The 121,896-nt window shown below is 55.7% G+C and overlaps 1 protein-coding gene across 1 annotated transcript; it reads left to right on the plus strand.

The window, feature by feature from the left end:
* Window positions 1-23,415: 23,415 nt before the first annotated feature.
* GALNT9 (polypeptide N-acetylgalactosaminyltransferase 9) lies at window positions 23,416-117,888 on the plus strand (the record flags this gene model as incomplete). Its single annotated transcript, XM_081252263.1, has 11 exons — window positions 23,416-23,656; window positions 48,840-49,020; window positions 66,582-66,748; window positions 68,738-68,912; window positions 73,249-73,446; window positions 80,985-81,102; window positions 107,654-107,839; window positions 109,857-109,994; window positions 112,069-112,164; window positions 115,945-116,112; window positions 117,008-117,888. 11 exons carry the CDS (start codon window positions 23,416-23,418, stop codon window positions 117,152-117,154), a joined length of 1,815 nt encoding a protein of 604 aa, XP_081108389.1. The 3' UTR covers window positions 117,155-117,888.
* Window positions 117,889-121,896: the final 4,008 nt, after the last annotated feature.

The following is a 121,896-nucleotide window of genomic DNA, read 5'->3' on the forward strand; positions in this document are numbered from 1 at the left end:
GGGATTCTCCCGGACCAGGGCTCGAGCCCGTGTCCCCTGCACTGGCAGGCGTATTCTTAACCACTGCGCCACCAGGGAAGTCCCAAGATGGGTATTCTTAACACAGGGGTCCAACCCCACCTCCACCTACCACCACTCTCACCCCCACCAGCTCTGACCCAGTTGCGCTGACGTGTACTTGCATGAGCCTCCAGCACTTGGATACGTTGAGAGCAAGAGGTCAGAGGTTAGGAAACGAATCTGGTGAGAGAGACACAGAGACACAGAGAGCCTCTGCGTGAGCGCACAGGGGTGTGCGTGTGGACGGAGGTGGAGGAGGTGGACATGATGATGGAGATGATGGAGATGGTGAGGACGACAGTGGTAAGAGTCACGGTAGTGGTGATGATGATGATGGTGGTGGTGATGGTGATGGTGGTGGTGATGATGATGATGATGATGATGATGATGATGGTGATGGTGATGGTGACGCTAATGGGGATAATGGGATAATGATGATGATGATGGTGATGGTGATGGTGATGGTGACGCTAATGGGGATCATGGGATAATGATGATGATGATGATGGTGATGGTGATGGTGATGCTAAGGGGGATAATGGGATAATGATGATGATGATGGTGATGGTGGTGGTGGTGGTGATGGTGATCATGATGATGATGATGATGATGATGGTGATGGTGATGGTGATAGTGATGCTAATGGGGATAATGGGATAATGATGATGATGGTGGTGATGGTGATGGTGATAGTGATGCTAATGGGGATAATGGGATAATGATGATGATGATGGTGATGGTGATGCTGGTGGTGATGGTGGTAGCACTTTTGCTCCTGGCACAGGAGATTTGAAGAGGGGTCAGCGTTCTGTAAATTGATCCCAAACTTAAAAGTCCACAGACCGGAAAGGTAAAGTAAATGGCCGAAGTGGGCCAGACAGGAGTGTGGCAAACTGGATTTGCATGTCCTTCTAAATGGAGTGGTACTTGCTCAGCTCCATCTACTTTTTCCATGAGGAAATAGAAGCCCTAGGTGGCCACATCTCTCAGTTCTTCTAGAGACATCAGAAATCCTGTTAAATGTGAAATATTCTGGTTTTCAAATATTGGCAAATAACTCGAATTTTTCAAGAAGTGTTGGTGGACAAAAGAAAACAGATCTACTGGGAACATGTGAAGGCCCTCTTTGAAATAACTTTGCAGTGGAGGAGATACAGAGTGGAGCCAGAGGGGCTTGGAGCAAGACCCTGAACCTCCGCAGCCCCGGTCCAGGTGTACGGGGCAAGGTCTCTCCCGGAGCTCCAGATCCACCCCCCTCATTTCCAAGGCCTGGGGGTCTGGATCCCAGGGTTTCCAGGGCACCCTGTTCTCCCTGGCTGGGTGGGAATCTCAGCAGTCTGCCGTGTGAGGAGTCTGGTGTTCAGATTGAAACGGGGCTTGTCTGGGAAAACTTAGCTCCACAGGAGCCTGTGACTGGAGCCTGGGGGAGCACTTACTCTTCTGGAGACATAATGGAAAGCTCTCTTGCCGGTTTCAGGAGAAATTCTGGGAATTTCAGCACAAGGCTCTCTGAGAGACCTGCACCCCAGCTGCTCAAGTGGAGACAGACCCCGAAACAGGGGATCTTCTCCTGCTGGGCCGGGCCCGGAGGAATGCCCCTTCCCTGGGCCGAGGCCACAGAAAGGGAAGGAAGTCTGGATCAGGGAGGTAGGGCCAGAGGAGCTGGTGTCTCTCCGGCAGTGGCGGGTGCAGCAGGCTGGGACTTGGGCGCCGCACTCTCTTCCTGATGAATAACAGGATGGCTGATGTTTACCGGGTGCCTCCAAAGCGCCAGGCCCTACTGTTCACATTTTACATGCGTTTGTTCTTTAAATCCTCACAGCCTTAGGTGGAAAGCACCCCCTTTCTCAGACCAGAAAGGCAGTCAAGAGAGCTGAGGTGCTCCGCTCAAGGCCACGAGCCCCTCATTGGCTATCGTGGGTCAGACTGTGTCCCCCCGACAAATGCACACGTTGACGTCCCAAACCCCCAGTAGCTCAGAACGTGACCCCACTGGGAAACAGGGTCCTTGCAGATGTAATTAGTCAAGTTAAGATGAGGTTGTACTGGAGCGGGTGGACCCTCATCCACCATGGGACTGGTGTCCTTATAAAAAGGGGAGATTTGGACACAGACACGCACCCAGGGAGAAGGCCACACAAAGACAGACATGGAGGGGGTGAGGCACCAAGCCAAGGACACCAGGGACTGCCAGCAGCCACTGGGAGAGCCTCGGAAGGACCAGCCCTGAGAATCAGGATCTGGGCCTTCCAGCCTCCAGAGCAATGAGGGAAGAAATGTCTGCTGCGGGGGCCACTGTGCGCGGTGCTCGGTAGGGTGGCCCAGCAGACGAACACGGCGGCAGGTCTAGAACGGAACCAGGCAGGGCGGTTCCAGCCGGCTCTTCCTCTAGCCCTGTCCCCCCAGAATGGGGGCTGTCACGCTCTCACAGGCAGGCTGGGGGCTGGGCAGGACCCGTGCTGATTGGTCAGCCCCGAGCACACGCACCCCAAGTGACCCTCCGGTGGCCGCTCATCCCTGTGTTCCACAGGTGAAACAGGTTAAGGCTGAGACACGGGCAGGTGAGGGGACTTGCCCAAGGTCACAGAAGCAAGGCTTAAACTCAGCTGTGTCCCTCAGTGGCTCTTGATGTGGGGTCTCCAAGACACAGAAGTCTCTAAATGTCCCCCATCTCAAAGGACACACCAGAGGCCTGCCCAGCACCACCAGGCCACCCAAGAGCCCTCAGACCCCAAATGCTGGAAGGAAGGCAGAGGAACAGCCCCCAACACATACACCATCACAAGGAAACACACACATACACAAAGGGGCACACATAACACAACACATACCTGTGTGCACACACGTACACTGGCACACACGCCACACATAATACACAAATACATATACATCCCAGTACACACCAGCACACAGCACACATTCATGCGAACACCACATGTGTGCACATGAAAACACGTGCACACAAAAACACCAGGCACACATGTGCACACATGTATACAATACATAACACACATGCTTGCACACACATTCACATATACACACGCGCACACACGCATATACATAACCACACAATACACACATGCACACACATGTGGCACATGACAATCCACACGTGTACGCACACACCACACAAACGTCCACACATAATGCACATCACAATACACACACGCATGACTACACAATGCACATTCTTGAACACCACACATGTGCACACACACAAAGGTGTGCACATATACAGTGCGTGCACACACATGTCGACACACACACGCGTGCGCACACTCGCACACGCATACACATGCACACACCCACAGAGCGCATGCACGTACACGCCTGCACGTCGGCCTGGGAGTTGTCAGCACGGGCTCGGCTGGCACGGGGATGCCCAGTGGCGGCGAGAGCGGCCCCAAGGGCGAAGCTGCACTTTGGGGGCACCGTGGGGGCACGCGTGGGGGCATTCTTGGGAAAGTTTGCGCCAGGGAGCTTCGCACGAGGCACGCGCGTCGTTTCGGCAGCCCACACCCGCTCCTTCCACCTCCGGAGGCTGCAGCCCTCTTCTGTTTGCGGTCACTGCTGCCCCGCTGTGTGAAGTCTCGGAGGGACCGGCCAGACGCCATTCCCTGCCCTCCAAAGAGAAGCCAGCTGGCCTCTGTCTCCTTAGCATCTGGCTCCTGAGCAGAGAAGGGCTAACGCTGGTCCAACCAGAGGCCCACGGAGCTCCGCCCCCAGTCTCTGCCCCCACCCACTCCCGTCCAGGGAGGGCTGGCCTTTCTCCCAGCTTGGCTGTTCCCTTCGCCTCCTACGTTGCTCACATCTTCCCAGTAGATCCTATTCCTGCACTTGTTTTTCGGGATCAGGGTCTGTGACCAGAGACCAAAGAGCCCTGGGTAGATGGGTGGCATCTGTGACCCCCGGAGCAGCCCCGCCCTTCAGCCCTTGGCCGCGCACGTTGCGGGCCCCCCACCATGACGCACGCCTTCCTTTGGCCACGGGCAGAGCAGCCTAGATGCAGACGGAGGCTTGAGACAGCCCTCGTGCATTTTCAGGCCCTCTCTTGCCTCTCCGGGAGCACTTCCAGAAGGTGCCCGGGCCAGCCCGCGGGGGGAGCCGGGTCATCTCAGCCGAGGGTCCACACGTGTGGAGGGGAGAGCTGTCCTCTCGCGCCGGCCGAGCCAGCCCAGGAGAACCGGCTGACCTCGCCGCGGACAAACGTGACTGTTCAGTGCGGGCCTCTGCTGTTCGGAGCGCCTGACTGTGACTCACCATAACGGAACACAATTCAACAGATGAGACAGAGAGCCACAGTAGCTCCACGAGGTCTGATGACCAGCCCACCTGAACACTTCGCCCGGACGTGACACAGCAGGGCCACCAGTCAGGTAGACGGGAAGCTGCCTCCTCTGGGGGGACGCGACCCCACCCCGTCAGCGAGCTCTGCGCGGGGGCTACTGCCCGCAGCTGCGTGGCTCTCAGAGTCGTGGAGATGCCAGCTCCCACGCACAGAGCAAGTCCCAGGGAGCAATTTCCTTTGATAAAGTCGTTAAGAAAATTATATGTAGAACTGAAATTATATAACTGTTATTACAGCTTGTTGAAAAATTATTTGGATTTAATTGATCAATTAGATTAAATTATATAGTAGTGAGAGCTGGCAAAGGCCCAGGCCTGCGCTCACAGAACTGAGAAGCCCACGCGCCCCGCTCTGGCTCCGGAAGCCTTGAAGCAGCACAGATTGTTTTTCTAATGAGGTTGTTACAGGTTATTCTAGATGGTTTGTTTAGAAAAAGGGACAGGTGACATTCCTGTGCCTGAATGGCCTCAGGACGTCCTGGGGACACCTGGCAAGTCTCCCGGCAGCAGCATTGGCAGTTGCTCTGCGACGACGCACCCCCGGCACAAAGCAGCTGGGCGTCGCTCCCACCGTTCCTTGCTGGCTTCCCATTTTCCCACCTTCTCCGGACACCCTTGCGATGGCCGAGCCCCCAGAGGTCCAGAGATGACCGTGGGGAACACTGAGCAGCCAGCTTTCTCACGACGGTAACTTTGTATGCAGGTGGCCCCAGGGGACCAGCTCTGGCAGAGGCCGTGATCTCCTTCAGCCTCAGACCTGGACCCGTCTTGGCGGGTTCCAGTGACCGCTGCCTGGAGTGTCATGGGTGCGCCCGCAGGGGACACATGCGTGTGGGCAGAGGGCAGGTGATGTCTGGGGGGGCCCGCGAGTCCATCTGCCACCCTCCCAGGCGCCTCTTTGGCCAAATCCGATCCCATCGGGTCAGAGATGGGAAGAGCTGCAGAAATGTTTCCTCGGCCAGCACAGAAGAGCGTTGATTTCCCCTAAAAATTAACTCACCGAGTTACGACAGGGTGGAAAGCCGGGTGTCCTCCAAAGCTTGGAACCATTCAGCCACCCACACGCCTTCTCTGCCGTCTGCTCCGGCGCCCCCTTCCCTGTTAACTTGGTGAGGAATTGAGGTTTTGATTAGAGCTCACTGCCAGCTCGCCTTCACCAGTACCCCCGGCCAGCGCCTTCCCCTCCTTTCTGGATCTGTGTTTGCAGACACCCCGAACCTCCAGCTGGGAACAGGGCGTGGAGCTGGGCAACTTCCCAGAGGTAAGTCCCCAGCCTCGGGACCAGGTTCCTACTGTTACAGGAGCTGGTTAGGGTCCCCTCGAGACCCTTGGCTCCTTGACAAGAGGGCTAGTCTGGGGTCCCTGGCACCTCCACTGCCCACCCGACCTGTCTGTGTCCACTGGCTTCTCCGAGGCAGACCGTGCAGTTCACCTATCCTCCATCCCGGGAAATGGGAAGCAAGTGTTTATCAGGCTTCCCCCAAGGGCCAGGCACTGTCCCTGAGGCCCGGAGTCTGAACTGGAGACAAAGCCCAGGCATACACAGCCAGGACCCCTGGATGCCTGCTCCGTGGTGACGAGGACCGTGAAGGACAGCGAGACAGACGGACTGCGGGGGCTCAGTGGGGGGTCGGGGCACGCTCGGGGGCGATGACACCAGAGCTCGGGCCTGAGAGGCGAGGAGGTGCGAGTCGGGTGAACGCCGCGTACGGCGGTCAGCAGGTCAAGGGTGCCTGGAGCTGGGACTCTGAGACAAGCGGGAAGAATAGCTTCCTACTCGTGGACGCCCACCCACGCATTCTTCCTCCATGGATGCATCACAGAGGGTGCACTGACACCCACCCCTGCACTCTGGAAGGGGTCTCCCCACCCACCGGTTCTCGGGACCGTTCCGTTGGCCAGAAGAAAGCTGGGAGCAGGGCAGTGACGCCCCACCCAGAGCTGGCCGTTCCAGCAGGCGCTCAGAGATGTCTGATTTATGAGGACTGAGGACATGCAGTTTGGGACCCGCTTGCTCCTTCACACTAAATGAAAGGAAAGGCAGCGGCTGGGGCGCTGCATCCCGAGCACACACGCGTGTACAAAAGTCTGTTGTAAATCTTCCTGCATGCTGGCTCTGCTTTGTTGCCTATCTTGGGGGGTTCAGCTGGAAAACCAGAGTTGGGGAGACCGCCCAGAGTGGAGAGGAATGTCAGATGGCCCACAGCGGGGCCCGTGTCCTACCCTGACTCTCACTGCTTCCACATGTCACCGGAAGGGCTGAGCTTTCCTGCTGTCAGCTTGGACAAAGGGCTTGGCAAGGAAAGATCTTTCTGGGATTCCCAGGGAGACCCCCTCCTTAGAACTAAGAAATTACATCCTGGGTAATGTGTTAGTAAGAAAGCTTTTGTTGGGAAGATTGCACATGCTGCGGAGCAACTAAGCCCGTGTGCCACAGCTACTGAGTCCGCAAGCCACAGCTACTGAAGCCTGTGCGCCTAGAGCCCGTGCTCCACAACAAGAGAAGCCACCACAGTGAGAAGCCCACTCACGGCAACAAAGAGTAGCCCCCACTCGGCGCAACTAGAGAAAAGCCTGCACGCAGCAACAAAGACCCAACGCAGCCAAAACTAAATAAATAAGTAAATAAATAAATAAAAAGAAATTAATTTTTTTAAAAAAGAAAGCTTTTGTTAGCAAGCAGTAGAGTCCCAGCCCACACAAGTTTAACCAAAATAGGAAATGTACTGATTTATATAACCAGGGGTTGTGTGATGGCTCTAGGGCTTCAGACATAGCTGGATCCAGGGGCTTAAATGATATCATTACAATTTACACCCATATATATATACACACACACACATATACACACATGTTTGTGTATTTGGTCTATTATCATTATTCTCAGTAGTTACGTTCTATAAAGTCACTGCAAATACTGAATCAGCGGATACTAAACTGCTGTTCTTAGGGGTAAAACAGAGTTGCGTTCCTGTGAGCTTCTGGTCACAACATTTTCATCAAATAATCAATACATAACCTTGTTTTATGTGCGTTTCTGTTTAAAGAAATCTCAATTAATCTATGTTGTTGATTCAGGAATGTGGACTTCACGTCCACAGCGCTGTGACCACACCATAAAAAAAAACCCTCTGACACGCATTTTCTCAGTGGCACATCACAGCCTTCTTGTCCTTAGGACACTGGATGGCGCTTCAGCTCTGTGCTGAGGGCTGTTTTAAACAGTGAAATCACCCACAGAAAGCACAAAAATGCAAAAAGCATGGCCCTAAACAGACACGAAGTGCACTGGCTTACAGCCCCAGAGCTGACACAAGACGGCGGCATCGCCTGGCTCCGCCCCTGCCAGGAAAACGCGAGTCGGGCCAGTCACGTCTCTCCCGCTCTGCCACGTCCCCGAGTGACCAGTAAGAACCACGAGTACCAATCGTGAGGTTACAGAGAGATTCCAGTGGGCAGGCACAGGCGGAAGGACGGAATCCTCCAACAGTGGGGAGGACTGCACACGTGTGTATGCACGTGCTAGGCATGGATTCCCTATACTATGGGTGTTCTGTGTGTGCGTGCGTCTCCCTCTTCCTCCCTCCCTCCCTCCCTCCCTCCCTCAGTCCTGCTGCCCTGGGCGTTGACTGTATTCTCAGGCAGACTCCCTCCCAGAATTGCAGCCAGGACCTCCAGGTGTGTATCTCATCCCCTTAGTGACCCCAGCAGAGAGAGAAAGTGCAGGCAGCCATCCCGGCCACAGCCAAGCAGGCGGCCCACCGCACCCAAGGCGGAGAGAGTGGGGTCAGCCCAGGCGGGCTATGTGGGTTCTGGGCCCATGGATTAGAGGTGGGGAGAGCCTGACATTAGCCCACCTCCCTGTGGTCATTGCATGGAAAAGGGCCCTGCTTGTGGGGAAGAGAGGGCCAAGCTGGCCCTGGTGGGGAGGGCATGCTGGGGAGCAAGGGGTTAGCAAGGGGCCCAGACTGTGGGGTGGAGGTGGAGGGGCGGCGGGAGCTGCAGCCTCTGTCAGGGTCTGTGGTGTGAACCTCCCGCCACGGCCAGTTTCAAGCCCCAGCGGGATGTCAACCAGCCCCCGGCAGCCCTCGCTGCTTACCGGAGGGTCGCTCCCGGGTGAAGAGCGGGTGTGAGCCCCGTGTGTTCTCCAGAGGAGCTGCCCCAGGTGTCTCAGACGCGGTGTTGACCCACAGCATTTTAGCACGTGCTGCTTCTTGCCAACATTTAAATACTGAGAAATTTCACGTGGAATTTGAAATTTCTAGTTTTCTTGAAAATTTTGGAACCTCTGACAACATTGGGGCCACGGTTGGCCGGAGATGAGATTTGTGAAGCCCTGGCAACAGTGAGGACCATATAAACATCCAATGAAATAAAGTCACCTCCCTCCCCCACTGGCAGACACTCCCTGTCTAATCTCATGCCTGCAGGGTCCGCCACAGACTGTGCAGGAAAAGAGGACTTCCCTCATGTATTCTGATGTCCATTGTGATCACTGTTTATATTTGAAGCCTGTTTTAAAGTCTTGTTATGAATTCCCTGAACAAACTTCCACAGGAGTTTGTTCTCTCAGTTCTGGAGGCCAGAAATCTGAGACCTGGGTGTCGCAGGGCCGGTTCCTCCTGGGGGATCTGAGGGCAGATCTGCTGCTGCTTCTCCCGCTCCTGGAGCGGCGGCCCCGGCCCTGTGGACCACGCACTCCAGTCTCTGCTCTGGCCTCGCCTGGCCTCCCTTCCATGGGCCCCCATCCCCCCTTTCTCTCCTCCCTTAGGGAGCCAGCCACTGGCTGTAGGGCCTGCCCTAACCCAGGATGATTCATCTCAAGATCCTCACTTTAATTCCACCTGCAAAGACCCCGTCTCCAAACGAGGTCGCATTCACAGGGCCCAGGGTTGGCACATGGACGTGCGTGTGGGGGGCTGCCATTCGGCCCACGACAGTCAGAGGCTGCTGCGACCCACCTGCCCCACCTGCCCCACCTGTTCTCCCGCAGGTGACTGCTCACAGCTTCAGCCAGGGCCCTGGAAGGCAGCGCAGAGACTTCAGAGGAGAAGTCAGGTGGGCCCTGTCCGCGCCCGGTCCAGGCTCGGGGTCACCCATGTCCCCAGGAGCACGACAGGTCCCCCTCCTCCCCTTCCTCTTGGACACCAATGTGCACCTCTTCCAGGGAGAAACCCGAAGCCACGAAGCCTGAAGTTCCTGCCACCAGCCTTGCCTGCGCCTGCCTTTGCTCCTTTCTCCACGGGGGAAGCTCTCCCCTCCCCCCCACCCCGGGGAGCCTCTTCCTGGCTGCGGAAGGCCCTCCATCCCGTGGCATCTCCGCCCTCGCTTCGTTCTCCTGCACATCCAACCCGCCCGCTGGATGCTTCCCAGCCACGCTGCGTGAGCTCGCACTCTGTCCCCCGACCGCCCACCGCAGGGCAGAAAGCCTGACCTTCTCTGACGAAGCGTGAGATGCCCTCGTGATTGGAACTCGCCCCTCTCGTCCAGGACGCGGTCAAACTGTGCCTCGGGCTGCACGCTTCTGGCCTCCCTGCCTCGTCCTGACCGCCGCTTCCCTCTTTCTTGCCGAGGCTCAGCCACTCCAGCCTGCCCCCGGTTCCAGAAGGTTCCCCGACCCCGCGCGGAGCCCGTCCTCAGCAGGTTCTCGCGGGATGACCCTTCCCTTCTTCACCTGTCAGGGCCTCCTGCTCGGCGGCTTCCTCCAAGGAGCCGGGCACCTGCCGGCTGCTCAGACCCCCTCTGCTACGTGCAGCCGCGGGCCCTCCCCAGTGCACAGCGCCTGTGCTCCGTGTGAGTGAGGCTGGGGCCCGAGCTGCCGAGGGTGTGGGTCTGTGTCTGGCTCAGAGAAGGGGCCGCGCCGGGGCCTCCACGGCTCCCCGGGCAGGGCCAGGGCCTCTGCATTCGGACGGGCCCGTGTGGGGTCACAGCCACCACGGGGCGGACGTCAGACTGCAGGACGGCAGCCCCGGGGGTGCGCGGTGGGGGGATGCTTGTGCATGTGGGCCCTGAGAGGCGCGGCAGCCTGACTGCGTGAGGTCAGGGTTCCAGAGACAAGAGCGACACGCCTGCACCCCGGTCGCCGGGGAGATGCGAGCCCGCTTTCCGTCCCTGCCGCCCAGGCGTGGCGCCCATCCTCCGTGCCCAGAAGAACCAAAGTCTGCGCAGACGTCAGGCTGTCACGCCGAGACGACGCGCTGCGGCCTCCTGGCCTCTGACCCTGGCCTTGCTTTCTGCAAAGCAGCCTTGGTGACTTATGCAAACCAGCATTTCCCCTCTCCACCCGGCCGCATGCCACCCACTCCGGCCAAGTCAGTCAAGCCCTGTCGCCGCGGGGGGGCACACACGGGCACGCGCACGCACACAGTCACACACACCACACTTGTGTGCAAGCACACGCAGCACACACCCACTTGCAAGTCACCTCCACATACACACACTGCACACACTCACACACACGTGCACACCTGGCAAAAAAGCAATCCCCACCCCATCCTGAAACAGCACTCAAATCTTGCACGCCTGTCTTTGTTCACATCTCTGTTTTGGAAGCACACATGACTAGAAGTGGTTTTGCAGTCAAAGGCGGGCTGTGACTGTGGGCACTTGGGTTGGTAGGGCTAGGTCACCCCCAGAAAGCGCCCACTTACTCTCCCTGCAGCGGGAGAGGCAGTGCCCGCCCCCCTCCCTCCCCGTGACCTCATGCTGTTCTTTCAGCCCCAGCCGGTCTAGTGGTTACAGTGATAGTTATGGATGTTTTAATCTGGATTTCTTTGGTTTCCCCATAAGTGCACTGGCCATTTGTTTGTCTTTCCTCCTTTGTGAAGTCTCTTTCTGGGATGGGCGCAGGCCTTCCTGCGGGACGTGGGGCGGCGCTGGCTTGAGGACGCCATCAGCCTGGCTGAGACTTTCCAGCTGCACCTCCGACTGGGCTCCCCGGCCCTGGTGCTCCTTCCTCCTGCTGTCCCGCAGGGGCCAGACCTGCTCGGTCTGAAGACGTCCCTGCCCACTCTGGTTTCCTCCCTCTCACCCTCTGCAGGCATTTCTTCCAATAGATTTCCTGTACCTCTCATCTGGTCTTGGCACTGAACTGACACAGTCGTGTACTGGCTTCAGGCATAGATTGATCCAGAGGCTCAATCACTCCCTCAGGGTCTTAGCTCTTCCCATCCCAAGGTTGTAGTTTCCCCAGGGGTTGGCTGCATTGTCCTTTGGGTTATTTCCATGCAGCGGCACTGGCTGCACCAGGGTCACAGCTCACAGCCCCCAAATCCGTCTTTCCTGGTCACTCAAGCGGAAGTCTTGGGTCACCTCTGACCAGATCCAACAGCCTGGTCACTGCCCATTTGCGAGCCGATCATGGTCACCAGCACAATGCAGCGTCTGATCCGCCCACCTGATGCCTGCCTGCCACGGGGTGAGTGCGGGGTGGGAGGGGAGCCATGCAAGCCCCTGGACTGTGGCTGAATGAGGGGTGGTGCCCCCAAACAGACATTGTTTCCAGAAGAAGGGGTGACGGGTGGGTGGCAAGAAAACAGAAGTCCACCACAGGGCCGGTCACTGTCCAGGCCTCAGCACCCCCGTCCCCCTGCGAGGCTGTCGACTGAGCAGTCAGAGGGCCCCTCAGATAGCTTCTGTTCCTACATGGAGCTTAAAAAGAAGACCATGTTGGGACTTCCCTGGTGGTCCAGTGGCTAAGACTCCAAATAAATAAATAAATATTACAAAAAAGAAGGCCATGTTAAGAACACGTGTGGCATGGGTGTGTGTGCGCATGTGTGTACAAAGGAATATGGTCCAGCCTTAAAAAAAGGAAATCCTGTCATTTACAACAACATGGATGGACCTAAGTGAGATAATCCAGACACAGAAAGACAAACACTGCATGATCTCACTTACACGTGGAATCTGTATAAAAGCTGAAATCAGAGAAGCAAAAAGAGCAGGATGCTGGTTTCCAGGGGCTGGTGGGAGGGGGGGAATGGGGAGATGCTGGTCAAAGGGCACAAAGTTCCAGGTGCAGGTGGGATCTAACGTACACTGTACGTACATATAGTACTATATGTAACAACCCTGCACTGTGTACTTGAAATTTGCTGAGAGGAAATGTTAATTATTCTCACCGCACACACAGAATGGTACGAAGTGGGGTGATGGATGTTCTATTAGCTTAATTGTGGTGATCGGTTCACAGTGTATACGCGTATCAAATCATCACATTGTACACCTTAAGTATCTACAATTTTTATTTGTCATTTATACCCCAATAAAGCTGGGGAAAAACCCCGATCTTATCGTGCGATTGTTCTGTGTCTACAACCTCCTCCAACTCCGCCCCGACGCTGATATCTTTCCAGGTCAGGTGGAGCCACAGAGCGTGTCCCCGAGACAGGGGCCCCTTCCGGGGGCCTTCTGCTCGCTCCCGAGCCACTGCGTGTCCCCCGGCTTCCTCTGTGGTCAGACCCCGCCGTCAGCTCACGAAAGTCCAGGCTGGATGCTCCCAGCCTCTCAGGGGCGTGTGTGGCCGGGGCCACCTTCGCTCACTCGCCCGCGCCCCATGCCGCCCTGGGAGCCGCGGCCCACGAAGGTCTGACTCCGGCCGGCCTTGGTGACTGCGTGGGTAGCACACCGCAGTCATCGGTGACCCACAGCTCCGCGCTGGGGCTGCTCCCCAGAGGCCGCAGCCTCCCTCTGCTTGGACAGGACCCCGCGAAGGCTGGGCAGTGAATCCACTGGGAGCCGTGGGTCCCTGGAAACTGTGAATGCTGTATTTTTAAGTCAGCCTAGGTTATTAGACCCTTTCAAGGGACCCGATAAGGGCGGGCTGGCCAGCTTACAGGTCTACTCCAGGCCTGGGAGCCGATGGAAATGAAAACTGCTTAGGCGGAGATTTTCTCCTCTGGCAGAAGGAAGGGTGTCCAGTAATGGCCTTTTCCAGCTGAAGTGTCCTCTGTGAGCTCTGAGCTGATTCTACCTATAGCAGGAAGGGAAATCAAAGACCTCCCTCTGCAGATGATGGTAATTTCACGTTCCTGATGCAAAGCTGTCTGTTTGTCTTTGGTAGCACGCTGACCCGGGTCACGCCGCTTCCCAGCGTGACAGCAGCAGGAACCCTGGACAAAGGCCCTTCGTCGTGGTCTTCCTGGGCCTCAGGGGCTGGCTGAGCCCCCTTGTCCCGTCCTGGCAGCACACCGGGCGCCTCAAAACGTGTCCTCCAGGTAAGGGGGAGGTGGCAGCCCTGGGCCTGCATGACGGGGCCCCGCCCTCTGGATGTCTTGAGATCCAAGTTCGCTTCCAACGGGGCAGAGCCTCCTGGCGCGGGGTGGACCTGGCATACGACTGCCTGTGTGCCGATCCTGGCTGGGCAGCTTCCCCACCGTGTGGCCTGGCTGGTCACTTCACGTCTCTGAGCTTCAGTTTCCTTGTTTGCAAACTGGTAGTGATGACACCATTACCAGCCAGCCGTGTCTGGGGATTCCTGGGAAGGGACAGTTGAGCTCGAGCACAGGGGCACGGGGCAGGGTGTTGGGGAAACAGCGCAGGTTTCCATTTTATCGGCCAGTGGTGAGGGGTGATGGGGCGCAGCAAGAGATGATGCTGGGGACATAGCGGAGGGCGAGCGTGCAGAGGCCTGAGGCTTGCCGGGGCCGACTTTATCCTGGAGGCACTAGGGAGCCATGGAAGCCTGTGAGGAAGTGTGGCACCCCTGCTGGAGCTGTGCTTTGGAAGGAATCCTCATGCCACCATCGATGACGGACGGCAAGAGGGATGGGGGTCATGGGGAACAACTTTTTAAAAAAAATTAATTTATTTATTTTTGGCTGTGTTGGGTCTTTGTTGCTGCGTGTGGGCTTTCTCTAGTTGCGGTGAGCAGGGGCTACTCTTCGTTGCGGTGCGCGGGCTTCTCACTGCAGTGGCTTCTCTTGCTGCAGAGCATGGGCTCTAGGTGCGTGGGCTTCAGTAGTTGCAGCACGTGGGCTCAGTAATTGTGGCTCGCGGGCTCTAGAGCGCAGGCTCAGTAGTTGCGGCGCACGGGCTTAGTTGCTCCGCGGCATGTGGGATCTTCCCGGACCAGGGCTTGAACCCGTGTCCCCTGCATTAGCAGGTGGATTCTTAACCACTGCGCACCAGGGAAGCCCACGGGGACCAACTTGAAGAGGTGATGAAGACCTGCACTGTGTGGTCTGATTGGGAAGGAAAGAAAGGTGTGGTGTGGAATGAGGATTACGAAGTGCGGACCACCGAACCACAAGATGGGCAGAGACCGGGATGGGACCAGTCACCTGGACGGACCCGGGGAGTCGGCATCTCCATCTCGCTGAGGTCTCTGCCATTCTGGTCTTGTATCCGCAGGCTTTTCTCCTAAGCTCCACAATATGGGAAGAAGATGCTGACTTGGGACGTTCGGACAGAAATGGAAGCAGGTGTGGATGCAGTCGGGTGGAGTGCGTTGAAGAAAGGTCTAAGGACAGGGCCCTGAGGGGCGCCACACTTCAAGGCTGAGCAGGGAAGACCAGTCCCCACAGGAGACCCAGAAGGCGAGGCCAGAGGCACAGGAGGGAATCCAAGGAAGGGTGGTGCCACCCAAGCTGGAGAACAGTTTCTGAGAAAGGTGAGCGACCTGGTGTCAGGGCCACCGAGAGAGGGGCTGGCCGGGCGGTGAGGCTCCACCCAGTGCACAAAGCCCGACTGGGCCTGTCCCCAACTCTACGTTCAGTGGTGTCACATTGCCAGCTTGAAACCAGCCATGATGGGAGTATTTACACCATGGAAACTGGCAAACCCTACACAACTGCTCTCTTCCCCCTGCAGAGCTGATCGTTAAACACGTCCCAGCGCAGCAGGGGAGGGGCGTGAGGGAGGAACTGAGAGCGGGTCCCTGAGTCTGGCAAGTACCTTCACGAGAGCCCTTCTGGTGGAAAGGCAGGGGTGCCACTGAAGGAGGAACCAAGGATGGGAATCCAAGCAGGAAGTGAAGGCAGCCGCACCAGGAAGCTTAGCCACAGAGGGCAGGAGAGAGGGACAGGGATTCAGGAGGCCCTGGTGGTCCATCTCCTCCACGGGGGCCAGATTCCAGGTCAGCACGGACCACAGAAGGGGCCGCATCAGGGAGAAGCAGGTGTGGGCTGAGCCACGCCCAGGCAAGGTGGGCACAGGTAGGATGGGGGTGGTGCCATGTGGGGCTGGCAGAGCCTGCAGCAGCATTCCCACCTGGGTGCAGGTGCCCCTCCTCAGCCCACAGGGCACTCGGCTGATGACAGGGCTCTGAGGGCGAGGACAGCCAAGGTCATGGGAAGCTCCCTCCCTGCCTCTTTCACTGCAAGGGCACCAAGTTGCCTGCAGCCTCTGGCCTTGGAGTAGCCTGGGTGCCCTGGCCGGAGTGACAGCCCTGGATGCACACAGCCCCAAGCAGAGGCCATGGGTACTCAGGGCAGATCCAGGTTATAAGTATTGCTTTGGCAACAGTTTGCTAGTGGCAGTCACTAAAAGCTCCTTGCTCAGAACACAGGACAGGGAAGACACATCACCCTTGCTCTCCAGCTAGGGCGGTAGACATTTATGGGGGTTAGTGAGTCTGGGGACCATGGAAGTTGTGCTTGTGGTGGATGATTGAGTGGTCCAGCCGGCCGCAAACCGTGGAGCAGCTCATGAGGTCTATTAATTAGGAATGCAGGGCTGAAAGCCTGGCTAATAGCAGCTCAAGCGAAGTTCATTTGTTTCACATAACAAGGTTCCACAGGCCAGCAGCCCCGTCCTGGAGAGCTGCTCAGCGATGCTGTCGGGACCTTCCTCCTTCTTTCTTCCGTTTTGTCATCCTTAATGGGTGTTGACCTTCATCCATATGCTTGTAGCTTCATGGTTACCAAAGGGCTGCTGTCCCTCCAGGCATCACATTTGAGTTCCAGAGAGGACAAATGGAAGGGGGAAAGGGAAGATTGGCCAGATCAGTAGAATCAGTGCCTTTTAATCACGGAAGAAAACCTTTCCTACAGGCTCTACCCTGAAGACTTCTGCCTACACTCTAGGTCACAGCTGGCTAATATGACCACCTGTCTTAGTCCATTTGAGCTGCTATAACAAGATACCGCAGACTGAGTAGCTTATAAACAACAGATACTTATTTCTCACAGTTCTGGAGTCTGGAAGTCCAAGATCAAGGCACCAGCATGGTCAGGTGAAGGTCCTCTCCAGGGCTACAGACTGTCGACTTCTGGCTGTGTCCTTACATGGCGGAAGGGGTGAGGGAGCTCTCTGGGGCCTCTTTAATAAGGGCACTAACCCCACCCATGAGGGCTCCACCTCATGACCTAATCACCTCCCGAAGGCCCCACCTTCTATGAATACCATCACCTTTGGGGGTTAGGATTTCAACATATGAAATTTGGCGGGGGGAGACACGAACATTCAGACCATAGCACCTTCCATAGACCTATCATGGGTTGGTTTCAACTAATCAAGATTTACTTCTTAGTCTGAAATAGGCGTTTGTGGCCAAGAGGCATTTGTTGCTGCTCTTGCATCAGGGAAGGAAGGGAGGCTGGGTCAGCAACTGATGGCATCTGCCCCGCTGGGACTCCAGCCTGGGGTTTATGACATTAGACTCACCTGCTCAAGTGGGGTAGCTGTTAAAACCTAACTGCAATCAAGAATAACGCCCATACGAACGAGACCCCTGGCTCCACCGGGGACTGGTCCTCCGTGCAGCTAGACTTGAGCCATATCCTTCCAACAGCTGGGAGGTGCGAGCAAGAGACATTTCATCAGACTGGTTAGGGGAGAGGTCCCCAGGTAGAGTGATTCCAAAACATGTCCACAAAGAGATGTTGTCTGTGTCCCTCCCCTCAATCTGGGTGGCAGAAGCAACACTGTGTGACTTCTGAGGCTGGGTCACAAGAGGCAGTGTGGCTGGCCCTCTAGGCAGGCTTGGTCCCGGAACTGGCAGTCACGTTGTGAGGAAGGCCCGGCCACATGGAGGGGCCAGTGTGAGCGGAGGGGCCAGCATGGGTGTTCCGGTAGCCCAGCCCAGGTCCCAGCCAACCACTGGCCACAACGACAGCCACGAGTGAATGAACCTTCAGATGATCCCATTCCACTCCTTAATGCCAACTGGGGCCCCAGACGTCACGGAGCAGAGATGAGCCTGACCTGTGAGCCCTGTCTTGGTTGTAGATGCACCTGCTGAATGACTGAATGCTGTTGATTTAAGCTGCTGTTTGGTGGCGCTTTGAATATCTTGGTGGATTAATGATTCAGCAGCCCAGGCACCTGTGATGAAGGGACAAGTTAGCATTATGGGCGAGTAGGAAACAGGAGAGATTAATCTTCACTATGACAAAAGGAAGAATATATTTTAGATAGCTTACTGGCAGCAGAGGCATCTGAGCGTAGAGTTTAAAAGCTGGAGCCAGGTGGCCTGGGTTGCATCCCAGCTCCATCTCCGATACCTGTGTGACTTTAGGCAGTTACTAAACCTCTCTGTGCCTCTATTTCCTCATCTACAAAATGGGCATAATGGCGCTTCCCTTTGAGGGTTGCTATGAGGGTTAAGTGAATGCATTTTGTAAAGTACTTGGACCAGTGTCTGGCATGTGGTAAACGCTCTTTTTAAGTGTCTGGTAAATAAATTAAGAGTCAGACAGGGAAGGCCTCCTAGATGAGGTTTTTGTTTTACATGAGACCAGTGAGGAACAGACATCTGAACCTGCTGACAATTATTGTCGGGAAGTAGACGGTGCTGTGTGCTGGAGCAGGTGTGAAGCTGGGTTATAGCTTCCGAGCCCAAGGGCCAGAGGTGATGCAGGCAGTGAGGATGCTTGCAAATTCGATCACCATTTGAGAATGCCTTGGGGAGAAATGACAGCAGGAAGCGACACCCAGCGTCTTCCATTGCGATGGACGCTCCTTTCCACCCCACCTCCCACCGAATTCTCTTTCTCCTCCGCCCTCCCCGCCCTTCCCCTCTTTCTCTCCCTGTCCATCTCTCTCTCTCACAGCCCCCCGCTCCCCCCTCCCCACCCCTTGCACTCACCTTCTGGTCATCCTGGCACTACTTTCCTCTCTTGGCTCAGTGGAAGGTGCCCTTTGTGCCCGGAGAAGGCAGGTGGTGGCCTGGCCTGCAGATCTCAAATCTCCCTGCCTCTCCACCCACTGTGGACCTGCATCACCTGCCCGAGGACTGATGTACCCATCTGTGGGGGTAAAGGGCTGCGGGCCCACCAGCTGGCATGGGGGGCATCCGAAGGGTTCTGTGGTTAATGAAGCGACTCTGCCAACATCTCTGTTGCCTCTTTAAAGCTGCTTAGAGTCAGATCTGGTGGCCTAAGTCAGAGGCAGGGGAAGACAAGACTGGAATTGGGATCCTGGGTGTCATTAGCTCCCCACTTTGTCTCTGGTCATGAACTGGAGCTGTTGGAGCGTTCCTGCAGCTCCGCGTCTGGGGGTCAATTGCTCAGCGAGAACTTGGCCTGCACAACCTCTGCCCTCTTCTTGGGCCCCTGCGAGCTGAGAATCCCCATGGGGAGGAGCCCCATCATTCAGAAGCTCAACTTTCAATTCTCAGAGGATATTGGCTCAGGAGCAGATGCCTGAGATCCAACCTCATCAATGAGTCTTGTCTAAACCAAAATTCACTGCACTTTTTTGGTTTTTTTGCTTTAGTCTTCCATAAAATGGTTGCATTAAATTTTAATTTGACAACAATCATGTGTTGCTACCCTGGGGAGCCTGGTATTTGGGAGTGTGGGGGGAGTTTGGAATAAAATCCTAATTTTCTGGAAGGTTTTTGCTGTGCAGATCCTGAGTGTTACCCAAATATCTCCAGATCGCCCTCTTCCAAGTGCACAGTAGAATTTCACTTCTACCCCAGCTGTTCGTGCAGGGCGGTCCACATGACACTTTCTGGATGATACATTTTGAGTGGAAATAGCAGGTGTCACGTCTAGGCTGGGGGTTTAGTGACCAGCGTGAGGCCCTCCTAAGCGCTGCAGGCGACCCTCAAGGTGGCTGCTCTCGGAAGACTGGGTCCCGAGGTGAGTAGTCAGCAGAACTCCCCTGTTGACCCCCGTGGATATGCAGCTTGTTCGAGAAATAGCCCTGCATTGTTTGAGCTGCTGAGATTTGGCCGTTTGTTTCCGCAGCATCATCCAGGCTCTCCTGACTGATACGTTTAGATAATAAAACACCGCAGGCCATATACTCAGGCTGAATTCTGAACAGGAAGTGCCCTCCTCTCCATGAGCTAGGAGAGAATCATCTAGTGAATCTTGAGTTTCAGTTTGTGGTCCACAAAAGGGCAAGGCCCAACTCAGAGTGAATGCTATTCAGACCAGAGTGTTGTCTCAAGGCAAACCTCGGGAGGGGGGCTGACTTCAAGGCCACCAGAGGACCTAGCACGTCCCTCCCCAGGGCCACTTCGTGTTTCCATGGTTCCGCCTACCCGTGGCCTGCACCAGCACAGACGCCTGCCCTCTGCAAGGTTGTGACCACAAGACTCCCTTAGTCCCGTGGATGCCTTCGCACTTGGTATCCGCAATTCCAGTGAGGGTTTTCCCAGGCTGGCAAATCAGCACTCTGGACTGCAGGCTCCCTTCTGGCTTCTGAAGGGCTGGCATCTGAGGAAGCCCCTGGGAAGCCAGAGCTTTGTCAGAGGGAAGATGGTCATGGTGGAAGGGGGGTGATTCTTCTCCTTCCATGGTCCTGCGTTAGATCCACATTACTGCAGCACATCTCACAACTCACTGCTGAGCATTCAGTAGATTTAAAAAATCAAATGAATGCCAGTTTGCTGGACTGATGCATTTCCCTCCCTGCAAAGTACCCCCCAATTTTCCCAAGTCAATGTGCTTGTATTTCAAATGAAATGTAGCCATATATTAATGCATATTGGGGATGTATCATTTCCTGCTAAACCTTAGAATGCAGCACAATGTATTTACATGACCAAAATAATGCTTCCTTCTGCAAAAACACTTTAACATCATGTTCAATAGACATATAATGAAAAGTGCTTGATTTTTTTTTTTCTTGAGTGACAGTGGCTAATAAATTTGATTCTGGAGCCAAATTGTCTGGGCTTGAAGCCCAGATCCATGCTTTGCCCTTGATGTGACCTTGAACAAGGCATTCGCCCTCTCACTGCCTCAGTTTCCTCATAGTTTAATTAGGTCATGCCAGTTGCTGTTGGTCTTAATCGGTTAATGGCCATAAAGCACCTAGAACAGGGTCTGGCACAATCTTACCAACTGTGTAAATGTTAGCTGTTTGTATTTTTATTCCAAAAGCCATCCTTGTAAAATGGGGAAACATCTTACAACTTGGCATTTTATAAACAGAAAAATACAGTATTTCTTAAGGAGGGACAGGGGGATGGTTATTTATCAAGAACAGACCAGTGTTTATCAAACTTGCTACATTGTGAGACTCTCCCAGAATGATGATGAAAAACAGAATCCCAGCTTCTTCTCAGAACAAGTGATTTATCTGGTGAACACCCTGTAGACAGCTGGCCTCAAGTCCCAGTGGCTGGGTCCTTCCTGGTGATGGTCTTCTGCATTTCTTGGACAAACTCCCTGAGAAAGAAAAGAAAGTTTTGATGAGGGAGAGGAGCAAGGGGTGTTTCGGCTCAAGAGAATCTACCAAGAGGCACAAAACCTCCATGCTGGATAGGCTAGTATGTCTGACGTTTAGAAATGTATGCTTGCAAAAAGAGCACTGGGGGCTTCCCTGGTGGCGCAGTGGTTGAGAGTCCACCTGCCGATGCAGGGGACACGGGTTCGTGCCCCAGTCCGGGAAGATCCCACATGCTGCAGAGTGGCTGGGCCCGTGAGCCATGGCCGCTGAGCCTGCGCGTCCAGAGCCTGTGCTCCGCAACGGGAGAGGCCACAACAGTGAGAGGTCTGCGTATCCCAAAAAAAAAAAAAAAAAAAAAGAGCACTGGGCTAAGAGCCAGAAGCCCCCAAAGTTCCCCTAAACACTCATACATGGATACAAACACATATACACATGAACACACACATAGACACATGCCCATGGACACATACATAAATGCACACATGGACAAATATGCACATGTACACATATGCACACACATAAATGCACTTTTGGACACACAATTGCACATACGTGGACACACATATGAACACACACACTCAAATGCACACACAGAGGAACTTCCTTGGCGGTCCAGTGGTTAAGAATTTGCGCTTCCACTTCAGGGGACACAGGTTCGATCCCTGGTCAGGGAAGTTCCACATGCCACGTGATGTGGCCAAAAAACAAAATGCACTCACAGAGACACACGTGCATACAGACGTGCACACACGCACACACGCCAGAGCTCCCTGAAGCCCAAGGGCCAGTATCTTATTCATCTCTGTATAGTGAGGGACCAGCACAAAGCCAGCTTCTTTTAAAAAAATTATTTATTTATTTATGGCTGCGTTGGGTCTTCGTTGCTGCATTCAGGCTTTCTGTAGTTGCGGCGAGCGGGGGCTACTCTTCGTTGCGGTGCACAGGCTTCTCATTGCGGTGGCTTCTCTTGTTGTGGAGCACGGGCTCTAGGCACGTGGGCTTCAGGAGTTGTGGCTCGCGGGCTCAGTAGTTGTGGTGCACGGGCTTAGTTGCTCCGCGGCATGTGGGATCTTCCCGGACCAGGGCTGGAACCCGTGTCCCCTGCATTGGCAGGCGGGTTCTTAACCACTGCGCCACCAGCGAAGCCCCACAAAGCCAGCTCTTAATGCTTTTTCCCACAATTATTCACTCAACAAATATTTACTGAGCACCAACTAAACATCAGGCACTGGTGAGACAGCGTGAAGCAGACAGAACCCCCTGCCTTCTGGCCGCTTAGTTTCCAGCGGAGCCCAGCTGTCTCATCTATAAAACGCGAGCTTGGGGCTAGATTGGAGATGGGAGTAGGGACGCGGTGAGCCGGGTATGCTCTCCCCTGAGGTCCGAGGACCCCGACCTGGAGCACCCGACGCCCAGGGTCTGCGCCTTTTCCCCCTCCTGGTGGGGTTCGCAGTTCTGCCTGGAGGTGCCCCTAGGTACCACCGACTCTCAAGCGCGGCCCACCCGTCCTTGGACTCAGCTCTGTCCAGCCTTCAGCCCCAGAGAGGGGCAAGGGGAGGGAGGCCGGGAGTAGATTCAGTTTGGCCTAGGGGAGGGGGAGACAAGCCACCGAGGTGGCTTTGACCCTACTGTCCCCCCTCCTCCTCATAAAGACGCCGCCGCCTACCCCTGCTCATCCGCGCGGACTACACCGCCTTCACTAGGCGGTCCCCAGGACCCCGCTTCGGCCGGTCAAGTCCGGGGAGGGGGCGTGGAAAGAAACTGCGCGCGCGCTCCGCACCACCACCACCCCCGCCCCCGCCCCCGCCCCCGCCCCCGCCCGGATGCCCTTGGTCTGGGTCCCCTGAGCGCGAGGCCCCGCCCCACCCTGCTCGGGCACCCGGAGCGCGCGCCGGACCTTGCGCCCCGCAGGGGAGGGAGGGGAGGGCAGGGTGGTCCCGGAGGGGGCGTCCCGGGAGGGCGGGCCTGCGGGGGAGGGTGCGGGCTCCGCTTGCATGCTGATGAGCTGGGCGGCCGCGTCACTCCGCACCGGCGCCGTGGCGGCGGGGCGGGCAGGAGCCGCACGCCAGCCGAGCGCCAGCCGGCCCGCACCTCCGTCGTTTCTCCGGGCCCCGAGGACCCCTCCCCGCCGCCCCCGAGACTGGGCCGCGCCCCTCTGCGGAGGATGCCGGGTGCCCCCTGCATCCGCGGCCCCGCGCAGCCCCTGCGCGTGGGGAACACGGGAGGCGGAGGGGCGTGCTGAGCCGGCGCGGGCGGTGCTGAAGGGACAGCTCCCGGGGACGGGCGGCAGAGCGCGCGGCGGGTCCGCAGCCCCCAGCCCGCGGCAAGCCGGGCTGGCTCATGGTCCCTGAAGCAGCGGGCCAGACGGAGGCTCCTGCGGCCGCCGGGCCCACGGGGATGCCCCGCGGGTGAGGCAGCCCCCGGCTTTCAGCCGCGTTCATGGCGGTGGCCAGGAAGATCAAAACTTTGCTGACGGTCAACATCCTGGTGTTCGTGGGCATCATCCTCTTCTCGGTGTACTGCCGCCTGCAGGACCGCTCAGAGGGGCCGGTGCAGGTCGTGCGCAGCGCCGACCGCCGGGTGCGCAGCCGGCACGCCACGGTGGGCGCGCTGGCGGAGCGCGAGGCCATTCTGCAACGCCTCGACCACCTGGAGGAGGTGGTCTACACCCAGCTGAACGGTGAGCCGAGCCAGCGCCGCGCTCGGGACAGGGGCGCTGGGCAGGGGGGAAGCGTCCCCGTGCTTGGGACGCTGCACTGCGCCCGACCGCTAGACCCTCCGAGGACCCCAGGAGTCCTATGGCCAATCAGGGCTGGGATCGAACTCCTGTTTCTTGGGAGGGAATTAGGCAGGAGGCCGATAGCGATGAAGCCTCCGTGTGGCAGAGGGCACTGGCCTGCTTGGCCACTCACGCATTCACTCGCCCAGTGGACCCTTGAGTACTGCCCGCCCCCCAGCACACATGAGGGGAATCCGCCTTGTCCCCCGAGGGGATGTGAGAGAACTTCTAGAGGTTGTAGGACCTGCGTTAAGAGCAGGCGGTGCCCAGGACAAGAGCTGTGATGCCCCGGGAGATGTGGAGCATCGGGGCTTAGCCCGGACTCACTCCCATCCCTCGGGGAGGAAGTGCAGAGAGGTGGGGTGGTGACAGTGCCCTTCAGAGGTGTCCTTTAAATGTTGGTGGAGAAAGGTACCCCCGGCCACTGGGCCCGTTCAGCCCCCTGTCCTGGGGATGCTAGGGGCTCACTCCACAAAGAGCCGTGGGCCACGTCTGAGGCCGTGAGCCTGTGGCTCATGGATGAAGAGACTCCAGGGCCTAGCAGGGGCTTGGCAGGTGTTAGTTACCTAGATGAACCCTGGAGTCCTTGGGAGCTTCTACAGGAAGCCCAGCTCCTGGAGGTGGGCTCCTTGTTTCATCCCAAGCAGGTGTGGGTCACCCTGAGAGTCAGAGTGGGAGCCAAGGAGGGTGAGGGCCAATGTGCAGCCGGGGGTGAGGGGAAGGGGGGAGGAGTACTTTTCCATTTGGGGATGCAGCGGAGCAGAAGGAAGCGACTGCTCCCCCCTCGGTTCACTCGGTGCCGAGGTACAAGGGGGAAGGAGGCAAGTTTGTGCTTACCTCATTCGTGGGCTCCCCTCTGTCCTGTGCTATTCTGGTTTCTGCATCAGCAGACCCAGCAACACCCCTCAGGCAGCATCAGTAACAGCTCCGGCAGGAGCTGTCTGGGAGCCAGCTTGCACAGGCAGGGCCTGTTCTGCATGTCGCCCCCCCCCCCCCACAATGTGAGGGTCATCTCAGGATTTTCTTCTGGAGGCCCAGCCGGCCTCGGAGCAGCGGCTCTGAACCCGAGACTTGGTGATGCCTGGGAGGCAGGAGTTGTCCGCAGCCTTGCCCACCTGCTCAGGGAAGGCAGAGCATCCTCTGACTTCCCAAGCACCTTCTCACCACCCCCGAACTCCTGGTTTTTCTCTGGAGGTACTTGTGCTGGGCTCCGTGGCTTTTCTGATCTCTCCTGCTCAGCTGAAGCCACAAAGGGAGAAAAGTTTGGTTCAACTGCCACTTGACCATTCCGGCAGTGATTCATCTCCGGGAAGGCGGCGTGCCCCAGTAATAGCACACAGCTTTATTGAAGTGTACTTGCCAGGGTGTTATGGTCTGTTTTATGGGGAAATCAGAGGATTATATAAAAACACTGGCAGCGCGTCGGGCTGTGTCACATCATGACGGCCAGCCCAGCACCGAGAGCCGTTCTCCCCACCCTTCAGGGTGAGAAGGGACCAGTATTCTTGGAGGCAGAAAAAGCCAAGACCTTCGACCGACTGTCCCGACACTGATGGGAGATGGTGAAGGGCTTCGGGAAAGTGGACTGTTATCCCGAGGCCCGCCCCAGCCTCTCCCTCTCCTGTCTCCCAGCTCCTCCCTCCTTCCTCTCTCCCTTCCCCTTGCTCTCCTCTTCCCCCTCCTCCCACCCTTTCTCCTCTTTTCTTTTTAAAGTCTTTCCTCCCTCTTCCCTTCAGCAAACCTCTTCCTCCTCATCAGTGTCCCTCTCTCCTTCTCCTTTCTCTACCCACCCCTTCCTCCTGCTGTCTGTCCCTGTGTCCCCTCCCCCCAACGCCACTCTCTTTCATGAGTCCATCTTGCATCCCTCTCTTAGGCCATAGCATCTTACCCAGGGGTCATTCAGTATTTGTTCCTGGAAATGACAAGAGAGCCCCACTCTAACACTCATCCCAGGTCGGTCCCTAAGGATAGGACAGTGCAGGAGTGGGGTTGACCGTTGTTCACAAGAAGCTGTGTGAAAGCCGCGCTCACCCCTTCAAACTGGCACCGATTCCTGTGTTAAAGGATGTTGAAGAACGGCAAAGAATGCTTCCTGGAAGAGGCGAGCCGCTGCCCTTTGCACTAGAGTCTGTTGTGTTTTAGATCCAAGAAATATGAAATGGATTCCTGGCGTTTCTAGTCGACGCTAATTCAGCTGAGTTTAGAAAGGAGAGGGAGAAACCCAAACAAAATTGATTTATGGCTTATATTTCCTTTGCTTTGACTGCTTTCTAGAAATACCTCTCCTGGCTTGAAGGAGCTGGTGGGAAGGAAAGGCTGTCCCTGGGAGCAGGGCCCAGAGGCAGGGTATTCTCCCCATCTCTCCCCACACCCTTTCTTTAGCTGGTCCAGTGACCTTTACTCGAGATGTCTTCTTGACCTCAGTAAAGACTTACTAAGTGGTGAGTGTCGATTCAAATTCACAGGCCCTGGGGGACATATTCTTTAAGGAAATGCAGTGGAGTCACACCCTGTATGTACACGAGAGTTCGCTTCTAAATTCAGTGCTCAAGGCAAGAAAAAATGTGTATAGACAAAAATCGTCCTTCTGAATATCTTAAACTGCACATAAAATACATTATCCCTGGTTCCGTTGCCTGCAACTGGCACAGTGAGTCTTTCGAAAGTGGAATTGGAGAACCTCTAAGCTCAGTGAGAAGGGAAGGAGAGTCGCATTCAGTTGATCGTGTGTTCAAGCCCTTCTGCCTTCTTATGACCCCTTAGGAGCAGAGGCTGAATGCAAGCTGGGGATGGGATGGGAGGGTTTCCATTTGGGTTGGTTGGTTGGTTTTTAAAATTCAGACACATGTGCGTTAATTCCCTCTAACCAGACCCACCCCAGCCCAAGTGCTTTACAGTCAGAGGTCAAAGCCATTACAGTCAGAAGTCAAAGGCATGGGCCCATTGTACAGATGGAAAAGCTGAGGGCCAGTGAGACAGAAGGACTTGCCCCAGGTTGTTTAGAAAGTTGGTGGCGGCAGCTGCTAAAAGCATACTTGCTTCAGAATGATCTACATTTCTGCACTTACTAAAAGTTCAAGTTAAAATAGCAGAAGGTCCAATTGTGGTCTATCGGGCAAGGGCCTTGGGCATCTCAGGTGCAGGCCCCCTCCCGCCAGCCCTGCCAACGCCACTTCCCCTCCATTGGGAAGAGGTACTTGCTGCCCCTGCTCTCTCTCAAACGAAAGACATTCACAGAAGCCTGGTACTGTTTTACCATATTTGTGCACAACACCTGTTCTGCTATTCATCTCAGGGTGGGGATTTTTGTCTGTTTTCTTCACAACTCTAAATGCCAAGGGTCTAGGGAGGTACCTTGCATATAGTTACTGCTCTATAAATACCTGTTGGATGAGCGAGCGAGCGGATCTTTCTCTAAACAATTGATTGTTTTTGTTTAGAATAAATTTATTTTAAAAGGCAATTGCAAATCACCACTGTACCCATAAGCAGGAGGGGACTATGTGAATGAACGCAATGGAAACAAAATCATGCTCTTTAATTCCAGCGTGACGCAGCTGTCACCGGAGGCTCTGAGCCAGAAGCCTGCCCTCTCTTTGTTAAAAGGGAGATTCTCAAGTATGGGGGATATATTGGCATGAAACCAAGACTTTCTCCTTGAAGAAATCGGGAGATTGAGACAGACTTTAAAAGGGGATAAGTCGCAGGGCGCGCGTCAATGCTGTTTAACACCGTGTTCATTTTCTGCCAACAATCCTGTCCTGCGTGCCGGTCCTGCCAGGGTTCCGACCCCACACTTTGGGAAGCCCGGGTCTGCATGAGAGCAGTGGAGGGGATGGTACGGGGGTGCGGGCATGGAGGAAGGGCTGGGAAGAGTGGGGAGCTGGGCTGTCATGTTGCCAAGGGGCGTGTGTCCCCGAGGCTGCCTCCGCTGCAGCGGGGCCCAGGTTTCAGATTGAGAAGCTGAAATCCTACCAAGAGTCTGAGCACCATGAGTTTTAATAATCGAAGCTTATAGGACCTGGGACCAGGAGGCCCCCTGGGGAAGGTGAGAAGCAGAAGGGTGGAGGGAATGCATTTACCTTGGACCCTCGGGCCACAGAGGGAACAAGTATCTCCTCGTGCAGCCGTCCTCCCCGTGCTGTGGTGCTTGCTTTGGCAGTAGGCAGATGTCACAGCTGAGAAGCTGAATTTGGGGAGGCGTCCAAGGTTTCCCCACCTGCGACGGGGATTCAGACGTCACACTAGAGCACAGGCCACATGAGGACAGCGAGTGCCTCAAGCTCTGGCACCGGGAGGTTGCCTCATCAGTACGGTTTACGTGACAAAAGTATGAATGACATGCTTGGGTGGAGCCTGCAGGAGAGTCTCGTGGAGAAGGGGCTGGGTGGGAGTCTGAGGAGCGCATGGAAGGTTCTTGAGGCCTGAGAGGGGCTGGCCGCCCCACTGGACCACCCCTTGCCTCCGTGGCACTCCTGTCCCAGCCCGCCCACCCCTGAGAGCCCGCTTCTCAAGAGGGGTTTCCAAGCCCCTTCTGTGCATGAGCAGCTCCATTTTGAAGACCATATTCCACCTGTAGGGCATGTGCATTTCATCAGAAAGCTTTCCCTAGTCACTGTGAGTTTTAATTCCAGAAGTAGCTCCCCACTGGTTCTGGGGCCTTTCCAGCTTGAGTTCATCTATCTCCATGCGCCTTGAATCTGCTTTATGAGTTAAACTGTCCTGCGTTGCCGATCCCAACAGTCCAAGCCACCGTGGCTGAAAGAATAGCTGCCGTTCGCTCGGGATTTAATCACGGGTCCTGGCAGGTCTTGCTTCAAAATGGCAGCATTTAATTGGTTGGCCGTTTCCCACCCACCCACCACCGGGTCATTAATTGAGTGGCCTTATCCCCCTGCATCCGTCTCACACCTCCCCCACTGTTGTTGATTTACTACAGAAAGTGAGAAGGTAGTCGGTGCTCCCAACAGAAGCCCAGGCCTCACACAGCCTCGGCCGGCGGGGTGTTTGACAAGAATCACCTTTTCCCTTCTCCTCCGCTGGAGCTGCCTGCAATTACATTTCACTCACCCTGAGAAGATTAAGAGCATGTTGGTTTTGCTTTTTTTTCCTCTTCTTTGCCTGTGATCCTCTGCCTGCTGGTCTGGCTCTGACCCCAACTGGCCACACTGGTGAGTCAGAACAACCGAGGCCACTTCCGGTCACAGAGGTTAGCGCTGTGCAGACCTGGGCCTTGGCATTTTCAGGGGACGAGAGGCAGGGATGCTTCACCCTGAGATAAACACACCTCACGTAATTCCCTTGGGAGGAGCGGACCTCACCCGGGCTGGCTCTATCCACAGACTTCTGTCTGCAGATCCAGTGGGGCCGCGCTTCTAGGAATAATTCATGCACGCGCTGATCCCCGCCCCGGGAGTGTGCTGGGGCTAAGTGATTGCATTTACAATTCAGCTCAGCCATCTGCATATTTCAAAGTTTCGGCACTATATTCTGAAAGGACAGCTTATCCTTCGTTGGCTGGAAACTCGACAAAAAAAAGTCTCTATCCGTTTCCATATTCGATGTCCCACTGAGGACATTCCCAGATGGGGTCCAGGTCTTGGAACAGCTTCTTGGTCAGCTCCTCTGTTCTGCTCTCAAAAAGCACAGGTACCCTTGAAGGGAGGTTGGCCAGGTGTCAAAGGAGGGAGGGGCAAGGCCGATTCACGGGAGCGGGGTCCTCGGAAACCCCCCTGCAGGAAGCTCTCCCTCTCTGGAATGATGGAAAATCTTTTTTTTTTTTTTTTTTTTTTTTTTGCGGTACACGGGCCTCTCACTGTTGTGGCCTCTCCCATTGTGGAGCACAGGCTCCGGACGCGCAGGCTCAGCGGCCATGGCTCACGGGCCCAGCCGCTCCGTGGCATGTGGCATGTGGCATCCTCCCGGACCGGGGCACGAACCCGTGTCCCCTGCATCGGCAGGTGGACCCCCAACCACTGCGCCACCAGGGAAGCCCGATGGGAAATCTTTTATCCGTGTATTGTTCACTCCTCACGTGTTCCTGATGCTGAGTCAGGAGTGACTGAGGCACAGGTTCCTGCCTCTCGGGGCTGACGTCCCAGGGGGGACGTAGTGGTGGGATTTGGAGCCCTGCACGCTGGCACCAGGGTCCTTGCCCTGGACCACCTCCTTGGGGACGGACTGGGAAGACACCAGCCTGGTCAGCTCGGTGGTGAGGGCTTATGCCTCCGGCTAGAGCGAAAAGAACTGCTTGTACTTTTAGCAGAATAGTCCAGTCAAAGCCAGCTCTGGGTGCAGCCTGCATCTGCAACCCAGCAAGCCTTGATTTTATTTCAGAGGAAGAAAGTAACAGAAAGCGCCTGGGTTATGCAAGGGACTATTTTCACACTATGTGAGCAGACTGTGGAAAATGTGTTAATATTCCATGTGCTTGAGCTCTTAGCAGTGGACGCAGGGAAGGAAAAAAGCTTATCTTCCTTGGTGGGGCGGAGCTTTGCAGCTAAAATGTGGCTGCAGAGCCAGACCACCTGGGTCAGCAGCCCTGCTCCCTGCAGCCTTGGGCAGTTTCCTTCACAGCCTTGCTCTCAGTTTCTTCACCTGTAAAATGGGATGAAATACTAATTATCTCTCAGTATCACTGTGAGAAGTGAGGGAAGCATGTGAGCTCTTGGGCGATGCCTGGCACGTGGGTCTTGCTCAGCCGACTTGGCTGAGAGCTCCAGCTCTCCTTCTGCTTGTCCACCGTCCCCTGACCTTCCCCCCACCGACTCCGCCAGCCCTGTGGTTCCCTTTCTGATGCAGCCCCACCCCTGCAGAAAAACGCATGGCCCCCAGGCATCCACGGGAAGTTGGGGAGTGGGGATCAGGGAGGTGGATTCATCCAGTTCACACTTTATTCACAGAACCAACGCTGGCTGTTGTGCAGAGCACAGGACAGGGTGCCCAAAGCTCAGAGCCTGGGTGCCTTCCTCTCAGAGTTTACAGCCAGGTAGGGGGGAGGCAACTGCCTGGCGTTCTCTGTTCTCTAAGGCAGTGAGTGTGAGTGACAAGAAAGAGCTTTGTGTTGCTGGGCTGTGTTGAAGGTCAGGAGGGTTTCCTGGAAGGAGAGGAGTTTGGAGCTGCACACTGGAGTTGGATAGATGACCCAAACCCCAACTGGGAGACCGTGGCAGGTCAGTTCCCCTCGCTGAGCCACGGTTTTCCCATCTGTGAAATGGGGAGGGTGATCATCCTTCCATGAAAGGATTTTTTTTTTTTTTGCGGTACGCGGGCCTCTCACTGTTGTGGCCTCTCCCGTTGCGGAGCACAGGCTCCAGACGCGCAGGCTCAGTGGCTGTGGCTCATGGGCCCAACCGCTCTGCGGCATGTGGGATCTTCCCAGACCGGGGCACGAACCCGTGTCCCCTGCATCGGCAGGCGGACTCTCAACCACTGCGCCACCAGGGAAGCCCCATGAAAGGATTTTGAGGTGATTAGACAAGATGATACATGTGAAAGTGCCTGACACATAATAGGTCCTCAGAAATGTGAACAAAGACAATGGAAGGAAAAGAATTGAAATGAGGCAGAATTTGGACAGATGGCTAGCATGATGCCTGACACATAATAGTTTCTCAGTAAATGTCTGTTCACTGGATGGGTGGATGGATTTATAGTTGGGGGGAGGGAGGGAGGATGTTTGAGTGGACAGGGGGATGGGTGGGGAGGTGGATGGATGATGGATGAATGAATATGGGAGGAGGACAGGGGGCCAGGAAGGCGGGGGCCCCGCGCACCCTCGTGGAGGTGAACAGCTGGCCTGGCGCAGGCGTGAGGAGGACAGCCTCGTATCCGGCGTGGTGCTGGTGTAAGGGCGGCCCCGCCCTGTGGCACAGTCAAAGAGCGCTAGGCACTGCCCGGGGCTGCAGGAAGCCCTCGCTGCCCCCGTGAACAGGGCTGTGAGGCACGTGCTCCCTCCCGGGCTGCAGATATCAGAGCAGCTGGGAGTGAGTGTGTCCGGAGAGCTACCCAGAGAAAATTCACACGGTTCTGAGACCTGTGGAAGTCACACTGCCAAGCTCTAGGCCTCCATCTCCTCGCTTCCAAGGTCCCTCCGCTGCTGGAAGGGCTGGCATCTCTGTTCCTGACCTGGTGGCCTTTGGGGTCAGAAGGACCCAAGAAGCAGGGACCTGCTGGTCCTCAGTCAGGGCCACTTAGAGCAGGTATCTTCACGCTGCACCCCACCTCCCTCCGGAAAGGCAGCTCTTCCGGGCCCAGGACTCTGCCCCCGACCTGGGGCCCTGCGGCTGGAAGGGCCTCTGGGGATTAGAGGGAACCCCCTCGGGCCGGTGGGTACCACAGGTCCCCAGCCCTCTTCCTGGTCTCACTTCATCCCAGCTCTAGCGAGGAGCCAGGAGGCCACAGAGCTGTGTTCAGTGAACTTGGAGCCGTCGAGGGCGATTCTGAGGGTGGGTCGGGGACAGGCACTGCTGGTCTGATCTGTCCTGACTCAGCAACCAGCCCTGCTCACAGCGGTTCTGCAGATTGGAGCCTGCAGACCGTCGCCCAGCAGGAGCTGGTCTGCCTACTGTAGCCTCGCCCAGCCATGCGTTCCCTCCTCCGCCCAAGCCACGTAACTGTGGTCGCCGTGCCTGCCCACGTCTGGCTGCACCTGCACCACTCTGCCCTCGGGTCTTCCCGAAGGCACTTGACAGTGGGCCCATGACTCTCCTGTCTTGGTGGGAGTGGCTGGGATGCTAAACGTGGGTGAGAGAAACCCAGACGGCAGGGAAATGCGAATAGCCCTTGTGTCAGGAGACATTCGACTGTGTGTTGCCAGAAGGACAGATAACACAAGCACCTGTCGTCCTGAGTGTCACATGCGCCATCTCGTTCAACCCCACAGCAGCCCTGGGATGGGGGCACTGCCCCCTTCACCCCAATGGAGGCACACAAAGGCTGAGCGTTTCGCCTGAAGTTAGGACGTGGGTGAAGGTGGGGTTTGAATTTTGGTGGCTTGGCTCCAGCCCCCAACTCAAACACATTCCAGCTTTATTTAGGGTGGGCGGGGGAGGGGTTGGACCAGGAGCAAAATGAGACATCGGACTCGGCCCCGGCCTGCTCTGGGTGCTGGGGAGCCCAGCACCACAGCCATCCAGCTGGCTCAGATTTGAGGGCATTTGAGTGGCTGATACACATTTAGAGAAGCCCTTGACTTGAGACTTCCTAGTTGATGCTAGAGCGGATGAAGGCTTTGTGGGTTGTTGGGAAGGAGTGAGTGTATTTTGCATGAGAGAAGGACATGAATTTGGGGGGCCAGTGGTGGAATGCAATGGACTAAATGCAATGGAAGTTGAGACTTCCTAGTTGATGCTAGAGCGGATGAAGGCTTTGGGGGTTGTTGGGAAGGAGTGAGTGTATTTTGCATGAGAGAAGGACATGAATTTGGGGGGGCCAGTGGTGGAATGCAATGGACTAAATGTCTGTGTCCCCCAAATTCCTATGTTGGAGCCCTAATCCCAGTGGGCTGGTGTTAGGAGGTGGGGCCTCTGGGATGTGGTTAGGGGGAGGTGAGGTCATAAGCGTGGCCCCCATGATGGGATTAGTGGCCTCATAAGAAGAGGAGGTCGGGGAACTCATTCCCTCTGCGTGCACACACCGAGGAAGGACCTCTGAGGACATAGCAGGGAGGCTGCCATCTGCAAGGCAGGGAGAGGGTTCTCATCAGGAACCAAGTTGCTGCCTCGAGCTGGACTTCCAGCCTCCAGAACCGTGAGAGACAGATGTGTGCTGTTAGGTCCCCTGTCAGTGGTACTTGTTACGAAGCCCAAGCTGACTGAGCGGGGGGCACCGTGCAGCGGGGCGCGCTGCATCTTCAGGGTTGGCGCGAGCTCTTAGGCTTGTCCATCCTTCTTTGTCTGGAAACACACTCTCCAGACGGAGCTTGGGGCAACACCCCGGCTCCAGTTCCGTTTCCTTCGGTGGGCGCCCTGCAGTGGCCCATTCATTCATGCATGTGTGCCTTCATTCATTCATTCCTAAGCACCTACTATGCACAAGGTCCTGGGGCTCTGGCCTGAGCAAGGCAAGCAGCCCCTGCCCCGGGAGGTCAGCAGCTAGACCCAGGGCGGGGCCGGGCCCTCTGTACCCACCCAGTGGGGCTATGGGGACAGAGCCAGCCTCACTCTCTGGGCTGCCCAGACTCTCGGCTCCCTGGGGACCTGAGTCGGGGCTCTGAGGTCTCCTCCTGCCTGTGACCCCCAGAGCAGGGCTGGCCCACGGGACAAGCATTTCCCGGGAGATTCTGCCGTCGGGACCGGAGCCCGATGCGATGGGCGTGGGGAAGTTCGGGCCCCAGCCACCCTGACATCCTTGGGCAGCTTCGCTCAGAGCCAGGTCACCACCGAAGGGACAGGACGCCCAAATGTCCCCCGTGCCCACTCCCCAGCAGTGACCAGGCCCAAATTTGGGGCAGGTTGGCACAAGAGCTGGCCGAGGGACATGCCACGGCCCACGTGCTTTACAAAGTGAAAGAGCTAGAAACGCATTTCGCCAGATTTTTCCAGTCATCCCTTATCTCCCAGGCTTTGGCCCCATAAATATTCATATTAGTTGAACATGAGTATTATGTATGAAGATTTATCAAATACTATATTCGTCTCACTGAGAATATACTTTACAGGTATTGCCGTGTCCTGCAAAATATTCATGACTTCATAGTTTCAGAAGGGCAGTCCGTCCTCCCACTATTGACAATGTGTTATTGGTTTGGGTCCCCAGGGCATCTTAAAAGACCTGTCTGTGATGGAATTAGCCGTTGTGTTTGGAGAGTGGCTACAACTGAAGCTGGGAGGGACGCTATCTTTGAAGGCGAACCACGGGCTCTCGCTTTAATCTCCTCTTTGTAATCATCCAAATTAATAATCAGGCACGTTAAATCAGCCTAAATTCTCATAGGGGAGGAAAAGAGGGAAGCCGGGGCCACCGTTGCCACCCCTCATCCCCCAACCCCAAGGTCACAGGCACTGGAAGGACACTACCTGGAGCCCGGCAGGTGACGGACAGGTGACAGGGGATTTCTCCACTGCACACTGTGGAGTCCCGCTTGCTGGGTGATGTCAGGAGAGGAGACTGATGGCCTCTTTGATCCGAGGGCAGCGTGAGGACCCACCACCCGGCAGCGCCCGTCTGAAGCCCGTCTCTGTTCTCTCGAGTGTCCTGTTGTGTTTGCTGTGTGCTGGCCATCGTCAGGAAACATGGAGTTGTGGCCTCATTGGAGGCCTGGACGGGCAGGATCTGTATCTGCTCCTCCAGGCTCGGGGTTGGGGGTGGGGGAGGTCTCTTCAGTGGAGCCCCTCCCACCCCGTTCAAGGCCTGCAGTTCCCCAGGCCGTACGGAGGCTGTATGCCCTGCACGGGGGTCCGTCTGGCCCTCTGACTTCCTCCCCGCTGTGCCCCCAAGTCCACAGAATTCAAAACATCCTCCGGGGAAAAAGCAAGTCCTGGACTCATCTCCCAGATCTCCACTGCTCTTCACGTTCGTCCCAGTAATTTCTTCCCGTCTTGTCAGATACTTAGTGCTTTTTCACAATTGATTTTGTTACCTTGTTTTAAATCTTAGTGGTTTTAGGGCGGCGGGTCAGTCCGACTGGCCTGGCCTGTCCCTGTGGGGACCCTGCTGACGGAGTCCCCTTCTCTGGGCCCAGGGGTGTGTGTGTCCCCAGGGGTGTCCCAACACCGAGGCCGTACCTCATGGGCCTGTCCAACCCGGTTCCCAGAGGTGTCTTCATTCTGCTTCTTCCTCTCAGATTATCTTGTGACCGGCAGCCTCTCCACTGGGGCTGTTTCCTCTCTCAGAATATTGGCTTAAGTTGCCATGACAGATGGAAATCAGTGATTCAAAGAGAAGCTGGAAGCTTGAAAGCCACGCTTCCTTCCAAGTTGAAAAATCGCAGCCGCCCACATAGCGCAGGTTTCTGTGCTGGAAAGAGTGGGTTGGCCAAGTGTGAAATGACTCTTCTGGGGGAGAGGATGCTCAGGGGGGTGGTCCTCGGGAGCTGGCGGCTCCATCCACATCCCTGGAAGGCTCTCGGATCAGGATGGGCGGCCAAGTCCTCCTTGGGTGGGAGGCCACTGGCTGGGGAAGGCGGCTTGGCCTTTCTTGCTGCAGTGTTCTCTTATTCCTAACTTGAACCCCCTTGCCTCTCTGGGTGAAGAATTCAGAGTCCCGACAAAACCCCAACTGACATGACCTAACTGCACTGTGCTTTGTTTTTCTTGTGAACATGAAATCCCGAGGCTGGTAGATGTCCTCAAGAGCCCAACCCCATTTGAATTGCAACTCCCCCCTTCCTCTTGTGTGGCATTCCACCTCATGGTCACACGATGGCTGCTCCAGCCCCAGACATTGAGTTCCTAGCTCCAGGTAGGAGAAAGGGGGAAGGGCTGTAGATAAAGGGCAAAAAACAAAAACAAACCCCACATATACCAGCTGAGTCTCTGCCCCTTTTAGACACATTTCCCAGAAATTCCACCCAGCAAATTCCACCCAGCAAATTCCATTTAAATTTTATTGACCAGATCTTGGTCACATGCCACTCCTAGCTGCAAGGTCAGCCCAGGGAGGTGAGCCTTTTAGCTGAATGCATTTCTCTCCAAAACAAATTGAGGTTCTACTAATAAAAAGGATGGAGAGAATAGATGCTGGCCAAGCAACCACAGGGTCTGCAGCTGGCCCTTTTCCTCCTCCTACCCACCCCTCCCTCTCCACCCCCCCACCTCCTTCCCTCTCCTAGGAGCTTCCTGGGGCTGCTATAACAAACGACCACAAACGGGGTAGCTTTAAACAACAGGAATTTCTTCTTTCACAGTCCTGGAGGCCGGAAGTGTGAAATGAAAGTGTTGGCAGGCTGATCCCTCCTGGAGGCTCTGAGGACGTCTGTTCCAGGCCTCTCCCCAGCTTCTCGTGCCCCCAGCAATCCTCGGCAGTCCTTGGCTTGTAGACGCCTAATTCCAGTCTCTCTCTCCCTCATCATGTGGCTTCTCCTTCTGTGTCTCTCTAAATTGTAAGGACGCAGGTCGTTGCATTTAAGAACCACCCTCATCCAGATGATCTCATCCAAAGTCCTTACCTTAGTTACATCTGCAAAGACCCCTTTTCCAAATAACGCTACTTTCACAGGTTCCTGCTGGACAGCGCCTTTGGGGCCACCATTCAACCCAGCACCCCTCTCCACCCATCTAAACCAGGGGCACACCCTCTCGATCTCCAGGGCACCATGCAAAACCTGCAGGGAGGGCGAGAGAGCAGAGGCCCTGCCTGGGTCAGGGGTGGAGCTCTCGGCTGCAGCCCATCGCTGCCCTGTGGAGAAGCAGGCCCATGCGGCCAGCATGCCGGATCCTTCCAAAAAGCTGGAGTCAGGCTTCCACGTGAAACCTGCTTGGGCTGATTTCCAAGAGCACCACGTGGGGAAAACACCATGACCCCACAGCGGCACCCCTGGGACTTCATCCCCACTCCAGCCCCGCTGGTTCCTCCTGTTGGCTGCTCCTCTGCGGGGTCCGGACTGTCTGCATTAGCTGAGGGTCAGCGCCCGAGGGTCCTGAGGCGTGTCCAGCTGCCGGGCACCTCAGAACCCAGGCACCTGCACTCTAGCCGGCTGCCCTGAGGTTCTGAGGTGCCCAGCAGCTGGAGAATCCCCGGGCCAGGGCTCATCTCCAGAGCACCTGGACTCCAGGCCTGGCCCTGCCTCCACCAGCTCATGTGGCTCCTCAGCAGATGCCTTTGCCCCTCCACCCCCCAAACCTCTGGGTCTGACAATCTGTGCTCCCGCCACCCCTGCGGCACCACGGCTCACGTGTGCTGACGGCAGATGAAATGGCTTCGACTGCCCAGCCCAGGGTTACTGGCAAGGGCTGGTGAGAGCGGACCAGGCCAAGACCCCAGCTCTGGGCGCCTCCCCACCTTGGCGGGCAGGTCTCCAGCGAGCGCTCTGCCTGGTCCCCTGCCACATCCTGGGGACGTCAGGGCCCCAGGGCAGAGGAGCGAGGGAGGAATCACCCAGGACATCAGCTTCCCCTGCTGTTACAGCAGCTTTGTCTGTCGAGTTCATTTCCTGGAGCTGCTGTGACAACTCATGTGCTGGGGACTTAACGCCACGCAGATTTGTTCTCTCACAGTTCTGGAGGTCAGGAGCCCAGAATGGGTTTCCCTGGGCTACAGTCGGGCTGTGGGAAGAGCCACGCTCTCTGAAGGCTCCGGGGGGGGGGGGCTCCTTCCTGCCTTCGCCGCCCGCTGAGCCTCCACGTCACGTGGCTCCCTCTCTGTCTCTGTCAAATCTCCCCCAACCCTCTCCATTCCGGGACACTTGTGATGGCGTTTAGGGCCCTCCTGGGTAACCCGTCTCTCCCCATCTCAGGGGTCTTAACTTAATTCCACCTGCAAAGTCCCGTTTACCATTTAAGGCAACGTGTCCACAGGTTCTGGGGATTAGAACCTGGTATCTTTGGGAGCCATTACTTAGCCCACCACACCGGTCCTGGCTAACTAACAGATAGAGACCCTATTTGTTAGTTAACTTATGCGATTTTTTTCCAAAATATGAATGAGTTGCTGATATTTAGAGAGATGAATCTGTACTGCTGCTTTCTCTCAAAAGTCTAGAAGATCTGGTGTCTTTGGACCTGTTAGGTCTGGAGCAGTCGTCCTTGCAGGTGGGATGTGTGCACCCACTCGCCGCAGTCCCCACCCCTCCCTATTGCCCTATGACACATGCCGAACGACATTTCCTATTTATCATGAAATGCCATTGTCACTTTTCTCGGGGCACAACAAGAGAAAGCGTCTGGGAAACGGGCTCCAAACTCCTCCCCTCAGCTCCTGAGTCGTCTCCTCAGTTGCACCTTCCTGCTGTCCTGCCTTCCGACCCAGAGTCAGTCCCCTGCCCCCCGTGTGAATAGGGTCTCCCACCCGCGCTTGGATAGAGCCATCTCCTCGCCACTGCGTCTTCTAAATTATCTCTTGTAATTAGAGAAGTGTGCTCCCTCAGGTCGTGGGAAAGGAACTTCAAATGATTATTCCATAAAAGTAGAATTGCTGTGGGCGATCGGCGGCCTTTCACATAAGTGCACGATCCCTGCCAGTTACCACAGAGATGATGAATTTGAGACGGTTCACCCAGGCCCTCAAACGGAAGACACTTTACCTCTGGAAAGTCAAATTGTTGCCTCTGAAGCCAAATGGGTTTCACCAGAGGTGTCCCCTCGGGCTCTGGGCAAGAGCAGCAGAGCAGAGAATGTTCTGGAAGCAGTGGGCACCCCGACGGGCACTCCATCAGTAGGAGCACGCTGGGACTTCGGATTTGGAAAGGGCCTTGAGTTGTGCCTGCCCCTCGGAGCCTTGCTTTCCACCCGACCTTGACAACTTGCTTCCTGCAGCTCGGGACCCACCTCTGCCCCCTCCGCCTGGGATCCCAGCTATCTGGGCCCCTGGGAGAGCCACCCACCCACCAGGCCTCTGTGCTGGGGCCTCAGGCTCTATTCTGCCTTGGCCAGCTCAGCTCCTGTTTACCTGGGCTAGGCTGGGCTGGAGTGCACCTGAGTGGGCCCCCCACCCGGGCTGGGATGGAGCACACCTGAACGGGCAGCCTCCCTCTGTGTAGACCAAGATGGCCCTCAAACCCCTTATTCTTGGTGCTCAAGATATCAGAGGAGGGGGCTGTGTCTCCTGGTTATTCATCTTCCGGGGGCACGTGCCCACTGTTGGCCAGTGTCTGGGGGATGAAGTGTCTCATTGGAACCCTGTGGTGGAGAAGACAGGCCACATGGGTGACAGCCATGGAGAGGGCTGGTTCCTGAAAGAACTAGAGAGGGTCTGCTGAGGTCGCGGGGAGAGAGAGGGAGGGAAGGTACTGGGTCATCCGTGTCCACAGGCCGTCTTGCCCGCAGGGAGCCCTCATCCTCTCCCACCTGGACACTGCCGCCAGACCATCAGACAGCACAGGCCCCTCCGAGCCCCCCCACCCGATGGTTAGTGTTCCTGCCCCTTCCGTGGGCCCATTTCCTGCAGCTCAAGAAGCTCCCTGGAGGCTCCAGGAGGCCGTATCTGACCCCCAACCCCAAGCTGCGGGGCCAGCTGCCGTGTGTCTTCCCATGAGCGTGGCGGACCTCAGCACACTGGCCCACGATTGCCTGTTTGTGTGACTGTCTCCTGCCCGGACAGTGAGCCCCTTGAGGGCAGGCATTGTGCCTGTTCCCCCGGGTACCTACGCACAGCACCTGGCACAGCTCTTGGCATTTGAGATGCTTCATATATTTTTGATGAATGGTTGAAGGAATAAATGGTACAGCCACAAGATGAGATTTTATGTTTGCAGTCATAAAAAGTTATGCTTACGCAGAATTTTTGTGACATAAGAAAATGCTTAGGATGTAGTGATAAGACCAGAATGCAGACTTGTATATACATCATGTGTGTTTATTAAACTTAGTTGAAACTATTATATACAATCTTATAAAAATAATATAGAGCACTGAAATACTGATACTGCTTTTCCCTGTGGAGTGGGACCCTGGGTAGTCCTGTGGGCGTGTGTGTGTGTGTGTGTGTGGCTTCAGAATTTTCTGCAATAAGTATTTATGATCTTTTCAATCAGAAGAAATGCACTTTCTAATGATAAAAGTAAGAACATATATTGCTGGCAACAATATAAAACAAGTCTAAACTTTCTGGAAAGTAATTTGGCACCAAGATCCACAGAAGTATTTCATCCTCGACCCAGTAGTTCAGTATCTGAAATAAGGAAACAAACCTAAATGCATAAAATAAATAAATAAGTAAATGTATAAGCGCATAGGAACTGTTAAGTAAATGTTTAAATATCGTGGTCGTTTAAAAGGTGATTATTAATTATAATTATTATCGAGTCACATAAAACAGCGTAGGAGACACTCACAATAACTTGAAGTGTCAGCAAAAGCAGGATGCAGAATTGCCCCTTGGTGCCCCCCCGGCCCCTCCCCAAAGGCAATGCAGAAGCGGGGAGCCAGTGGGCGCCGGGGAAGGCTGCGTCATCCGACTCCCACTGAGCTGGAGAAGCTTCCTGAATGCCAGTTGGCAGCTCATCTTTTGAGAGAGATGTGAGGCCCCTGTGGGTGTGCAGAGAGGTTCCATAGATCTCCTGACCAGGGCTCGTATTCAGTCTGGGTGCTGTGACATGGCTGCACCTGTTATCCACCGTCACCTGGTCGGTCCTCATGCCATGCTGACTGTGGGTGTTCCTAGCACCATCCCTGCCTCTAGCCTTGACTGGCATTCCCCCCCTACCCACAGAGGGAGCCCCTTACCTGCCTGGAGGGGAAGTGTGCAACCAGGAGCCCCGTGGACCCGCAGGTGCTGGGAGAGCCTCCTGTGGCTCATCTGTAGTGTGGGCCTGATACTCACCCCAGCGCCCTCCACCTGCCTGGGCAAAATGAAGGCCAGATGTATTTCACTAAAATATTGTCATGAGGTGCATCCTTCCTGCCCAGGGTGGGTGTAGTGCAGGACCTTCCTTTCATGAGATGGTAGTCATAGTGACAAGTAATTGTAATTAAAATGTCCTTGATGTCAAAGTGAAAAGCTAGTGACCTCTATGAGTCCCCTCTAAGGAGCTTCTATGAGATGCTTTGAAGTTTACAGCACGTGGCTAAGAGGCTGGGCTCGCCACCTCCTGGCTCTGTGGCCATGGTGAGCCTTGGTGGTCTCCTCTGTGAAGTGGGGGGATGAAGGCACCTGGCATAGAAGGGTCCGTAGGGAGTAAAGGAAGCAGGTGTGGGCAGTGCCTGGCACGGGCGGGCCAGTGCAGCAAACGTCAGCTCTGACCTCCAGTCCCAGAACTGCGTTGAGGATGCTGGCTTTTGTTTCTTTTGTCAGAAAAGCTGTCCAACAGAAGTTTCCGAGCTAATGAATGCAAATTTCCCATTGTTCTCAAAATCACGTCTATTCAAGGATGAAATGACAATTTGCGGCACCCTCCGCTGGAGGAGGCGGTGGAGGGTTTCAGACAGGAAAGACAACCCCCTGCTCCTGTTAAGGAAGCCGGGCGCCTCTGGAATCTGCACCCACATCCGCGCAGGTCAGCCTGACGATGGCCTGAGCGTCCATCGGATGTGAGGGATGCTCCACCTTGGCACGTGCAGTGCTCAGGATCCACTGGCTGCAGGTCACGTCCCAGCGGGCGGCGTGAGTGGTGGCTCTGTGTGTTCGTTTCCTGGGGCCACCCTAACAAAGCGCCACACGCGGATGCCTGAAGCAAGAGTCATTCGTTCCCTCACGGTTCTGGAGGCCAGAAACCTGCAGCCAACGCGTGTGCAGGGCCGCGCTCCCTCTGGAGGCTCCAGGGGAGGGTCCTTCCTGCCTCTTCCAGCTCCTGGTGGCCCCAGGTGTCCTGCGCTCGTGGCCACATCACTCCCAACTCCGCCTCTGTGGTCTCATGGCCATCTTCTCTGTGTGTGTCTGTGTCCAAAATTCCTTCTTTTAAGGGGCTCAAGTCATTGGGTTAGAACCCACCCCAATTCAGGATGCCCTCATTGTAACTGACTACATCTGTAAAGGCCTATATCCAAATACGTTTGCACCCACGGGTCCCAAGCATCAGGACTTGGGCGTATCTCTGGGGGCCACAGTTCAACCCAGAACCGTCTGGAGAATCTGGTTTCTTGCTCTTTCAGGGGCCCTCGCACCGAGGCTGGCTAATTGGAGCAGGAGCCCCCAGAGGCAGGGCGGGAACCAGGGCACTTTGCTGCCTCCCCACACCCCCACCCCCACCCCTCCGGCCCCAGCCCCGCCCCCGCCCCACCCCGGCCCCAGCCCCGCCCCCGCCCCACCCCGGCCCCACCCCCCGGAACCCCTGGCCCCGGCCCCGCCCACGGCCCCACTCCCGGCCCCACCCCCTGCGGGCTGCTTGGTGAAGTCAGGAGCTGAGAGATGTGAGGACAAAAGTCCAGTTGCGGGCGTGGCTCCAGCAGGCCTCGGCAGGCCCTGCCTGGCCATCGGTTCAGTGGGCCTCAGACCCTGCAGCAACGGCCGAGCCATCTTTGATCTTGACAATTTTCTTCTCTCTCCGTTTTCCCTCATTTCCCGGGGGTACCAATCAATCCCGCCTCTTTAGAAGGAATTCTCTGGGAGAAGAGATGTGAGTCAACGCTGGGATACGAGAAAAGAGGGGGGGGGATGAGAGCTCCGGGAACCCCGCGGGGAAGCACCGATGTGCGCGACTTTCCTTAAAAGCGAAACGAGATCCGTGGGTTCTCAATCAGGCGAGCGGTTACAGATCTTTACTGCTCCGGAGACTACGAGGGGGACCATCGGAGACCCGCGGCGGGCAGCTCTGACCCCTTGCCTCCCCGCAAGGGTGCTCTGGGGGGCCAGCCTCTGAGAGCCGCTGCAGCCTCCTCTGGGTCAGCCATCACCGCAGGGCCAAGAGGGCCCAGGGTGAGGCCCAGAAGGTGCCGACCCAGGATCCTCCCCTTGCTGCCAGCCCCACTGGAGCCCAAAGGCAGGGTGTGCACCATGTTCTCGTCTGCAGTGCGTCTTGTACCCGTGGCGGGGTGAAAGGCGGTAAGCGCCTGTTCCACGGCAGAGGTCCTCCGAGTGGGGTCCCCAGCCGGCAGCCTCAGCATGCCCTGGGGGCTTCTCAGAGATGCCAGTTCTCCGGCCCACCCCGGACCTGCGGAATCAGATGCTCCGGGTGGGCCCCTGCAGTATGTGTCCTCCAGGGGTCGCTGCCCACGTTTGAGAACAGCCATCTAAGGGCAGCTGTTCCTCCGCGGAGCCCCCGACTCCAGGGCCCAGCAGGAGAGTGTCTCAGGGGTACAGCCCCTTGGGGTTGGCGTTCTGGCTCACTGCCCACCCTCTCTGTCCGTCGGGCTCAGGCATTCATTCTCCATCCACTCTCCCAGCTCACGTCCCTCCGGGCTCTGTGGCTGCTGGGAGATCAGCAATGAAGAGCACGGACAAGGCTCCCGGGGCTTTGGTTCCAACGATGACCAGTGTCCAGCTGGTCCCACCAGCACGTCCGCAGCCGTGCTTTTGTGGTCATTTGCGGACGTGGGCACCTGGCAAATGGCTGATTCAAGGAGCAAAGTCGTGGAGAACTTTGAGAGACAGGGACTCTGAAGGAGGTCGTCTCCTTGAATCTTGCACCCAGGCACCTCACTCTAGTCCCAGCTCTGCCGTAAGGAGTGTCTGCAAGAGGAAACTGGACCCTGTCTCACGAGGCAGGTGATTCGGAAGCTCCTGGGAGAGTCGGCAGCACACAACAGTGAAGCACCTTCCCTTGGTGCCACGTTGCCTGCATACAGATGCAGGTTCTGGTGCTTGCAAACTATGTGACCTTGAGCAGGTCACTGGACCTCTCTGTGCCTCAGTTAACTCATCTGCAAAATGGGGTGAATTATAGCCCTACCTCACAGGGGTGTTGTGGGGAGTGAATGTGCTGGTATCTGCAGGACACATGCTAGCTGAATGTTACTGTTATTCATCTTAAAAAGCTGTACAGAAAGTCAAGATGCAAACCTAAAGCAAACCAAAATATGCATACTTTGGGGAAATTAACAGAGTATCACAAAAGCAATCAATACTGCCTTAACATTTGGAAATTCTTCACTAAGTGCACAGGTTCAGTTAGTGATAGAATTCCACTTCAGTCCTCATGGTCCCTCACTGCTTGTCTCCACAGTGAATAATATTTACATAATCACAGTGTGGCAAATGTGGACTCCTCTCTCGTTTTGGAACCAACCTATGGACAAATCTGAGGAAAGCCCAAACGCAGTTACAGAGCAAAATGTAGATGTTAAAAATGATCTTTGACACCATAAAAGGGATGGCCCAGCTAAGTGGGAGATGCAAAGGAAGGATGTTAATGTCTTTTCTTCTTCTTTTGCGATTCAACATTTTATTTATTTATTTATTATTTATTTATTTTTATTGTGGTAAGAACACTGAACATGAGATCTGCCCTCTTAATACATTTTTTTTTTTTTTTTTTTTTTTGCTGTACGTGGGCCTCTCACTGTTGTGGCCTCTCCCGTTGAGGAGCACAGGCTCCGGACACACAGGCTCAGCGGCCATGGCTCACGGGCCCAGCCGCTCCACGGCATGTGGGATCTTCCTGGGCCGGGGCATGAACCTGTGTCGCCTGCATCAGCAGGCGGACTCTCAACCACTGGGCCACCAGAGAAGCCCCTCTTAACACATTTTTAAGTGCACAATACAGTATTGTTAACTAGGCACTGTGTTGTACAGCAGACCTCTAAGTTTATTCAGAGGTATATGTGTGTGTGTGTGTGTATATATACCCCTGAAACAAATATATATAACTGAAACTTTATACCCATTGGACAGCAACCCCAGGAGTATGTTAATTTCTCCTGTAACCTGGTGAAGAGTCCATAGACAGCAGCTGACGTTGATACTTCCAGAAACAGAGCCTTAAGTGTTCCTTTTAAGGTCACAAAAGTAACCACCAGAACAACTAAAAATAATAACATAGCTAAGAAAAATCAAGGGAGGCAGGAGCGGGGTGTAGGAGGGAGGAGAAATGGACTAAATCCTCATCTTTCATGCCAAGAAGTCAAGGGAAATAGTCTCTGGCTGACAAAAACTAGACCCATAAAATGACTATGCGTGTCCACAGTGGACAAAATGAGAAGGCCTCAAACCAGAAAAATTCATTTCCTTTGGAGAGAGGGAGAGAGCACAGGAGACGTCAGCTCTTCATTTTATAGCTTTCTGGATGGTTTGAATTTTTCAACATGTGCATATTTTACTTCTGTAAGCGGAAACTGGTGTGATGGCCTCAGCCACACTGCCAGGGCCTGGCTGCTGCAGGCAGTCCCACCCTGGGCAACCCCTGCCTTCTGGCCACCTGAACTCACTCTGAGGCTGGGCTGCCATGAGCAGTGAGACTCTCTCTTCAGGTTTGGAAGTACATTTGCCTGTGGGAGACGTCTATTTACAGACCTTTCAAAGAAACTGCAAGTACAGTACAGACGTTTAAACACAGCATGATTATATATATATATATATATATATTTTTTTTTTAAGGTGTTGGGGGTAGGAGTTTATTAATTAATTTATTTATTTTTGCTGTGTTGGGTCTTCATTTCTGTGCGAGGGCTTTCTCTAGTTGTGGCGAGCAGGGGCCATTCTTCATCGCGGTGCACGGGCCTCTCACTATGGTGGCCTCTCTTGTTGTGGAGCACAGGCTCCAGACGTGCAGGCTCAGTAGTTGTGGCTCACGGGCCTAGTAGCTCCGCGGCATGTGGGATCCTCCCAGACCAGGGCTTGAACCCCTGTCCCCTGCATTAGCAGGCAGATTCTCAACTACTGCGCCACCAGGGAAGCCCTATATATATATTTTGCAGTATTAAGATAAGCGGAAGTGATTTGTGTCATGTGATTTTTCAGCTTTACATCCAGTGAATATCCTTCAGTCCTACATAGATACCAACGCTACATTTGTCATTTACAATGGAGTATTCCCAGGACTTCCCTGGGGTCCAGTGGTTAAGACTCTGCACTCCCAATGCAGGGCCACGGGTTTGATCCCTGGTCTGGGAACTGGGGGCGGGGGGCGGTCCCTGGAGCCTGCGGCCTTGGCTCTGGTGATCAGAGGAGCCCCCGGCTGTGTGGAGGATGGATGGAGTTCGGCTCCCCACCCCTGCCCTCGCTGGGAACCGCTAAAAGACAAACTGAGGCATATTGCAAATCTTAAGATTATATTGGACATGGGAACTTCCTGGTGGTCCAGGGGTTAGGGCTCCGGGCTTCCACTGCAGGCGGGCGTGGGTTTGGTCCCTGATTGGGATCCCGCATGCGCGCTGCCAGCCAAAAAACAAACAAAAAGGATTATATATGGACAAAAATTGATTGGAATGGGGCAACCTAGAACTGGAAGTGGTTAGGAGCGCCCCACCCATAGCAGCTGGAGAAAGTATAGATTAAGCGCTGAAGCAAAGCAAAAGTGATCGTTAACTGGTATGGCTTAAAGCCCAGCTGTGAGTGGTTGGCTGTGATTGGCTGTGTGTGATTGGCTGAGGTTGGCTGTGTGTTGTTGTCTGTGGTTGGCTGTGATTGGCTGAGATTAGCTGTGTGTGATTAGCTGTGTGTGATTGGCTGTGTGCGGGTGTCTGTGATTGGCTGTGTGGGGCTGTCTGTGATTGGCTGTGTGTGATTGGCTGTGTGTGGTTGGGTTTCCATTTCGTAACCTTGAGGCATTCACAGGCTTAGGTTTGGGTTTGGGTTTGTTTGCATAGAGGTCATGTATTAGACCCCCTCAGCCAAGTGGCCTCCTTGTTTAATTTAAAAACCTAAGGAGGGAGTGGGTGTCACAAAAGAAGATCCTGGTACCCAGTGTGGGGCAGCGTGTGACATCAATGTTAGATATTTCCCCGAGTTTATACTTCTAGTGGCCTGAGCTAGGACCAGAGACTTCTCCGTGGAAGCTAATAAATGCATCTCCGGGATGGGAATTCATCCCAACTCTTTCTGGCTTAAACTTCTGCTCCCTGGACCTCACTCCCAAAACCAAGATGCCCCAGAATCATCCATCCCAGAGAGAGCAAGGGGTGTTGTCTTTGCTTGATTGGCACTGCTGTGGTCCCTGGCATCAGGGGGATGATGTCTCCTCTCCTGGCACAAGTGACCAAATAGAACATTCCAGAAAACACTCCCTTAGCCTGGCCTTCTCAGGCACCCACACATGCACACACACCCTGGTCATCCCGGGAGGGCTCCTTTTCAGCCAATGCCACCTTCCACCCCGGTGGTCCCTGCTGTCACTGCTGTCACCATAGAGTAGCTTCCTGTCCTCACAAGTTTGTAAATAGAGTCGTACATATGTTTTCCTCTGTGTCTTTGGAGGCTTCTTGCTCAACATAATGCTTTTGAGACTCATCCAGATTGTTGCATATTTGGTTAGTTCCTTTGTTTTTATCCCAAAGTAGCCTTCCATTGTGTGGATGTACAATTAGTTTAAATTATAAAGACCAACAATATCAAGGATTGGTGAGAAAGTGGGGCAGCTGCTTTGCATTTTTTTTTTTTTTTTTTTTTTTTTTTTTTTTTTTCTTTTTGCGGTATGCGGGCCTCTCACTGTTGTGGCCTCTCCCGTTGCGGAGCACAGGCTCCGGATGCGCAGGCCCAGCGGCCATGGCTCACGGGCCCAGCCGCTCCGCGGCATATGGGATCCTCCCAGACCGGGGCACGAACCCGTATCCCCTGCATCGGCAGGCGGACTCTCAACCACTGCGCCACCAGGGAGGCCCCTGCTTTGCATTTTTTAAGTTAATTTATTTTTATTTTATATTTTAAAAAAACCCATGGGACTTCCCTGGGGGTCCAGTGGCTAAGACTCCTTGCTCCCAATGCAGGGGGCCCGGGTTCAATCCCTGGTCAGGGAACTAGATCCCGCATGCATGCCACAACTAAGAGCCCACATGCCGCAACTAAGAGCTCGCATGCCACAGCTAAAGACCCCGTGGCAGTGAAGACCGGGGCAGCCAAAATAAATAAATAAATAATTTAAAAAATAGCTTTTGCTTCTTAGAACAGTTTTGCGTTTATAGAAACATTGAGTGGTGAGTACAGAGTTCCCACGTAGCCCCGCCCCCCGCCCAGTTTCTCCTGTTATTAACACCTTGCATTAATGTGGTACATTTGTTACAATTAATGAACCTGCACTGACGCATCATAATCACTGAAAGTCCGCAGTTTACATGAGGGTTCACTCTTGCTGCCGTACTTGCTCTGGGTTTGGACAAATGTACATGGACATGTACCCACCATTACAGAATGAGAGAGTAGTTTCACTGCCCTAAAGGTCCTCTGTGCTCTGACTATTCATCCCTCCCCACAAACCCCGGCAACCACTGATCTCTTTACTGTCTCCATAGCTTTGCCTTTCCTGCAACGTCCTAGAGCTGGAGTCCTGCTGTATGTAAGGAATTTGCTGAGTTTGCACCTGAAACAAAGGGCCCTTTAGGGTGAGGCTGGGAGAAGCGTGGGGGAAGGACACGGTCGGTCCTGGGACGTGCCTGACCCCCTCTTTTCTCCTTTCTGCCAGGGCTCGCCAAGCCCATCGGTCTGGTGGAGGGGCCGGGCGGCCTGGGCCAGGGCGGCATGGCGGCCACACTGCGTGACAACAGCCAGGAGACAGAGGGCAAGTTCGAGGAATACGGGTACAACGCACAGCTCAGCGACCGCATCTCCCTGGACAGGACCATCCCCGACTACAGGCCCAAAAAGTGAGTACGCGGCCCCTCCCAGAGACCCCTCCAGGCAGCCCCCCGCAGGCCTGGGCTCCTGGCACCCAGATGTTCACAGGAGCTGCTGGACAGGCAGAGTGGAGGGAGGGGGGCCCTGGCAGGTGGGGCCCTCCCCATCCGTCTTCTCTTCTCTGGTTTCTCTGCTCTTGGCCATGGGCATCCTCTGCAGGTGCCCAGTACAGGACTGAGGCTGCTCAGGGACGGCGCTGCCCAGGAAGCTGTGCAGCGCCATCTCCGATGCTCCAGGTGCCGCCACTTATACAAATGACACAAGTGACAAGTGACACAGCTTGAAGCATAGTCTCTGCCAAATGCATTTGTCCTCCTGCTTTTGGTGCAGGAGCTGCGATGGTGGGTGGAGGTCCTGCTTGACATGAGCATCGCCCGTGTCTAAAAGGCATTCCATTTCTGTCACTTGCCTGTAAACCCCTGTCCTCCCCACTCTCAAAGCCACAGCAGTTGATTAGTCAGAAAAGTCAGACCCCTCGATGGCTGTGCCTTGCCTTCTGGTCACTCAGGACTCCTGGACTCAGATCACTGCATCTTGTAGTAAAGCAGAGGCGAGACTGGAACAAAACTCCGTGTTGAGTGGACCTCATTGCTTTAATAACTTCAGCCAAGCAGGGCGCCTGCACCCTGGACACGAAGCCAGGCTCCTTTCTGTGGCCCTGGCCACAGGAACTCAGCCTGCAGCTGGCAGCCTTGAACAGGAAAGCACTTTCAGCAGCACCTTCTTCCTGGCAGGGGCTGCAGTTCAGGGCTGGGCTGGGCCGGGCAGCCATGTGGTCAGAGTTGCCACTCTGAGTCCTAAGTCCGCGGAGCAGCCTTCAAGGAAAGGTGGATGGGGGGTGCGGGGGAGTGTCTCCTTTTAGCTCCTGTCTTGGTTTGCCCCTCTTCCAGCTGTGGCTTCTGAGATAGGACTCTGGTTTGGGAAGTGGTCCCAGAAGCCCTGGGAGGGGGTGGGAAGGCTGACAGGGAAGGGCCCAGAGCATGAGAAGGTGCATCATCATTGCGGGTACAGGTGGTCGGCAGCGGATCAGCTCCACTGGGGACACAGGGCCTCGGGGCTACCCCAGCCCAGGGAGGGCCAGGAAGCGGTTCTCACAGACTTCCTGTTCCTCCAAGCTTGAGGGCTTGCTGTGCGAGGAGTGAGGTGAGATGCCCAGAAACGAGTTTCTAGGGCGCTGGGGCAGGGCTGGCAGTGAGCGTGCGGTGGCACCAGAGAGTGCTGGGGCCTGGGGCGTGGGGACCAGTGCATCTGCCTAGTTTCCGTGTTCTAGCACAGCTGGGATGCATGGTGGGAACTGGCTGGCCTGAGCTGCGTAGTGGGAGGTTAGGCCCTCTTGTGACTCCATTCCTGAGAAGCCCCCTTCTGTCGCGTTATACCCAGAGAGCCTGGAGCGGGCGGCTCCCACTGCCTCGACCATGCGTGGCTCGTGATGGTGCTATTTTATTTTCATCGCATTTATTTTCATGGTTACCATTGATTTAGCATAAGTAGTGCTGCTTTCCATTTGCAGAGATGTTGAATTTAAAAAATGCATTTAGGTGTAAAACAGCCCAATTTGGAAAAACATACAAAGTAAATAATAAGGCAGGTGGTGCCGAGATGTGACGGCAGGGACACAGACCTGAATGAGTCGGGTGCTCTGAGGTTGTGTGTGCACGTGTGTGCGTGTGCATGTGTTTGAGTGTGAGTCGATTTCTGAAAGCCCCTGTTGTGTCCTGACTTTTGGAGGATGAACTAAGTTGCCCACCAGCGGGGTCAGCACAGCTGCTGGCGTTTAGCTCTGAGCACCTGGGCAGCCCTGGTGCGGTTCGGAGGACCCCCAAGGCCAACCTCAAGTTCAATAACTCACTAAAAGGACTCATAAGGCTCAGCAAAGCTGTTACACACGTGGTGCAGTTTGTTACCGCTGAAGGACACCAGGCAGGAGTTTCCAGCTGGCCCTCATGGTGGGGCTCACAGGGACGCTGCCGGATTACCCCAGAAGCGAGGTGTGAGCACGCTATGACATACTGCCAGCCGGGGGGCTCCCCCGAGCCGTTTTATTTTTTTCCCTTGAGCCTTGGTGTCTGGGTTTTTACTGGCTGACCTCAGTCTCCAGCCCCTGCAGAGGTCAAGCCGAGACCCCACATGAATCCCACTGTGGCAAAGACTACCTGGCAAGGCCCCAGGCCCCCAGGTGAAGGTGACGCTCTTCTCAGGCAGGATGTTGCAAGGGCTCAGAGGTCACCTCCCAGGAGGTGCAGGGCATGGACAGGCCAGACCTGTTGCCTTGACCCCTTCCTGTGCACGTGCTACCAGTGGGGACACCTCAGCCGATTTGGTACGGAAGTGGCGCCGTGCTCCACCTTCCTGAGCCACGCGGCACATCGGGTCACAGCACCCCGTCCCTGTGACTACGGGGGCTTTTGCAGCCCCTGGACTTGGGTCGGAGGCAATGGGGGGGGGGGCGTTCTCCTGTTGCGTCTCCTCCTTCACCTCATGGCGTTTGTTGTCATAACTGAAGAAAGCCCCTTCTTGCCCGGTTTCCCAGAGATCGTGTTCTTTTGGTGGTTCTGCAGAACCCTCTAGAACCCCTCCACGCTGCCTCTGCATGGCTGGACACCAAGCCCGGGCATTGGGCTTGAGTCCAGTCATGACCAAATTATGATGAAGCTGAAGCCTCTCTGTGACCCCCTGAATCCCCCCAGGGCCTGCTTTCAGAGCAGTCCCAGCTCACAGGGGTCAAGGCCACCAGACCTCTCACTGTCCAGCCCACCCCACCGAGCCCTGGGCCAAGGGCAGGGGTCTCCTAACGGTCCTGCCGCATCTCCCAGCATCAGAGCAGCGGCGCTTACAGAACAGATGTGCGTCTGCGTGTAGCAGACGCTTCTCTTTCGCTGCCTCAAAATCCAGTTCTCTTTCTTTGGGCAGTAGCTCCCTGTTTCCATGTGGGGACCCATGGAAACTTCCCACCCCTGTTGCAGGGTGGGTCACATGACCAGGGCTAAGCCAATCAGAGTTCACAGTCCACCAGCCACAGTGATTGGCTCAAGGAGATCACATGGTCTAGGCCAGTCCAGCGTGAGCCTTGGAATTACCTGAGGCCATGGCGGGGAAAATCAGGATTTTCCCCAAAAGTAAAACTGCAAGTTTAGGAGCCTGGGGATCTGCACTATCTTATCATCATGAGGGGAGAGCCTGAGCTCCCAGGGCGCACTTGTGAAACCGAAGAAAAAAATCCCGTTGCAGGGCATGGCGGAGATGGGAGGTGGGGAGGAATTGGGTTCCAGTGCTATGAGCACCTGGATCCAGCTGTCCCTGAAGCCACTTGCAATAAATTACAAATAAATTTAAAAAATAAGTCCTCTAGACTCTGTAGTAAATTAGTATACACACATACACATATATATTTAAAATTTTTTGCTTAAGCAAATTTGCACTGGATTTTCTGCTTTTTAAGCTGAAAGGGCTCCACCCGATGTGTGTGGTGTGTCACTGCACACTCTCCTGTCCCCGGGAGCACTCGCCTCCCATGTCTTGCTGGGCCTGGGATTTGCTCAAGCAGCAGGAGTGGTTCTGGCTTTCCCTTTGAGGATTCAGATGCCCCGTAAGAAACCTCAGCCTGCGGAAATAAAACCTGACAGAGTGATCAACCCCGGTTGTCAGTCTCACGTCACAAAAGAAGACATCAGGGCGGACTTTGAAAGAGCTGACCTTTACAATCTGCCTTAATTGATAGAAACCTGCTTTACAGAAACTCTGATTTAAAAGGGCAGAGCTCTCTGCCTCCCTGAATTAGAGAATGTGGATTTTATTTAGTTACTTACCTGGTTGTTTATATCCCATTTCTTCCCAAAAAAGAAATGAGGAGGCTTTGGCACCGGGCACATGTGCAGACCACCGCTCCTACCCCCATGGGCGATGTGGCTGATGAATCAGAAGTGGAAAGGGGTCTTCCCACGCCCCGCCCCTCACGCCCCTCCCCCCAGTCCCCTCCTGTCCCGCAGGCTCTGCCCGGGGCCTCTCTGGAGCTTGTTGCCGCTGTCACTCAGCCCAGAGCTTCCCTCTGCGCTCAGGGGACTGCATCACGGGGATTATTCAAAGCAGTGACAGCCCTCATGAGAGCCTCGCTTAAAACACGGGCTCCAGTCCCCCAGGGGCCTTTCTGACGAGGAACTGGGGTCTCCTCATGAGCATGACCAGGCATCCAGTCTTCTACGTTTGGAAATGAGATCTTCCCTGAAGCTTAGTCCTCCAACAGGAATTCCCCTTATTGTCTACCATTCTGGGGGCTGGGCTGGTAAGACCTAAAACCCAGTTTGAAACGGCTTAGGCAAAAAAAGGGAATTTATTGGCTCAGGCCCTGAAGGGTAGGCTTTCAGGCACGGCTTGATCTAGGGGATGCTGCTGTTAGCCCTCAGCTCTGCCTGTGTTCAAGTCGGCCCTTGGGTCAGTCAGGATCCTGGAAGGAAATTGGTGACATCCTCAAGAGGGATGGGGGCAGAATCTAGGAGCCCCACGAGGGATGTTGAGGCACCCAGGGAGTGCAGCAGTGGGTGAAAAAGCTGCTCAGTAAAATGTAATATCCTTGTACCTGATGTTCTGCAGTGGGCGGTCTCAGAAAACTTTTCCTGAAAACGGCCACGTGTAAAAACCTCACTGTTTCTCTTTACTCTCACAAGACTGCCACACTCACAACACTTGTGACATCAGATGTGTGGGGCTTTCCCACACCAACCAATTGTCTGACACCAGCTGGGTGTCCTACACTTGGATTCAGTTCTGACACTATCTGCCTGGAGTCGGCATCAGACACCACAGGTGCAGGGCTCAGATGCCAACCTCAGATCCAGGCTGCCCCGGCACTTCTGACCCCTGCTCGGCTTCAGACACTTGCTAGGACTGCTCACGGAACTTAGGGAAACACTTGTGTTTACTGGCCTGTTGTAGAATGAAGACGTGATGAAGGACATGAGGAAGAGCCAGAAGAGCTGCACGGCGGGAGGTCTGGGAGGGTCCTGAGCACAGGAACGTCTGTCCCTGAGGAGCTGGCGTATCCCACCCTCCTGGCACTGGATGTGTTTGGGACCCCAGAAACTCTCCAAATCCCGTACTTTAGAGGCTTTTACGGAGGCTTCATCACGTTGGCATGATCCATTTTTAGCTTCACTTTCAGCCCCTCGTCCCCAGAGGGTGGGGAGGAGGGGCTGAAAGCGCCAACTTCTAATCGTGGTTTGGTCCTTGTGGTGACCAGTCCCCAACCAGGAGCCCACCCAGAGTTGCCTCATTAGAACAAAACTCCCTCCCGTCAGCCAGGGGCTCCCAAGGCACTGGGGAGCTCGGTATGAACGCTCCGACCTCGCCCATCGCCCTGGAGGTTCCAAGGGTGCGGCTCCGTGTCTGAGAAACGGGCGTGAGAGACCAGTGCATGTTCCTCATTACTTCATGAACCAGATAGTACATGTTTCAGGTTTTGGGGCCGCGTGAGAGCAGCCACAGCTAATAGGTACATGAACGGGCATGGCTCTGGCCCCAAAAAACTTTATTTGCAAATCCAGGAGGCAGCCTGCATTTGGCTGAACCCTGTTGTGTGGCGTGATTTCCCCCAGAGCCTCACCTTCCTCACGTCACCCGGTGTGACCCATCGTATTTTCCAAAGGTGGATGCAAACCCCTCGTCTGGAACCTTGCCCTGCCCGCATCAAGAGGTGGAGACAGCGCCCGTCCCCTTGCAATCAGGGGGGCTTTTGAGGCTGGTCATCCCATCGAGGAGGGCGGAGGTGAGGCTGTGGAGCTCTAGGGCTCCCCGCCAGCCCGGCAGGGGCCCTGGACCAGGGGCCGCCACGTTGTGAGGAAGCCCCCGCGCGCTCCGGCGAAGCGTCCATGCGGCCGGGCGCTGAGAGCCGGCGCTCAGAGACCCGCCAGCCGGGGCCGCCTCAGCCCCACCCGACAGCCCGCTCCCCAGTCCCTGACCCGGCACTGCCAGCCGAGGCCTTCCAAGGGGCCTCGGCAGGAAATGAGATGACGACGATCCCGCGCTGAGGAGGCCTGGTGCGCAGCAGGCTGACGTGAGGGCTTGCGAGGCTCGCTCACGGGCACTGGGGAGACTTCCGCTCCGCAAACAGCAGCAGCTGCGCGTTGTCACACACCGGTGGCCGTGCCTGGTGCTTAGGAGGCCCTCAGGAAATATTCATAGAAGATTAAATGAATAAATACATACATGCAAGCTCCGTCTATGCCCGTTTGAAACTTTCAGAGTTTGGTTTCCTGAACAGCCTTTAGCCCCCGGAGCCCATCCATCCAATCTGGCAGGTGTAGTCATCAGAAACACACGCGGGTGTGGGAGCGTGTGCGTGTGTGTGCGGGCACACGTGTGTGGGCATGTGTTCCCACCTCAACTGGCAATTCCATCCACTCTCCAACCAAAGTTCTCTCTACCTTTCTCCATTAGATACATTATTGATTTCCCTTTGTCTGCAGGTAGATAGCTTTTCTGATTAAGCGGTGGCTTTAATTATGCCACAGAGCACATAACAAAGATCTTGATTATTAAGACTGGCCCACGGGATAATGGAAGGAAGACTGGCAAACCCAAATTAAACAGCATCATAAAAATGAATGGCCCCGTCCGAGGCCCCGTCCTGCATTCCCGTGCAGTGATGCCCCCCCATTGGGTGTTGGAGAAGTCTTAGTGCGTAGGAATCGTCTCTGCTGAGCATGGCTCGACGGTCAAACGTAATGAGTGTGGATTTAGTGGATGGTGATCGCGAGGCACTGGAAGCAGGCACCTCATGCCACGTGCCAATCCGGCTCCACGTGGGGGCTCTGATGCCACTGGCATTGAGGGTCTGCAAGTGGAGGCAAGGGTCCCAGATGACGGGATGGAAAGCAAGGTGCTGTCAGGGAGACGGGCTGGTGTCCTTCCTCCTGCTGCAGCCGGTGGACCCCCTTCCCTTCCCACCAGGCCTAGGAGCTCAGGGCAGGAGGTGCTTGGGGAGGGCGGGGGCCCCTCAGCTGAGCCTGCTCCTCGGCCTGGGATGCTCGCCGAGGGGCACAGCCCCCACCCGCTCACCCTCCTGTGCGCCGGGCTCTTCCTTAGAGCCAGCTGGTCCCCCGGCGGCAGGGTTGGAGGCTAACAAAGCCAGACAGGAAAATCGGGGGCCACCTGCCCCGTGGCTCCATCTCAGCTGGGGATTTGCTGGGAAGAGGGAGCCCACTCAAGGGCCCCGTGGAGGGTCCACTCAATGTGGGGCTGCCCCAGACCCCGTCGGGGGCCGGACAAACAAATGCCGGGGTCCCGCCTCTCCCTTCCCTTCCACTGTCCACCCTAAGGGCTCACTGATGATCCTCAGGGCCCTGCTGGGGCTGCTGGGGCAACAGAAGACATCTGTGCTGAGCTGGACCCTGGCATGGGACGGGTCGTCGGCCTCTGGCCCAGCGACCCCAGGGACTGCCCTCTGGAGGGGCTGGAGGTCACAGGCCCTGAAGGTCACACACTTGGGCCCCGATGGACCTCACTGCCCAGGCAGAGACACTCCAGGTGGGCCCAGGGGTCCTCTGCAGCACTGCACCCAGGGATGTGTGGTCTGGCCACCCTTGCAGTCCACTTGCTCTCCTGGGCACCGGCAGGCCTCCAGGCAGCCAGACGGCGACCGTGCCCATGAGCGCACGACCCCACGTGTTACAGTCCCACCGGGCTCCTATGAGGGGGGTGTGAGGGGTCTTTCTGTGCACGGTCCAGTGTTCTGTTTCTGACCGGCTTTTGCTCTGAGCTCTGAGGGTGGCGTGTGTGCTCATTTCTCCTTGAACATGTGGTGCAGTGATTCTCATGCATCTCAGCCCAAGTGTCTCTCCAAAGGTGCGTGTGGGTCGCCCGCAGCTGTGAGTGAGGGCCTGGGTGTGGAAGAGTGAGTCTGAGATCTTTACTCAGCCTTAGCTCCACGCACAGGCTCCTCCAATAAATATGAGCCATTAATGTCTCCACAGAGCGTGGCTGTGCGTAAGGTGCCCTGTGAGTGCATGCGTGTGAATGCATCATGGGCATGTGTAATGCGCGTGTGTACATCTATGTTGTGTGTGTGCAGTTGTATGTATGTGTATTTGCATAGTGTTTTACTTGTGTGCACGTGTGCTTGAACACGTGTGTAGTATATGCACATCTGGGTGTGTGCACGTACATATTGTTTCTGGGAGGTCTTGCAGCCAGCTGCCTGGACGGATGGGTGGACTCAGGCTGGGAAAGACAAGACCCCAAAGCAGGAGGCTCTGGCGTTTCTCGTTGCTCAGGCTTCCTCCTCCCCACCTTCCCAAGCAGCCTCTCTTGTGCTGGTTTTCCGTGGGGCTGCTCCGTCTCTGTGCCCATCAGGATTCTGCCTTGGGCTGGCAGGAATGCCAGGCGTTGGTGTGGGACGCACTGGTCTGGGATTCCAGGCTCGCACCGATGTTCCCAAGAGGGCAGGAGCATGTCAACCCAGCAGGCAGATGCTGCTGCCAGGAAGGCATCCCCACTCCCCGGTGACGCGCTTCCAAGAACCCCCTCCTGACAGCCGTTCCCAGAAACATCCCTCTCGGTTTCCGATGGTACAGCTTCCTGGGTCTGTGCTCAGCCCAGACCCGTCTCCTCTGGCAGGAGATGGATGTGTGTCCTGTTGTCAGAGGCAAAGCTTGCTGCCCCCCGGGAGGCCACTGCCACTTCATCCCCGCCCCATCCTGCATTTATTTCTCCAGCGGCACAGAGGGCGTCCCCATCCATTTCCATCAGTGTCGCTGCCATGGCCCCGTTTCCCCAGAGGCCAGCTGGGACGCGGCGTGCGACGCATTCCAGTCACAGCCTCGGAAGTGGCTTCGAGAGCTCGTAACCGCGCGGGCTGCTCTGTGGGTTTATAAACCGCGTGGGTTTATAAAGCCTCCGTGAAACGGCTTGGTGGTTGAGGACGTCCTGCTTCTCCGGCTCCAGATGGCACATGCGAAGCCAAGCCAGAGCCTCTCTGGGGCCCACAGCCCAGCCCCTCCTCCGGCCTTGACCTGATGGGGCGGGCATGAAGCCGGCCAGCCTGTGGGAAGCATCCGGCGTGTACCCAGCACCATGCGGGAAGCGTCCAGCGTGTACCCAGCACTGTGCGGGAAGCGTCCAGCGTGTACCCAGCACGATGCAGGACAGCGTGTGTCCAAGAAAAGGACAGAGCCGCCGGGCTTTGGGGAACGAACCTGTCCTGGTTACGACTGCTGCTTAGTCAGCTGCGTTAAACCACGTTTTAATGTACTGAGGGGCAGGAGGTCAGATGGGGCGCAGGGGGAATAGCCTCTCTGAGCAGTACTTCCTGAGACCTCAGCTGGGAAGGTGTGATGGGGGTGCTCAACGGTGGGGGCTGGAATCATCTGGGGGGGCCATCGTGCACACGCCTGGCAGCAGATGGACGGTCCACCCGAGCACCCACACGTGGACCCTCTGTGTGGCCTGGGCAGAGTCCGGGTGCCTCTCTGGGGCCACATGGCCCCGGAACAAAGTCCCAGCACACGAAGCCTTGTTGCTCTTCGTGACTCAGCTCAGAAGAATCCCTTCCCTGTATCCTGTTGGTGAGGGGTGGCAGAGCCCACTGTCATTCAAAGGGAGGGTGGCAAAGTCCCCGGGGACTTGGGGGCGGTTGTTGCAGCATCTTTGGAAAGCGTGATCTGCCACAGCACCCATCTCAGACTGTCGTGAGGTGACATCTGAGGGTACAAGGGCTAGACGACATTCCGAGGGAGGAGTGGGATTTCCCTAAAAAGAATGGATGTTCTGTGTCACTCAGAACGCTTTCAGATGAAAAACCTAGCAAGTCTGAAGTGGCTGCAACAATGCTAGGATTCCCGACCTCAGATGGTGAGAAGTCCACAGCTCGGGGTGTTCACTGGTGGTTCAGTGACATCATCAGGGACCTGGGCTCTTCCCAACTCTCTGCTCTACCACGCTCAGCGCATTGGGCTCCCTTCCTCGTGGTCACAATATGGTTGCCATAGCTCTCAGCGTCACGTCTTCACAGGTCAAATTTCCAAAGGGCTAGAATAAATATGTTCCTACATCTTGTCCCTCTTTAAGAACAGAGGACTCTTTCCCAGAGCCCCCTACAGACATCCCCTCATGTGTCCTGGGTTGTCTGTGTGTCTCACCTTGCACCATGGAAGGCAAGGATGCTTTCCTGCTCCTTCTCAGAGCCCCTCCAGTGTTTAGTTTGCTCAGTCTTTGCCTCTCAGGATGGCGGGGACACCCAAGTCTCAGAGAATGGGGTTTGCCGAGAATTTAGCTGAGGAGGTTGGCAGTTGGCTCTCTCCTCCTCTCGAGGCAGCCGAGGTCCCAAGCTGGGACTGTCTGTGTCCTAGACAAGGACAGGGTTAGGATGAAGCAGCTGGTGTCATCTCTACCAACAATGTGAGAAAGCCCCCAGCTCGCCTGGATGGGGACGTCCTGAGACAGGGTGTGCAATGGCCAAGGCAGTGGCCAGACTAACCTCTGTGAGCACTGGACCCACTGGTCCCCTGTCTTCTCCTCTTGGCTTGGTCTGGGGTGTGGTTGACTGGGCAGACCCCTCTTGAGGGGCATTCACAAGTGTGTCCCTGCATCATGCACATGTCAGGATGTGTGCAGGATCAGGACTGACAGAAGATCCATTTCAAATTGGCTTAAGCTGGAAAAAGAGAGAGAAAGGGAGAGACGGGGAGAGAATGTATTATTCCTGCAACTACAAAGCCTGGAGGAAGCACTGGCTTCGTGTAGACTTGGATTTGAGGCTCAGCTGATGTCATCTGGACCTGGCATCTCACCATCTCTCTGCTCTGCTACTGGCCTCATTGGCTTCATCCTGACCACTGGACGCAAGATGGATGCAGCTGCTCCAGCCTCACATCCTATCTCCCCAAGGCCCCAGCCAACCTCTCCATGGCTCTGACTGTGTGTCTGTTCCTGAGCCTATTGCTGAGCTGCCTGGTTCAGACCCAGTCACATCCCCCTTCTTCATCAGGAGCTGGGATTCCACCCAGTGACTTAGAATGTGACAGTGGGGGGTGAACCACACATGTTATGGGGGACAAGGAAGAGACTGAGCAGGACCACAGCAGACGTCCACAGCCTGAGACAGGATGGACAGGACTCCGGCTGGAGTTCGACTTTCAGGGGGAGGAAGGGACCTAGGGAGGGTTGCACTCCAGCTAACATCAGTCACTGGGCACGCCGGGCTGGGTGCCGGGAGCCTCATGATGCTGGAACGGTTGCCAAATCCCAGCCCCCCCAGGGCCAGACCCCAGATCCTGGACCAGGACTTCTCACCGGGCGATTTCACCCCGGGGCACATTTGGAGATGTCTGGAGGCATTCTGGGCTGTCTCAACCCGGGTAGGGGCCAAGGATGCTGCTAAGCACTGTATCACACACAGGACGACTGCCACAACAGAGAATTATCCGAATTATCCAGCCCCAAAAGTCCATAGGGCTGAGACTGGGAAACCCTGGTCTGGATGGATTAGAAGTGGCTCAGCCAGGACGGGAGAGACCCCCAAATAAGGCAGATGCCCCAAGCGGGGCGGGGGCACAGCCCTATCAAGGGCTCATGGGTGTGTGTGGTGTGTGTGAGTGTGGGCATGCATGTGCCCATGTGGTACGTGCACATGTATCCTCAAATTCAGCTCAAGGCTCAAGTTTAGACTTTTAACGTTTCCCTCACACAAAATTATTCAGAGCTCCGACACATGTCACAGCTTTAAATGTGCACCTCATGCCCCACCTTTGATTCCACCAGGAGCTGTGATTGGAAGCTTCTTAGATGTTGTGGATTGATGCCCACGGGGTGTCTGCCATTCTAGATGCTGTGAAGCAGTGACCTAACAAACCAGAGGCCCTGCCCGGGGGCTCCCAGCCCAGGGGAGAAAGAGCAGTCAGTGACGTGGCCGCGTGGGGGAGACGTGTGCTGAGTGGGGGAGGGCGTGCAAAGGCCCTGAGGCAGGAGCAGGCCCGGCGTGCTCCTGGAAGCACTGGGGCCATGTGGGGCCATTGAGTGAGCAAGAGGAAACAGACAAAGAGGTCAGGTCAGAGGGGGCCCAGCTCGCACATCCTAGAGACCGTGCCCTTTCTCAGCAGACGGTGAGCGCATCCAGGAAGAGGGTCAAGGGAGAGGCGGGGGAGACCGCAGTCAAGGCCAAGGCTTTGCCAGAGCAGGTGGGCCAGAAAGGGACCATGCTCATTGCTAAGGGGAGCATGTGGGGGGCAGCAGGAGGGAGGGCTCAGGGAGATGTCGTCTGGCTCTCTCCTGACCTGTACCTGTTGGCTGTAAGTCTGAACGTAGACATGTTACTCGGTCAAGTTGAAACCTTTAAAGTGTGTCACCCATCTTCCTTCAGTTTTACGGTGAACCAAGATCCTCCTCGTGTGGGAGCGCTCGGGGTCTCCCTCCACCTCCGGAGGCTCTGGAGGGGCCGATGGGGTCCTCCTGCCCCAGGGCCCGAGTCCCTCTGTCCTGGCCGCTGCCCCACTCCTGGGGCCCACCCTGGGTCACCAGGTTTACAAGCTCTCAGAGCCGCCCTCTTGCTGACCTCTGATTCTTTCCAATCACCATAAACGTGGTTTATTTTCTGTCGGACAGGAACAGGGCTTTCAATTACAGAGGAGAACCTTCCGGCTCCGCTTAGACCGACTCCTTCCAGGGCTGCAGCGTGGCGGCCAGTTTCGTTTCCCCTGCCCCACTGGGTGCCTCCCGGACTTCAGCGCAGGGACGGTCCCTGCAGGGTGGGGAGGACACTGAGCCCTGAATCTGAGGCCGATTCAGGTGCAGAAGGAAACCCAGAAACACAGCACCTCCTGCCCGGAGGAGGGAAGCAGGGACATCGTGGGACAGTCCCACCCAGAGGCCACAGGAGCTTGTGCAGGTGCAAAGGCAGGACAGGAGGACTCCGGCCTAAGGTCAAGTCCAAGTGCGCTACTGGCCAGGTGCCCAGGGTCAGAGACTGTAAAGAAAAGCTCAGGGGGAGGATGGTAATCGTCTTTGTCTTCCACGGGGTTTTAGGCGTGGGTTTCTTACTTCCTCACTGACGTCAGATCTCCCTGTGTGTGAGGAACATCCCCTTCGATCTGCTCAATATTTACTGATTGATTTTTATCTTTTTCGCCTGCACCGCTCGGCTTGCGGGGTCTTAGTTCCCCCACCAGGGATTGAACCCAGGCCACGGCAGTGAAAGCACCAAGTTCTAACCACTGGACCGCCAGGGCATTCCCTCTGCTCAATATTTAACACAACCAATTTTGTTTTCAACTGAGAAGGGGATTATATTATAAGGAAAACAGATTATTTTTATGCAAATTTGTGCTGGACAAAAATGAGCCATATATACTGCACGATTTCTAATTTAAACAACCATTTGTAAGCTGCATATGTTTCTAACGGGAGTGATCTGTGACGTGTAGATAAACAGAATAAAGTGAGAGAGCGCATCGCCCCATGGGAGACGTGCCCACACCCTCCTGCCGCGCTGGACGGCCCCGGTCCTGGCCTGGCTGGGCCCTCCTTAGCCTTCGGGTCTCGTTAGGGGCTGAGTTGTGTCCCCCGACCCCAATGCACAGGTTGAAGTCCTGACCCCAGGACCTCAGGATGTGACTGTGTGTGGAGACCGGGCCTTTACAGAGGTGACGGAGGTAAAATGAGGCCCTAGGGTGGGTCCTCATCCCATAGGACTGGTGTCCTTAGAAGAGGGGATCAGGGCACAGACACGCGCAGGGACGACTGCATGAGGACACGGGAGGACACGGCCGTCTACACACCCAGGAGAGAGGCCTCGGGGGGACCAGCCCTGCGACACCTCCATCTCGGACTTCCCGCCTCCAGGATGTGGGACCATAAATGTCTGGGTGTTTGCTTCGGCGGCCCTAGCAGCGTGACGCAGGTCTGGGCTCCCAGCACCTCCCCACGGCTCCCCCCGGCCTGGTCTAAAGACACCTCCCCATCCCGGCCCTCTTGACCCCATTGCCCCGTTCTGTCACTCCACAGGCCCACCCTCTCTGAAGTCAGATCCTGTTTCCTTGCTTCTCCCCTGTGCCCCACCGGTGGAAGCTGTGCGGGCAGGCACACCCCTGTCCTGCCCCCAGCCCCTGGAAGGGTGTCTCGTGCGGGTGTATCCCCGGGAGATGGCTGTGGACGCTGGAGGCTTCTCCACGGGCAGCAGGAGTTGGCTCTTACCGGTTGGAAGCTCTTAAGGATAGAGCCTCGTGGCCCAGTGGCCAAGCCTGAGAGGTCCATTGCCTCCTGACCTGCTCGTGGAGGGAGAGGAAGTAGGTGACAGCGCCCATGCCCCCCGAGTCCACCTGCTTCCCCCAAGCCCTGGACATGCGTGGAGGTTCCTGCTGAGCTGAGGATGCTTCACACTGAGACGGGGTGGGGGGAGCCATGAGTGTCAGGACTTGGCCCCGCGTGGCAGCCTGTTCACTCGTTCTTGTTCTTTCTTTCCCCTCGTCAACAAATGCTCATAAGCCCTACTGTGTGCGCAGCTCTGGGGTCTTGGGGTATGGCGGTGAAGGAGCAGCTCTTGGGGGGCCTGTGTTGGGGGTACAGAGACCCTAAAGCAGCCGCGTGAGGACGCCTAAGGATGGTGAGCTGGGGAGAAGGCACAGGAGGGCAGAGACCAGGCCTCTGGGGCGGGGCACTGCAGCCCCTCCCCCAAAAGCACCTGCGAACTCGACCTTCCCATATGCAGCTGCAGCCACAGTTTCTCTCAAGATGTATTTCCTTCCTCAAGGTGGTGTTTTTCCTGTTTTACACAATTTGCAAGTTCATGAAAATTGTGCATTCCAGCTTTTTTCCTCTACAGAAAAATGGAGTGAAGTTTTCTTGTCAGAAAGCACTTTTCTGAGTAATGAAATCTCCCCAGCAACACTGCAGCCCATATCAATGCGACAATGACGCAGGGCTCTTGTCCATCTTGAAGTCTGGCGCTCAAACCCCAGCTGTGAGCAGGGGCCAGAGGGCAGCCTGGGAGGGCAGGCAGGAGCACCACTTCTGCCTGCAGCTGGTGGCTTGGGTCCGGCTCTGACGCCAGCGTGAGCTATGGAAGGGGGGCGTTACCCCGCAGGAGCCTCATCTTCGAAACGGGGATATTAGGTTCCTGTTAGGGTTGCTTGGGAAAGCAGAGCGCGTGCTGCGTGCCGGGGGCCCTTAGCTGTTGCTCTCATCCTGATTGGTTGTCGTCATGATTGATTATCCATTAGTAGTATCATGATTGGTTATCATCTGTATCAGTTATCATCATTATTATCTATCACCATGATCAGTTATCCTCATGATTGGTTGATGTAGTTACTGTTTATCATGATTGGTTAGCCCCAGTATTGGTTATTTTTCTCAGACAGCTCTGGCCCACGTCCATCAGCCCCCGATAACTGCAATAACCTCCCCACCTTCAAATAAAACTCTTTCTCCAGGTGTGGGATAAGAATAACAGACTATGGGCTAAGTTGTGTCCCCCAAAAGCTATGTCCACACCTACCCCCCAGGACCTCAGAAAGTAACCTGATTAGGAAATGGGGTTGTAATTAGTTAAGATGAGGTCATACTGGGGCAGGGCGGCCACTAATCTAATGACCTTATGAGAGTAGGAATCACATGGGCACACAGGAGAAGGCTGTGATGGGAGCGAGCCCTTCCCAGCGTGGGCCCCGTGGGACTGCCCAGGTCACACGCCCACAGACATGGCCCTGCCTGTAAAATCCCTGCTTCATAAAAATCTGAGGTTTTCTGTTCTGCAAATACATGACCACTTTCTCTAAATGTCCTATGGGCATAAGAAAAAAATTTTCCGAGAAGGAATTAGGGGATTCGTTATGTAATTCCTTCATGGCCTTACTTTTTTCAGTCTGCTCAGTCTGAAGGTGATGCACGCTTGTAGACTTTTCTAGTAGTTTTTCCTTTTATACCCAGCTGCCAGGTCACTGTGTGATAATGGTTTATAACTAGTCTACCTCCTTCATCCTGTGTGATATCTGTGCTGAATTTCTGGTTTAGGGTGGGGTGGTATTTGTCTGGCATCCCTTTCTCACTTGATTATATTTCCAATCTTTTTAAAAAAAAATCACTCCTGGACTTCCCTGGTGGTGCAGTGGTTAAGAATCCGCTTGCCAATGCAGGGGACGTGGGTTCGAGCCCTGGTCCGGAAAGATCCCACATGCCGTGGAGCAACTAAGCCCGTGTACCACAACTACTGAGCCTGCACTCTAGAGCCCACGAGCCACAACTACTGAAGCCTGTGCACCTAGAGCCCATGCTCCGCAACAAGAGAAGCCACCACAATGAGAAGCCCGCACACCACAGTGAAGAGTTGCCCCCGCTCGCCACAACTAGAGAAAGCCTGCACGCAGCAACGAAGACCCAATGCAGCCAAAAATAAATAAATAAATAAATAAATTTATATAATTAATTAATTAATTAATTAAAAAATCACTCTATTTGAACTGTGTTTATTGTAAACTGCACACAGCAGAGCTGTGTGTGACTGAGTGAATGTGTGCATGTATAAGTGTGCTTTAGTGTGTATGTGTCTAACTTCATTGAAAAGCCTCTAAAAAAAAAAAAGAAAAGCCTCTGCCATTTTAAGGAGAGAGTAAGTTTATTTGCATTTATTGTAGCAGCCAACGTACTTGATTGGGTGCCTTCTGTCTTACTCTATTTTTTGTTCCTTTTTCCCCATTTCTCTAGTTTTGAGAGCTCCCTTTGCCCCTTTGTGAACTTATTCTACTGTATTATTACATTAACAGCCACTCACTGGCCTCATCCCACGCCCAACACGGAATATTTTGCTTTCCCTGCCCCCCATCTTTTCCCCTCCCCACAACCCTACAGCCAAGATAAGACCTTTGGAAGAAGATACTTCATCCTTCTATTTCACCCTCGATGCTAAGGTCAGGCGGAGGCCACGATTCGGCTGTCCCATGCAGACATCTCTCCTACTTCAGCAGCCCTCGTCTGGCACTAGCGCTCCACCCTCCTGGGCAGCCCAGCACTGTCTACTTAGACCCCACTTCAGGCGACAGTGCCCGCCGAGTGCAGGACCCACCCAGTAGACGCCACCTGTCCAGCAGCCGCCTGCGCCGTGACCACCCGGCGCTCAGATAGAGCTGGGCCTCAGGAGCTGACACGGGTTCCGGGCTGGGGCTCTCTCCCAGGCCCTCCACTGGACTGCACCGTGAGATGACCACCATTCCTTTCACCTCTCTTCCACGCCTTCCAAGGGCATCAAGGAAAACTGCTCCGTGTGATCCCAGTGGGACTTTACCCCGTACAAGTGCAGGTTCCCTGCCTTCCTGCACAGAGACAGCGGGGTTCAGGCTCAGAGCCTTGACGTCCAGAGCTTCTGGGACCAACGTCATCGTGCTGTTCCTCTCGCCGCGCTCGGTCCTTTTCCATCTGTGGCATTGCTGTTGCTCTTCCACTGGGAGCAGGATTTAGAACTGGTCCCAGTGGGCGTCCCGCGGGGGCCCCAGGCTCCCACCTCCCCATCACATCCCGACGCTGACCACGGCCCCCACCCCCGTCTCTCCCGCAGGTGCAGACAGATGACCTACTCGGACGACCTGCCCCAGATCTCCGTGGTGTTCATCTTTGTCAACGAAGCCCTCTCGGTCATCCTGCGCTCCGTGCATAGCGTGGTCAACCACACGCCCTCCCGGCTCCTCAAGGAGGTCATCCTGGTGGACGACAGCAGTGATAATGGTGAGTGGGACCGGCCGGCCCCCCGCGAGGGAAGCACGTCAGAGCCCTGGAGGCCAGAAGTCTGAATTCGGGCTGTGAGCAGGGCCACACTCCCCCCAGGGGCTCCAGGGGAGGCTCCTTCCTGCCTCTCCCAGCTTCTCCCGGCTGCTGGCATCCCTGGTGTCCCGGGCTTGGGGCCGCATCCCTCCCACCTCTGACTCCACCTTCACGAGGCCTCTTCCCAGTGTGTCTGTGTCTCTCCTCTTCTTCTAAGAACACTTGTCCTTGGATTTAGGGCCCACCCTAATCCAGAAGGCTTTCATCACAAGATCCTGAACTAGTTATATCCACAAAGATCCTATTTCCACTTGAGGTCTCATTCTGAGGCTCTGGGTGGACCTGGCAGGGTGCTACTCCACTCCTCCAGCCAGGAAGGCCCCCCAGCGTGCTGAGTTCTCCCATATGCTAATCGTACCTGGACAAAGCTCCAGTGGGAGCCTTGCTGGTGGGGAAGCTGCACTGGCGCTCACGGCCGGAACCTGGGCCCTTAGCGTGGCCCTGCGTCAGCCTCGGTCCAGCCCAGTGCGCTGTCCACACCCAGCAGGCACAGGGGCTCCGAGCCCCTAACAGGGCTCCGGAGGTGCCCCGCCTGCCCTCGACTGCGGTCCCCACACAAAGGTCCTGCTGCGCCGAGCCGGGCCTGCCGGGCCCTCCTGGTCCCCAGTCTCTCCCATCACAGCAGCCTCTCCTCCTCACCTCGGGGGGTGGGGGGCGGGTGGAGGAGAGCGGGGAGAGGCCTCCCAGAGCCCTCCAGGATGGTAGAGGTGCCGCCCTTGGGCCTGAAGGAGCTCCAGCCCTGCACGTGCTCTGTGTCTACGCCGGGGTGGGGTGGGGGGGAGAGCCCCGCCCAACACCGTCAAGGGAGCAGGGAGCGGGCGGCTGGCGCCGGCCTGCGGGGCCCTGGAGAGGGCAGGACAGAGCACAGGGAGGCTGCTTCTGGAACCCCTGGCTGCTGCGGCTGGGGGCACCCCTGGGACCAGGGCTGCCCTCACAGGAGCGTCCACTGGAGCCTGGTGATTGAGGGGGAGGGATGGAGACAGGCCGCCCCTGCACGTGCTCAGCCGACCCGGAGGAGCCCCCGCCTCACTCAGATGCCCACTCCCTTCTCCCCTTTTTCTTTTTCCTACCGGCTAAAGTCTGTTATTCTTGTGACTTATTTTGTTGCTTGCACTTTGGGCCACTGGGAGCTTCCTCACATAGACGCCTGTGCGCTCATCAGTTTTTTAATAATTTACTGAGTTGAAATTCTCATAACATAAAATTAACCATTTACAAACTAAGTGTAGAGTTCAGGGTATTAAGTACATTCACACCATTGTGCAACCGTCACCATCATCAGCTCCAGAACGTTTTCACTTTCCCAAAGTGGAACTCCGTCCCCATGAAACACTAACTCCCCACCACCCTCCCCGAGCCCCTGGCACCCAACACCCTGCCTTCTGTCTCTGTGGATTTGTCTGCTCCAGGGACCTCAAATAAGCGGAATCACACAGGATTGGTCATTGGCTACTGGATTATTTCACTGAGCATCATGTCCTCAAGTGTCTCCACGTAGTAACATGTGTCAGAACTTCCTCCTTTCTCAGGCTGGATCATGTTCCATTGTGTGGATGGACCACACTTTGTTTATCCATCCACCTGTCCATGGACTGCCTTCCTTTCTACAGCTGAGTAATTCAGCCCCGTTTTCTCCTGTCTTTATAACACGTGCCTCTGTCTGACTCAGTCTGTCTTGATAGTTCATTGTCTCTCCCGCTGGAATGCAGCTCCATGAGGTGGGCTCTTACCTCTCCGAGGTCCCCCCCCAGCACCCCGAACCCACATCCAGCAACGGTGGGTCCTCTTAAATGTTTATGAAATATGCATCCAGGGCACACAACGACCGTGGGTCTCAGTGACCTCAGGCCCTCCCAAGGTGTCACGCCCAAAATATCTCTGTGTCCCCCGCAGTGGAACTCAAGCTCAACCTGGACCAGTACGTCAGCAAGAGGTACCCGGGCCTTGTGAAAATCGTCCGAAACAGCAGGAGAGAAGGCCTGATCCGGGCTCGGCTGCAGGGCTGGAAGGTCGCCACGGCCCCTGTCGTGGGCTTCTTTGACGCCCACGTGGAGTTCAGCATGGGCTGGTAAGGGCGGGGCCGGGCCCTGGGCGGGGTCGGCGGGGTCTGCTGACGCCTGCAGGACCCCCGCAAAGAGGATGAGCCTGGCAGGGCTGGGGGCAGCTGAGTCCAGCCACGTGGCCAGTCCATGTCCAGCTCCTGGACCCAGAACCCTTTTTATGTTGCGTAGATATGAAGATTGATCTGTATCCCCACCTTGTCCCCAAAGGAATTTGGCCAGTCATTCCAGCAGGTGACAGTCAAATGAGGCTGTTCATGTGACCTCAGGCCAGGGGAATACACAAAGGTTGGGGGCAGTTGCTGCATGAACACGTGGTCTGTGGGGTCTCAGTTAATGGAGACCTAAGTCTAGGGCACAAGTTGGAAGCAATTTCTCATCGTTATGGAAAATTCTAGATCAAAGCATCCACCCATTCTCTCCCACCCATCCATGCAGGGGTGAGGTGGGCTTCTAATGAGAAACCTGGAGGGAGATGTGGCCAGGGGAGCGGCAGGGATACCTCGGTGACTCAGGAGCACCTGCGCAGTGCCCCGGGGCCTGCCCCACAGGAAGGCTGGGACACCTGTCCTGGATTTGTGTTTGTCCTGGGGAGGCAGGGGCCCTGCAGGTCCTCAGTACTCAGTGTGGACCCCAGGCCAGCAGCATCCGCAGCCCCCGAGAGCTCGCAGGATATGCAGCTCTGTGTGACCTACGCTCTCTGGGTGGGACCCAGGGGTCTGTGCTCTCCCACCCGGGACTCTCACGAGGCTGTGCCCAAAGGTGGCCAGCGAGGCTTTAAGAACAGAGGCATCTGTCCAGCAAAGTATCCACATCCAAAGGGGAGGCGGGCATCCACACGGGGCGTCAGAGCTGGGCTTGGTCCTGGTGCCTCTCTCCAGACCCTGTGGTCCCTAGGCCAGCCGTGAGCTGATGCAGGTGCCTGAGGATGTGTTGATAGAGCAGCAGGATGTGCTTCAGAGTTTTCTGGAAAGCGCCCACTGGGCTCTTGGCATGTTTCCTTATTTTCCTGTCGGGCGCCTGCATCTGGAAGGCGCCACCCCCCGCCCCCAGCAGCCCTCACTCCCTCCAGGACCTGCAGTGGATGCGAGAGGACTAAATTGCAGCAGGCGGGGAGGGCAGAGGGGGGCCCCCCGCGGGAAGGCTCCCGGTGTGCAGAGTTGCAGCGTGACGCTCGGCCCGCCAGCATGATGCGAGAGCTTGAGCCCCTGGCGGGGGGCGGGGACCTCAGTTTCCTCCGGTGCTGAGTGGGGATGTTACAGAGTGAGACTGTTGCCAGGGTTACACGTGTGATGCTTGTAAGCCACACCCTGCACCCGACGGTGCCGGCTCCGGCGCACAGGCGTCAGGCAAGTGTCTAACTGGGACTGCAAACCAGGACCCCAGGGGACCACCTGTGTTGGAGCGGGCTGGGACACGAGCGGGTGAAGGGAGGGTCACCCAGGGCGTGAGTGTCCTGGGGCCGCCATAATGAATGACCAAAGGCTGGTGGCTCAAAACAACAGAAATTCACTCTCTCACAGCTCTGAGGCCAGAAGTCAAAGTCAAGGTGTGGGCAGGCCTGCACGCCCCCCAGAAGCTCTAGAGGAGGAGCCTGCCCCCTTCCCAGCTCTGGGGGCTCCAGGGGCCCAGGGCTGTGGCCACGTCCCTCCATCCCCGCCTCCATCATCGCGCTGCTTCTCCTCTGTGTCCGCATCTCAAACCTCCCTCTCCTTTGCCTTAGAAGGAGACATCTTGCATTCAGGGCCCAGCCCAATCCAGGTTGATCTCATCTTGGGCTTTTTAACTGAATTGCATCTGCAAAGACTCTATTTCCAAATAAGGTCCCATCCCAGGTTCCAGATGGACAAATCTTTGCGGGAAGACACCGCTCAACCCTCTCCCAGCTTCTGGGGGCGCCAGGAGTCCCTTGGTTTGTGGCCGCATTCCTCCAATCTCTACCTCCGTCTTCACACGGCTTCTCCTCTCTGTGTGACTGTGTCTCTCTCTCCTCTTCTCTCTTCTAAGTACCCTTGCCAGTGGGTTTAGGGCCCACCCAGGTCACCCAGGATGATCCTGTCTCGAGATCCTTAAGTTAAACCCACAGTGGGAGGGTCTGCAGGGGGTCTACAGTGGGCGGGGAGCAAGAGCCCTGCACCCAGGTGCAGCCTGCAGCACCTACCAGATGAGCCGCAGGGAAAAGTCAGCCCCACGGTGGGTGGGCAGCTTGCCCTGTTTCAAGAGAAACTAAAGCTCACCGTTTTTATATCAAATCTCCCACATTATACCTTCAAACTCTGTGAAGCCTAAACTAAGACGCTCACTGAGATACTCCCTTGGGGGAGATGCGAGGGCTGCGGATGCCATAAGGAGGCATTCGTGGTGGACGCGCTGATCAAGCCCCACAGCGCCTGGCCAGTGTCCCCAGCTGGGGGCCACGAGGGTCTGGCCTTCGGGGTCTCTCAAAGTTCTTGGTTTTCCTAACGGCTCCTGCTGGTTGGACCAGGGCTTTGGTGCCTGGTCGGCAGGTGAGTGGAGCCCTCTCCTTCCACGTTCCCTCCACTCTCGCTGTGGCATCTCAGTCACCCCAGGACCACGAGCTTGTTCTCAGCGCTGGTTCTGTGCCAGTACGTTCCTGACCGAGATTCGACTTCTTTCTGCTTTGACTTCCCCTGCTGGCCCCCGTTTCCCTCTCCTCTGCCACCCTCAGCAAGCGAGTCTTCTCTTCCCATGACACCTGTCACGGTCTATCATTAATGACGTGTTACGGTCTGCCCTCCCCACCAGGGTCACTCCATACTGTTGTTCAGGTTGTGCACTGCACAGCTGTACTCGGAGGCCTTTCTGTCCCTCTAATATACGTTAAACTCCCTGGAGCACTTGGAGGGCATTTGGGAGAACCACAAGTCTACCACATCGAAAGGGAACTTTAAACCGGTGTAACTTTAATTTTCACAACTGAAAACCCGGTTATCCATCTGCAAATAGCCCTCCCCTCCAAGAATTGCCTCCACAGAGATCCTGCCTTATTAGCAGATGTGGCATTTGCAGAGAGCTTTTCATTTCTGAAGCACTCTGCTAACAGTAATTAATTAATCCTCCTCACGAAGCTGAAAGGCAGGTAAATACCAGGCTCTCGCTTGGAAGCACAGGAAGGAAGGCGGGCCACGTGGTGAATCTCGCCAGGCAGAGGGTCAGGGAACTGCCCCAGCCCCACCCTGCCCCCACCGTCCCTGCCTGAGCTTGGCCCCCTGTCCCCCTGCAGCGTTCGTCTCTCTGGCTGCCCCGTCAGTGCCCTGCTCACAACCATGTTGAACTCCAGCTTGGTGACAGGCCCTCGGGCAGCATCTCATCCTTGCGGTAGACAAGGCCGTCTCTGGGGTCAAGCTGAACCTGCTTGCCTCTTGGACTCCTGCAAGGAGCATCCGCAACCGACAGCCCATGGCCTCTGGTCCCTCTCCTCTCTGGCTTCGTTGCCTCTACTGCCCCCACCTCTCCACTCCAGGCCCCTGGCCGCTCCCCGAGTACACCAGCACATCCCAGGGGCTCAGCGCTGGCTGCTCCCTCTGCGTGGAGCACCGCCCCCCCCGCCCACAGCTCTCCCAACCACCTGCTACTTCCTACACCTCCGTCTGGTCACCACCCAGGCCAACTTACACCAGGCACCCCATTTAACAGTGCAATTCCAAATCACCCTTACTTGCTGTCTTCTTCCACCACAACAGCTAGCACCGCCTCATGTATTATATCATTTATTTATAGATTCTTGTCTGTCCCCTGACCCCCACCCAGTCAGGGCCACCACGTACTGCTGTGTAGGCTGTGCACTGCACAACAGCCCCTGGTAGCCTTTCCGTCCCTTCAGTGTGTCCTAAGTTCCCTGAGGCATGGATTTTTTTTCTTTTCTAGGTCGTGAATGTACTCCGGTGTGTTAAAACAGGGTGTGGCACATAACAGGTCCTCAGTTCATGCTTGTAAATGAACGTATGGCCACCCGTGCGGGGAAGGAGGGCTGGGAAGTGGGCTGCGCTGGAGGGACAGACCGAGCTGACCCACAGGGCCTCTGGAGCCAGGACGGCCCCGTAGAGATTGGGCCCAATCGTGTGCCCGTATCCCTGGTGTCCATCAGTCCTTAGCCACGGGCTGCCCCGGGAAGGGCGAGACCTCGGCAGGCGGCTCTGCAGCCCAGGCGACCCTGGGGCTTCCAGAGGTGAAGCCCTTGGATCTGCCGTCCGCAGGCGCCATCAGACCCTGGTGTGGCCACCTCCCTGGAGGAGGCCTGGCTCCGGCCCCCCCACCTGGGGGAAGGGGGGCGGGGGCTCCTGGCATCCATGCCTTTCCACATGGACATGCACCGCCCCGCAGGGCCGAGCCCGCCCTCTCGCGGATCCGGGAGGACCGCCGGCGCATCGTCCTGCCGGCCATCGACAACATCAAGTACGACACGTTTGAGGTGCAGCAGTACGCCAGCGCGGCCCACGGCTACAACTGGGGCCTCTGGTGCATGTACATCATCCCGCCCCAGGACTGGCTGGACCGCGGTGACGAGGCAGCGCCCATCAGGTGAGCCGACCCCCGGGGCCCCTGGGGCAGGGCCTGCCCTGGAAGGAGCCAGGACAGCGTGAGGTGGCGGTGGGGCAGGGCTGCCGCGGGGGGCTCGGGGGCTGGAGGGACGGGGCTGCTCCTCTGCAGAAAGCCAGGGCCTGGCGCCATGTGGGGAAGTACATGTGGTGGCATGCAGCGTCTGCCCAGATGTGCAGAGGGACGTGGGGGTGTGATGGGGAAACTTGGGAGTGGCTCCAGTTTGTGACCTGAGAGATGATGGGGTCGGGCGGGGGCGGGGGAGAGGGAGGGAGACAGACAGACAGACAGACAGACAGAGCTAACACCCAAAGAGAAAGAGTCAGTAAAAGAGACTGAGAAAAGGAACACAGACATGGAGAGAGCAGAACAGGGGACTCGCCAAGGAAAGTGAGAGGGAACAAGAAAGAGAGATGCACAGAGGGAGAGAGAGTCAGGGTAGGGGGCAGGGAGACCAAGAGACAAAACCAGGGAGGCGTCATGGAGTGGAGAGGACGAGAGACGCAGAGAGGGAGACAGGGAGGGAAAGGAGACAGAGACCTAGAGAGAACGAGGGAGAGACAGACGCACAGACAGACAGAGGCAGAGACAGCGCCACAAGGGTCAAAAACACGAGCCGGGGAGCGGGGCAGAGACCTGGAGGCCACAGATGCTGTGTGTGCTACAGAGACCCCAGGCGTTTCCGCAGACCCCAGAGATTGGCCTGCAAAGCATTTATTCTGTTTTGAATCGGTTCCCAAACATGAAAACGGAGAGATTTTCACATGTTAAAAATACACAACCCAGGGACTTCCCTTGTGGTGCAGTGGTTAAGACTCCGCTCTCCCAATGCAGGGGGCCCAAGTTCGATCCCTAGTCTGGGAACTAGATCCCACGTGCATGCCACAACGAAGAGTTTGCATGCCACAACTAAGGAGCCCGCCTGCTGCAACTAAGACCCGGCACAACCAAATAAATAAATAAATAAATAAAATATTTAAAAATAATGCACAACCCAGGGTTCCCTGGTGGCACAGTGGTTGGGAATCCACCTGCCAATGCAGGGCACACAGGTTCAAGCCCTGGTCCGGGAAGATCCCATATGCTGCAGAGCAATGAAGCCCGTGCGCCACAACTACTGAGCCCGCGTGCCACAACTACTGAAGCCCGTACGCCTAGAGCCCGTGCTCCGCAACAAGAGAAGCCACTGCAGTGAGAAGCCCGTGCACCACAACGAAGAGTAGCCCCCGCTCGCCGCAACTAGAGAAGAAAGCCCGTGTGCAGCAGTGAAGACCTAATGTAGCCACAAATAAATAAATAAAATAAATTAGAAAAAAACCTCAGCCCAGCATCTTTATAAAAACGGGAAGGTGCACGTTCTCACAAGGCAGCGGTCCCTGGGGCTGAGAAGCAGTCCCCTGTCTAAACAGGGTGGTGGTCTCCAGTTCCCGAAATCCCCACCACTCCCCATTGTCTCCCTGATGCTCTGCCTTCCTGCCTGCGCTGTCGTTTCTTGCACCTGGCTTGCTTTGTTTGTTTCCATCACCGACTGAGCTTCTGTAGTTTGCAGCCTTTCCTTCCACTTCCCTAGTCTGCTGAGCCCCTGGGAAATCTATGTTTCCAAATCTAGTGGGGCTACCACTTCCTCCTGGGGGCCCAGCAGGATGGAGGTATTTTTTTCCTGGAGTGAATGTGCATCTGCAGGATCTGTTGACACCTTGGAGCCTTGACCAGGTCTCCCCCTGTAGAGGTTTGGATTTTAGGGCCTCAGGCTGGGACCCCTCCTGCCTCATCTGTACAAACTGATGTGTCCCTGCTGAAACAAGCCACTCTGCCCGCAAGTGACCAAGACCATCCCTCACTGCGCCTTTGATAGCTCTCTCTTCCCCTAGGAGTGTCTTACGGGGGCTTCCGGGCACCTACCCTCCATTAGCAAAGAGCCATCCAGCGAGAAATTGTCTCAGAGCAGCCTGGATGCCCCGAGCTGCAGGAAGGATGCTCTGGCCAGATTGTGTGTTGTTTCAAACTTTGGTCCTTATTAGTATTACCTGGAGAGCATTTGAAAACCCTGATGCCCAAAACCCAAATAAAAAATGGGCAAAGGCCTTGAACAGATACTGCACACAGGAAGGTAGACAAAATGCGAACACACTCATAGAAAAACGCCCACCACGGAGTCGCACAGTGTCCCAGTGAGGGGCCCTGCACGCCTGCTAGAATGGACAGACAGACCGGTGGCAGCGGGGTCTGGTGACACGGAGTAGTCGGAACGCTCAGCACGGCCGGTGGGAGGAGGCGTCGGCAAGGCCACTTTGTAAAACTGGCAGCTTCTCAAAGAGGTAAAAACACTTCCTGTATGACCAGCCGCTCTACCCCAGGTGTCTTCCCAAAAGAAATGAAAACACACGTCTACAAAAGACGGCTGCGAATGTTTGTGGTGGCAGCTTTATTCACAACAGTCCCGAATTGGACCCAAATGTCCACCAACAGGTGACTAGATAAACGAAGCATAACCTGTCTATGTAACGGGAGACTTCTCAGAACTAAAAGGGAATAAATCTTTTTCTCAAAGCCCTGCCTGTGATGCTTCAGGACGGCCCCCAGACCCCCGGCCCCTCTTCCTGGGGAGAGCAGAAGTCACTCTGAATCCCATCTCAGTGTGCACGGCACCCAGGGAGCCAAGAGTGGCGTAACCACATCCTTCAAGTTCTAGAAAAGGCCGCCTCTGAGTTACAGTGTGTTGCCTTGATTGTACCGTGTATGTTTTGAAATTGGAACCAATGTTTACACTTAAAGAGATTGCACATGAAATTGATATCTACTCTCTGAAACGTAGAAGATTCTGGAAAGCCCAGGCCCCCATTCCTACCTGGTGACGATCCACTGGAGCTACCGATCCCCCGGGAGGGGCAGCGCCACAGTCCCCACCACTCCCAGCAGCCTGCTCCACTCGCCCCGCGAGCTGGAGGGTCAGGAGGAACAGGACTCCAGGGGCAGCCTCGAGGTCCTTTGCTTCCAACGTTGTTATCCAGAGGACGGCCCTACTCTCCCCCTTCTCAGGGAAGGGTCTTCACACAACCTCCCCGCAGCAGCAGACCCCTCGGGAGAAGCCCTGGCACCCCAGTGCCTGCAGAAAAGGCTCCTGGCCACCCTCTGATGGAGCCCCTCACCCTGCGCATCCCGAGACCCTGACCCCAGGCTGGGAAACTGCATCCCCGGGGACAGCGCAGGCCTGGAAGGGTCTCTCCTGAAAACCACCCTGGGATTTCTCGTTTCCCTCGGACCTGGGCGCGGAGCCGCCGCCCTTTTCCTGAAGGAAGCAGCTCGCACACCCACCCTGGAGCCTGGGTGGGAAATTAGCCCGGGAGAGGCTGATGTGTGAAGATTTCCTTTAGGAAATTTCCCTACCATTCATTATCCTTGAAGCTCAAGGAAGAAAAAGGAGTGAAAAGAAGGCTTGGATTGGTGGAGGGAAGTACCTCAGTCTTGACAGAAGGAGAAAGACGGCTTCCCCCGCATGTGGAAAGGAGTGAGGGGCCCGCAGGCCTGGTGTGGGCCCAGGGGTCCTGCATGCTGGGGGCGGCTGGCCGCACACGCAAACCCTGTCACTGAAATGGAGCTGCTTCCCGGGTCTGAAGAGGTCAAAACGGGACCCGTGACCAGTGGCGTGTTTGTCCCCGTCTCCACATGGCTCAGCTGCTACCAGGGTGCGGGTGCGGAGCATCTTGGCTGCGTCGTATGGACCCCCGCCTCGGGAAGGGCAGTGCAGCCCCTTGGCGCACGCGGCTCACGTCTTCCAGGGGCCGTGGAGCTCGTGTGAGGGTTTGCACCCCGTCCCCCACAGGGGAGTCCAGCTCCGGGCCAGTGTGTCTGGTGGACGCGGAGGGACCGTGGGTGTAAGTCGGCTACCAGTGGGGCCAGAGGAGACCGGAGGAAAGGGGGACGCTCTGGGGGTGGCAGAGGGGCCCCTCCCAGCACCCAGTCCCCCCACCAAGCCGGGGAGCGTGGAACGAGCCCCCAAGTAACACACGCACACTCACACACACATGCGCAAACTCACACACAGATGCACACACGTGCATGGAGACGCACACACAGATACAAATGCAAGCACACAGACACATGTACACACTCACACACACAAAACCACACATAGACCCGCCCACCCAGACACACACGCACACACACACACACATACGCGCAAGACCACACATAGACCCGCATGCACACACACATTCACACATAATTGCTTCTCCGGTCACGGTGGTAGGATAGTGACATTTTCCTGCTGACTTGTCACTTACCCTCTCCTGAGCCGTCACTTCCCGTGGTGCTGGGGGTCTTGGTAAGCACCTCGCCTGCTGGGTAAGTAACAGTCCATCAAAGGGATGGCTCGAAATTCATTCGACCGTCTACACTGATGGACTGTAAGTTGATTTCCCTTTGGCCACTATAACTCACGCTGCAGTGCACAGCTTTGTGCGAATAGCTTTTGAATTAGTCTCCTAGGATAAATGCCAGCTGTGGAATCAGGGGATAAAATAATAACAGCAAACGGTTCCCAGGCTCCAGACACTCCTCTATGCAGTTTTCATGTGCACAGCAGCCTGTGGAGGAGGCACCATCCTGCCACGTTATGGGTGGGGAAGCCGAGCCCAGAGAAGCTGAGTGACTTGCCCGAGGTCACACAGCCGGTGCACACCGAGCCGGGTCGTCGTTGCATCACTGCACAGGTATTGCTGGCTCTCTATTCATAGCTTTGGACTTTTCCAAGGCAGTTGAGCCACAACCCACACCAGTCTCTCCACAAACTCGCCACCAGTGCGTGTGACCCCTGCACCCGGTTTGGCAGCGAGTCTGCAAGATTCTGCACACACCTTCCCTGTGCTTGTGCTGATTGCCTGGCCGTGCCCTGCCTGCGAGCACGTGTTCTTCCTCAAGATGCCAAGAGCAGATGACTCTCTTGTCCCTTGTCACTCTCCTGAAGGCTGAAGGACCCATTTGTGATCTTAATTCTATCCGCTCCTATTTACACAGAACTCTGGAATTCCATGGACTCGAGGATGTGTATTGTCTATGTGTGGGTGTCTGGGTGTGTCTCTGTGTGTGCATGTGTTGTATGTGTATCTCTGTGTGTGTTCACTGCAGGCGTGGGTCTGTGCTTATGTGTGCGGGGGGTGCACATGTGTGTTTCTCTGGGTGTTATGTGTGCATATATATGTGTGTCTGCATGTACCTGTGTGCATCTGGGTGTGTACGTGTAGGTCTGTGTATCTGTGGGTACATTTGTGGGACCATGTACGTGTATTACATGTGTCTGTATATTTGTACCTCTGTTTGTTGGGTGTGTGTCTGGCCTTGTAGGCGGTGTGTTGCGTGTGTGTCTACATGTGTCCGTGTACCCGTGTGTGCCTGTATGTATGTTGCATGTGTGTATTTGTGCATGCATGCGTGTGTGTTGTGTGCATCCATGCATCTGTGTGTATCCCCATGTCTGTTGCCTTTACAAGGCAGGAGCCCAGGTGAGGACCCTTTGCAGAGATGCTGCTTGCTATATCCCGGCATGCTGCACATCAGCCCTGATATAAGGATGCCCCCAGGACGACAAGTCTCCCCCTGCCTGGCCAAACCTGAGAACCCCTCCGCCCTGGCTGTTTTCTGTAAACACAGCAAGAAGTTCTCATGCAAATAAATTCAGTGCCAGCTGATTCTGCTTCCATCGCCTTCTGAGTTTAAGTTTATTTTGGAACTCTGAGCAGTAATAAAAAAATTATTGCTAGCTACAACAGACTTGGCAGGGATTTGGTAGTTATTCACCAGAGATCACCTGAGATTTTTGTGTCGTTAAGAAAATGAGAGAAATATCTCTCTTTCGCTGGTGAACTATAACTTAAACCCTCAAACGCTTGCTATTACACATCACAGATGACATTAAAATTTCATTGCTGTTAGATTTGTGGCTCAAATGTCATGACTGAACAAATTGGATCTTTTTACAAATAAAAGGATAATCGCCTTTTAATGCCTCTGTTATTCTTGGACAACTTATGGGCATTTGCTTCTGATGTCCTAGTCACATTTAAAAGAAATGCTTCTTTTAAATTGTGATTGAGAACAATTTATCATGGCGTTTTCATGAGTGACTTCATACCTGTGGGAGCAGCGGGAGGGCACAGTGGGGGAAACAGAGCAGGAAACAGCCTTAGCCTTCAGCCTTGCTAGGACCACAGGGGCCTTCGGGGACAATGGGGAGCCTTTTTAAAAAATATATATTTGTTCTATTTATTTATTTTTGGCTGCATTGGATCTTCTTTGCGGTGCGTGGGCTTCTCACTGCGGTGGCTTCTCTTGTTGCAGAGCACAGGCTGTAGGCACACGGACTTCAGTAGTTGTGGCTCGCGGGCTCTAGAGCGCAGGCTTGGTAGTTGTGGCGCGCGGGCTTAGTTGCTCCGTGGCAAGTGGGATCTTCCCTGAGCAGGGATCGAACCCTTGTCCCCTGCATTGGCAGGCAGATTCTTAACCACTGCGCCACCAGGGAAGCCCCAGTGGGGAGCCTTTACTAGTCCTCTCAGAGCTCGGAAGAAACTAAGCCCTCAGCCTACAAGGGAGGTGTCTTTGTTTTGAGGGAAACACGTCCTTCAAAAGCTTGGAAGGTCCTGCTTTCTTACAAAACAGAGACTATGCCTACTTCTTGCTAGCAAGATATTTTTCTGTTCTCTTTCCTTTCTCTTTTCTATCCCCTCCAACTAATAGGCACTCAGTATATCCTGCATTCATGATGTGAATGTATCAGGAATGAATGAATGAGCCAGCAAATGTGCAGGTCTATTCACAGGGACACCATCCACTTTTCTCTGCCACTCTGTCTCACCCTGTCCTGCTTTGACCACCGCTGCTCCATGAGACCCGTGGAGGTCTCAACACTGATAGATTGTTAATGCATTTTAGAAAAAACTATAACCAGCACATTGACACATGATTTCACAGATACAATTACTTGGGACAAGGCAAGATTTACTGACATTTTAAATATATGTAGCTGTAGATAGAATTATTACAGGGATAATAGTACAGTTGGCAGTCTTTTGCAGACCGCTGCACAGGTTGTGTACTGTACAACTTCAAGGTGTGTCATTCAGAGAGAGTCTGATATTGAGGAGGTTCCGTAGAGTTGAGCAGTGCACAGCCTGTGCAACTGCCCATTACAGCCCTGACTCCTGATAAGCAGATAAAATAACGAAGGAGGTAGGCAAGTGACTGATCATCAGGGCAACTAAACAACTCAGATTAAACAGATTTTTAAAAATTCACACTAAGTTGCCTGAATTGAACACTGGTTTTTGTCATCTCTGAGGGATGCAAAGACAAGTCCTAGGCAACCCTGCCTGTGTCCCAAGCCCTGGGCACAGTGACCAAGCGGAGGTGAGGAGTGCAGGGCTGAGGTGTGAGGACTTGGAAAGCGGATGGTGAGCCCACCCGGGCTGTGGGTACCCGGGGCCGCACACCAGCAGCCGGCTCACGCACCGTCCGCTTCCCTCCAGGACCCCGGCCATGATTGGCTGCTCCTTCGTGGTGGACCGGGAGTACTTCGGGGACATCGGCCTGCTGGATCCGGGCATGGAGGTGTACGGTGGGGAGAACATCGAGCTGGGCATGAGGGTAAGTGTCACTGCCTGGACACCGAGGCCTCTTGAGGGGACCGTCTGCCGAGCAGACCTCTTGGCCTGGTTGTTCCGTGAGCTGCGTGTTACCAGTAAGGGGGACGTAAGGCCCCAAAACTTAGGTCAACGTAAGAAACCTCGATGGCAACGGGACTGGGAAACTTTATGAATATGGAAACAAGAGATTGTGTTTTGGATGTGACTTTACATCTCAAGCCACGCGTTCTGTTGCGTTACACTAACGTGGGGGCTGGTGCGGGGGGTTGGAAATTGTAAAAGCTGGTCCTCGGCTTGGGGAGTTTGCGCGATGGCAACGAGGAGACCCACCCTGTTTTGTGGGCTTGTCTTGGTGGATGTGTGTAAAGCAGGGTGCAGATGGGGGTTGTGAGCATCCGAATTCCCCACGGCTGCTCCTGGGGGGGCAGCTTGTAGAGAAGGCTCCAGAGAGGACGTTTTCTCCTAGGAATTTTATGATTCCAGGCCTTATGCTCAAATCTTTAGTCCATTTTGAGTTAATTTTTCTGTATGGTGTAAATAGTGGTCCAGTTTTACTCTTTTGCATGGAGCTGTCCAGTTTTCCCAGCACCATTTATTGAGGAGACTATCTTTTCCTCGTTGTATATTCTTGGCTCCTTTGTTGTAAATTAATTGACAATGTGTGCATGGGTTTATTTCTGGGTTCTGTATTCTGTTCCTTTGATCTATGGAATGTTTTTATGCCAGTGCCATATGTTTTGATTCTTATAGCTTTGTAATGTAGTTTGAAATCAGGGAGTGTGATGCCTCCAGCTTTGTTCTTCTTTCTCAAGATTGCTCTGGGGTCTTTGTGGTTCCATACAAATTATAGGATTGGTTGTTCTATTTTTGAGGAAAAATGTCATTGGCATTTTGATAGGGATGTACTCAATCTGTAGATTGCTTTGGGTAGTACGGTCATTTTAACAACATTTTTCCAATCCGTGAGCATGGATACTTTTCCATTTATTTGTGTCTTCTTCAACTTCTTTCATCAATGTCTTGTAGTTTTCAGTGTGCAGGCCTTTCACCGCCTTGGTTCAGTGTATTCTTAGGATAAAATCAGGTTGGGTTCGGAGCCCAGTCAAAGGCTAGTATCCTGGGCTCTGTTCACGGCTCAGAGGAGCGGTCACAGCATGATTAACGTGACGTGACACAGCCCATCTGGAGAGGGATGGGCAGGGCTTTCAAGGACAGTGGACCTGGGGTGCCAAAGGACCCTGCTTCCAGGAGAGTTCGGGTGTGAGCCCTCAGCACCAGGTCGTGGGTTACGACCAGGTCACCAGGTCACCAATTCCTTGCCCTTCACGCGCAAGTGCTCCTTCTGAGGTGCCGTGACCCCGCTCCACACAGAATGCTCAGAGGCCCAGGATGGGGAAGCAGCTTAGCCATTGGTACTAGGGGCCGGAACGCAGACCCACACTAGCTCAAGCCTAACTAACCAGCTGGTTAGCTGTCTCTGCCCAGTGGCGACACCAGAGTCCCCAAATCAAAGAGTTTTTGACACTGGATCTCTTAGCCTTGACAGAGTGCAGTCACCTGGGAGGCCTAAAGCCACGGCTCCCTCCTCTTACTGCACTGAGGCTGGAGTCTGAAGTCTCCGGGGCTGCGCCCCCTGGGGGCTCCCAGGGAGGGTCCTTCCTGCCTCTCCCAGCTCCCGGTATTTGCTGTTAACACTGGTGCTTGTAGATGCGACCCTCCAATCACATGGCTGTCTTCTCCCTGTGTCTTTACGTCCCCTCCCCCTGCGTGTGCTCCCCGTTAGAAGGACACCAGTCACACTGGATTAGGGCCCACCTGAATGACCTTGTTTTAACCTGATTACCCCTTTATTTTTTTTAAAGAAACACTGTTTTAAGTTTTCTCTCTCTTTTTTTAGGCCTATTTTTTAAAAATAAATTTGTTTATTTATTTATTTATTTATATTTTGGCTGCATTGGGTCTTTGTTGCTGTGCGCAGGCTTTCTTTAGTTGCAGCGAGCAGGGGTTACTCTTCGTTGCGGTGCACGGGCTTCTCATTGCGGTGGCTTCTCTTTGTTGTGGAGCACGGGCTCTAGGTGTGCGGGCTTCAGTAGTTGTGGCTCACAGGCTCTAGTTGCCCGGGCTTCAGTAGTTGTGGCGCACGGGCTTAGTTGCTCTATGGCATGTGGGATCTTTCTGGACCAGGGATCGAACCTGTGTCCCCTGCATTGGCAGGCACAATCTTAACCACTGCGCTACCAGGGAAGTCCCTGATTATTCTTAATTATCAACATGGCCAGTACGAAGAGCGTCCCATCCAGGGGCAGAGTAACTTAGGCAGCTGTTGGTGCCCCAGTTGGTGAGGCCCTCTCTCCAGGGGAAGCTGACTGAGCTTGGTCATGGGTCCAAACTGTGAAACAAGGCAACTCCAACGGCCTGGAAATGACAGGTGGCCCACGGGGCTCTGGCTGTGTGGGAGCGAGGCTGCCAGCAGCTGGGAAGCCAGAGCCGGAGGTCAGGGATGTGAACCCCACACTGTCACCTCTGACCTCACTCCCGTGCCCTCCTGCCCCTCTTCAGAGAGACCAAGACTCAGGGTTTGGGGACAGCCAGTGAACTGACCACGTCCTGCAGCAGCAGATGGGCCATGAGCTGCCCACCCACCAGCAACCAAGCCTGAGGTTCAGAGCTGTTTCTGGATTTAAAACAAGAGGAAGCCAGTGTGTGCAGTGACTTCCCAATTTTTAGGACATTTTATGGGAAAAGAATCACAATTAGCCATGACGCTGAGTCCTGATGATACCGACCAGGGTTCTTGACCTTCCCCAATCAATGGAAATAGGTCTGAGGCCAGACAAGAAATTCAGGCAAGGCTTTACTGGGGCCCCTGCTGCAGCGGGGCGGTGTGGGTGGCGGGGGAGAGAACGAACAACAGCGTCCCTTGCTTGCCTGCTCCCTGAGGGGGTGCCCGCTGGTTCCTTACACGGGGTGAGGGTAGGGGTGTGTTCAGGGGTCGGGCTGGAGGCGTGGCTCAGGCGGTCTGCCCACCGCTTAGGTGGTGTTGAGTGCAGGGGGCATGCGCAGTGCCCTGCTTTTGCTCCCAACACCCTGATGTTGCTCCCAACACCCTGCTTTTGCTCCCAACACCCTGATGCTTTTGCTCCCAACACCCTGATGTTGCTCCCAACACCCTGCTTTTGCTCCCAACACCCTGATGTTGCTCCCAACACCCTGATGTTGCTCCCAACACCCTGATGTTGCTCCTGGCTCTTCAGAAGTCACAGTTGGGTTTTACTTGGTCTTTTTGTATCTTTTGTCCATAACTTGCCACAGCTGCACATGCGTGCATTTATGTTTAGTCCCATATAGTTTCTTTGTATTTATTGCTGGAGGAGACACGTGTCCAGGTGCAAGCACTGCAGCAAAGGGGCCCAGGTTCCAGGTCCCAGCCTGTCTCACTGAGGCCCCAGGATGCCGTGACAGCCGCTCCACCACTCAGAACGCCGAGCAGAGCACGTTCACAGGCAGAGCAGGAGGGGCCAGGAGACCTACCAGAAGGCTGAGGCAGGTCTCTGGGCCTGGTTCTCAGACTCCAGCTGCACCAGAATCCCTTAGAGGCTCCTTAAAATAGATCACTGGGCCCCAACCCAGAGACGTGGATTCAGTACGGCAGGGTGGAGCCCAGGAATCTTTTTTTAAAAATTCATTGATTTATTTATTTTTGGCTGCGTTGGGTGTTCGTTGCTGTGTGCGGGCTTTCTCTAGTTGCAGCGAGCGGAGGCCCCTCTTCGTTGCCGTGTGCAGGCCTCTCATTGTGGTGGCTTCTCTTGTTGCGGAGCACGGGCTGTAGGTGCACGGGCTTCAGTAGTTGTGGCACGCAGGCTCGGTAGTTGTGGCTTACGGGCTTTAGAGCACAGGCTCAGTAGTTGTGGCACATGGGCTTAGTTGCTCTGTGTCATGTGGGATCTTCCTGGGCCAGGGCTCGAACCCGTGTCCCCTGCATTGGCAGGCGGATTCTCAACCACTGCGCCACTAGGGAAGCCCAGCCAGGAATCTTAATTTCCAACAAATTCCCAAGGGTCACTGACTCTGCTGGTCCAGGGAACCCACTTTGAGAACCAGCCTCCGCCCAGCCGCCACTCCGAGGACCGTAAGCCAGCCACGCTTGCTCTGCACAGGGCCTGGAGCATTACTGAGCACTCTGTAAATACCCACGGATGGAGGGGAAGCGGCCAGGGGCCAGGCCTCGGGGTCTCCTGTGGCCGAGCTCTGCTGATGTGGGGCTGAACTCTAATTGGTTTGGGGTCCTTGGGATTTTGTGGTTTTCTTCTGGGGTTTCATTCAGGTTTTTGTTTGTCTGTAGGGACTTAGGTCACAGAAAAGATTATTTAAGGCTAGTTTTTAAAAATTTATATACAGTTTATTGAAGTTACACCTTTCCAAACCTGTTTGCTTTAAGCTTTTAAGTTAAACCTAGAGATCATACTATTGTGGTTGTAAATAAAATAAGAACACTCAGCTTCCCCTTTTCTTTGATTAATGCTTGATTAACTCAGATTGAACAGATTAGATGCTATTAAACAACGATCAGTTCCATTTCTGCCTTAGTTAATTAAATTCCCTTGAACTTTTAAGATGACACTTATAAATGGGGTGTATTTTCTTTTCTCTTTAAGCACCTTGAATGCCTGATATCATTGCAGAAATTCCCCTAAGTGCTTAAAAAACGCTAGTGTGTCTACTATATTAAACTTATACCAAATCTCAACTTCTCTGAAGCATTTCGGTATTGTTTGCAAATGTTTTAAATTCTCTGACAAGGTCCAATTTTAAATCACAAATTTAGAATCCATCCTCAGTTATACATGTTAAAATGGAATCAGAGGATTAGCCCGGCAGAGTCTTCAGTATGCTGACTTTTCTCAACTGTTTTCGTCATTAAAGACAAATCCTTTCCAATGATTCCTGAACCTGGCAGAAAGTGCCAGTTCTCCGTGTTTGATTGATTCCTGCACCTCTACATTGGATTCTAATCCTTCCCAGTGTTAGAGGATGTCAGCTCGGGAACCACAGTCAGAGTCCCAAGGAAGCTGCAGGGGCCCTGGGGGCTGCCCCTGACCCCTGGCCTGGGTGTGGGTAGCAGGGGGCTCAGTGGACATGCGCCTGGGTGGAGGGACCGCCCTGGGGAGGATGAACCACCACTGGAGACGCAAGGCGCCCACACAGGGAGGGGCAGGGGAGAAGCACCCCGACAGACCTCTTGCGCCCGTCTCCTTCCAAACCAAACCCAGCTGGGAGCCTGAGGGCAGGAAGGGACCTGCCTGGAAGGGCGACCGGGCCTTGCCAACACAGCCAGGTGGGCCGGGCCAGGGGTTGTGGGCCATGAGGGCGGGAGGAGGAATTTGAGGGCGGGGACCCCCAGGGGCTTGCAGTGGCTCAAGTGGGGGGCAGTGCAGGGTCAGGCAGAAGCCAGCATGGGGGAACGGACCAGGGAGGGAGAAACAGTGGGGGTGGTCGAGGTGAGAAGACGCCAGGTGTCGGGGGGCCGGACGAGGGCAACAGCCACACCCCGCATGCCGGGGGGAGAGAGAAGCGAGGCTGGACGCCACCACCGGCATCCAGGAAGCAGGCTGTGTATGGGGTCAGGTTAGGGTCGGTGTCCATCTGAGACCCTGATCTGTCTGAAAGAGAACTCGGTATGGGGGGTGGGGGTGGCACTGCCCTGGGTGTCACCACGTAGGCGCCTGGGAGAGGGCCAGCCCTGCTGGCACCTGGGTGGGAATATCCTCCTGGAGGATTTTGCAGCATGGGGAACGGGGAAGGAGGTGAGCCTCCATGAAGGAGCATCTCCTGAAGGAGAGGCAGGAGCCTGTTGCCGTGGTAACTAACTGGGGGCCTGAGGGCACCTCAGTTGCCCCCAGTTGTCCTCACTGGGAAGAGAGGGCACCGTGCGCAGGGGTCGGGGAGACAGAGGGGACAGGCGGGGGGGTGACCCGAACGTAACATGAGCAGTGGCCACGCCCACCACGTACAGTGCGCGTCCCGCACTGAGGGGGCGTCCGGAAGTGGGGTAGGTGCCCAGGGCACATGGGGGACAGCCGAGGCCGCATGGGGGTCACGGGGTGCTCACCGGCGCAGGGGGAGGGCGGAGCTGGGGAAAGCCCCCGGCCCCAGCTGGTGAGGCAGGGAGGGGTCCAGGTGTGGAAGTTCCCTTGCACCCAGCTGTAGCTGGGAGCCCTGAGCTCTGTGAACACACGGTGACTGCGGGTTCGGCCATTAGACAGCAAGGAAGGGCCAGGATGGTGCTCACCTGGGTGACTTCTAGCCGGTGGTCACAGTGACAAGGGATTGGAAGGCCAGGGGTTATGTTAGCAGGAAGACAGAAACCCTCCGAGGTGTTGAAGAAGGCACGTCCAGCAAAAGGAGGCCCGGCAGCAGGCTCTGTCTGGCCCTGGTGCTTTGACCACAGGCGGGTCCCCAACACCCCTGGCCTGGGTCTCCACTTTGTAAAGGGGGCTCTGGGCTCTGAGCTGGGCAGGGTCCCCCTAGCTGTTGGGGAGGGGTCTTGGACTGGCGTTTCCTGTGGGACATCAGGGGACGTTTGCTGACTGGGGTGAGGCAGGTGTAGGTGTAGATATGGATTAGGCGTGGAAATGGGTATGGATGTAGCTACAGAGGCGTAGATACAGATATTGCTGTAGATCTGGATATAGATATGGATAGACAGGCATGTAGAATCCATACAGATGATAGAGATAGATATGCACATACAGAATCACACATACTTATGTACATTAAGTGTACAGATGTGTGTATATATGTATATATATTTTTAAACTTTAATTTTTTCAGTTATAGATATATATATATACATTCTTTTTTCTATTCTTTTCCATTATGGTTTATCCCAGGCTATTGAATATAGTTCCCTGTGCTCTACAGTAGGACATGTTGTTTATCCATCTTATATATAACAGTTTACATCTACTAAACCCAAACTCCGACTCCATCCCTCCCCCACCCCTTTCCCCTTTGGCAACCACAAGTCCATTCTCTTTCATAGTTAGGTTCATTTGTGTCATGTTTTAGACTCCACATGTAAGTGATATCACATGGTATTTGTCTTTGACTTATTTCACTTAGTATGCTAATCTCTAGTTGCATCCATGTTACTGCAAATGGCATTATTTCATTCTTTTTTATGGCTGAGTAGTATTCCATTGTATATATGTACCCCATCTCCTTTATCCGTTCATCTGTCGATGGACATTTAGGTTGTTTCCATGTCTTGGCTATTGTGACCAGTGCTGCTATGAACATGGGGGTGCATGTATCTTTTTGCATTATAGTTTGGTCCAGAAATATGCCCAGGAGTGGAATTGCTGGATCATATGGCAACTGTATTTTTATAAACTTTAATTGTTGACCGGATTTAAGGTAGCTTGCCAGGAAACAGAAAAATCCCAGCGAGATAAAGTGAATAATAAATAGCAAGAAAGAAGAAAGAAAAAATCAGACAGAGACATGAAAGGGAGGTGGGACCTCCACAGGCGAGCCCAGAGGCCGGCATAAAGACCCCAGGACCTCACCTCTGGCGTCGGGTAAAGGCAGGCCCACCATCCAGGGGCAGCAGGCTGTTCTTGCAGAGGCCTGGGGGTGGGGAAGGCCGGCGGGAGGCCTGGGTGATGCCTGCCCTGTGGTTTGCAGGCTGCCCTCGGCTGTTAACAGCCAGTGGCAGGAAACCCATGGGCCCGAGGGCAGCAACTCCACTGTCTGTCCGCCGGGCTGGGGGCTCTGGCTCAGTCCCTGAGTGTAGGGCAGGGTCTCCTTACCAGCCCAGCAGCCCGTGGGCCACAGCAGAGTGCAGAGGAACAAGGCAGCAGGCCCGGGCCGGGGGGGGGGGGTCAGAGTGGGCAGGTGTGCCCCGCCCCCGTGTAGAGCAGGGACGAGAGTCATTTCAAGCCGCCTGTCCTAACTGTCGTTCTCAGTGGAACAGCTGTTTAACGTCATACAGCAATGTGTCCCCGTGGCCGTCCCCCGACCCACGGCACCGGAGCAGTTCCATACACCACCGCTGGGGGGCGGGGTGGGCCACGCTGTCCTCCTCGTTCCCAGTCTCGGGGCTGTGCCCGCAGGGTCCCCTGCAGGCTGCACGTCCAACTCCTGGAGACGCTCTGGCGGGGCCGGGCTGGGCATCCCTCCCCCATGCCTGGGGCTCCAGCTCCTGCCCTGACAGTCCCTAGGTGCTTCCGGCAGCTTCCAGGGAGAGGCCTGGGCACTGTGCACCCCGTGCCCCTCACAGCCCGGCTCTTGACGGTCGCTGGCCGCCTGAGCCCCGCCCTCCTCACCGCCCGCCCTACCGGTGACCAGTCCTGTGTTGCATCCCCTGTTTGAAACGACCGGAGCAGTTTCTGTTCTGGTCGGGGGCGCCTCGCAGCCCTGGGCAGTGTCCTCCCAGAAAAGCCACCTGTCCCTGGAGGAGGGGGACCTGGGTAGAAGGCCTCCACCTCACAGGACACGAAGAGGGACCGGAAGTGAGTGGAACGCGGGCCCAAAGCCCAGGAAGGAGGCTGGATGGCGAATCCGCCCTGAGGGTGGACGCGATGGTGAGTGGGATCGTTTCTTGAATTTTTCTGATCTTTCGTCGTTAGTGTAGAGGAATGCAACAGATTTCTGTGTATTAATTTTGTAACCTGCAACTTTACCAAATTCATTGATGAGCCCTGGTAGCATCTTTAGGATTTTCTACGTATAGTATCATGTCATCTACAAACAGTGACAGCTTTACTTCTTCTTTTCCAATCTGGATTCCTTTTTTTTTTTCTTTTTCTTCTCTGATTGCCGTGGCTAGGACTTCCAAAACTATGTCGAATAAAAGTGGCCAGAGTGGTCATCCTTGTCTTGTTCCTAATCTTAGAGGAAATGCTTTTTGCTTTTCACTGTTGAGTATGATGTTGGCTGTGGGGTCGTCGTATACGGACTTTATTATGTTGAGGTAGGTTCTCTCTACGCCCACTTTCTGGAGAGTTTTTATCATTAATAGGTGTTGAAATTTGTCAAAAGCTTTCTCTGCATCTATTGAGATGATCATATGGTTCAGTTTGTTAATATGGTTTATCACATTGATTGATTTGCTTATATTGAAGAATCCTTGCATCCCTGGGATAAATCCCACTTGATCATGGTGTATGATCCTTTTAATGTGCTGTTGGATTCTGTTTGCTAGTATTGTGTTGAGGATTTTTGCATCTGTGTTCATCAGTGATATTGGCCTGTAATTTTCTTTTTTGTGGTATCTTTGTCTGGTTTTGGTATCAGGGGGATGGTGGCCTCGTAGAATGAGTTTGGGAGTATTCCTTCCTCTGCAATTTTTTGGAACAGCTTCAGAAGAATAGGTGTTAGCTCTTTAAGTGTTTAATAGAATTTGCCTGTGAAGCCATCTGGTCCTGGACTTTTGTTTGTTGGTACTTTTTGTTTTTGTTTTTTTTATAAGTTATATTGACTCTTTTTTTTTAAATTATTTATTTAATTAATTTATTTTTGGCCGCGTTGGGTCTTCGTTGATGCGCACAAGCTTTCTCTAGTTGCGGCGAGCGGGGGCTACTCTTCTTTGCAGTGCGTGGGCTTCTCATTGCTCTCTTGTTGCAGAGCACGGGCTCTAGGCGCATGGGCTTCAGTAGCTGCAGCACACGGGCTCAATAGTTGTGGTTCGTGGGCTCTACAGCACAGGCTCAGTAGTTGTGGCACACAGGCTTAGTTGCTCCGTGGCATGTGGGATCTTCCCAGACCAGGGATCGAACCCGTGTCCCCTGCATTGGCAGGTGGATTCCTAACCACTGTACCACCAGGGAAGTCACAAAAGTGTGGTTTTGAGACAGGCTGGGACCTGGGACCCTTTACTGGAGTGCTTGCAGCTGGACAACAGAATACGAAGAAAGTATAAGGGACTAAAAATAACTGCACGCATGCTCAGTTGGGGCAAATTTTGAACAATAAGGTACAAAAAGGCCACAAACCAGCTGCCATTTCTGAGGTGCAGGGAGCAAAACCGGGTCCTGCCCACGATCCCTGCACACGGCATCACTGAGTGGGTGGGCAGACCACCTAAGGCACCCCTCCGGCCTGACCCCTGGACCCACCCCTACCTGCTCCCCATTTAAGGGACCAGTCCACCTTCCCCGGGAGCTAGCAAGGGCCCCTGTTACTAGTTCTCACTCCCTGGTGCTTCAGTATCAACGTCTACTGATTAAAAAACCCAGGTCGGTGTCAATCCCACCTGGAATTCAGCTCATCTCCAGCCTGCACCCTTCTCCCTTCTCATCCATTCTACGTAAAAGCTAGGAGAGGGCTATTTCAACCTCATTAGGGCTTCCCCACCCTGAGAATGAATCCCAAACTCCCTGCCATGGTGTGCAGGACCCTCTCACCATCCTGCTGACCATGTGTCCCGGTGCCCACCCTCTCGCCCACCCGCACCAGCCCCTTACCTTCGGCCTCCCTCATCCAAACGGAGCTCCATCCCCCTCAGCCCAGGAGCCCTGCCCAGCCTGGCTGCTTTCTGACCCTTGGTCTTGGCCCTGCCCAGCCACAGCCCACCAAAGCCTGGCTGCGTCTCCTCACACGACGTGGCTCTATCCATCACTGTCTCACTGGTTTGCTTACTTTTTACTGCCTGTCTCCCCTCTCCGTCACCAGCTGGGATGTGAGTGAGTCCTTGTGCCCGGGGCTGGGTCTCCTTCACTGCTGCATGCGACTGGCTGTTGACGTTTAGGTTTACTTACAGAATAAATAGATGAACCATTTGGGAAAGCGGGGCCTCTGTGCTGTGCTAAGTGCTGGGTTGGTGGGGGGGCGTCAAAGGAAAGCAAGAACAAGGTCCTGTTGATGAATACGAGTGTCCGAGTGCCGACCACCACCCTGGGTGCTGGGGATTCAGCAGGGTACAGAGCAGTCACGCGTCCCCTCATCCCCAGGGTAGCAATGTCTGGGGTGGGGGAGGCTGTCATTTTAAAAGGGATAATCAGGGAAGGGAATACAGAGATGTGACATCTGAGCAGACATGAAGGAGAGGAAGCAAGCTGTGTGGCTACAGGGAAGTGTTCCCGGCGAGGGAATAGCAAGTGCAAAGGCCCTGTGGCAGGAGCAGAGCCCTCCTGGCAGAGCCCACGGGTGGCCCTGGTGCGCATGCTCCACCCCCGCCTCCCTGGACCCCTGCTCCTGCCCAGACGCCCTTGAGGCCGCCACTGAATCCGATCCGTCGTTAACACAGATGGCCACGCAGCCCTTCTGATAGATTCAGTCCAATTAGAGGAGTAATTCTGTGGTCTCGGGGCTAATTTACATTTCTGTGATTGTCGAAATGCCAACTGCTCGTCCCGTAATGGGGAAAGTCCTAGAGCCAGTTAGTGGGAAATGAATCCGTCGCGTCCATTAGGTTTAATAAAGGTCAAGACAGAATCAAGAGGCACGCGCCTGGTCAGGCAAGCTCTGCCGCACAGAAACTGGAAATCGTTTGCTTCTCTATTTTAAAATGTTCCGACTCGCTGCCTTCCCAGGGTGTTACAGGCAAACCTCTCAGCACGGAGGGCAATTACTGCGCCTTCAACTCCCGACCCTTTGAGGGGCTGTCTTAGCGCTAGACATCTGGGGGCCGCGTGGTAGGTTTTCCCTATACCCCAGGAGTGGGTCGTCACAGGCTCCTGTCCTGCCAGAGCAGGGAAGTGGCCTCGTTACTCGTGGAGGAATCCACACTGCTCCACGGTCCACACCAGAGGGTCTGTGGGTGTCCCCCAGGCTGGTCCTGGACCTTTCTTGGTGGTGGTGGGGAGTGGACTGTGAAGTCGCATTCTGGTTCTGCTTCAGGAAGGGCTTGTTCTAGTCACAAGTGGGTCTGTTTGCCTGATAAGGTGAGGACGTGCGTCCTCTCCCCAGTAGCCCACAGGGAGACCCCTCACCTGCCCAGCCAGCCTCCGCTCCCCCAAACAGATGACCCAGGCCTCCAGACAGCGGAAGCAGATGCAACGTGGGAGAGGGAAAGTCTCAGTCCACTTGAGTGTCTTGTGGAAAAGCCCCGTGGCTACATGGGGTCTTCAGATGTCCCCTTGAGACTTGCCTTTGGAGGGGGCCCTGCCATCAGCCACCTGGGCCACCTCCTCTCTGAGCCTCAGTTCCCACTTCTGTCCCCAAGGGGCGTATAGGACGCAACTCCTGGGGCCGGCTGGGGATTAAATGAAACGTAACCAGCATGTGATGGTGCTCATTGTTTGTGCAGGGATTTCTGGAATACTATTTTTCTTCCCTTTATAAGAGCGACTTTTATTAGAAAAACACAAGGTCAGCTAACAGGAACAAAATTAAGTGACCCAGGATTCAGTCTCTGTCGGCGCCAGGGTGGACATCCTCTCAGAGGTGACTTGCGTGTGTCTAAAATTCTCTCCATGTGCACGTGTACACGTACACATAATGTGTGCCACATTTTTGCTTATGTTTCATATATGTGTACATTTCTTGAAAGCCATGACCCCAACAGTTACTCGACGGTGGGTCTCTGTGTATAATGGGGCAGCCCCTCCCCATGGCACAGCTCTGAAATCGTGTTCTCATGTCTGGATCTTCCTTCACGTCTCAGCATTTCCTCAGGATGAGCTTCTAGAAATGGAATTGCTAGATCAGCTGAAACACATAATTTTATGGCTTTTGATACAATTTGCCAAATCCTCCTCCCTGCCCCCCACAAAAGTCTGTGTGTGGTGTGTGTCTGTCATGTGTATGTGGTATGTGGTGTGTGTGCGCTTGGTGTGTGCTGTGTGTTATGTGTGTCTGTGTGTGTACATGCCTGTGTGTGGTGTGTGTGCCCCTGAGTACGTGGTGTGTGTCTGTGGTGTGTGTGTGTGTGTGTGGTGTGTGTCTGTTTTCTCAAATGGTACATGAGGAGGCAGTTTCCCAGGCATATAACACATGTGATCTGATTAAATATAATCTTCCTTTTTTCATACATGGCAGACACACAGGGAATGTCTTGTTGTTTAACTTGCTTTTCTTCAATTACTAATGAGGTTAATATTTTTGTACATTTGTTGACCATATATTTTTCTTTCTTTGCTAATTTTTTTCTCATGACGTCCCTCATTTTCTAGTAGATTTTAAGAGCACTTCATACATTAGGGATAGTAACTCTTTACTGTGTGACACAGGTGCTTTCCTTGTTCTTAGTTTTATGATGTTGACTTTTTATAGAGAATTTCTTAATGTAAGTACCTACTTTTTTATTAAATGGCTTCTGTATTTGCTGTCCTTCTTAGAAAGGCCTATTTGAAAGACTATTTGACCACATTTCCTTCTGACACTTTTATAGTTCCTTTTTTACATTAAAATCTTTAATCCATTTGGAATATGTTCTTTATATAAGTAAGGTTGTGACGTTTCTTTATACTGTTTTAAATGATGGACTGTCTCCTTTCACACCATCCGCTAAACATTCCATCCTTTCCTACTGATGAGAAAGGCAACCTCTATCATATTCTAAGTGCTTCTAGATACGCTTGTGTCTATTTTGAACTTTCTACTTTTATCCATTATCTCCTGCTTTATAAAATATGCTAATGTCTAGCAATTGAATGCTTCCTCATTGTCATTTTAGAATCTTCCTGGCTGCTCTCTTGCTTTTCCTCTTTTGTATGAACTTAGAAACATTTTCTCAGACTCTGTCCACCTGTACATCAGTTGAGTTTGCAGAGTGTCACACAGGAATGGATGGGAAGATAGTCCTGGGCCCTGAATCCCTCGTGTCCTATGACCCTTTGCCTTGTATTCTTCTTGAGTCCTGGTGTACGTCATCAACCTGAGGCTTCTGTTTTACAGATCCAGAAAGTGCTCGGGTTCTTAGTATGCGGCCTCACCTGATCTGGAAATCCTGTTGGATGCCTGGTGAGGCTGTTCCATTGACCCTCCAGGTCTCTTCAGACCTCATCCACTTTACCACATCTTCCTCATCCTACCATGTGCTCTGGGTAATTTCTTCAGCTCCATATTCCAGTGAACAAATTCTACCTTCAGCCAGGTCCAGATGATTATTTAAGCCACCTATTTAGCTTTGCCTTTTAATTTTAATGAGTACATCTTATATTTATGAGATCTTCCAGTGGTATTTTTCATATCTGCTTGTTCTTTTTTATAACTGACTGTTTTGATTCACAACCTCCTGTTCTATATTGATGAGTGCTTTTCCCTCATTCCTTCATCTCTTTGAAAAATGTCAATAGTCTGCTTAAGACCTTTTTAGTCACTTTTTCTCTCTCTTTCCTTGGGTTTAAATCCACCCATCTTTGGATTTGTTGGTGACTCTCCGGGAATCGGGTTTCCTTGTGTGCTTTGTAATTTTTTTGAGAGCTCATCTTTCATGGGAGCTGTATCTTCACAACACACTCACTTATTCCTGGGAGGAAGTTTCAGGTTATCTTGCCCCCAGATCCATGGCTCAGAATTTAGTGGCTTAGGTTTTTTTTTCCTTTTTTTCTTTTTATTGAACCATAGTTGATTAGCAATAGTTTTCACCCTGAGATCTCCAGTTTCATTTCTCATGCAGAGAACCAAACTGATTCCAGGTGCTGTGTACACGTCTGCTTCCTCTCTTGGTAGATTATTTCTGGCTGAACCCCAGGGATCAGTCAGATCTGGTTTCACCTTCTACTGGTAATCAGGGAGCCTAGTCTCAGCCCCAGGCTTCACACAAGGATCCTGACTACACATTCAGCCCCTGCTCCTCATCAGGGTTAGATGCATTTGCCTTAGAGCTTCAGCCTCACTTATATCAGTGCATTTCTGCTCTTTCTGAGCTAAGCGGAATTTCATCTTGTTTTCTAGTATATATATATATATATATATATATTTTTTTTTTTTTGCTGTATGCGGGCCTCTCACTGTTGTGGCCTCTCCCGTTGCGGAGCACAGGCTCCGGACGCGCAGGCCCAACGGCCATGGCTCACGGGCCCAGCCGCTCCGCGGCATGTGGGATCTTCCCGGACCAGGGCACGAACCCGTGTCCCCTGCATCGGCAGGCGGACTCTCAACCACTGCGCCACCAGGGAAGCCCTCTAGTATATATTTTTAACTTGTAAAATCATTTTGTCTATCATGTCTATATGTTTGGGGCAGATAGGGGAGATTTTCACATCCATGATATTAGCTAGATGTCTTCTTTGTCATTTCATCCAGCTACAGTGGGCTTGGTTCCATGGGAATCATGACCTAAAAAGTATAGCCTCACTTCTGTTTGAGGACAGAAAACTCAGTAAGATGTGGTCCCACCCTCAAGTAGTGTTCAAGGGACAGAGCTTCTGAAGTAGACGATTAAGCCAAGTGCTCAAAGTACTAACGAGAAGGTGGGGGGAGGGATGAGAAGCCTCAGCATTTAGCACAGCTGTTCTCAAATTACAGCAAACATCAGAACCCCCCCCCCAAAGGGCTTATGAAAACATTCCCAGAGTTTCTGATTCAGCAGGAATGCAGCCGGAGTGCAGCCTGGGAATCTGCATTTCTAAGGAGTGTTGGGGGATGCTGATGCTTGTGGTCCAAGGACCACACTTTTTTTTTTTTTTTTTTTGGTCGCCTTCCCCAACCAGGGATTGAACCTGGACCCCTGGCAGTGAGAGCTCCAAGTCCTAACCACTGGACTGCCAGGGAATTCCCCAAGGACCACACTTTGAGCACCACTTGTTTAGAAGGAAGGAAACTGTTTTTTTCTTTTCTTTTTTTTGAGAAGTTCAAAGCATTCGGTGAAACAAGTGGGAGGAATCTGGAATGAAAGCTCAGCTTGAAAGTTTCTGTGTGTCTGGCATAAGAACAGAACACTGAAACAGCAGTTTTTACAGCATATGTGTGTATATATATATATATATATATATATATATATATATATATAACCTCAGATAGTCCGGGAAGAGATGTTTTCATGTCAAAAATTTATACATTGAGCCCAACTGAGCCCTGGGAGATGGGACTTGCTTTTCCAAAGCTAAATACAGTCAAATTCTGCCCCTGGAGATGAATCATTCCTGCAGAGCGAGGAGGCTGCGTGACAAGAGGGAGGCATCAGCCTTGGCTGCCCTGTAGGAATTATTTCCTGAAATTGGACCTGGGCTGGAGAGGGGGGGCAATTGAGCACATTGTAAATCTTTTTTAAAAATTAGGTTCAGATGTGAAGTCTCTAAAAATGAGGCACATCGTTTTCTTCAGAGTGAATATAAAGCCCTGTTTTTTTGTTAAAGGTGGAAACTCTGTACTGCCAAAAGGAAGATGATGGTTGGTACCTCTTGGGCATGTGCCAGGTGTGAGGCAGGATGCCTGGGTTCCTGTCAGCCTCAGCCTGGACCACTGGTGCATCCAACTTTTTTCCTTGAGGCCTGGGCTAGGAACACTGAGCTTGCTTCACCTCTCAATTTGATTTCCTGATCTTAGTACAGCTTTGCACATTGCCTAGAGTCATGTTGATTGTATGCACTAATGCAGATGAATGGGTGGGTGGATGGATGGAAGGATGGATGCATGGGTGGATGGATGGATAGATGAGTGGATGGATAGATTGGTGGTTGGTGGATAGGTGGTGGATGGATGGATGGACGAGTAGATGGGTGGATGAATGGGTTTATCAGTGAGTGAATGGGTGGATAGATGGACAGTTTGATCAGTTTTGGATCCATGGATTATTACACAGGTAAAAAAGAGAGAGGCCAGGGCTTCCCTGGTGGCGCAGTGGTTGAGAGTATGTGCTCGGGTTCTTAGTATGTGGCCTCACCAGATCTGTCCCCTGCTGATGCAGGGGACACGGGTTCGTGCCCCAGTCCAGGAGGATCCCACATGCCGTGGAGCGGCTGGGCCCGTGTGCCATGGCCGCTGAGCCTGCGCGTCCGGAGCCTGTGCTCCACAACGGGAGAGGCCACAACAGTGAGAGGCCCGAGTACCACAAAAAAATAAAATAAAATAAAAATAAAAAGAGAGAGGCCAACCTGAGTAGATGTTGGCCATAGCTTGACAGGCAAAGTCCCATCCTAAGTATTTTCAAGGTGAAAACCAGCTTCTCTCATGTTCAGTGGATCCCAACACCCAGAAGGAAATGTGTGTGTTCATCACATGTAAACCTAGGAGTTAAGAACTAAATTATCCCCAAGTTGTTCCTCACCATTTACAAACGCAGGCTAGCCCAAGGATGACAAGCCCAGAGACTCAAGAAGATGTTCCTCATAATACACAGCCTGGACAAAGCCAGCTTTAAACTCAGAATAACACTCAGTAAAGACATCAGCTTCAGCACCTGTGGCTCTCTCTGGCCTTGCCAGTGAGTCCCCTGCTCACTGGTCCAAAGAGAAAACACATTCCCCACAGACTGTGGAGCCCCTTCCCAGAGAGGTGACGAAGGCACATGGATCTCAGGAGGAAGATGCCCAGTGAAGGCCAGGGACACATCGAGGGGAAGCCAGGGTTGGGTGCTGCAGGCCTGGGGACCCACGACATCTGCCACGAGCCTCCTGCCATAGAAAATGCCTTTCAGGGCTGCAGGGTGGCGCAGAGGGAGATGCCAGGCTGGGCTCCCACACCCCACCTCCAGCTTCCCCACTCTGCCTGTTACACTGCTGCAGCGCCTCTTGTTCAGAACCAAGGAATTGACTCACGCGGATAAGCCCCCCTGGGAGAAGCCCCGGAAACGCCAGCCCTTCCCCAGCTCTGGCACAGATGCCCCTTAGAAGGGATGAATGGAGGTGGGCCGTTCTGGACCTCTCATTTGCTTCTCCAGCCTTCACTCAGCACGTGCTCCTTCTCTTCCACGGGGTCTCCCACGCAGGCCGGATCGCCCCCCTCCATTTTGCTTGTCTCCCCTCCCCCTCCCCTCCCCTCCCCTTCCCCTCCCTCCCCTCCCCTCCCCCTGCAGCAAAGCTCCCCTGCGTGATCGCAAGCCTCCCTTTCCTGGAGTCCAGCACCAGCCCACCCCATTAGGTGTGGCCTCCCACCCCCGGCCCCCCACTCCCAGATGGGGCAATGCGGGGAGGGGGCAGCGGCTCCACACTCAGGCCTGAGCAGGGACGTCCTCCCACGCTGTCCTCCGCGCCCGCGCCCGCGCTCCTCCATCCAACAGCTGCTGGGAGAGCATGTAGCTGCCGCGAAGGTGCCGGATCCCCAGTGGCTGCGTGGAGCCGCCCGGCCTGTGCCCCGCTGCCTGCAGGGCGCTGAGACGGAAGCCAGGCGTGAACTCCTGTGCGCATCCAGTGAAATCTGGTTGCTGATTAGAGCGATCAGCCTATCCTGATATCGCAAAGGCTCATTCTCTTCATCCTCAGGTCTAGGGCTCAGAGACTAAATGGCCAGCTGGGGCCATCGGGGTGGATGTGGGACATGCCAGCCTGGGCTGGGCCCTCAGAGAACCCAGCAGCGTGAGCTCCCCGGACGACGGGAGAGGACGTCTGCTTGGGTGAGCCTGTCCACGCGTCAGCCGAGGCAGCTGCCAAGAAACAGCGTCACCGGGAGCCGAGGGCCGCGCTCAGAGAACCCTTCCCGCCTGGACGCACAGCAGAGTCCGCGGAACAGCCGTGACTCCGACGCCAGCAGGCATCTCTGCGCACACGGGGAGGGCTGATACAGCTGCAGCTCAGGATGCGTGCCAGGGATGCTTTGTGTTATTGAAAGCCTCCCTGTGTCACCTGCAAATCACGTGAGAAAGACTTGAGGGTCCCGAGCAGGTCGCCTGTGAAACTGCCGACTTCTGTTCTGCCAAAGTGGCCCGGGCAGGGCCCATGGTGCCTGACTGGGGTGTGCACCCCCGAGAGCCAGAGTTTGTGCATCATTCCCTCCCAAGTGGCCTTAAACAGGCTGGACCAGAGAGCAGTCACGAGGATGCTGGCAAGGCCACCAACACCAGCAGAAGTTTCCCCCAGGCCTGCACGTGGGAGCCAGCAGCTTCTCAGGTCTCCCAGCAGCCGGAATCTTCCTCCAGGGCAGCTGGAGAATAATAATGGGGACGGGCCTCTGTGGAGTGACCAGGCGCACCCTCCCCTGTGAGATGAAAGCTGAGAGGGAATTGGGGCCTAAGGCCCCCGCTGTCACCTGCTGTCCCAGCCCCCAGGTAGCCGCCAGCCCTGGCCAGCTGTTTTATTATTATTCAGGTATGGAGCGGCCAGCGGATCAGGAGATCACGTCCACTGACGGGAAAGGGTTACTCCCAGTTCCCAGGAGGAGGGGCTGTGGGGAGGTCAGGAGGCAGAGGGTGGGGTGCACCGGGCTCAGAGCCTTGACTGGGCTTCCCAGGGGAGATGCCTCAGGGGAGCCCAGCAGTGGCTGGCTGAGCCATTCCTGGGGCTCTGGGGCGCGGGGCTGGCCCTGCCCTGAGTGTGAGAGCCCACAGAGGGGGGTCAGGGTGGGGCTCAGGCTGGCTGGGTTACATGTGACGGGGTGCTCAGGTGAGTGGTTTACAGCCTCCTGGAATTGGGAACCTGGGAGAGGCCGTCCCTCCGGGTCAGCGAGGCCCCAGACGTCAAAGTATCAGAATAAAGAAATTTAAAAGACAAGGAATTCCCTGGCAGTCAAGTGGTTAGGACTCCGAGCTTTCACTGCCGAGGGCCCAGGTTTGATCCCTGGTCGGGGAGCTAAGATCCCACGGGCCGCTTGGAGCCACCAAAAAAAAAAAAAAGACACAGTTACTACACAGGCCAGCCCTCCTCTCCCCTTGCATAGCTCCCCTCTGGCCTGTCTCGAGTCTGTGCAAGCCCAAGCCAGCTGTCTCATAATGAGCCAGCATTATAGGTCATGGACATTTGCATTTGGGCACATGAATCAATGCCCTCTTTTCCAATGCCCTTTGGGGTGATCCTTCCCCTGACCCAGCCTGGCAGTGGCCACGTGAATCAGGCTGGGCCACGCCAGCGGTGCTCCCCAGGTTCTCTGCAAGTACAGGAAGGATGGACAGACGTTTGGGGAGGGGCTCAAGGCTCAGCCTGCCTGCATTTCCAGGCTGGTGGACCAGCCCAGTGGTTTTGTTTTGTTTGTTTTGTTTGTTTTGTTTTTCGGGGTGTTTTTGGCCACGCTGCGTTGTTTATGGGATCTTAGTTCCCCAACCAGGGCTTGAACCCTGGGCCATGGCAGTGAAAGTGCAGAACCCTAACCACTGGGCCGCCAGGGAATTCCTACAGCCTGGTGGTGTATCTGTTTGCCTGTTATCCGGCACTGTTTCGCCAGTCAGCGCCCACCTGTGGTGGGACTGGATACATAAACAGGAGCACGGCCACCGTAGCACCTCCGCCAGGTCTCCCAGGGGCGCTTCTCAGCTCTGATCAGAGAGGGCGGGACGGGCCTGAGCATCCGCACTGCTGACCGGCCCCCAGACCACTCTGCGGGGAGAGGAGTGCAGCAGCCCCGGCCTCTCTCCAGCTTCGACGCTGGGACCCCTGAGGCCTTCGGGGTCAGCCCTGAGGCAGCAGGGAGCAGACGTCCGACCCCCATTCCTCCTCCATCCCCCTCGGGGACCAGGGCTGCGTCTGGAGAAGCAGCTGCAGTTGTTTGCTGGGCCGCCAGCTCCAACGGACCTGAGATTTGCTGGGTCTCTGCTCTGGGCCCGAAGCTCTTTATTTCGGGTCCAAGATGTGTCCGCGCAGATCTGCCTTCTGTCCCAGTGGCCGGCGCGCTGGGCCCTAGGGTTCCAGCAGAGGCCCCGGGGGGCTCGTGGATGTCCCTCCTGAAGCCCCCCCACGGGGCAGGGGGCTGCTCCACAGAACAGCTGCACGCCCACAGGGCGAGCTGTCCCCAGCGGCAGGTGTGAGTGTGCATGTGTGTGTGCGTGCACGTACGTGTGTGTCCTTCCCACCCACCTGGCCATCCTGCGGGTCTCGCTGCAGGGTCGAGCCGCAGGCCTCGTCGCTTCTCTGGGGGGACTCAGTTGGAAACCCTGGTTGCAGCAGCAGAGGCCCCTGTGTTCAGCTACATCCAAACAGAACCGCGGGGCTTGCTCCTTCCGCCTCCCCAGGGGGCCCCTGGGACAGCACAGCCTCCCCTGAGTGCAGACTCGGGCCCCAGGGACCCGACCATCAGACCATCAGTTCTGATGTGGTCAGCAGGGGTGGGGACTTTAACCTCCACCAGGAGATGCTACCGCAGAGCAGACCGGGAAGCTCGTGCGCTGGCAGCGCGGCAGTCCCCCTCCGTGTCCCTCAGCCCCCACGGGAAGGCTCACAGAGAGGCGGGGCCAGCGAGGGGCCGCGTGCCACGCTCCTGGGCTGTGCGGCCAAGGGAATGAACTGGGAGTCCAGAGAAGTGTCTCCACACAAAGGATGCACAGACACGTGGCCTCTCCCGCCAAGTGGCTGGGACCATTTTCCTTCTCCGCTCGGGTTTCAGGAGGCACTGGCTTTTTAGTAGCAGGGCTCTCAGAAATGTCATGTTGCCCATTGTGGTGCAGGAAGAAGGTGGGGAAGAAACCACGAGAAACGGCAGCTTGATTCACGATGGACGTCCTAAGAGCGTCGATTCGAGGAAAGGCACTCAGGCCCTGTCGCCCACTCTGCCATCCCCAGGCCACACGCGGCCGCCCTGTCACCGGGTCCTGGTCCCAGCCCCTCGGCTCCTATTGGGGCGCCTGTCGGGCTCGCATTACCAGGGCGGCTGGAGGGTAAATAAACCTTCACTGGCATTCCTGCTGATGGGCCATTATCTCTGGACTTTGTAAGCAGAAGGGCTTATGTATAAAGGCTGCTGCCCTGGAATCCCGGCCTCAGAAACCAGCACCAAGGCTCCAGGAGCTGAGATCTGCTGGCTGAGGGGCAGGGGTCCCTCTGGGCGGGGTGGGCTCCGCTCCCCCCCACCCCGTGCCCTCCGCCCTCCCTCCAAGCAGCTGCCTGAAGGCCTGACACCTGGTCCTCTGCCTCGTGTTTGCTGTTTCTGTTTGGGTGGCAATTAACCAAGTCGATTGAGATAATTAGTGGTTGAGACACAGGGTGGGTGTGACAGGAACACTTAGACCATGTGAATCGTCCCCATGACACCTTTCACAGCTGTGGGTGAAGCAGCAACTTCAGGGCCTTCGTGCGAGGGTTCTGAATCCCTGTCCCACCACGAACCAGCTGTGTGACCCTGGGTGTGTCTCTTAACGTCTCTGAGCCTCAGTTCTTATTTTCATCTGCAACGAGGGCGAGGTTAATCCCCTGCCTGCCCCCGCGTGGCATTGTTGGGGTTTATCGTCATCCCACGGCTGCCTCCTGGTCCAGCTTTGTCAGCTGGGAATGCAGCAATGGACAACCCCACTGACCAAGGCTTACATTTTAGTGGGGCAGACAGACAACATGGAATCAGCAGGTAAACGGTGTCACATGTTAGAAAGACACAAAAGCCACAGAGGCTGACAGGGCTGGCCGGGGAATGAGGCTTGAGGGGCTGCGCTTTAAATGGGGTGGTAAGGAGGGAATCGCGGAGGAGGTGACATCGAGCAGAGTTGAAGGTGGAGAGGCAGCCGGGCAGGCAGAGGTCGGGGAGGTCGTCCCGCCAGAGGGAGCAGCCCGCACAGAGGCCCTGGGCGGGGTGTGGGGTGGGCTCTGAGACGAGCAGGGGTGAGGGGGGGCGAGTCCTGGGAGGTTCAGAGGCCTGGACGGCTGGACAGAGCCCCCGGCCCCGGCTGGGGACTAGGCAGGCACGGACAGCAGGGAGGCCCCTCAGGAAACGTGCAGGGACGGTGGCCACAGAGGATGGGCAGGGGGACCAGGCGCTTGCCCTGCGGGTGTGCAGAGCTTCCTCTGTTTGTTTCAGTGTTTGGCCTCCTGGAAGGTTCCCGGCTCACCAGGTGTCCACCTGCGCTCCCAGCCTCCTGGGCAGCTGGGCCACGTGCTGGGGTTTGACAGAGGTGTGTGAGCGGACGTGGTGGGAGTTGGGCAGGGCCTTCAGCGCTCCCCCTGCAGCCCCACCTCCAGCCACGGGGAAGCAAAGCCACGTGGAAGCAAAACCGTGTCTGCAGCTCGGGACCTGGGCATAAACATCCGCCGCGTCTCTGACACAGAGCATGCGCGGTTCTCACCATCGGGCGGAGGCCATGGATGCTGCCCGCTGAGCCTGCAGGGTGCCAAGCACTGGTCCCGAGTGGCCATGAGCCGGGCCAGGGGAGAGCGTGCTGGGCACGTGCCCAGAGAGCCACGAGGAGCGGGCAGCCTCCCCTCCCTCCTCAGGTGATTTCTTATCCCAGCTGTGGGTGGTGTCAGGAGGGGCCGCCCGTTACCCGCTGCGAGATTTTCCTGCCTTCTTCCTCTGCTTTCCGGGGGCAGAGAGTAGGGCCGAGGGAGCAGGCAGGGCTGGGCCGTGCTCTTGCCTGAGACGGGGGCTTGGCGTCTGTGGTGGGTGAATGGCAGCCCCAGAGACCTCTGCCTGGAAGCTGTGAGGGGGCTCAAGATGAGATCCTCCTGGAATTAGGGTGGGCCCTAAATCTGATGGCTGCTGTCCTTACCCGAGAGAAGAGAGGGGAACCTGAGACACAGACCCACGGCGGGAAGGCCACGTGACGGGAGGGATGGGGCCACAAGCCAAGGGCACCTGGGGCCACCAGAAGCTGGGAGAGGGAGGTGGGACCCTCCCCTGGAGCCTCGGAGGGAGCGGGGCCTCAAGGGCTGTGAGAGAATGTGTTGTTTACACCTGATCTGTGGTCCTCGTTACGCGGCCCCAGGAAACGAGGGTGGCCTCTAGTTGGTGTGAGCTCTAGCAGGCTCTGCCTTCCTTGCCTCCCGTGAAGCCAGCCCCGCTTCTCAAGCCCCTCTCCTCATGGGCCCCAAAGTGGGTTCTGGAAATTCAGGCTGGAGCCCCGAGGCATCAAGGCCACTCTGTGCAGTCGCTGTCCAGGAGGAATGGGCCTTGATGAAGCCGGCGCCACTTAAACCGGGCATAAGGGAGAACGTTTAGGCTGAAGAAGGCTAGACGAGAGGCCAAAGGGACCCAAGGAGTGAAATCCATGCCCAAGACTGAGAAACACCCAGTTGTGCTTGTCAGCAAGACTTTAGCTTAGAGTACCCGTGCCTGCCAACTTACGGTGACAATTTAGCCCAAGAAAGTGTTTCTAATGTGGAGTACAGCCTTGATTTTAATAGTGAAGAAACTACAGGATGAAAATCTAAATGTCTAATAACTGGGGCAATAGGGAAGTGAATTAAGGCCCATCCTCTCTGCAATAAGAAATGACAACTTTCGGACTTCCCTGGTGGTGCAGTGGTTAAGAATCCGCCTGCTAATGCAGGGGGCACGGGTTTGATCCCTGGTCCGGGAAGATCCCATACACCGCGGGGCAGCTAAGCTCGTGAGCCACAACTACGGAGCCTGTGCTCTAGAGCCCGTGAGCCACAACTACTGAGCGTGCATGCCACAACTACTGAGGCCCGTGGGCCTAGAGCCTGTGCTCTGCAACAAGAGAAGCCACCGCAGTGAGAAGCCCATGCACCGCAACGAAGAGTAGCCCCCACTCGCCGCAACTAGAGAAAGCCCATGCGCAGCAACAAAGACCCAATGCAGCCAAAAAAAAAAAAAAAATCCCACAACATTGTAAATCAACTATATTTCAATAAAAATTAAAAAAAAAGAAATGACAACTTTCAAGTGTGGCTGCATGGACAAATGTTTGTGAACTGATGTTATATTTCAAGTATAAAATACAACAATTTCCAGAAGACAGTGGCTGTGTGTGGGAGGTGTGAGCAGCACAGCACTGACAGTAAGAGGCTGTGGGATCAGTCAGGTCCCCTGAGCTCGTGTGACTGGCTTAACCTCTCTGACCCTCGGTATCTTCTTCTGTACAGTGAGGAGAACATTGCCTGTGGTACCCGTCCTTCCTGGGTTGTGGTGGGTTGAGTGAGATGAGGCGAGTAAGGTGCTTAGCACATGCCTGGCACCTCCAAAATGTCTGAATTAGAAGAGGCTTAGGGGTAAGAATCTGACCGAAGAGAGCTTGGGCCAAGTTGATCAGACTGAGTTGTTCATGGTGAAGCCAACCTGGTGGGTTGCACCAGCATTTTTTCAGTGGGATGGGGCGGGGTGGGATAAGATAGGGTAGGACATTAGTCTGGGTTTTCCAGAGATGTTAAGGAATTGGCCCACACAGTTATGGAGGCTCAGAAGTCCAAGACCTGCAGTTGGCAAGCTAGAGGCCCAGGAGAGCCGAGGGTGTGGTTCCAGACCAAGTCTGAAGGCAGGAGAAGACCAGCGTCCCAGCTCGATGACCGTCAGGCAAAGAGAGTGAATTGTCCCTCCCTCAGCCTTTTTGTTCTGTTCAGGCCTTCAACTGATTGGTTGGGGCTCACCCACACTGAGGAGGGCAATCTGCTTTACTCAGCCCACCAACTTGTGCTCATCTCACCTGGAAACATGCTCCTGGACACACCCAGAGCTGTGTGAACCAAATATCTGGGCGCCTCATGGCACAGGCAGGATCGCATAGGATAGGGTAGAATAGAATAGACTAACACAACCCATGCCTGGTAAGGCTAAGTTTTGTTAGGTGAAGCCGTGCAGAAGCAAGCAGGCATGAAAGGAGATCCTGGTGCAAGATAACATTTCTATTGCAAGTGAGGGTTCCAGCAGTTAGGGACCTTGGGGAGCCTTATTGGCAGAAGAAACGGCTGTTTGTTTAGACTTTTCCTTTAGACCGAGACTGTGTCTGGGGTGCTTGAAGCACTGTTTGCATAGCAAGCTGCTCTTTTTTATATATATAAATTTACTTATTTTATTTTTGGCTGCATTGGGTCTTCATCGCTGCACAGGGGCTCTCTTCTCTAGTTGCAGTGAGCGGGGGCTACTCTTCATTGCGGTGCGCAGGCTTCTCATTGCGGTGGCTTCTCTTGTTGCAGAGCACAGGCTCTAGGCACACGGGCTCCAGTAGTTGTGGCACGCGGGCTCAGTAGTTGTGGTGTGCGGACTCTAGAACGCAGGCTCAGTAGTTGTGGCTTGTGGGCTCTAGAGCGCAGGCTCAGTAGTTGTGGCACGAGGGCTTAGTAGTTGTGGCACACGGGCTTAGTTGCTCCATGGCATGTGGGATCTTCCCGGACCAGGGCTCAAACCCATGTCCCCTGCGTTGGCAGGTGGATTCTTATCCACTGCGCCACCAGGGAAGTCCCGCAAGCTGCTCTTTTAAAATTAGATTGTAGGTCGGTTCTTCCAGCTGCGGGGGGAGGACAGCTGCTGGTGGGAAATAACCCCTCTCAGGCCAGGTGCTGGGCCCAGAGCAAACACTGAGTGGGGGCAGGGGCCATAGGAAAGGGATAATAATGAATTGTCAGGATGTCAGAAAATATCCCTCCATTGTTTAGATCGTGGGACGTGCAAGAGAAATGAAATTCGGTGGGAAATCCGGAAGGGGAGGCAGCCTTGCCCCCAGGCTCTGGTGGGCTTAACCCAAGGCCACGGCTTCTCTTTGGCGTCTTCCGCTGGAACGGCCCAGGCGGCTGGGCCTCCTTGCCCTCTGGAAGGCCTGTCCCGGGGAGTGCAAACAGGGGATGCGGGGAGGGAGGAGGGTGCCCTTGGCCCCGGGGGCTGCCGGGAGGGACGGCCCGCCATCCAGGCCTGGGTCCCCACAGGTGTGGCAGTGCGGCGGCAGCATGGAGGTTCTGCCCTGCTCCCGCGTGGCCCACATCGAGCGCACCAGGAAGCCCTACAACAACGACATTGACTACTACGCGAAGCGCAACGCCCTGCGGGCGGCCGAGGTGTGGATGGACGGCTTCAAGTCCCACGTGTACATGGCCTGGAACATCCCCATGAGCGTAAGCTGGTGGACCGGGCGGTGAGGGGGAGGGCTGGGGGCGGGGGCTGCCCCCGGGGACAGCCTCGGGGGTCATCCAAGGCATAGCCCGGCCACGCGAGGTGGGGCCTCCTGGACAGCTCAGCCAGGACGAGTCTCAGGAACGTCATGACCTTCACCAAGCAGAGCCTGTTTCCAGCAGCTGTGACGCTGCTTGGCACGCCTCCCTCCCGCCACGAGAGCTCCTTCCCTCCATGGTGTGAGCCCCCGAGCGGCTGCAGACGTGGCACTGCGGGGTCGCAGTCGCTGCTGCGCTGACAGCTGCCCCAGGGTGACCACAGCCCCTCCTAGGACACATAGCAAACCCCCGCCACGCAGAAGCCTCTCCCCGTCAGTTCTGCACGAGGCCACGGTGATACGATGACCGTACTGATGACCCCACCACTTCCACACGGCAGACGGGGAAACTGAGGCACACGAGGGCGCGCGGCTGAAAGGGGGCAGAGCCGGATGTCACTCGGTCCTGCGCAGGACCCGGTCACGCGGCTCCCGGGGCCCGCCTGCTGCGGGGGTGGCGGCTTCTCCCGCGTGCGGTGTCTGCAGCCAGATCTGCCTGCCCTGCAGGGAGCGGGGGCAAGAGGGGTCTGTTCGAGGGGTCTGCCTGTGGCCGGCGGGAAGCAGGGTCTGGGTGTGCGCCAGGGGGTCCTAACCGGTGCCTGGGGGGCGGGGCAGCCCGGAGAAGGGGCTTGGGCGTACACGTGTGTGTGCACTGTGTGCATGGGAGTGCTGAGGACAGGCTGCCCGTCCCGCTCACCCCCACTGGCTGCAGGACCAGCCTCACGCACTTCTGCTCCCCTGGACACAGGAGGATTCGAGTCTCTGGGGTAGACTCTTCCTGGAAACAGCTTTTTTTTTTACATTCACCCACAGAAGGAGCTTGATCTTTTATTAGGAAACACACACACACAGGCACACGTGTGCATGGATTTCTAGCTGTCTGCAGATAGAGCTTCGTATATATAACAAAAAAGTTAAGAAACATTATCTTCATTATGTGCAAAATGTCCTGGTATTTTAAACGTCTTCACTGCAACCTCCTGAACTGAGCTGGATTCACGGCCCCACGTCTGGGTGATGCCGCCTTGTAGGTGGAGGGCTCCCAAGGGCACTTGCTTCCGCGTCCAGCCCAGGGTCTGCCATTCACATCAGGCTTCCTTAGCTGGTATCAGAGCCTCGGGGACCCGGGCTTGGGGAGGGGGCTTTCTCAAACCCACCCACATCCCCAACCTGTCAGAGTGTCAGGGCCCCCAGGACCACCCTCAGGTTCAGTGTTTCGCTACAAGGACTCAGAACTCAGGAAAGCTGTTACATGGGGGCTGTGGTTTATTATAATGAAAGGATACGACTCCCAGGGGGTCACAGAAATTGCACTTAATTCTCCCAGCTGCAATGTGTGACAATACGTATAGCGTATCACCAACCCGGGAAGCTCACCCGAGCCTCAGCATCCAGAATTTACTGGGGCTCACATGCACGTGGCTGACCTCCACGTGCCCGGCCTTGGTCTCCAGCCCCTGCAGAGGTCAAGCTGATACCCCACGGCGACCCCCGTAGACCACCCTGTAGCACAGACGACCTGGCCTGGCCCCCGTAAACAATACTCAGGATGTCTGAAGTCACCTCCTGGGAGCTGGCTGAGGGCAGGCCTTTCCTTCGGAGGGGGCAGGGTGTTACAAGCCTGGCCCCCACACACCGCCGGTGGCTGCCTGTCCAGGCCGGCTGCCCTCCAGCTGGTCCTGCTGCAAATGGGCCGGAGATGCCAGGCCTTTCCCATCGGCCCCGCTGTCCTGGACCTTCCAGGAGCCTGGGAGGGCAGAGGGTCCCCAGACGAGGCTCGGGGCCGGGAAGCCCTGAGCGCGGGCATGCTCTGTGGTGGGGGGCCTGCAGGTCCTGGGGCTCCCCCCGCCCCGGGCAGAGGCCTGGCTGGTGCGGGCTCTGCACACCGCAGCGCCCGTCCCGCCTCGCTTCCGGCTTCGCAGAACCCCGGCGTGGACTTTGGGGACGTGTCCGAGCGGCTGGCCCTGCGCCAGAGGCTGAAGTGCCACAGCTTCAAGTGGTACCTGGACAACGTGTACCCGGAGATGAGGACCTACAACGACACGCTCACGTACGGAGAGGTACCGCCTCCGAGGGGTGGCTGCAGCCTGCACCCCGCACCCGTGCCCCACCTCTCAGCGTCCTGGCCTGTCCCCGGGCACATGTTCACGGACAGCAGCCGGCAGAGCGCACGGGCACACTCACGCGCACGTGGCACACACCAGTGTAAGAGCCACAGGGACACACAGTCGTGCCTGCATACCGAGGTACACAAAGGAGATTCAGAGACACGTGTGTGCATACGTATCTGTGTCACACACATGTGTTTATACATGCCCTCATGCACATGCATTGATCCGTGCAAACATGCATATGGGTGTAAGTTCACACAGACACAGAAATGTACATTACACACAGTTTTGCTCACAGACACACAAAAAGCTACCTGTACATCTTCACCTGTGTATGCAGACCCCACCCAAGCTGCCTGCCCTGAATGATACAAATACTTGTTACTGAGACAAAATGACATGTGAACACATAAGTACATATGCGCAGAGGCCTGCACATGGATGCATTCACACACACAGCCGTGTTTGTGTGCCACAATACCTGCATGTGAGTGCACGACAGAAGGACACACAGACTCACACCAGTACAGGCACCAGCTGTGGGAAGACCCACGTGTCTGCACCGGCCCCCATGTGCACGGCCACGCACACCTCTCCTTAAAGCTGGGGGAGGGCACTGCGCTCCTGCCCACTTGTCCTGGTCTGTGCTGGGGGACAGGCCTCCCCCTACCCCAGGCCTCAGCTCCTCCACGGGGACCCAGGCTCCCCAAGGCGAAGGAATGCATGAACTTAGGTGGGCCAAGCAGAAGTGATACCAGGGGGCGGGGGATAATCCCAGGTGGCCTGTCCGTTCCTGGAGCTCCTGGTCCACCCCCAAGCCAGATTCCCCCTCCTCTGGACACAGAGGTTTCCCACGTGGCAGGGAGCTCCACTGATGCATATCAGCGGCGTGGGCAGGAGGCCACTGTCCTCCCAGCCCCTCCCAGGCTGCCCTGTGTGCTCCTGACCACGATGAGTCAAATTCATGCATCGCCCAGCCACAGAAGCTGTAACGTTAGGAACTTTGCCAGCTGACAGGGTTCAAACCTGTGCTACCTCTTGGGGTGGGAGTGCTGTGTCAGTTAGTGCTGCCAAACAAACATCCCTAGAACACAGAGGGTTCAGGCGGTAAGCCTCTGTGCTTGCTCACAAGTCTAGGGGTCATCCAGGTAGCCCTGACCTGGGGCAGGCTGAGCTGACCTCGGCCAGTCTGACATCAGGTCTCTGGGGACAGGCTCACCCACACACCTGGAGGGTGGCTGGCTGTCAACAGGGTACTGGGGCGCAGGTGACATGTCTGTCACCCCCAGCGGGCAGCTCGGCTTGTTCTCAGGGTAGAGTCAGGGTTCAAGGCAGAGTGGGAGCTGCAGGTGTCCTGAGGCTCAGAGCTGCACACAGCCATCTCTGTTGCGTCTATTGGCTGAGCAAGCCTCCAGGCCAGACCAGACTCGGGGGCTGTGGGAGTAGCCTCCCGACCCCCAGTGAGGGGACGAGCTGCAGTCACGCGGCAAAAGGCGTGAATGTGGGGAGGCTGTTCCCGGGAGCCAGCCAGGCCCTCCTCGCTGTTTTCCAAGGCTACCGCTTCTGTGGCGAGCTTCACCTGGGGAGGGTGGCCGGGTCTGCACACACACGCACGTGCAGGCACGCACACACGCACGTACGCATGGCACATCTGTCCACGTCTCCCCCAGAGCCCGGCATGGTCATCCCTTCCGAGGAGCCCAGCCAGTCCGTCCGCAGCCAGCCCACCAGCCAGAGCACTGTCCTCTCCTCCTCCCCATCCCCCCTTTCCCCTCCCCTCCCTCCTCCCCCTCCCCCCTTCCCCCCTCTCCCTCCTCCCCCCTCCCTCCTCCCCTCCTCCCCCTTCTCACCCTCTCCCTTCCCTTCCTCCCCCCTCCCCCTGTCCCTCCTCTTATCCCAGGAGGGCCAGCCCTTCCTGAGACCGCAGGCCCTGGGCAGGGGACAGGTCGGTAAAGCTCCCTCTAGCCTGCCTCTGCCTTTAGGACCCTTGTGATGGGGCCTGTCCTTTGATTTCTGGTCGTAGGTGAGAAACAGCAAAGCCAGCGGCTACTGCTTGGACCAGGGGGCAGAAGACGATGACCGTGCCATCCTGTACCCCTGCCACGGGATGTCCTCCCAGGTAGGGGTGGCGGTGATGCTCCTGAGGGTCACAGCCCCGAGCACAGGTGGAGGCGGCTCCCGGGGGGCGGAGGCGGGCCTGCCCGGGCATTCTGATGCCGTGCAGGCTGTGAGCTCAGGACCGGGGTAAATTAAGAGCAACGGCTTTGCTTTGGGCGAATCACCTGACACCTGTGCCTCAGTTTCCCTATCCATCGATGGGATGATCATGGTACCTAGTTCTCAGGGCTGCTGTGTGGACTGAAGTGGAAAATGCGGGTAAATGGTAGCCACAGTGTAGACGTAACCCAGGAAGTATCACATTAACCACCAGTTCTTATCAGCTGAGTGCCTACCAAGCGATGCTCCAGCTCAGAATCATCACCTGGAGGGCTTTAAAAACAGCCGCACGGGTGTGCAGACCCCAGGCAGGTATGCTTGCAGAGGCAGTGGAGCTGGTGTGCTGGCCCCCGATGCAGAGCCTGATGTTTCTAATCCCAAGTGGATCCGCCCTCCGCTTGCGGTGACAGTGCTTCTTCTCAGTGGGTGTTGTATAACGTAACCCCCGAGATGACACTCGGCCCCTTGCAGTTCTCTGAATCTGCTCCCGCCCTGGGGCATCCACGGGTGCTGGCACCTCCACACAGCTGCGCGGGGTCCATCGCGGGCGCGAGGTGCCAGGCCTGTGGCGATGGAGAAGACCGTGCTCCCCTGGCAGCCTTGCAGCCTCTTCACAGGACCCCCGCTGGCACATGGCCTTAAGAGAGCGAAGCAGAATCACCCATCGAGGCGCAGACGTGGCCTCCCGGGAGAAATCCAGTTTGCTAGGCCCTCAGCTGCAGGAGGGGAATCCTCTGGCCGGCACAGACCCGAGGTGAGAGGCCACGTCTGTGGGGCGCTGCCGGACACGCCCTGCTCCTCTGCGGCTCCAGGTGGCTGGGTGGACGGTGGTCATTTCCCAGCGAGCCCTGCTGTGGAGCGAGGCAGCGCGGGGCCAGCCTCGGAGGTGTCTGGGGCAGTGAATCGAGTGGCTGAGTGAGGTGTGGGTGCTCCAAGGACGCCGCGCCACGCCTGGGGGAGTCCCGCCCCCGCGAGTGGACCCTGGGGCGGCTGGCGCCTCGCTGCTGGAACTGGGGTGAACGTGGACGGAGAGGCCAGCCCACGGGGCCGCTCCCCACGGAGACGTCGGATGGAGCCACGTGCCCACCAGGCCGGACACGCCCGCGGTGGTGTCTCCTTTGCAAATGACCTCAGTTGGTTTGGTCTCAGTGGAGGCTGCTGAAGTGTTCACGGGGACAAGCTACACCCCCAAACCCCGATCCCCGGCTGTGTTAGTGTCCTGGGGCCAGCTGGGAACTGGTTTAAAGGACAGGTGTTTATTCTCTCAGCTCTGGAGACCAGAAATCTGAAATCACGGCACGGGCAGGGCTGTGCTCCCTCCTGAGGCTCTAGGGCCGCGCTTCCCGCCCCGGTGGTCCCACAGATCTTGTCTGGTGGCCGCATCCCTCCGGTCTCTGCCTCCGTCATCACGTGGCCTGTGCGGGCCTGTGGCTGGGTCTTCACCCTGCCTTCTCCTTGTGTCTCTGTTTTCTCTCCCTATCAGGACACCAGTCATGTTGCATTAGGGCCGCCCTAACCCGGTATGGCCTCATCTTACCTGAGCGCCTCTGCAATGATCCTATTTCCAAATACGGCCACGTTCACAGGTGCCGGGGGGTTAGGGACTTCAACGTGACTTTTGGGGGGAAACAGATCAGCCTACAACATAAAGAAAGCCAGTCTCAGACCAAAATCTGCACACGTACAGATGGTTCGTAAAGAGGCTTCAGGGAGCAGACACAGGCCAGTGCGTGGACCCCTCACGATGGGGCCCAGCCCTCTGTCCTCTGTCCGCTGCGCTGGCCTGACCAGTGCGAGTGAGAGGGGCCCGGGGCAGGTGCGTCCCCCTCCGTGTGGGCAGGGGACCCCTCCTGGGCTGGACTCGACGTAGCCTGGGGGTCGTTAGGAGGCCCTTCCTTTAACCTGTCAGCTTTTATTCTGACCATTTTCAAACTTCCAGAAAAGTAGAAAAGTCTTCAGATGACCAACCACACACTCATGGGGTCAACAAACAGCAGCCTGCCGGCCAAAGAAAAGATTTTACCTTTTTAAAGGTTTATGGAGGGAAAAGCAGGATCCACGAAGCCCACACGCTTGTCCCCTGTCCTTCACAGACACGGTTTTCCACCCCTGACCCAGAGGCAGTGGTGTTCAGATCGGGCCGTATTTGCATCATTTATTTGTTTCTGAGTCATTTTAAAGCAAGTTGCAGGCATCAGGTCCTCTCACCTCGGAGTATTTCAGAACGCATCTCTAAAAGTACACAGCTTCCCCACAAGCCAGCGGTGACGCCTGTGTCACCGAAGTCCTTCCCAGCCTGGCTCGCTGCCCCGCTCGGCGTCTGGCACAGACCCCCCTGAGCACGGGCCGTGCTGGCTCCCCGGCACTGGGGCTCCCGCTTCTGAGCTCCACCAGGTCCTTACCTGCGAGGCTGAAGCTACAGGTGGCAGGGGCTCCGGCTTGGAGCTTGTGCTGGACATTTCAGGGGCTGCGGGCCCCATATTCAAACCTCCGTGGCTTCAGAAAGTTTACAGAGAAGGGACACGAGCGTATCTGTGACCACCTGTCCCCAGGCAGAATGGCCCGCAAGGACCACAGTCTTTATTTTGCTCACAGATCTGCAGCAGGACCCACTGTCTGCATGGCACTGCCCAGGCCACCCGGCAGGCTGGTGAGGCCACCTCTGAGCTGCCGTGGGCTGGCCGCTCCGGGGCCTCGGCCCCTCCCTACACGGCCTCCCCCCACTGCTCTGGCCTCCTCACCTTGGAGCAGTGATGCCAAGGACGGTCGTCCCAGGAGACGTGGGAGGTGTCACGTGCGTTTACGCCCAGCCCCCCGAGTCTGGCGGCACCACTTCCGCAATGTTCACACGCCGCCCCCAGAAGGACGCGGGAGAGAACGTGGGCCCCATGCTAGGCGGGGGTGGCAGAGTCGCAGGGCCGCGCGAACACGCAGGGGAGGTGCTGTGCCATCAGATTGTACTGGAAAACACAGCAGAGTGTGTGTGCGCGCACCCACTCTTATGGGAGAGAAAACGCGAGAAAGGAGAGGAGAGAAGCACTTCACCGACCCCGGCACCTGCTGTGCTCAGCCTGCGCTCCGCACGCCCGTGGGTTCCTCACGGTGGCCCTGCCAGGCAGGCACTGTCATCATCTCCCGCTCACAGATGAGGAAACCGAGGCACAGAGAGGTGACGTGACTTGCCCAAAGCCACACAGCCGGGGAGCGGAGGAATATAGCGCACTGGTTTCCTCGTGAGCGCACAGGTGTTACTTAGCTGGTGTTTGGCAAATGACGTGACCTGGAACCATGAACTTGGGGCGGCCCCCGGTTCCAGGGCAGATGGGCGGCCCGGGGCACGTGTGAAGTCCTCCTCGTCTGAGGCCGAGGCTCTGGGCCCCATGCAGGGAGGGGTCCGAGCAGAGCTCCGGGGAAGGAGTCCAGGAGCATCCTGCTGGGGGGATTTGTGGAAGAAAGGGGGCTGGGGCCGCGGGGCCACCGGAAGGCATCCCCCGTGGGCTCCCCGCCCACGGCCTCCCCGGCGCCCTGGGGCCGAGGGGGCTTCTTGACGGCCCGGCTCCTCCCCAGCAAGGCTGGCCCTGTGACTGGGCTGGCCCCGCCCGCGATGCCCACTCCCTCCAGGGCCTCGGGCGGCCCCTGTGAGGCCAGCCCCGCCCACGCGCCGCTCCGCGCCTCTCCCCAGCTCGTGCGGTACAGCGCCGAGGGCCTGCTGCAGCTGGGCCCCCTGGGCTCCACCGCCTTCCTGCCCGACTCCAAGTGCCTGGTGGATGACGGCAGGGGCCGCACGCCCGCCCTGAGGAAGTGTGAGGACGTGGCCCGGCCAGCGCAGCGGCTGTGGGACTTCACCCAGGTCAGCGGGCTGCTGGGACCCCGAGGCGCTGGACCAGCCTGTGGGGAGCTGAGGGCAGCGGGGGCTGCCGGGCTCGGGGGCTGGACCAGCTGCTCCCACGTGACCCTCCTCACGGACGTTAGGGGACCTGCCTGCAGCCACAGCCAGGGAAGGGCCGGGCTGTTCACAGCCCCGTGGCAGCCTCTTCTGGCCTCCTGGGGAAGGGCTTTAGGCAGAAGGGATGGGGTCTGACTGCCCCGGAAGCCCTGCCCCAGCTGCTGGCCAAGTGGGGCCAGACTGGACTCCCCAGAGATTTGTTGAAATCGACCCAACCCCTCCCAACCCCTGGGACAGACGTGTGCACGGTCCCGTCTGGGGGCTCCCGGTTACAGGAAAGGCTGCAGTGACGAGCTGTCACTGTCTCAAGTGGAGCCAACGAGATCAGTGGTCCCCAGGAGGCCGTGTTTGGGGCCAGGACGCTGAGGGCCAGAGTGTGCATGGGAAGGACCTGTCTGGAGAAGGATAGAGGACACACAGCACACGAGCTCGGGGGTCCTTGGGTTTGGGGGACCCGAGGGCCTGCAGAGGTGGCCGATGGGCAAATCAGACGTGCCAGGGGTCAGGGAGGCATTGTGAGGGAAACGCCCGTCTCGGGGCCCTGGAGTCCATTGTCTTGATCACTCCTGGGACTCCAGGAGACGGGAGATGAATGATGGGGGCGGGGGTGGGAGGACGGAGGGATGGGGATAGGGGGTCAGGAGGGACCGAGGGTCAGTGGGGACCGAGGGACTGGGAGAGTCAGGACCCCGAGTCTCAGGTGGCCGTGCAGTGGCCCGCTTGGCCTTGGTATCGCCCCCACTCCTTGGAAGCTGTTGCGATGGGGCCCCCGGGCTGACTGGGTCTCCCTCCCATGCAGGGCGGTCCCATCGTGAGCAGAGACACGGGCCGGTGCCTGGAGGTGGAGATGTCCAAGGACGCCCACTTCGGGCTCCGGCTGGTGGTGCAGAGGTGCTCGGGGCAGAAGTGGACCATCAGAAACTGGATCAAGCCAGGGCGGCACTGACCCCCAGGCTCACCCTGTGCCCCCGCCCCAGCGCAGACCCCGAGGACCTGGGGCAGGCGTGGGGCCCCTCCCACTCAGCCCACCACGGGAACCCAGAGGGCCCTGGCCGTGCCCGCACCACCTTGGGGTGGGGGGACCTGTCCTCAGCTGCCGGCGGGTCCTGGGGACATGGGGACCTCCCCCCCTCCAGGAGCGTGGACCCCCCGCAGCTGGCGGCTCTGCCTGAGCGCATCAGCTGACCGCCAACTCCAGATCCGAATCACGTGCCTTTTCTACGATATTCCTGTCGAGCCGCCAGTGACCACCTCCTTGCATGTGCTGAAGCTCCCGTCCATCCCCCAGGCAGCAATAGCCCCCTGTGAACTCTGAGCTCCTGACCTCTCCGCCCCTTGGCGGGGCTGCCCCAGTGACCACCACCATCTAAACCGAGCGGAGCAAGGCTCTCCCTGGCTGGTGAGGGGGGATGGGGACAGCAGCTGCAGTGGCCTCAACGACAACCCCCCGGCAGCGCTTGTGCGAGGAGACTGATGTCACTGCTTCAGTCCAGTAAAGAGTGATTAAACCATACAGACCTGATGTCTCACCCACAGGAGCCAGAGCTGGTCGGCCGTCCAGGGAGGAACCCTGTTCTAGCGGCTTACCCGGGCCCAGGCACCTCTTGTGTTGTTCTAAGGCAGGGGTCAGCAAACAATGACTCACGGCCCCTTGCCTGTTTTTATAAATAAAGTTTTATTGGCACACGGCCACACCCCTCGGTTTATGTACTGTCCACAGCGGCTTTCACATTCCAGGGCTGGAGCTGAGAAGCAGCACACCCCCACCAGGGCTGTCCCAGGGCCTCTAGGATGTCCTCTCAAGATTGCATTTAAAATTGCGGACAAAAAGTTCTGCCTGTCCCTTTCCCCAACAGGTCCAGTGCCAAGCTAGCTTCTTCCCAATCCTAGCTGCTTCCTCCTGCCTCCTGCCCGATGGTGGAAGGCCTCAGCTGTGCAACGGTGAGGGGCCCCAGGGCTTGGCTCACCCAGCCATGGAAATGAACGGTAGATGGGATGCCAAGCTCCTGAAAGCCAACCCACCTAGCTCCCCCCACCATGCACAGGGTCTCCTGGCCCCTTTGGTGGTCTCCCAGGGACAGAAATTGTGGGCACCATCAGTGACTTCCAAGTTTCTCCCCATTCGTATAGAGTAACCTGGAAAGCAGGCTGGCAGGGTTTCCAGACATCAGGGCTTCAAGCTGGGGGCTTGAAGATCCTACCTGTTCTCACTTTGCTGTGGCCAGGCAGCCCATCCTTCCAGAAGACGGGGAGCCAGTCCATCCCCCACACCTCCCGGGCTCCCCCCTCTTGCTCCCTGCCTCTCAGTCAATAATCCCCTAGTGCCTCTTTCTGGGAGAGGAAAAGTCCCTTCTGGTAGTGCCAGGGATCTTATATCTCGTGGGGGAATTTTCCCCAAAGAAGAGATGAAAACTTTCCTGGAAGATATGAAAGAAGCAGAAGAAGTGTTACTGAACCAAACTTGGGTCCGGTCGCCTGCACACGGTAAAGCTGATCTACTGACGCGAGTTGTGGTGGAGGGAAGGACAGCGTTTATTGCAGGGAGCAAGCAAGGAGTCTAGGTAGTTAGTGCTCAAAAGACCCGCACTCCCTGAGGGCTTTCAGGGAAAGGAAAAGACAGGGTGAGGGAGGGGGGTTTCCAGGTGCATGATCACCTTGTGGACCTTCTTCTGATTGGATGGTAGTGAGGCCATCGGGAGTCAACATCATCAACTTTCTGGTTCCAGCCGGTCTGGGGTCTACGTGCTTGTGGTCAGCATAGAGTTAACTTTTCCCACCTGCTGGGGGTCTCAGTATCTGCAAAACAGCTCAAGGACACGGCTCAGCATAGAATCTACGGCCCTTGAGGAGGAACTAAAAGTCCTTGACTTTGTTTAATGGCTAAACTATTATAGTCTTGCTTGACTGTTTTCCTTTGTTTTTGCATTTTCTCATTTCTCTGATTAAATTTATTCTTTGAAACTTGGGGAAGGCTTAGGAGGCTAAAGTTTTTCTGCAGACAAGAGGCAGGCAGAGGACGTGGCGGGGGCAGGGGGTCTGTCCCAAGAAGGCCCCACAGGGTCCTGCTCAGTTACAGAAGCAAACTCTGGGTCTCTGGGGAGAGTGAGGGCTCTGGCCTTCCCTCGGAGTCTGAGGGGGCAAGTTGTGATGTATCCATGGCCCCCTTGCCCTGGGGTGAAGTAATGAATGTACACTTCATTGTCCTCCATCCCAAGCCCGGTGGCATGTACCCCTCCCCCAGTGCCCTGCCCACAGGGCATCCTCTTCCGCTTCTCCTTCCTTGGGGATCCTGACCCCATTCCTCCAATTCCTTGCTTCCTGCTGCTGGGAGAGCTCTGAAGTGTCCCAATTTCTCCATTCTCGGCAGAGAATTCTACCAGCTCTAACCTAAGTCCTCCAAACGCTCTCTCTATTCCAGATTGTCCCCCAAATTTAAGATGATGATGGAGGCAAAAAAAACTGGCAATGAGTGAAGCCTTAAAAGCCAGTCTCTAGCCAAGGACTGGTCTGCAGGAATCCAGAAGTTTCTTAAGTGAAATTATGACATGTCGCGGCCATTAGCATGCAAAGTGCATTGCCTGTGGTTTAAAATAGAAAATATCACAGGCTCGAACTTCTAAACCTCACTTGTGTTACAATTCATTAGGCAAATTGACACTCCCATCACAGTCGGCTGGTTTGTAGCCCACACAGGATCCCGTGAAAGCCCGACACCTGGAAAATTGCTTCTCAGTGTCTTGACAAACCTCTCCTCCCCTTAGGAGGCGGTGAGTGCCCGTGTTCCGAAGCCCTGCTCGTACTGTCAGGGTCCTGCCTGGCACCAGGACACGTGAGGACAAAGGTGCTGAGCTGGGCCCACGGGCAGCGGGACTAAGTCAGTCAGCCCATGACGGCCCAGCGCCGTCCACGGTCTCCTAGCGGGAGGCAGCTGTCTATCGGATCTGAGTGGCCTTCACCCTAATACATGGCCCTGGAGCACGCTTATGTCTGTCCCCTGCAGTCCTTACCTGCCTCATGAGCAGGTGTGTCTCTTGTGAGGATCGCCCTTTTCTAGAAGAACTGCCCGAGAACCCTGGGGGTAACTCCATGCAAAGAGTCCCCACCCAAACGTCAGCTGGAAAGAGAGTTGAAGATGGACCATGGTTTCCATGCTGCTGTGTCTGGGGCAGCCACTCGGTGGTGCCACTGGGAGCGGTCCCTGCAGTTTGGTGGTCGACACTTGGCCACGGCTGGTGGGACATCCCTGCTGGTCGAGACCCCTGCCTGCACCCCAGGCGTGCCTCTGTCTGGGGCCAAGTTCACAGAGCTTTCTAATTCATGGTGACATGCACATTCATTGACCCCCGCCTCTGTAATCCTGGGTTCAGAAAAACCACTAACGCCATCCACGGACAGTACTGAAGCCATCCCGGCCCCCTAAACCGTTTGGCCCTCCTGTTCATACTTCCTTTACCTTAGGGACAATGTTTCTTCTTTGTCTTGTTTTCCAACCACTGGCCCACGGCTGAGGCCACCCCTGTTGTACCAGCCTCCATCCCATCTGTCAGACAAAGGGAATTTTTTTTTTTTTTTTTTTTTTTGCGGTACGCAGGCCTCTCACTGTTGTGGCCTCTCCCATTGCGGAGCACAGGCTCCGGACGCGCAGGCTCAGCGGCCATGGCTCACGGGCCCAGCCACTCCGCGGCATGTGGGATCCTCCCGGACCGGGTCACGAACCCGCGTCCCCTGCATCTGCAGGCGGACTCTCAACCACTGCGCCACCAGGGAAGCCCAGACAAAGGGAATTTGATACCAGGGATTGATCACACAAGTTACGGAAGGGCTGAGGCATCCCAGGGACTCATCTTCCACCGGCTGAAGGGACCCCGGAGGGGGTGGTGTAACTAGAGCCAGGAGCCACAGCCAGAAGGAGGGATGGACGAGACATGGCGCTTCCAGAAAGAGCCCTAAAGCCAGAGATGGGGAGGGAAACACCCTGGTTTCTCTCCACCCTCCAATTTTCCAGCATATCCTTTTGGCTGACGCTACCCGGAGCTGAAGGACAAGAAACATGGGACACAGAATGCTCTGCTTTGCAGGGCAGGGCCATAGAGGCAGGAGGCGGGTCTGAGTGCAGGCCCGGAGGTGGCGGCCACAGCTCATCTCAGCTGGACCGGACTCCTGACTCGGACGGGTTGAAGCCGGGCCAGAGGGTCCCCCTGCCCTGCAGAGGGCCCGGGACGCCCTCCCCCCTCGCGGGGCCCGGGCTGAGAGGCAGCCATGATGAAATCAGGCTTGCACTGTCACCCGCAGCAGCACCTGAAGCTGGACCACTCCAGCTGGCAAGAGCCGGTTTTGAAATTTTCAGGAATTCTGTGCACCAGTTGTGAACCAGAGCTATTACTAAAAATAAACTGCATGAACTTACAATTCAATTATATTAAAAGCAAAGGTAATAAATACTCAAAACTCACCACTTCCTGGTGATTTACTCTATTTGAGATTATTTGCATTTATGTATCCGTATGGTGAGGACAGTGGCGAGCTCCTGTTCTCAACTCCACGCTCCCAGAGGGCAGGCTGGGAGCTGGAAATCACCCCTGGTGGGAATATTTGTAGATGGAAATGGGCCAGGCTGCAAACCAGGCCGGGCGTCACAGAGCCGGTGGTTAGGGTCTGACCAGCACACTGCTGCTGTGCTCTCCCCTG

Source organism: Mesoplodon bidens (assembly GCF_964165515.1).
Source record: "Mesoplodon bidens genome assembly, chromosome: 13".
Lineage (NCBI taxonomy): Eukaryota > Metazoa > Chordata > Mammalia > Artiodactyla > Ziphiidae > Mesoplodon > Mesoplodon bidens.